This window comes from Ammodytes marinus, assembly GCF_949987685.1.
Source record: "Ammodytes marinus genome assembly, chromosome: 8".
Lineage (NCBI taxonomy): Eukaryota > Metazoa > Chordata > Actinopteri > Uranoscopiformes > Ammodytidae > Ammodytes > Ammodytes marinus.
The window spans coordinates 11098901-11202993 of record NC_137212.1 but is presented as its reverse complement, the minus strand read 5'-3'; the positions used below and the strand labels follow the sequence as shown (position 1 = coordinate 11202993).

At 40.4% G+C, this 104093-nt stretch overlaps 6 protein-coding genes across 6 annotated transcripts; 1 reads left to right on the top strand and 5 right to left on the bottom strand.

Annotated features, from left to right (window-relative positions):
- The first annotated feature begins 3235 nt into the window (after positions 1-3235).
- gamt (guanidinoacetate N-methyltransferase) lies at positions 3236-6806 on the top strand. The gene is made up of 6 exons (XM_080033235.1): positions 3236-3532; positions 5022-5167; positions 5285-5348; positions 5803-5870; positions 6146-6256; positions 6565-6806. Exons 1-6 carry the CDS (start codon positions 3355-3357, stop codon positions 6703-6705), a joined length of 708 nt encoding a protein of 235 aa, XP_079889361.1. The 5' UTR covers positions 3236-3354; the 3' UTR covers positions 6706-6806.
- Positions 6807-8931: 2125 nt separating this feature from the next.
- ndufs7 (NADH:ubiquinone oxidoreductase core subunit S7) lies at positions 8932-15884 on the bottom strand. Its single transcript, XM_080032352.1, has 8 exons — positions 15838-15884; positions 14838-14874; positions 14009-14080; positions 13785-13905; positions 12976-13155; positions 12563-12609; positions 12144-12232; positions 8932-9371 (listed from the first exon to the last, which is right to left on the bottom strand). Exons 1-8 carry the CDS (start codon positions 15851-15853, stop codon positions 9274-9276), a joined length of 660 nt encoding a protein of 219 aa, XP_079888478.1. The 5' UTR covers positions 15854-15884; the 3' UTR covers positions 8932-9273.
- A 4406-nt stretch (positions 15885-20290) lies between these two features.
- On the bottom strand, positions 20291-26430 carry LOC307254228 (uncharacterized protein). The gene is made up of 5 exons (XM_080032520.1): positions 26324-26430; positions 23975-24259; positions 22699-23265; positions 21852-22065; positions 20291-20924 (listed from the first exon to the last, which is right to left on the bottom strand). The coding sequence occupies exons 2-5, from the start codon at positions 24246-24248 to the stop codon at positions 20669-20671; spliced, it is 1311 nt and encodes a 436-aa protein (XP_079888646.1). The 5' UTR covers positions 24249-24259; positions 26324-26430; the 3' UTR covers positions 20291-20668.
- A 2533-nt stretch (positions 26431-28963) lies between these two features.
- ctdspl3 (CTD (carboxy-terminal domain, RNA polymerase II, polypeptide A) small phosphatase like 3) lies at positions 28964-43951 on the bottom strand. Its single transcript, XM_080032519.1, has 11 exons — positions 43719-43951; positions 40774-40897; positions 40529-40669; positions 40194-40308; positions 39998-40109; positions 39040-39126; positions 32034-32096; positions 31685-31764; positions 30851-30977; positions 30579-30674; positions 28964-29388 (listed from the first exon to the last, which is right to left on the bottom strand). Exons 1-11 carry the CDS (start codon positions 43830-43832, stop codon positions 29323-29325), a joined length of 1125 nt encoding a protein of 374 aa, XP_079888645.1. The 5' UTR covers positions 43833-43951; the 3' UTR covers positions 28964-29322.
- A 9995-nt stretch (positions 43952-53946) lies between these two features.
- Positions 53947-79944, bottom strand: arid3a (AT-rich interactive domain 3A; the record flags this gene model as incomplete). The annotated part of the gene is made up of 8 exons (XM_080032276.1): positions 79331-79944; positions 78774-79056; positions 59427-59499; positions 57976-58159; positions 57074-57321; positions 56441-56722; positions 55158-55247; positions 53947-54092 (listed from the first exon to the last, which is right to left on the bottom strand). The coding sequence occupies exons 1-8, from the start codon at positions 79909-79911 to the stop codon at positions 53947-53949; spliced, it is 1887 nt and encodes a 628-aa protein (XP_079888402.1). The 5' UTR covers positions 79912-79944.
- A 16896-nt stretch (positions 79945-96840) lies between these two features.
- r3hdm4 (R3H domain containing 4) lies at positions 96841-103782 on the bottom strand. Its single transcript, XM_080033341.1, has 8 exons — positions 103590-103782; positions 101980-102137; positions 101646-101767; positions 101306-101423; positions 101141-101226; positions 100613-100698; positions 99726-99781; positions 96841-99364 (listed from the first exon to the last, which is right to left on the bottom strand). The coding sequence occupies exons 1-8, from the start codon at positions 103628-103630 to the stop codon at positions 99270-99272; spliced, it is 762 nt and encodes a 253-aa protein (XP_079889467.1). The 5' UTR covers positions 103631-103782; the 3' UTR covers positions 96841-99269.
- Positions 103783-104093: the final 311 nt, after the last annotated feature.

Below are 104093 nucleotides of genomic sequence, written 5' to 3'. Positions count from 1 at the left end.
TCAAAGTGCTGCAGGAAAGTGAGATTCTGTGGAAATTAGTATTATTCAAAAGCAACGCAAATGGAGAGCCTCAATGTAAGAGTGGTATGGATAAAAACCTGCGATCTGATGAGGACCCTCACTGAGGAGCTAGTCCCACTCAGCTTCACCTAATGTGACTGAAGTGGATGATATATGGGCAGAGGGGCTGTGATGATGATCAATTCTTCAAAGTTGTTCTGCCTCATTTCTAGTCATGTAAACCATAGGTAGAGTCTAAGTGACATTGAAACATACAAAAACTTTGATTTATTAGTGGTTGGGGGCAGAGTGGGCCTTATGTTCAGCTCCTAATGGTTTTGTAAAGTGCTTGACATTGTAAGTGATCTATCATGATCATTATGTCTTGGCGTTAACTTGCTCAAAATAATTTAAATCCTGACATTACACTTAGAGATCTATGTCTGCAGTGATCATTTGTAAATTCAGAGAGACCTTATTTCACGATATTAATTATTTACTGTAATATCCCTTCAGAAACTTATATTTGTACATATGCAAATACAAATAGGAAATATATCATTTCATCTCGGCTTTTAATATCTATTTGTCTCCTACATATCAGTTAATCAAGCTGCATAAATAATGTTGTATAGTAGTAGACGTATGTGTGAATAAGATCCAGTGCATTGGTTGACTTCAGCTGTGCATCCCAACACTCAGAGAACAAAAAAAGCAAGGAGCTCCCACTCTGCTTGTTATGGGTGTGGACAACAAGTCAAGTGCGTCGTTTTCAGCCCATGACATGCCACCAGTGGGACACCTCCAATTAGGTCTATTTGATTGGGCCCTCCTACACTTACTAATTACAGCCAGATTCAATTTACTTGACTGGGGAAGTCTGCCTATTACCTATCTTGCCATGAGACGGATGAGAGTCTTTCTACTCCTATATGATGAACATATTTTTAAAAACCCAAACCTGGAATGACCCGAAACACAAAGCAAGAGTGCATGGTGAAGAAATGGTTAGCGAACAAACATATTAACGTTTTACAGTGGCCCGGCCAGAGTTCTGACTTGAATCCAATTCAGAATCTGTGGAGGGAGCTAAAGATCAGGGTGATGGCAGTGAGACCCTCCAAACTGAAAGAGTTGGAGCTCATTGCTAAAGATGAACGGGCAAAAATACCAGTAGAGACATGCAAAAAGATGGCCAGCAATTATAGGAAATGTTTGATTGCTGTAATAGCCAATAAGGGCTTTTCTATTGATTATTGAGAAGGGTACGAATAATTTTGGACATGCCACCTTTTTGTTCAAATGTAAATAAAAGCTGAAAAATATTTTTTCCCGGAATGATGCCTCTTGTAGCCTACATCGTCTTATTATCTTCTGGGAGAAGCCTGTGTCATTTCTAATCGAGAAACAAACTTGCTGGTTGAATAAAAGTAACTTTTGCCTAAGTCAAAATTTCCCAGGGGTATGAATGATTTTGGGCTTGACTGTAACTATGCACATTTTCGATAACTCTGTTGTTGACCCTAATTGTCAGGGGCGTAGCACCAAATTCTGGGCCCCTATACAGAAAGTCCTGATGGGCCCCCTGAAAGGCGGTCTTACAATACACATGGCTCTCTGAGCCAGACAACTCATCATTAATCATTACTTTTGCCAGTGTTTCCCCCAGAAAATGTCTTAATGAAGGTGGTCACTGGCCAGTGTCACAGGGGTATTTTGCTCAAAGATGCCAATGCGCACTATAGAAATAAACAACTGTTTATTTGAATACGAAAATACAACAGACACTACCCTTACAGTTGTGCATGGCCATCACTCTCATGCATTCACCAGACTTTTCTCTGCGCTGTCTGAGCTGATAGATAGGTTGTGTTGCCACAGTGATGTGGAGTCTTAAACTGTTCTAGCTTTGCCAGCACTTATTTCTGTACAGCTAAATATCCCCATAGAAACATTGCTGCGTTTATTTTCGCCACCAGTTCAATTCAAATTCGGCTTGCTCCTGCTTACTCTCCCGCACACATGCCTTAAGGCCAGGACACACCGGCCCGATAATCGCCGTCGTAGAGTCGGGAGGGGGCGGGGACACAAATCTGTTTGGTGTGTGCCGTGAAATCGGCCGTCGTAGATGTCGTCGGGCAGTCTTTCAGTTGGAGCAATTTGATTTGTGGAGGGCTAGCGAATCAGTGAAGCCCGGAAGTGAGGCGGGTAGCACAAACAGCTAACAACAGTTGGCCATCGTTTTAATGTGTTTGTTTGTTTCGTTCAGCAAGTAGCCTACTCACATGCATCAACCCTTGTTGACTGCTCGACACCATGCTCGACACTCTCTGCTAAAAATTGTGCTCTTTATGGTCCATAAATATAAATACGTATTTCTATCTATGTTTATGGTCTAGAGAGCCGTCCCATCATTTCCCGGCATCCGTATTTTTTCGGGCCACAATACAGATTAGCGCCGCCTGCTGTTATGGAGACATTACGTCCCACGCAAGCGCAGAGTGTACGGGAAGTCAGCAGTCGGTTTGATGTATTCTTTCCACTTTTTCGGCCGTGACGGGAAGACTGGAGCTCCCTGAATCGGCAGTCTCCATTTTCAGGTAGTCGGACTGGTGTGTCCTGGCCTTAAGTCATGCGCAGGCCCCTGATCTCCTTGCAAGGGTCAGGGGCCTATCATGCCAGTCAATTATTTCTTTTTTTGGAATGGCATTGTTCAGGGCCTTCGAAGATCGGGGCCCCACATTTAGCTTGTTCAACGAAAAAAATAAAAATGTTGATGTGCCCCCCCCCCCCCCCCCCCCACGACTGTCTTCCCCCGCAGTCCGTCGGCCCTGCTAATTGTAGGCCTACAGCTCTTCTTTCAGCTGTTATAACAGATCATTGCAAGATTATTCTTATAGCCTATGCTTTCTATTGTAAATGTTATATTTGCTGCTTTTGCAGCCTATTTGAGTTGCTTTTCTTATTGTTTATTGTAGCCTATGTTCATTGTGTGTAGCCTACGGTGCACCACCATCAGACCACAGCGAATTCCTTGCACGCTGTGTAAACCTGGCAATAAACCTCATTCTTATTTATTTAAATTTCTCCGAGTAACGCATCTCTTCCGCATAGGATCTTTGTGGCTATTGCGCCCCCGTCCCACTCCCTTCTCTGGGAATGTGCGCCGCGCGTGTGCTCACTGCATTGACCTGTAGTGAACTCCCGCGATGTCAGCACTTTCTGAGCCCGATATAAACCGCCGCCTCCTTCCTTTCACCCTCTTCTTTGTGGGGAACACTCTTCCAAACCGTTTCACCAGAACCAAACAACCATCAGCACCCCTGCCTCTACCTCCTCTGTAACAAAACAAAAATGACCACCGCAGCTCAGCCTATATTCTCAAAGGGAGAGGACTGCAAGGCCTCCTGGCACGACGCAAGCGCCGGCTACAATGAGACCGACACACATCTGGAAATCATGGGCAAGCCCGTGATGGAGCGCTGGGAGACCCCGTATATGCACTCCCTGTCGACCGTTGCCTCCTCAAAAGGTAAAAGTTGCCGTTTGAGATCAGGAGTAAAAGGAACGTTAATAGAAGCCATTAATGGACAGGGAGTGTGTCCGATAATGAAATTGGGGCACAAGTTATTTACAAGTAACCTAGGCCTACATGCCACTGATTTGGCATATCACAAATGATTGATTTGTTCCTTAAACAGTTATAGTTATAATTCATGATTAGGCTAAGGCCCAGGCTCCATCACTTTAAAAAATGTGCTTCATAACATTTTAAAAACTCAAGAAAAAAGGCGTTGGCATAGGCCTATAACCTATTCTCTCAATACACTATTAATTAAATCAGCAAAGGCTACTGTACCCAACTGTTGCATGGGTAAACAATTTGCCTTAAAAAGGACATATGTAGTGAAAAAAAATTATGTTGGCTGCTAAGATTCAAATAGTCCTAGGCCTATCCTATTTTGATTATCCTCGTAAATTAAAGTAAGGCGAGGCTATAGCCTAGGCCATATATATAAAATATAGCCTACATTTATCAGTTTGTAGGCTACTTTGCTGTTTAAAAATATATATATTTAGGCCTATATTAGAGATTTTAAAATGTTAAATATTGTTTCTTGAAGCCACCATTTTTGTGTGGAGATAGAGGGGGTTAAGCTTTTTAACTTCAATATTTGGAGGTAAATGGTGAGGACACATGTGACAAGCACATTGCTCTATGAGTAGGCTACTACAGCAGCTGTTACTCTACTCGTAACAAGTAGAAGTATGTACAGGCACACAGCTCATATGTTCAGCTTTATGTGAAAATAGACTGATCCACACACACTCTCGTAGACATGCGGGAAGGGACGAGCATGTGCAATGAAAGGATTTACGCAACATGATACAAATGTAGCCTACATTTCTCATGTTCAACAAACATAGTTTAATTGGAAATTCTGCACAATTTTTTTTTGCTCATTGTAATGTTGATGTTTTCCAGAATTATCTTTTTACAAGCATATGGACTTTTTGTGTGTTATCTGAACCCATTTCAGCTCCATTCCATTTTGCTTGAGTGTTTACAAAAATGATCAACATCAAAATATAAACATTAAACTGAGTGGCTGAAAGGCCCAGTAAATAATTTTAAAGGGGTCCACCCACAACAAACTGCCTTTACCCCTCTTCTATTTATATACTTTTCTGAAATGAAACCATTTGACCTTTCTGACAAACCACATGTTACAACCAACTGGCTTTCCCTCTACACCCAATAGAGAGAGAAAACTTAAACCTTAACAAAATCTTTAGAGTATAGTTAATGGTTTTGCTATAACCCAAAACAGCAATGGCTAAAAAAAATAGAATAACTTTTTGACTGCCCCTCTGTTTTATTTAGTAGCTGTATCAATTTGTCACAAATAATTGAAAAATACCACAAACTCCCAGCCTACTCACATACACACAATTACAGCACACAGCTATCCTGGCACATTTAGAGTAAACAAAGATTTTTCTGGTGTTTTGTCTGGTAGGTGGTCGTGTTCTGGAGATCGGTTTCGGCATGGCCATAGCTGCCACTAAAATTGAGTCTTTCCCCATCGAGGAGCACTGGATCATCGAGTGCAACGACGGCGTCTTCGCCAGACTGGAGAACTGGGCCAAGGCTCAGCCACATAAGGTCAGGAGTAGACCAAAACCCATTATTATTATTAATTAGATATTAGATTACCACAGATATTTTTGTTGGAAATGTATATTTGCTTCCAGGTTTAATGTATCGTTTTTGTTGCCACAGGTCGTCCCTCTGAAGGGCCTTTGGGAGAATGTTGTTTCCACCCTGCCCGACAACCACTTCGATGGTAAGAAATCAAACAGGATGTGTTGGAAATTTGGTCCAATGTGGAGGGAGATGTTCAGCTCATAGTTTTGCTTGGTGCACAATCCTGAGCCTGACACTTTGATATGTTTTAAAGAAAATCGGAGCAGACCTTTCTTACAATTCCAAAATACTTTTTAAACACTCAAAACGTGTCATCCCTTTATGTTACATAAAAATCGTACAAGTTAAAGTATCAGTGTCCACATACAGTATGGGTTAAAAAAATCATTACAGAACCCAAGTTATTGATTAGCAAAACTCTGTGAGGATGCATAATCGTTCAAGGGGCCACAAATCTCTACCACTGGTCTGACTGAGATCATATGCCTTACGAACAGATAAACTACTTGATAGATAAGAATATTCAAGACGATTGAATGATTATATTGTTGTTTGCACACTGCTAACACCTTGTCCCTCCTCTCCTCTCACAGGCATCCTGTATGACACATACCCTCTTACAGAGGAAACATGGCACACTCACCAGTTTGACTTCATTAAGGTTAGTAGTTAAAATCCACAAAACAACCCCAGGAAGTTACAGAGTTCTGAAAAGATTACAATTCTTGAACAGGATAATTGCTGTAATACTTGTTTACATGGGAAGAGGATTATAGATGGTGGAAAATAAGCATCATATAACATGTATCATATTACAGTGTTAATGACTTTAGCGCAATTCATACACCATATTTCATTTGATACACATCCATCTTCTTGAGGTCTTGTCGCTTAGGGTTAAAGGACTGATTGATTTAATTGGTTGTTCGTCTGCAGGGTCACGCTCACAGGCTGCTTAAGTCCGGCGGCGTCCTCACCTACTGCAACCTGACCTCCTGGGGCGAGTTCCTCAAGACCAAATACGACAACATTGAGAAGATGTTTGAGGTTCGTCACCTTCATCTAAAACTGAATGTGTAATAAGTGTAGTAATTAATTTACTGCTATTGATTGACCAGTGAATCAACAAGTGTGTTCATCCAGACCTGTAAAGTGTATTTCAACAGGACTGTTTAAACTTTAGTGTTTGATTGATATTTATGAGTGAGTGCACATCTGTCCATCAGAGTTCAGTTGAGTGCAACCTGAAGTGTGCACTGTGATCATTTCAGGGTTAATGATAAAACATAAAAAAAAAAAAGCACAAGTGCGAGCCACCTTACGCTGACCAGCTCCTCTCTGTTAATGATTTTCAGGAGACCCAGGTGCCTCATCTGCTCAGTGCCGGCTTCAAGAAGGAGAAGATTAGCACCACCACCATGCCCATTGCACCACCCAGCGATTGCAAATACTATTCGTTCAATAAGATGATCACTCCCACCATCATCAAGGAGTAGAGTCCACTGCTGCAACTTTTTATTTTTTACTACAATGTGCCTTTTCACCTGACCGTCCTGAACTTCTCAGTCTGTTTTACCACATTTCAATAAATCCAAGTCCATCCAAACTCAGTTTACACTGTGCTCGTATTTATTATACATCTAATCTGACATCTTCTTTTGCCATATGGTTTCAATTTTCATAAGCTCAGGCTATTAAAAAAAATAAGTTATTTAGATTTAAATGTGTTGTCTTTAGTATAGTAGTGCGACGCAAGATATTTCTGTTGATATTGTACGTTTATTGTTTGCAGCAGAAAATATAAGACATCAGCAGACCGAAACATGATTCTCTACCAAAGCTGCATTTACAACCCCACTGAGCCTCATCTGTTTTAGGTCATAAATCACCCAGTTTTTTTTTCACCACGCATATCCCAATTTTAGACCAGGCAGTCGCAAAATGAATGTTTTCTTTTAGTTTCTTCTCTCACTGTCAATCACCGCAGACTCACGTTATTCCTGTGGGAATTGTTTAGCATAAAATGCCAAATCAATGCAAAAGTACTCAGTGGCATGTTCGTCAGGAGTGTGCTTCTCCAAACGTAGTGCGCAGTTTGTGCACACAACAATAAACATGGACATTTAAGGAAAAAAGAAACATTTGTTATGTCCTCAAAGTTGATGAAAAAAATTATCAGGTTATACAACAGAAATCTTTAATTTTACTTTTAATGATGCACCAGTAAAGTGAGGTTAGGACTGAAACTATGTATTATAAACCGGCTTTGTACACCTTTGAATAAGTGTTTAATGTTAAGCTTTTTTGGAAAAAAATAAAAACCATATGTAAACTTTTAAACAGATTGCCGAGTAGAATGCACAGTATGCTTTAATTTATGGTGATAAAAATAAGATAACGGTGCATGTTATCTGAACATGTGGGAATAAGTGACCACCTGGTTAGGTCACATAAATCATTAGATGGATGAATGACGCAACAGCAGGCTGCAGGCAGGTGGGGAAACACAGCAGCTGGTAGATCTCAGACCTGAATCTGGAGCACATGACAGTTGTACCTTATGTTAAGTCAACACTTTTATACAGAGAAATGTGCATAGATCTTATAGCTGACAGGGCAAAAAAGTACCAGTTTATAGACAAAAGGATTCATTGATAAATAGAGAATATAATCATTTGAATAACTGATACTGAAAGTAGTAGTTAGTTGCAGGACTGGCTATAAAAAACATCTCTAAAAGTAGGCTGATATCCTGCAGTACTTCTATGTTCTCAGAACTCAGATGTAACCTAGCATGGTCATACCAGACCATCGTACTTCATGGAAATGAAAATTGAGCGGAAGTACATAGGCGGGCGGTGCAAGGCTAGTTGTAACCTGTATGGGTGGGCAAATAATTGATAATTGATTATAATATTGATAATACACTGGCACCAATATCTTGATACATTCAGTTGCGATAATGAAGCTGAAATAATTGTCTTCACCGCAGCTTGACGTGCTGTGCGTGTATATTCAGGCCTGATTAAAACATCAGAACGGCTGAAGATTTTAACTTCATCAAGTTATTTAGGAAAATATAAAATGTTAAGAAAACTAAACTAAACAGTAAAATGCCACCATATACCAAAGATGCGTTTGAGGTCATTTTGAAAGGGCCACTATCATACAGCTCACAATTCCTTTTCAATTTCAGGAATCCATATTAAAAAAAAGTTCATGTTTATACAATCAATATCATATTTTATGTTTATTTTCTTTCTTTTTTTAACATTGAAATATCAAGATTGGCTTCAAACATCAGTTTGTCAGTTAGATTATTACTAAATACTGTGATTCCTGTGGCTTCTAATATATTTTAATGTGTAAAATCCTAGTAGCTGAAGATTTTGTTTTCAAAACTTGACATGACATCAACCTTGAATCAGAACATGGAAATTATAAACATGTTTCACCTTTATCTTTTTGGCTCTGTCCAGCACAAAGGCACATTGTTATTCAGAGGGCCTACTTTCAATGTCCAATTTACCTTGGAGCTCTGGCCGACCATGACGTATTACAAAATAACAGTTAACACAATAAAGAAGCATTTTGTTTCTAACCACACACAGAGCAGTGAAGGTCAGAGTTGTTGATCTCAGGAGACATGGCTATAGGATAGTGTCTTAAACTTGGCTTTAGTGGTCGCAGTGGGGAAAAAAACCCTATAAATCACGATAATGTCATTCGAGCCCAGTTTATTCCAAATTATATTTAACATAACATAAGATTGAGAGTCGTCCATGTGACTACTTGAATAAAGAAGAAGAATAATCTTAACTGTGGTTAAAATTGTTCCTATTACAGAAACCGTCTTCAGATATTAATACTGAACTAAAGAGGAAGAAAAACCAAACTGACTGCCCGCTGCTGTTTTCAGTTGAAAATAAGCAGCAGTGCACTTTGTGTAGATTACAACAATGATTTTATTGAAGGATGTTCCTGCAGCTCTAAATGGAGGAGGAGCGGCGCCCCAAATGAGACTGGAAATACAACATTTACATACACTCGCATATTTAACACATTCACTTCCTATACCAGATGCTCAGCTTCTTCTCACGTTTGATTTTCTTCTGCAGCTGTAAAATGCCGTAGAGCAGAGCCTCTGCAGTGGGGGGACAACCTGAGGATAGGGGGGAGAAAAGCTGTTACTTTACAGTATGTGGACCAGACCTTTGGCAGCCATGACCAATTCAGTTTAGCACGGTCTAAAGTATGTGGTCACCCAACCATTACAACACTATGTTTGACTGCATCTCTCTCTACACCTACAGGCTTCAATCTGCTGCTATAACACTCTCCAGTGTTCTTAGAGGGCATTCAACAAGAGCCTGGCTGCATTTTTCTTTCTTGTCCCATTTAGCAACAAGAACATCAATGGGGTCAACAGTTGATGAGGCCAGATTACATCACAATGGTATCGGATGTGGGTTGAGGTCACATTTTCCATAGAAAAATCTGAAAACTAAGTCTTTATAATAGGGCTGTAAAAATGAATGCGTTAACGCAGGGTGATTAATTTCTGGAATTAATGCATTCATTTTTTTACCGCAATTAACGCATGAGCAGAATGACCCGCCCCGTACATCCACCCGCTCTGCATTGAAGAGGCTCTAACGTTGTGGCTGACCCAGGATCAGCAGCTGCGAGTGGCCAAACATAGCAGCACACTAGCCTATGTTGTGACCTGCTAACGGCCACGTCTGTGTTGCGGGCGGCAGTTGCTTTAGGAAACAACAGCAGTTTTCAGAGGTGTGTGTGATTATTAAGTGACATCAACATAACGTCGGCTTTCTGGCACAAATGAACTGCCTCCCAGAACGTGGGCTGATTCTCTCTCACACACACTCTCACACACACAGCAATCAAGTTGTACTCAGGAATGCACAACCTGACCAGAAATGATTTAATTTAATGGCATTCACATATGTGATGAATAAACACATTTATCCATTGATTCTGCTGTAGAACACCAAATAAATGCCATTCTATTTATTTGCTCAAGAGGCATAGCAAAGAGACAGCCAAATTAAAGGTTCAGTAAGCAGAATGGTCAGTATAGCTAACTTCCTGTCAGTGACTGCAGTTAGCAGTCCCCTCCCTCGTCCCCACGTCACCACATTAAAGCAGCTACGAGTAGCATTTAAATATCTTTTAAAGAGCCTCATGTTTTCTGTCATAATCATAAATTACCTTTAACAGCAAATGAGAACATCAGTGCAAAGAAAGACGTTTTTATTACAGCGTTTGGTCTGGTCGCACACCCAGTCCGATTTTCGGTTCACACGTGCATGCTCTATGGTCACATATCCGTATTGGTCGCAGATTTCAGTGTGGCGCAGCAACGCGATTTGAGAAGCCTATCCCTCCAGGTGAGGGAAGGGGAGCGGGAGCCTTGTTTGAGACAGTTATTTGTCGTCATAATGACTGATAACGGGGCTGAACCATCAAAGAAAAAAAAGAAAATGCAATGAAGAAAAGCTAAAAGGGAGAGTGATAGGCGGGCGGGAGGGCGTTGCCAAGCAATGTCTACACAATTTCACAGGAGCGAACTAGACTGCAGTGTTTACTCCTAAATGAATGAGCGGTAGCCTACTAAAACAAAGTTTACTTTGCCTCACTAGCATCATCAGATGACCATTATTCATCTGAAATAGTCATTATTTACAACAACATAAACACATTACCTCATCGTGATCCATACTAACTGCCGTCTCTCGTTCATTCGCTTTGTGTGAGGACACGGAATCTTTCAGCTCCGTGTGAGGTGACACTGCATCAACTCATTGCAATCAGGTGTGTGTAGCACTGACTAGCATTAGTTGATGCTGTGTCACTAACTACTCTCACTGAGCCGAAAAGAGTCCGGTGCCCTCACACTTTCAACACACGGACATGCACTATATTGCTTCCTGATCATTTGAATCTCGCACGCCCAGCACGAGCTAGAAAACAGCTTCACGACAGCTGGCGCCGTAAAATACTACCGCTTTTGTCCAAAGGGGCCGCCAACGTGCCATGTTACTCGTAGTGGCTTTAATGCACTGCACCGGCAGTGAGACAGGTGCCGGTTTGTAGCGTTCTCTCTTCTGTTTGGTTATCAGTAGTGGGATCCCCGAAAAGTTAATATGCCGATTACAGGCAGAGCGGGTGAAACACGCAATCTATATAAGTGTTCACTGTATGAATAAAGAGCGATTTAACACTTATATTAACATAAATAAATCGCTTACTTCACTTCAATTTGATTTTAAATTATTTTCACGATCATTTGGATTTTCCATGAATAATAAAACTAATTTTAAATGTAAATATCAACCTTCTGTCATTCATCTACAATAGCCTATAGGCCTACAGAAAAATTAAATTTTTTCAGGCATATTTCAAATGATAGAATTAATCGTGATTAATCCACAGCTACCCTGTGATAATCTGATTAAAATGTTTAATCGTGGGGGGCGCCCTTAGCTCAGTTGGTAGGGCGTCCCCCCCATGGGCCTCGGCCAGCAGCGGACCCGGGTTCGATTCCAGCCTGCGGTTGTTCTCTGCATGTCACTCCCCTCTCTGCCCCATTTCAACTCTGTCTCTACACTATCAATGAAAGCATAAAAATGCCCAAAAAATATATCTTTAAAAAAAATGTTTAATCGTTTTACAGCCCTACTTAATAGACCATGTTTTGTTCACGGGTTGTGAAAAAAGTGGGACACACCCTATTGTCTAAAATATAACTGTGCTGAAGCATACAGATTCTTCTTTTTAGACAAGACCTTCCACACACATTCAGCTATAAAATGTGTATTTCAAATAGACTCATTTTAACAGACCATATTGTTTTACAAAAAAGTACTTTGTAGAGTTTCACGATTTCCATATTGTGCACAGTGAAGTTTACCTGGAACATAAATGTCCACTGGTACGATTCGGTCGCAGCCTCTGACGACAGCGTAGGAGTAGTGGTAGTAGCCTCCTCCATTAGCACAGCTGAAAGAGACAAATCATTAGGACTTTTTTTTGTAAATGAGACCCTTACTTTAAAAGGCATGGATCTTAAAACCATACTGAAGGAATAAGGACAGCTATTAAAAGGCAAAAATTAACCCAATTAAAATACACAATGACTGCAATAAAGAGACACAATTACTCAACTCTATGGGTTAAATTTTTTCAAATATGACAGTGTAATGTGTAATATTTCATGTAAATGCTAGTGGTTGTAGAGCTGATAGAAGAGCACTGGACAGAAGCAGGAATAAGGATGGCACAGGATGGACCACACTGCTAGTATATCATCCTCTTCAGGATTCAACTTACCTTCCCATGGAAACAACATATCTGGGCTCAGGCATCTGGTCGTACACCTGTTGAACAGACAACACACTTCAGTCACTCTTTATATAACGTTTCACAAAGAAACTAATCTGTCCTTTCAGCTGAAGGAAGGCTTCGTGCCTGTGCACCGATCCACCCACAGCCTGGTCATAATCCAGCCAGCATTTAAACAGCTATACTGTTCTCAGCACTTCCATCCTGCCAAAATAACTACAGACAGAGAGCAATTGTAGCTAACAACAGCTAAGAGTAGTGTATAAAAACAGTTTTTCCATTATTTGATCTGAAAACTGAATTAAACTTCAGACAGCGGACAGGGTGTTTTTTAGCGTCATTTGTTAATTAAAACTTGTGTAATATGGAAGATGCAGATGGGAGCTGCTGTTGAATCCCACCTTACGAAGTGCAGGAGCCATTTTATTGGTCAGAGTTCCTGCCACGATCATGACATCAGCCTGTCGGGGACTTGCTCGGAACACCACGCCGAAGCGGTCCATGTCGTAGCGAGGCGCCGCCATGTGCATCATCTCCACGGCGCAGCAGGCCAGGCCGAAGGTCATGGGCCAGAGGGAGCTCTGTCAAAAACAAAACACGGATAGAGCAGACCCATTAACACTGTCACCTTATTCAATATAATCGGAGCACATGCAGAATAGAGGTGTATCAATATACGAGCTCTAATTATAAATGATTGCCGATGGGGAGATCATTTTTTCACTTTTTTTAAAGATATTTTTAGGGCATGAACAAAACAAAAACAAAACACATCAAAATGTTTCTTTTTAAATAACTGATGAACCTTGTGAGATTAAGTTGTTTCATGGAGCCTGAAGCTATGGTTGGTGAATTTGTTATGCAAATACCACATAAATGCCTCTCAGTCTGTGTTTGCGAGAGTCCACTTTGGATCCTGCATTTGGCATGTCATCAAGATTCTTAACATTTTCCTAGTTGCTACGACACATAGCTGGGCTGTGTTTGCTAAAGGAACTCCGGCAACAATTGTCCTGCTTGTTAACACCTCTCCAATCCAATCTTGAAGATTTACTGACTGTGGCGGTCAGACCTGTGGAATTCAACTCCAGATGACTTCCACTTAAAGCTGCCTTTGTAATGATCTCTTAATTGCTGGTGTGATGAATAAAAAAGCACCAGCAAGCACTTTATATAAGAAATACATCTCAACATCCTCTCCTCTACTCACCCTGCGTGCCCAGTTCACCAAGTCGTCCAGTTTAGTGATAACATAATCCCCCTTGCTGGTTGCTACAGCCGCTGGTTTGGCTGCTGCCAGTGCTGTGCTCTTCCCTCTGACGGGAACCAAACTGCAACAGAAGGATGGAACCGATATTTACCATGTGCAGAGTGTTTACCGAGTGTCTGTGCTTCATTCTGATATTTACACAAGAGTACTGTTGGTAAACTCACCTTGTGGTGGTATTCTCGCTTTTTGCACTGCTGTGCAAACTCTTCTGTTGAAAAGCAAACACTGAAATGGGCCTGTAGGATGGATAAGAGGTCAACAGCATTAACAAATAATTTTGGCAAGAAATAATGACTGAATGGCAATTAAATTAATAACCCTTAAGGGAACAGAAAAAGTAGTTGAATAAATATTTTAATCACAACACATGTACAGTACATGTTAGTACAGTGAGTTCCACCAGGGGGCAATATTGGAATAATATACTATGGTCAGCATTCATTTTAATTATTTCATAATATTACATTGTGTGTGATAGACAGATGGGCAGATTTTATTGTGGGTGTGCAATGATTTTTTCTGAGCTTACTAAATTTAGCGCCGCTTTAAAAGGATTTACTTGACTGTTCCTCTGAACAGCATACAGATTGAGCGCTCCTGCTGCGCTGAACACACAGCAAATGTTTTCAGTCTTTGCTTTTGAGTGAGGTCTATTTCAGTTTGCTATTCTCTCAACAAGTTGTAATTTAAAAAATAATAATTGTACATACTTGTGTTTTAAGACCTACTGCAATGTGGTAAATAATTACATATATTATTTTGGGGTCTGCAGCATTTACTCCCTCCCTACTGAGGTTGAAGTCATTAGTGGGTCCTTTACAATAGCCCAGAAATACAGGTGGTGAAGTGGGTAGGGAAAAAACACATTTACACACCTTTAAATGTTAAAATAGTCAAACAGCTGTAGGAGCTGCTCTGCTCTGTTGTTAATCCATCAGAGCTGGATTAAATAAAGTTTCGAAAGAAGGAACAGGATTAAGGTTATTTTCTTACCTTGTTGAAAAGCAGCCAAACATGGCCAAACGAGGCGCTGCAAAAATAAAACGTATTTAAAAAACTGAAGGAAAAGTATAATAATAATGATATACAGAAGCATTTCAAATAATTTGACAGTTGTATTGTCCAATAAATCGCTGACCAAAGGAGGGACCTAATTTAAATGGTGCATCCAGTTGACATAACATGTTACTTTTCTATCAAGCAGCAGAGACTACTTGGTGATGATGAAGGCAACTGTTTAACCCCAGTGACATAACTTAGTTTGATGATTGTTGGGGTAATATGATAAATTCTTTCTTAAACCAGGAGAAGCGTGAAAAAATTGAGGATTATTTATTTACAACTGTATTAATTGCTGATTCATGACTTCAATGCATGCCGAATTGGATATTATCTCCTGACCTGGCCATTTAAAATAGTATTTAGCTGAAACTGTAGGGGGGGAAATATGTAGAAACCGAACCATTTTAAAATTTTCAAGGGAAGTTTGGTTTAACTATTGTGTCCACATCGGCTGACACACACACACACACACACACACACACACACAGACACACGCACACACACACACACACACACACACACACACACACACACACACACACACACACACACACACACACACACACACACACACACACACACACACACACACACACACACACACACACACTGAAGGCAACGACGTATCTAGTTGTATAGTTTACCCAAAATGTAGACAACACATTTACTGCAATTACAGCCTTCCTGATTAGTTTAAAGATGTGTCGTTTCGTGTTTAACCTGGTTAGCCTCAATGCTAACACACACACACACACAGAGCAAGGTCAGTGTGCGCGTTCACTAAAAGACACAATTATGAGCAGCGTCACAGTCAAACTACACGGCACTGCTATTATATGTGCATCAATTTAATATACCCTAAATGACAAATATCTGAAAACACTGGCATGTTGATTAAAAAGCTTTTTATTTTATTCAAAACATCACTTACCAGCTAACGCTGCCATCTTTGATAATGTAGTTACGTCAGACTGCTTCCTGTGACGATATGAGTGTGAGCTGCAGAGGGCGCTGCTGTGACGCTGATAACGCGTTGATCTCATAACAGGTCAATGGCTTCTCAAAGAAAGTCAAACATAATTCATAACAACGAGGTTTATGTCGCCACCGTTTATCTTCTGTGATGATGTCTGCACTGCCAGAAATAAGACTGTCGTGGGGAAAAACACCGAATATTTAATGTTTGTGTTGTCTCAAATGATTTCAAATCAGAATCAGATAGGCTTATTGCGAGGTCTACATTCAAACATAGCCTATAAGGAATTTGCCATGGTGGTCAGATATTGCCTAGATATAGATAGGGCCTACTGTATATACACAGAGAAAAGAAAACCAAATAATAAAAATAGAAAATGTAGCCTAAATAAAGCGAAAAGTGTCCAGTCATTTAGGCTATTTAAAAAGAAGAGCTGTACAATTGCGAGCAGAATTATACAAAATGTGCAAATTACCAAAGTTTGCAGACCGATAAAGGTGTGTTAATGTAACACATTGATTGAGGTGATCGTACATTAATAGAACATGAGGTGTTAAAAGTGAATGTCCGTGGGGCAATGGGGGCTTTATTTGTTCATGAGGAATTCATGCTTGCAGGCCTTAAGAAGTGGCAGTTTGCAGCCAATCATCTTCATAGCAGATAAGGATTTACTATTGTCAGTACTCCACAGTGTAGGATGTTAATCTCCACAAAATGTACTAAAGACATGTCCTCTCTCTCCTTCTTTCAAAAACGTTCCATCAATGCCAGCAATTTGTGACTGAAGGCTAAACAAATTTAAAAGCCTGTTTTATTAAATGTTATTATTTTAAGAACCCTTATTAATTTATAGCCTACAAAGCAACAGCTAATCTCCCTGGTGTCCATACGATACACATAGCCTATTTGAACATAAAACTGGGAATTTGAAAACACCAAAATGAAAACACCAAAATAACATCATGTATCTTTATAAATATTTATTTATTTCTATATATCTTTTTGCGTCGACCAAATTAACAAATGGATCAAACATGGTCACAGCTTTGAAGAGCATATTTGGAGCAGAGTAACTCATGGGATAGTCCTTAAAATGACTGATATTGTAGGCCTATTCTCACTTGAGATGATTCTGGTCAAGCTGCTTTGATGACGTATGTTGTCATAACAAACACATTTATTGAACCATACATATCATGGTGTCATGGCAACATGTTTTTTAAGCACAATTTCCCTTCAGTGATGAATAAAGTAGAAGTACCTATCCATCCATCCATCCATCCATCCATCCATGCATCTATCTATCTATCTATCTATCTATCTATCTATCTATCTATCTATCTATCTATCTATCTATCTATCTATCTATCTATCTATCTATCTATCTATCTATCTATCTATCTATCTATCTATCTGTCTATCTGTCTGTCTGTCTGTCTGTCTGTCTGTCTGTCTGTCTGTCTGTCTGTCTGTCTGTCTGTCTGTCTGTCTGTCTGTCTGTCTGTCTGTCTGTCTGTCTGTCTGTCTGTCTGTCCGTCCGTCCGTCCGTCCGTCCGTCCGTCTGTCTGTCTGTCTATCAAAAAGCTAGGAAAAACTCACACATGGACCTTACAGTTTTTCTCAGTCGCTTTGGTGCTTTTCTCACATCACTGTTAACATTTGCACAACAATTAGTGCGAACTGCAAAACCTAGTGGATAACCTGCAAAAGTATGTCACTTGCTCAAAATGGATAGTCTATTCCTCAAAAGCAAGTATTCATGTCAATGAAACTGCCAGTGTCATCATAATGAGAAGTCTTGACACCATCGTTTATGAACAAGATAGTCAAATGGCTTTGTCATGTTTTCATTATGACAGTTTATTCTCTCAGTGTTTTCCAATGCAAAAAAAGGTCAGAACTCGGTGACACTACCTGAAAATGCTCAAGACAGCACTATACACTACTTGTACAGCCATTTGAAAACTACAGTTAAGTTACACATTGCTGTAGTTAGGGGAGTAAGTGAGTACAAGACACTGAGTACGTATGTTTCACATTTTTACTGTATATGCTCTTTGCAATTCTACAGTATTGTGCAAAAGAAAAATACACTTCAGTCACTTATTTAGAACAAACATAAAAAAACACCCTTTTGGTAGAGCTGTGCACAAATGTGAACAATATAACAGGACATATTGTAACTGAACATATGTAGGTAAATCATTCTAGCACATCCAGACGTTCCTGTCTGTCTGGCCACATATTTTCATCTACATCGCAACGGATATTATCCCTTGCAATGCAGCGAGGAAAGTCATTGGTTACAACTAATACTTCACACACCTCCTCGTGAGTGAAAGCTGAAGTCCACCTGAGAGCAATTGTTCAATTTAAGAGACATTTCCAGGAAGAAATTATGAAGAAAGGTATAAAATTTGCTTGACAGAATTTGATAACTAGTTCAACAATTTTGTATGTAATGACTCAAGCAATGAAATGAAGACTATTAGTTTTATTGGGAACGACTATTCAGCATCCATAAGTATAGTTCATTTTGACTGACATGACATAAGCAAATGACAATGTTATAAAACAGCAGAGAATTGTATGAAAGCAACTGATACATGTCCAAAAGCATTTGCAATTTGTTCAGAGGAAGGAGAAATTGCTACTATGATGTGCTCAAATGACTAAATGTTGCGGAGGTTGAACTAATAGTTATGAGAATTTTCATTCTGATCTGAGAAAAGCACCAAAGCAACTGAGAAAAACTGTAACTTGATTATTTTGTCTATATTTCAAAGTTGAAAATGTAATTCCACACTGAGTTGTATCTGATTATAAACCAGATTTACCACCCTAACTCGAATCTATTCAAAGTAAGGTCAATTAAACCTACAAAGTCCCAAACAAAGACAGGAGCAGCTCAGTGGCTGACGCTGTGGTTTCACTTCCAGAGGACGCAGATGATGAATATCTTTCCATTGATTTTAAAGAAGAAAAAAACAGCATCTGCAGATGCATATTGTAGAGCAGAGCAGCTGATGGTGCATCAAGTCGTCTGGCGATTACTTTTTGATGCATCATTTACTTTCAAACTCAGATTACCTGTGGGTCACGGACCGGGTCGAACCAATCTCCAGCTGAGACTGAGAGTTCAGGCTTAACCCCTGAAAAACCAGCTCACCACACAGTCCATTCGATTGCATCAGACAGTCCTTCACAGCAGCTGGAGTTGGCCCTGTGTCATGGAAATGTTGTTTGATTCCACTTCTTGATTTAAGGGAGGAGTGTGCAAAAGCTCCAGAATAGCTACTGTTTGGATTTTGTGGTGTGTTTTTTTTTTCAACAATAATTTTCCGCAACACAATACTCCAAATATTAGCAGCTTCTCTTTCCCTTGTCTCTCTGTGCCCCACTAGATGAGGTTGTACATTATGTCATGTTTTTCTGGACAGAGGCAGCTTTTTTCGCCAAGTTTGGACAGGAAGCAGTCATCCTCCTCTCTGTGCAGCAATTCGACCTCTTTTTTAAGATTAAAAACAATACATTTTGAGTATTGCAGTGTTACTTTAATGGACTGCCATTGTTTTACTATGTGTTCTGTTGTGTTTTGTACAGTTTTTAACTCTGCATGCACCTTAGACCAAATTATTTTCCTGTTTTGGGTTATAAGGTTAAATCTGATTTAGTTTGAATTTGAATTGAGCGATGCTGGTCATAGCTTATATTAAATATTAATGGCACTGTTGCATATACAGTATATTTGAAATAAGATCTAAATAAAAACTCTGCTATTCTCAGATTGTGCAACCTTTGTAGAAAGTTTAAATAACATTAATTTGTAGTTTAATTTTGAGTAAATGAGAAAATCTCATGGACTGGAGGCAGAAAGCTTGAAAAGACCACCCTAAAATATTTAAAATGTGATGACGTTTTCAGTTTCTTTTAACGCCCACTTTTTGCATATATTAAACCGTTTCTTTCATTACATTGGTGAAATCTCAGCAGTTGAGGCTGATGAATGTTCATTTTGCCATAAATACCTTGCATCATATGGTGGTCAAAAGAAGTGAGTGCAGGGATCTTTAGTTCCTGTTTTTTTTGTTTTGGCCTGTTTAAGTATGAGGGAGCAGCACCTGCAGTGTGGATGCCGGCAGGGTGGACATGGAGAGCAACCACAGAAAATGGAGAGCACAATATCATTAAATGACAGTCCCCAGGCTGAAAACATACACAGTAGTTTCTTCAGGAATAGATGCTAAGTCAGAGTCATTGAAGGACCTGGAAACTGTCTGTAAAAGATACAAAGACATTTTTTTTGGTGTTTTGATTTTTTACAAATGGCTTTTATTCTGTCTTCAACATGTACAAACTTTTTTGGCAGTTAAAATAATCATAAAGTCTGACAATTGAAGTTGCTTTGATTGTGGTTTTTTGAGGTCAAACCAAATGCAGCCACATATATAGCAGAGCTTTTAAAGAACTTGGAGTTCAAAACAGGCAATGGAATAGCTTAAAAAGACAAATGTTTTAAGACTACAGCATTGTTCAAAGGTTTTGCTCCACCACTAGCAGGGAAAGAGCTCTTACATTTCAGATAATAAGCAGGAATCCACATAAAAAAAAGGTTTAAAAAAAAGTCCTGTATAGGAGGAGCAAAAATACAAGTTAAGCCATCACAGACTTTTTAGAGGTTATAGCGGCAGCGTCTGTTGCTGTGCTGAGCTGCAGACCACAGGAATGGCCTATTTTTGGAAAAGATCTCCTCCTCTGAACAGAAGAAAGCGTGCGCCTCGCCTTCTCACTGAGCGTCCAGGATGTCTGTGGGTAGGATGTCTGCTCTGCCACTCGGGCTCTGTGATGTCTCCCCTGACCAGGAAGAGGGGGTGACCTGATTATAGAGGACGTCCTGAGAGCCCAGAAGCGGCTCCCTGAGATTTAGGGTGTACATGAGGAACAGATTGAGAGCCACCATGGCCACGAGCGGGAAGACAGTCAGGCCGGAGCCGAAGCCTCGCCAGGAGCTGCAAGCGTTCAGGCTGACCCAGTAAACCAGCCTGCAGAGGGTTAAAAAAATATAAATTCAAAACTGGAAATCAGATCAAGTTCAAACACTCACAACCTGTTTCATAAATTACCAGTTAGAGGTGCTACTAGGAACTTTTAAATAATTCTAAAACAGTCTAATTTTTCCTCTAATGCAAACGAGACCATCAGTGCAAAGAATTATTTTTAATGCCTTTGTCATAGGTACGCTCAACCAGGAACAACAGCTGGCGTAGTAAAAACACTACTGCTTTTGTCCAAAGGGGGCACTATAATTAACAAAAACTGAAAGTTCCTCGGCGCACCTTTAAACTACGCTTACTTTACCATAGGTAAAATTAGTATTTAAAGTCCTTACTTAAAGTAGCTACAAGGAAGTTTGAGTTTCTGTTGATTCTAGCGGCATCTTTGGATAAAAGCTGTAGTTAATTGTATGACACCAGTGCCCAAGCACGTACCGGCGGCAGCACGTTTAGGAAGCAGGTGAATTTGTCCATGAAGGGAGACCGCAGATGCTTTGCAATGAGGTATGTATTTTATAGGTGACATTGTAAGATTATTTATTGTAATATGACGATAGTGAAGCAGATAAAACTTTGATTCAGTACCGTTTCAGTCTGCCTGCCGTAAATCATTCCAGGGAAAAAACTTAATTGTGTTAATGTATTCATAATAATTATATAAAAATAGAGTATGTAAATAGAGTTGTTTTCGCCAATGGTGTCGTTTGCTGTTACAGGTCATTTATGATTATCAGAAGAAAAATTAGATCCAAAAGTCCCTCGTATAGGAGGTTTAAATAAAAGTAACAATACAATTATATTAATTTACTACTTTACAAGTAGAACTACTGCGTTCAAAGTACAGCAGGCCTAGGTGTGGTATATTGTACACTGTATTACATAGAAGACCTGTTTGGTACATTTCCTGAGCCTCACCTTCCCAAGATGAACATGGCGGCAAGTATGGGCACCAACTTCAGCTCGTCTTGAGGCAGTAACGTGGCCATGACGACCAGATTGAGGACGTAGAGCAGTAACTGCTCCAAGGACGCTGTGACAAACAGCTGCTGAACTGCCCGCCGTCTGGGAAGAGGCTCCTGCAGATCCAAGGAGGCGGTGCAGAACTGGCACGCTGCTCCCACCAGCATCGCTGCAAGGGATACAAAATTGAAATAAGTCAGTTAGCATCTTGAACCATGGCCATCTTTCCACAAACGGCTCTCAACTTTCAGTGACTCCTAGCTGTACTTGATCTCATCTGACAGCATACTTATTTGTGTTCAATCTTTTTTGTCATGTAGGTTTTTATTGTTTGATTTAATCTTCATTTAAATACAGCAAGTGTAAATACTCCTCACTGTCATCTGCTTGACGAATAAGTCAGAGGAAAATGGTCTTGTCAGACTTGGGTTTGGATGTTTTTGCCACCTGCCCTCTCTCTTTCTCTCCCTCTTTCTCTCTCTCCAGTCGCCCAGGTTGGCAGAGTCATTAAAATATTCTGAAACAATTAGGCCACGGCCTGGGAGACGAGAGACGCAGCCAACCACTTTTTGTAGTTTCCATATAAAGCTATGTGCAGGAGAAGGAAATTATGCTTCTCTGGTCTCCAGAGGCCCGGGGAGACGTGTGCTGCACTGAGGTTGAAAGCGCATGAAATTAAAGGGGACAGGAGACATCGAAACATTCCAGGATGAGGCCAGACAAACCAAATCCTCTCTTAATCATTATCTTTTATTTGTGGCTGTTGTTCAGTGTGCAGGTGTGTGTTCTGTGTGCAGCGTACCGAGAAGGATGGGGACGGCCACCACCACGCAGCAGCAGAGGGTGAAGACGATGCGGGTGGCCGTGTCGGGGCAGTGGGGGGGTTTGATTGGGACGTAGAAATAGAGTGCATAGAGGATCCCTGCTGCGCACAGAAGAGAGGCCAGGACTGAGAGGAACGCGGGAACTCTGCCACTCTGACAGCATTTACACTGGCAGCAGCGGCAGCAGCATCGTCCCCGATCCAAGGCCTCCTCCGCTGCCTCGCAAGTCTCTCCCTGCCCCTCTGGGCTCCACACGGCCAGCTCCACGCTCTCCGGCGGTGGGCCTATCAGGGGTCGACCCTCGTCCACAGTGCAGTCCAGATTGGTGGATTGTGGGCTCCATCTCGGTGTGTCTGTGCCGTTGGGAATGTCTCCCTGAGAGACCGGGGTTGGACAGCTGATGCAGTTTTCCGTGGCAGCGTCCAAATTGTGCGGCGCAACGACAGGACTGGAAACAGTTTGATCCAGCTCCCCCTCCTCCGTCTTATCGGCTCCTGGCTCCTGCTGGAGGTCAACGTTGGGCTGCTGGTGGCAGGGAGCGGAGCCTGTTCAAACCCAGAGCACGTATAAATACACAGTCCAAAACCAGATACCCAAATCAATCAACTACTAACTTTCACTCATCGGTCATTCTCTCAGTGTCAGGCACAGCGCAAAGCAGTAAACTTGGGTCTGATGTGACAGTTCAGAGGGGTGGGTTCAAGGAGGGATTAACCTATTAGGAGCCACAGAAACACATTATAAACTGGATCTGAAATTTACAGTCTCAAAACTAGACCCCCTTCAACCCAGGACCACAAGGTAAAGTCATGAAGCAGCACAGACCTTAGTTGAAATTGCACTTTCTTTGCTTTAAAGTACACTATTGTAAACCATTGACGAAAGTATAACATTTTCAAAGGATGAAAAATCAACTGAGAGTTCTCCAGAGGCTTTTGGTCCTCTGATAATCTGGGGGCCCCCGGCCGGTTTGTAATCCAGCTTGTTGTATCTTTTTAAACTGATAAAGTTTCATCTTTGCTTCTTTGATAAACAGAGGAAATGTGTCACTTTCGAGCAAGCCCCTGGTGACATTTCTGGGAATGTGCAGAAGCAAGTCACACCATCATCATAAAATCTGCACATCTGCTGAACTTTAAAACAATGTGTGTGTGGATTTGAACTCGTCTTTAGCTGTTACTAATTTGCCCTGGCCTCCCTTCAAATTTTGCAGCTCCGTCAGACAGACAGTAGAAAGCCGCAGTAATAACTCACCCCTGGGCTGACTGGCTGCTGGTGGCGGTTCAAGGGAGTGCTGAGAGCCGGAGACTGAGTGGGAGGACGAGCGCAGTTCCTCCACTGACGACTCTGGGCTGTCCGAGACCGGCGCCAAGGTGATCTGAGTGTCCAGGTCCAGGAAGGGGGAAAAGGAGAGCCGGGTGGGGTCTATGTCCTGGAGCTGGTTGATGATGTCACTGATGGACTCCTTCATGCTGTCGAGCTCCTTCACATTCTGCGGATTGATGTCCTGAAGCCCCGAGGTGCTCATAGTCACACAGCCTTAGAGGAGCAGACCAAAATAGAGGACAAGGATCAAGAAAATAAAATAAACAACAAAACCAGGGACTCATGGGGCAGGGGAAACCACCGCCAGTCAAAGCTAAAAATCAAACCTTCATCAGGACTTTGTATGGATTGATGTCAGACTGGTTCTGTGGTTTATGTGAGGAAAGAGGAAATCACTGTTGATGTGAGTTTAACCATCACAGACAGGAAGTCAGAGTTTATCTTCCTCTGCAAGGTAACGCTGCATTTGCAGGTTTGAATTGTTATCAGTTCACCCCTTTCCTCACAAAATGTAAAAATGGTGATCTGATTTTTATAATACTTATATAACGATTAACCAAGTATACAGCAGAATGTCCAAAGGGTATGCATTTAACTGTAAATTAAGCCCAAACAACACATTTGTGTTCCTGTAGGCCTATTGAAAAGATACTGCACATATTGCAACAACATTGATCATGCAGCCAGGAAACTGAGGTCAGGTCCAAAATGTGCTCCTGGTGGGTCTTTAAATTTAAGGAATACAAAACTATAGTTTGATGTTTGGGGAAATACACTGACATGCTTTTTATTCATTATATATTATTATACATTATTCATGTAGCCGTCAAATAAATGATGTGAAGGCTACCATATCTTAGCATCACTATAAACAGGGGGCAACAACATTAAAAGGTTATTTTTTTAAATACTGTTTTTTTGCACGGATTAAAGAAATAAGATGGTTTTATTGGTGAACTTTAGAGTTGTTCCGATACCTGTAGCCTACATCAGGCTAGTCGTTTCCCTCTGTTCCCAGTCTTTATGCTAAAATAAGATAACTGTCTCCTGTTGCCAACTTCATATTTACATAAGAGTTGTAGGCCTATCAATTTTCTCATCTTACTTTTAGCAAGAAAGAAAGGTATTTAACTTATTTTGCATATCATATACTTTATTATTAATATTATTAACCCTTCTGTAAAGCCTATTATAACAAGAAAACAAGTAACTAAACATATACTCAAGATCTGCACATGAGTAGGCCTAGTTAATTACTTATTTTAGTATTGCACTAAAGGCTTCAGTAGGTATTGCAGTAGGCTATGTTTACGTAACAGCCAGGCTAAGATAGTTACTTTACAGATCAAGATATTAAACAAAGCAATTGGCAAGGGGCTTACGGCGTAGCCTAATAAATAATCTACTTTTACTTTTTATAGCTGCTTGAAGTATATATTGTTGCAAGTTATGTAGCATACAGCTGAGAAAACGTGTATGCAGGATTGGGCTAGTAATAGACTGTTGCTACTTTTACTTGAATAAATAGTTTTGATTGCCTAGGCCTACTTCTATAACTTTGATCTTTTTCTATAAAAGCTCGTAAAAATCTAGTTATTGTGTGACACAAACGTCTGGAAAAAAAGGACTTTAAGATATCAAAAACCACGCGCCTTTGTTGGCCTGGCATTATTTGAACTGTCTTTTCATCTGCACATTAAATGTGGAGTATTTACTTTGATGTTTTTTTGGCGCACATCCAATGGTGGCGCAGAGTCCGCACGCACAAATTTTTTTTTCTTCTAAACAATTGAGGAATTTACCTTTTATAGAGAGCAATTAGGACGCGGTCAAAAACTTGGTCGGAGGGGGAGTATATGGTTATCAGAGTTGGCGTGGATGTGGAAACGCGCGTAGGGGGAATGTGCTTTGAATAAACTAGCCTACCTTTCTCCCGCTGCTGAGCAACTTAAGTCAAAAAAAAAATACAATTCTCCCTCCGCATATAAATACCGCTCTTGTCTGGTTTACTTAAGACGGCCGCATGAAGAAAACAAGCCTAATTTGGTGATAAATAAAAGCTAACGAGGCCAACACGCGCTCGGCCCCACATTGAATCTGTGCGTAAAGGACGCATTTGTCATTCTGAAAGAGGAGCTCTGAAACCTTATATTATGTGGCCATTCAGCAGCAATTAAGTTCGATCTCAGAAACATATGTGAATGAATCCAACTCCGTGAATATTCCTCTGAAAACACTTTATTTCTTTAGAAACATGCCTCGTATAAATGGACTTACTTTGGTCGGAGTATTTGTTGGAGTTTACTCTTTTCGCTGTTAAAAAAAAAAAAAAAAAAAAACTCCTCCGTGCTTCTCTGCCTTTCTTCCCTCCCCCCTCCGTTTGCTTTTTGTCTTCCAGGGATCCTGAACTTCTGAATCAAATTTCAGGACGGACAAAATACTAGGCTTTTCCTCCGCCCACACCAGTTTCCCCCCCTTCCTGGGTACCATGTCAAACACCATATGGAGCAAATAAAGCCCGAGTAGGAGGAGGAGGCACTTTCTCTCAGTTTACCCTGAAACTCAACATCAACATCCACATTCATCACAAACAAGCGTTTATCTAAACAGGACACTAAAACATTTACACTTAAACTAAACCTCTTCTAATAGTCATACGCAGTAGGATGGTGTGTGTACTACTGTGTAATGACTCATTGGAAAGTGTTTAAATATTCAAATGTGTTACTAATAATATTAGAATTAAGTAGAGATAGTGAATATGTTCAGTTTGAGCGTTTCTGTATTTTGAACAACTGTGAAAACTGTGTAGATCCTTTGTTTATCATAGAACTGAGTTTTGATTCAGATTAATGTAATTATTATATATAGTCCTGTTTACAGTTTATTTGGATAATAACCAAAGTGTAGCTGCAGCATTCACCAGTAAGTATATATTGATTGTTTTGTGCTTAACTTCTTTTCTATAATGAACACACTATGACTTTTTGTCCATTTAAAGTAGACGTTTAGGTGACTAATCAATTCATTATTCAACAGACTTTTATAATTTACTTCTTTGCTGCTCATCTTTTTTAGATAACTACATTCATAGAAGAACATTTATTTATATTTTGAAGTCCAAAATAAATGTTTTGCTATTGCTTTAAATAAAACAAAATCATGTAAAGCAGTTAAAAGAGTTGACTGGAGTACTGTACACCATTAAAGTAAGTTTAATATCCATAAAACAATGGTAGTGTTAAATACCTTTATTTGGGCTATTCGTTATCATTCCTCTTTATACCTAGGGGGCAAAGGGATTTTATGGACATTGAGCGTTGTAAAAGGTTGTTCACCAAAAATGACATCTAGGACCTTCCACGGTCACAACCAGGGTGGACAACCTTGTCAACAAGCTGCTGGAAAGCTACAGCGGACCGACATAGAGCAAATCAGAACCACTGTTTAAGTGAATGGGGCTGGGCGAATGGGGAATTTTTTGAACTTATAGATATCATTATGAAACTTTGCCAGTTGATTACTGACATTAAAACAAAAACTTTTTGTATTACAGTATTTTCGAAAATGTTTAAATAAAAATGAAAAATCATCAATATCTTACTAATGATGCGTAAATTTGCATCTGCAAAACCCCAAAATCTAGATGTTGGAAGAAAACAAAGTCAATTTGTTTTTAAATTTTGAAAACAAAACAAGTGTCCAACTGCCTGAAGCCTTTCCTAATCACAGTTCAAATTTGATCAATAACCCATAGAAAATAATTTTTTTACACAGTTACATTTCATGTGCTATGGACCAAAAGTGTCCTTTTGGAGTCTCCAGCTGGTATTTTAGGAAACGGCTAGACATTCCCTTGGAAAAAACTGTGTAAAAAATTCATTTTCTATGGGTTATTGATCAAATTTGAACTGTGATTAGGAAAAGCTTCAGGCAGTTGGACACTTGTTTTGTTTTCAAAATTTAAAAACAAATTGACTCTGCTTTTGTCCAACATCTAGATTTTGGGGCTTTGCAGATATGCAAATGTACGCATCATTAGTAAGATATTGATGATTTTTCATATTTATTCAAACTTTTTGGAAAATACTGTAATACAAAAAGTTGTTGTTTTAATGTCAGTAATCAACTTGCAAAGTTTCATAATGATATATATAAGTTTAAAAAATTCCCTATTAGCCCACCCCCATTCACTTAAACAGTGGTTCTGATTTGCTCTGTCGGCCCCCTGTAGCTTTCCAGCAGCTAGTTGACCAGGTTGTCCACCCAGGTTGTGATCGTGGAAGGTCCTGGATATCATTTCTGGTGAACAACCTTTTACAACGCTCCATGTCTGTTTTTCCAAAAAAAGGGGTTTTGCCCCCTAGGTATTAACTGAATAATATTTATCTTTAAATAAAAATATTATGAGGGATTCCTATCTTTCTCAGCAACATATTCAACTGTTTGTCCCTTTCGACTCTTCGGTATGAAATCTGTCTAGGATTTGTTATGATCCCATCATTTGGCAAGAGTCGGAAAAATCCATAACAAAGTAATTTAATGTGATTAATTAATACTGAAATGATCTCACATCTTTTCCATTTTGCTCTTTTGTAACACTCTGGCTGCTCTCTCCTGCTCAACAGGAAGTGATAAGTTTAATATTTTCCAGCATTTTTTTTTCTTTCTTTTTGGAAATAAAAAAGCAGCACGTTGCATCAAATAAAACAGAGCTGAAAACCTCAGGGAAGATTTTCACCAGATAAAACCATAACAGAAACCACCAGCAGAGAGAGGATCCTTTGGAATACCTATCGCTTCATCACTGAACATCTGATGTATATTTAGTATTAAAAATCAAGTATATCTATGGGCACTGGGTGCTGAAAGTAAAGCCCAAAAGTTCTCATTTATTATTTGGTTAATTTTATTGCATAAAAAAGCATATCCAAAATATACAGAGAAAACAGCTGTTGATTAGCAATATAATCAATAAATAAGAAATCATGCCTATACACAACAATTTAAAGTTTTGTCCTGTAAATATACACATGGGGAAAGGAGGATGGGGGCAGTTTATTGCCCTATGGAATGAGTCTCGGAGAAACATGGTTTGGGTGACGAAGGACCAGCACCATGTTTGATGTATACCCAGCAGGTCGAGCTAATTCGACCCGGATTCTGCTTTTCTAGCCAAAGCATATAGGACGAAAACACTGGCTGTGAGAGTCACATTAAGTAGTCATAGAGAGACAGCAGGGGTGATAGGGGTCTGAGGGGGTTAGAGAGTCATGTTAGTCCTCTGAAAGCAGCCGGTGGAAGTGATCCTTCCTCTTCTTCAGCACCTCCCGAAAATCCTCCTGAAAAAACACAACAGGAGATTATTGGGCCTGAACGATGGAACCGGGGGAGGAAAGACAGCAGGCAGATGCTGCTAAAGATAAGCAGCTGTTTTATTCTCCACCGAACGTCTGGTAAAACACTGAGAATCACGACAGATAAACGTTAACAAAAGAAACAACCGGGTTCACATTTCAAAACAAGGCAGACATTACAGTGAAACACCTTTCTTAAAAGCTAGAGTGCGTACCTTTTTCATACAAATTAATGCCGTTTACATTCCAAGCCATTGCTAAATGAGTTTACACAAAGATGATAAAGCCAATCAGCTCCACAAATCTCTCTGTATTTCTCAGTATGGCAGCATTTACAAAATGGTGGCAGGAGCTAAGAAAAAAATCCCAAGAAGCTCCCAAGAAATGTTTAGGTTGTTGATTCTACTGCTAAGAAAAAACCTGGACGTATAGCAGAAGGTATAAAATCCATACGTGAGGTGTGATCACCGAAGGCTTACCTCATATAGATGCACCATCATTGTTGTAATAACTTAGAATTCCTCATGGGGGGGTGGGGAGGAGGGATGACAGAAGTTACACAATATAGTTTTAACTATAGCTTTAATGCTCAAGTACGTTGTTGTCTTTTGCCGTCTTGTATAGTAGACAAAGAGCCTACAGTTTATAGATACATTTTTGGGGAAAAATAATGTGAATGGGTCATATATGACATGATGTCCCCTGTCAGCCTAGCTATAAAATCAGCTGTTCCAGTGTTTATCCCTCGACCTCAAACGTAGGTTTACCTGCATTTTATATCTCTATCACCAGAATATATAATATAATAATGTGCCATGAAATGGAAAAAAAAACATTATCTCTGATGTTGTCTACAGTGAAAAATGTCATTTCAAGTCTGTCTGCATTTGTGGTTGCTTCCATACGCACAGATTAATCAGATTAGCTCATAAATATAAGTAATTTTTTATTTATTTTTAATGTCAAACATTTGTTGATACCAGCTTCAGATTGTTATAGTTTGACTTATTTATAGGATCTGAAATGTTCTAACTGTGGCGGCTCCTAGTGTTCATGTCCAAGAAGACACAGTGGAAAAAATCTTTACCCGACTTCCTTCTTGAATCTACAGGATGATTGGGGGACACAGCCACTAATCTAAACATGCATCGAAGCTGATCATATGATTGTCGTACCGCTGCAGACAGTTTCTCCATGGAGGGGATGAGCTTCTGGAGTTCTCGGTCGCCTGTCTCCCCAGACCAACTCTTGATGGGAATCGTGTTCATCAGCTGCAAAAATCACACAAAATTTCATGAACACAATCCGCCTGACTACTGGCCTGGCAAAAAAAAAATGAGAAAAGTAAAAAATTGCCAAAAACAGCAATGAATTGTTTGTTACATTAAAAGCTATCAAAACAACACTATTAGATATAAATCTAGGTTCATAGCTTTGTGGTGTTTACATGGTACGGGTACGTGTGGGGTGCATTGTCCAGAACGACCGTCTTGGCGAGGTCCCGCCCGAGGATGCTGAGATCTTTTATGTAGTGGCCTCGAATGCAGGCGCAGTCGTCCTGATACAGACGATGACTGCAAAAAAAACGCCAACATGTCAAACGTATTCACTGCAATTTCTGTGAGCAGAGCCTGTTGAGATGTTGGTGTATCTCTCTCTAACAGACTACACAGTATTTACCAACATCTAAATTAGATACATCTATATGAACTAGTGCAATTCAGTACCACAGATGAGTGTTCCTATTGCCGAATAAAGTGGCCACTGAGTTAAGATACACAGTCCACAATGCAACAGAAAATCAATACAGATATCTAAAAAGTACAATAAACTGTAACTATATAATGAATTATTTTAATTATTTTCTTCATTCAAATACTGACCCACAAAAAAAGTCTTCTTCCACACACACACTAACACAATGTCATACCGGCTACATTTTTAGCAGAGATGTTTCCCCCTCTTTGTAAAAAGCTGCTGAATAGGTTTTGTTTACATGAGTATTTTCAATAACACACATCCAGAAGTCACACTGTAGCATTGTCTTTCATTTAGAGTTGTGTTTATGTCGACCTGATGAATGCAAGTTCAATGTTCACTCTCCATTAGCTGCTTTTGGTCCCTACTATCTGGCTACATCTGGCTTTTTAGCTGCTTTGAGGAACGTCCAGAGGTCAGCGGCTTCGTGGCACACGGGTCAGCGCAGGCTAACACACTAGCTGGCCTAGTCTGATAAATCTGACAGAGTGCATGTCTCAGATCAGATCTTAAGTAAACGTACCGAAACAGTTTTCTCTGCGGGTCCAGGATGTTCAGTATCTTCTCGGCGTATTCCTTCTTTGCACACGTGTAAACAAACAGCTGTAACAGAACACAAACAGCAGCTGGGAACGATTCAACGTGCCTCAGGACGCTACATTTATTTTCATATACAAAGAAAATGAAGATTAGAAAAAGAAGGAGTAGGAAATGAATGGGTTCAGCTGACTTTAACTAAAATGAAGTGGCGGTATGATAGAAATATAAGTGTAAAGAAGGAACGTGCATAAAACATTACTTGATAAAGTAAGTTAATCATTTAAAACAAAGATGTCAAAAAACACAACATTTGAAGTCAGATTAACACAAACCTCATATATTTTCGCCACTGACTGCAGAAAGTCTTTGACATGTGGTCGAAGGATCATGTACACCTGTTAATAAAAGGAAAGAAGAGAGAGAGAGAATAAAAAGAGCATAAATATTCTCCATCCTTTTCAATTATCTAGAGCTGTCATATAGCTAGTTTACTTAATACATGCCCCGTCTCTTATGCCAGGTCAGATATCTGAAAATGTCTCCCTTCTGTAGCCCCTTTTACACAGTGAAAGCCGGGAATATGCCGGAATTTCGGCCCTCCGCCCTGCTGTATAAATGCGACCGTTGCGGAACGGGGGAAGAAAGGTGCAAGAGATTGTTTCGGGAATTTTACTACCTCGGGGGGGTAGTATGATTGCCAACACAATCAGTTCCGCCTCTCTGTATAAATGCGGCCAGCTTGTTGATGCAGAACAGGGGGGCGTTTGACGCATGGACATATAAAGAAATGGACACCGGATACACGGCGCCCATTCATTCCTATGAAAGCTGCTCATTGGCGCAGAGAAGCAACAAGGAAGCATAATCCGGAAATTCCATGCGGCCCGGAAGCATGATGTAGCATGGACGTAGCTGCACTATGGACCTATCAAGAAATAGGTGGCGTTTTGAAATGAGAAAACTTCCATTTTAATAGTATATGGTCTAAAGATAAGTATGAGCCTATGATTGATATCCAGAAATGTTTTGCAGAGACGCAATCTTGTTCGCCGCTTGTACTGTGTGGACAGGGAAATCTGCCTACGGACCGCATGAAAATAAGCTCCTCCCCCAACCCAACCAATGGGTTGGCCACATGTCCATGCTGGCTGCTCGGAGAAGGCACAGTCCTAGGGGCCTGGTTTGACGTTCCTTAGCCAACGTTCTAAACATGCGACCATGTTAGCAGTTGAAGGACGTGTGTTTAACATTAACCACGGCGACCTGATGTCCAGTAAAAATCACCAAATAAATATAAAAGGAACGGCGTATAATCTAGTTGATCATAAGGTCCTCTGCTCAATCCAAACCCCACGCTTCATTTTGCAGAGTTTATGAGTCTATTTCTGCCCGGGGGAAGTTGTACAATGAAGTAGGAAAGCTAGGCTAAGCTAGGCTAAGCTAGGCTGCGACCGGATCGCCAACGCTATTATTATCCTAAATCTGAGCGTATATCCACACTATATTTCTGTCTACAGTAACGTGACTTCACACACTGTGTGTATGTCTGAATGGCAGAGCACTGCCCCCAAAGAGACTCGCTCACAGCCAACCTGTCACACACACACAAAAGCCCCTTTTACACAGCCAGTGAAAGCCGGGAATATGCCGGAATTTCGGCCCTCCGCCCTGCTGTATAAATGCGACCTTTGCGGAACGAGGGAAGAAAGGTGCGAGAGATTGTTCCGGGAATTTTACTACCTCGGGGGGTAGTAAGATTGCCGACACAATCAGTTCCGCCTCTCTGTATAAATGCGGCCAGCAGCTAGCGCCCCTGTAATCGTATCACTATTGAACAATTTTGGGTCTTTTTCTGGCTACAAACTTAATTATCAGAAAAGCGAATGCTTCCCCATTAATGAGTTGGCAATGCAAATTAAACAAGAGTCATTCCCCTTCCACTTAACACATTCTGGATTAAAATATCTTGGAATAAACATCACACGTTCCTTCACCTCTCTTCTTGGAGCTAATTTTACACCCCTAAATAATCAAATGAAATCTGACTTTCAAAGGTGGAGCAGTCTACCTCTGACTATTGCAGGGAGGGTACAATCGGTGAAGATGAACATACTCCCAAAGTATTTGTATTTGTTCCAATGCCTACCGTTGTTCCTGACGAAATCATTTTTTCAGTCAGTTAACACATCCATTACCTCCTTCATCTGGAATAATAAAGTCCCAAGAGTTAATAAAGGCTTACTTCAGCGGGGACGCAATGTGGGGGGACTAGCTCTCCCCAGTTTTATTCACTACTATTGGGCAGCCAATTTGCAGAACATTTTATTCTGGCTCCATGTGCCAGATGCAGATTGGTGTACACTTGAAGCACATTCTTGCCACTCGTCATCCCTCCCTGCATTGGTGTACTCCTCCCTGCCCACAAAGTGGTCCAGGTTTACCTCCAATCCTGTAGTACTGTCCACCCTTAGAATCTGGGCACAGTTCCGAAATCATTATAAATTCACTTCTCCCTCCCCTTTAAGTCCTATTTGTAAGAATCATTTATTTCCAGCCTCCTCTCTCGACTTAACATTTACTCAGTGGGGCAGGAAGCAGCTTTCCTGTTTTAAAAGCTTGTACTGTAAAGAAGGGTTCGATAGTTTTGAAAATATATGCCAGAAATATGATTTATCACGCAGTAATTTTTTTAGGTATCTCCAAATACGCCACTGTGTCAAAACGCTGTTTCCCTCTTTCCCTGTCCTCCCTACTGAGGCAGCATGGGAAGAAATGACCCTCCTCTGTCCAAAAAAAGGACTGATATCATTGTTATATTCGCAACTAATGTCTCTAGAAAACCATGACCTTTCAAAAATTAAGATCAGATGGGAGGGCGAGTTGATGATTGAGTTGTTGGACAAACACTGGGAGGATGCTTTACAAAGGATTAACCCATTGATGACTATGGCAATCTAGGATGCATGTCCTTAATGCCTGAGGGTTTTCTGAAAAAATAGTACGAATTGTCAAGTCTACCAAAACCTTAATATCTAAGCCTGTGTAGCACATAGAAACATGAAATAAAATACATTATAAAAGTTAAGGTTCACAGGTTTTATTTAAACATGCTCCCTTAGCGCTTACAAACCAACAAATATTTCTAAAAATCGTCAAAATTAGATGAATTAGAAAATTATTAAATATTGTTAATGCAATGTGTGTTTTTTTATTATTTTGTTTTATTTTTTTTTATTGACATGATTTTCGGCAAACCACACAACTTTTGGGTGGTCACGTGGTCTTAAAAAAATCAACAAAACCCACCTCATGTGTATTTGAACCAATGACAGTGCATTCTATGCTGGGAATGCCATGAAAATTAGATAAAGTAATAATGCTGCGCGACGCAGCATCAGGCAGGAGAGCCAATGTGGCATCGCGCAGCAGCCGTCATCAATGGGTTAACTCATCCTCATCATGTGCACGCTTGGGGCTCATTCAGTTTAAAGTAGTGCATAGGGCTCATTTCAGTAGGGCTAGGTTAGATATACAGTATCTCACAAAAGTGAGTACACCCCTAACATTTCTTCAAATATTTCATTATATCTTTCCATGCGACAACACTGAATAAATGACACTTTGATACAATGTCAAGTAGTCAGTGTACAGCTTGTATAACAGTGTAAATTTACTGTCCCCTCAAAATAACTCGACACACAGCCATTAATGTCTAAACTGTTGGCAACAAAAGTGAGTACACCCCTAAGAAAAAATGTCCAAATTGGGCCCAAAGTGTCAATATTTTGTTTTGCCATCATTATTTTCTATCACTGCCTTAACCCTCTTGGGCATGTAGTTCACTAGAGCTTCACAGGTTGCAACTGGAACCCTCTTCTACCCATTCATGACGACATCAAGGAGCTGGTGGATATTAGAGTCCTTGCGCTCCTCCATCTCCCGTTTGAGGATGCCCCAAAGATGCTCAATAGGGTTTAAGACTGGAGACATGCTTGGCCAGTCCATAACCTTTACCCTCAGCTTCTTTAGCAAGCCAGTGGTCGTTCGGAGGTGTGTTTGGGGTCGTTATCATGTTGCAGTACTGCCCTGCGGCCCAGTTTATGAAGGGAGGGGATCATGCTCTGCTTCAGTATGTCACAGTACATGTTAGAATTCAATGAACTGTAGATCCCCAGTGCTGGCAGCACTCATGCAGCCCCAGACCATGACACTCCAAACACCATGCTTGACTCTAGGCAAGACACACTTGTCTTTGTACTCCTCACCTGGTTGCCGCTCCACACTCTTAACACCATCTGAACCAAATAAATGTATTTTGGTCTCATCAGACCACAGGACATGGTTGCAGTAATCCATGTCTGTTAAGTAAGTAAGCCGTAGTCTGTTTGTCTTCAGCAAAACTTTTTGTGGGGTTTCTTGTGCATCATCTTTAGAATAGGCTTCCTTCTGGGATGACAGCCATGCAGACCAGTATGATGCAGAGTGCGGCGTATGGTCTGAGCACTGACAGGTTGACCCCCCACCCCTTCAAGCCCTTCAGCAATGCTGGCAGCACTCATACGTCTATTTTCCAAAGCCAACCTCTGTGTACGACGCTGACCACGTGCACTCAACCTTCGTAAACTGGGCCGCAGGGTGGTATTGCAACATGATAACGACCCCAAACACACCTCCAAGATGACCAGTGGCTTGCTAAAAAAGCTGAGGGTAAAGGTTATGGCCTGGCCAAGCATGTCTCCAGACCTAAACCCTATTGAGCATCTTTGGGGCATCCTCAAACAGAAGGTGGAGGAGCGCAAGGTCTTTAATATCCACCAGCTCTGTGATGCTGTCATAAATGGGTGGAAGAGGGTTCCAGTTGCAACCTGTGAAGCTCTAGTGAACTACATGCCCAAGAGGGTTAAGGCAGTGCTGGAAAATAATGGTGGCCACACAAAATATTTACACTTTGGGCCCGATTTGTAAATTTTTTCTAAGGGGTGTACTCACTTTTGTTGCCAGCAGTTTAGACATTAATGGCTGTGTGTCGAGTTATTTTGAGGGGACAGTAAATTTACACTGTTATACAAGCTGTACACTGACTACTTTACATTGTATCAAAGTGTCATTTCTTCAGTGTTGTCCCATGGAAAGATATAATGAAAAATGTGAAGAAATGTAAGGGGTGTACTCACTTTTGTGAGATACTGTATATCCAGGAACAGACGGCAGCTGTATTAGATGCTCCCTCTCCCCAGCTGATTTAACACACACGTTTTGGTTGTGTCCCCGTTTAAATCAATATTGGTCATCTGTTTTTCAAACTTTATCTGAAGCCATGAAAATTAAAATTAAGCCCTGCCCGTTGATTGCAATATTCGGTATTCCAAGCGAGAGTTTAACCTTAACCCGGAATCAATCGGACATTATTGCTTTTACATCACTTCTTGCCCGTCGAAGAATCTTATTGGTCTGGACTTCCCCTGCAGTGGCCGCATGGTTACAGGATGTTCTATTTTTTCTTAAACTAGAAAAAGTTCACGGTGAAAGGCTCAGTCCAAAAATTTTACGTAAAATGGCAACCTTTTGTAACATATTTTGAGAATCTTAAAGTAATGCCTGAATAATGAGACACTTTTATATTTTCCCATCTATTATCCGTTTCCTTTGTTTATTTTTTTGTAAGTATTTTTATTCAAATCAATGATCATCTACCCTGATGGGGTGGGAACTGATTAGCCTGACTGACAATTGTGAAAACGTGAGTTTAAAACCTTGTAAACCATTTGTGTAGATATGTTGACATGCGGACGTGTGCTTGTTTTCAGTGTGTAGACCCTTAAATGTTTTTGAAGAAATGTGTACCAAACAGAGTGGAAAAAAAAAAGCTTCCCAGAATGTTGTCAATATGGGGGTGGGTGGGGGGTGGGAAGGGTGGGATATTTTTGTTGGGAGGGGGGATAATGCTTAGCAATGTTCTTTTTGCTACTTTTTTTGTTTTTGTTTTGTTTGTAATATTTTTTATTTTGTTAAGAGAAAATGAAAATGGAGAACTGTCTTACTTCCTGTACAAGGTAACATGCTTGCTCCTCCAATAAAAACATTTATAAAAAAATAAATAAATGCGGCCAGCTTGTTGTTGCGGAACAGGGGGGCGTTTGACGTTCCATAGCCTACGTTCTAAACATGCGACCATGTTAGCAGTTGAAGAACGGGTGTTTAACATTAATCACGGCGGCCTGATGTCCCGTAAAAATCACCAAATAAAAGGAACGGCGTATAATCTAGCTAGTCATAAGGTCCGCTGCTCAATCCAAACCTCCGCGCTTCATTTTACAGAGTTTATGAGTCTATTTCAGCCCAGGGGAAGTTGTACAATGGGAAAGCTATTGCTATGCTAAGCTAGGCTGCGACCGGATCGCCGCCGCTATTATTATCCTAAGTCTGAGCGTATATCCACACTCAGATCTCTGCCCTCACAAAGAGACTCGCTCACAGCCAACCTGTCACACAAACACACACACACACACAGAGGTGACTGGCGCGGCGCTAAATGTTTACGTCACACCTGACGCTGTTTACAAGCACCTCTTTCATTCCGGAACGCTGTGTAAAAGGGGCTACTGATGCGCCAGCAGGCCGGCGTTGCTTGGTTCTGTGTAAATAACACAGAAGCAAGCAAAGCCGGCATATTGGAGTGATGTTGTTCCGTCAATATGCCGCAATCTCTGTGTAAAAGGGGCTACAGTTAGTTGACGCAGTGAGCCGAGTGATTTTGTTAGTTTGGTTAACTGTCCCAGAGATGTTGGACTCAGCACGTAGCGAGATCAACCGGCACATCACGGGGACAGTAAAATACAGCCCTCTTACTGCAAGCTCCAGCACTCTTCACCGGCCAGTGTTGTTGTTGTAAAGCGGCTGACCGGGGAGGTGCTAAATGTTTACGTCACACCTGACGCTGCTTACCAGCACCCCTTTCATTCCGGAACGTTGTGTAAAAGGGGCTACTGATGCGCCAGCAGGCCGGCGTTGCTTGGTTCTGTGTAAATAACACCTAACCAAGCAGAGCTGGCAAATTGCCGCTCTTTCGTTCCGTCAATATGCCGCAATCTCTGTGTAAAAGGGGCTAACGTCTCTGTCTTGCTAGCCAAAACATCCCATCAGTGTTCTTAGTTAGTTCTGGTTTTTCTGCACATTAACAATAGATTTCTTCACATCTCCTACTTTCAGTCACCCCCAACTAAAAGGGAACACACACACTGTCTTCTGTGGTCCTTTTTGCTGTCTGTGAGCTTCTGCTGTGTTTCAGATTAAAGGAAAAGGTGTGCGAGGCATGAACAATGTTCAGTGAGGGGCTACCTTGTACTGATGGTCCTGGAAACCTGTGTGGAAGGTGTACTCCGCTTCTTCAATCACATTCAGAGAGCTGAACATCAGTGTCTCCTCCTGGTAGGACATTAATCAGTGTTAGGTTATTGTCTAAAAATAAATGTTATACTGATCTAATGAATGCCAAAATACATGTTATCTCACCAAAAAACAATATATATGAAAAAAACTAAACATTTATTTTGTCTTTTTTCTTTTGCAATCGAAACATCCTAAAATTAAAACTAATTATGAACTGACACTGACTATCTTGGACGGACTATTTTCTCAGTTTTAGATCTCTGAGTTCAACAGCAGCAAAAAGGATCCCAAACTGAACCAAAAAGATTTAAGCCAGCTGGGGAGAAACAATACAAACGGTGTGTTTTTCGCATAGCTCAGGGAAACAATGTGGAGCAATTGTGAGCCAACAAGAGTCAAGACTCTGGAGGACATGAGGATGCAGTACAATCCATCATGTGACCTGGACGCCACCAGCTCGACTCAGTTGATTACACTTCAACACATCTGTAATTTACCGGGCTGTAACAAAATAATCTCACAGATTCAGAGGGGAAATAATCTAATTTACAGTAAACTGCAGTTTAGAGAAACAACTATTAATACAACTGTAACTTTTATTCATTACATATTGAAATATGTACTTAAAAAGGAACCTTAAAGGAGGTGAACAAAATTAATTGTACATTCAGACAAATAAATAGAGCTTTTATCTTTGAGGCCAAAATGTATGTTCCAAAAGTTTTATAAATACAAAAACACTCAACGACATCAACACAGAAAGGATTTTCCAAAATAACATTTCTTCCCCACAATCACTAGCTAACAACATTATATATTTTTTTTAAAATCCTGATTATCAATAGCATTACATCATGTTGGTAATCACAACTTTAGATAACAGGAAGCATCAGAGGATGAAACTCACCAGGTCGACCACCAGCGTGGCCTCCGGAGTGCTCCTGGTCTTTGGGGGAATGTCTATGAGTTGGGGTCGGGAGTGCTGAGACTGCAACGGCATGTCCTTGATGAAGTCAAAGCTGGAAAAGAAAAATAACAAAGGCGTTTAGAAAATAGAGAATCACGCTTTCACAGACACGCCTGAAAGACAGCTTAATACATACGGATTAAAGACGTCATCATCCTCGTCTCCGGCCAGAAGGTCAATGGAGCCATAACCAAAAACACCTTGCTCTGGGCTCATCAGCACGCTGTGTCCGGTATCTGCGGACTTTATATCTGGACAGACAAAAACAACATGTACAAGCAATAAGCAACACAAGTGGCCTAATATCTGAGGTACTGGGGAAACTGTGTCAATGTTATTTCTATCTGATGCAACCAGAAGGGGAAGATACCACAGACCACCAGAAAGATGCCGGCACATTTATATTGTGGTTGGTGAGTGAGTGCCTCATACACAGTATACACAGCACAGAATGACTGTAGCTGTACTCACTCTCTTTGCTGGGTGTGAGGAAACGCACAATGGGAGAGTAGATGTTTCTGGCTGTTGTGTTACGAGGAGTTACCGGGTCCATCTCTGACAGTATGTGCTCACGGCGCATGGCAGGCCTGACCGGAGTCTTGAAGCCCACATCTAAACAACAAGACAGTCAGTCAGAAACAAGTTTAGGGAACAGCGAGATGAATTATAAATTAATATATTTTTAAAAATCCTTGAGGATAATCTGCCCAACGCACCTGTTTCTCTGTCTTCAACAGCGATTGCTCTCTTCCGTAGCCGGCCACGGGGCAGCGGTCGCCTGGTCATTGTGGGAATTTCGTCATCTGACTGGTTAGAGTCTTTCTCCAAGGTCCCTTCAGCCTACACAGTAAAAAGTAAAATCATTATACAAGCTAAAAACTGATATGTTTAGTACGGCAGGGTTCGACATAACGTATAGCCCGATGGCCCGGGGCCAGTAAAATCATATGCAGGGCAAGTTGATTGGCCAGTCACTGTCCCGCCCGGGCCAGTGACTGGCCAATCACAGTTCAGTATCTTTTTGTAGACTACATCATGGTTCATTGAAATGCGCGTTCTGAGTCGTAATGAAAGCAGTGTTTATTTAAGACTCAATATAATAAACCTAATATAAAATATATTTTTTAATGAAATAAAATGGACAACCGATGCGTGGGCGTTTTGACAGGCACCGTTGGCAGAGCTGCCTACCGTCCGCCTGCGAGTCGACAAATCAATCGACTTACTCTGCCCCCTTTCTTTCTTCCCACAGCAGAGGTTGAGGCGCAGAAAATGATAACTGCGCTTTTCCTTTATCTGCTGCCGTAATGTTACAATATTTGCATCCAAGCCCCAATGGTAATACAAATGAGAGGCGTTATTTAAACGCTGTGAATGCGTCTCCGGTGATTGTGTCGGTTGTAGACAGAAACGAACGGAGGGACTCCGCTCACTGTACAGTTCCTATAGTCGCGCAGTTTGGCACTGTGTTTTCAGGCTCGAGACATTCAATCAGATCGCGGAAGTCTTTCCCATTGAAATCGCTAACGGGGAGAATATCCCCGGTTATTATTTTAGCCACAAACCACAGTTCATCTGCGCGGCGGCTCACTCGCTGGCGAGATCACACGGTGAAACGCTGCTGTGATCGGACGAAGGCATTGTGTGTTTCTAAGGTGATTTAACGTCATAGTCTTAGACGAGCGTTTAACTTATGCTGCATATTTTGCACTGCATTGTTTTTTATCAATAGTTTGAAAAAATGGTCCCACACCGGACTCTTATGTGAAGCTGACACTTCATGGAGAAGTGACACTGCTGCAGCGCGCTCACGACCAGACGTGAACTCACATACACGGTGAAATCTCCCATTAAAAAAACGGCATAACCCACTGATTTTCGGATTTCTATTCTATTTTTAAAGTCAACTTGAGCGAAAGTGGAAAACCGGTCATTCGGTCGACACATTCACATCCCTAATGCATATAGAGAAAGTAATAAAAACAGCCTACCACACCACAAAGAATGATCAGACCTTCATCTCTTATTTATTTTTTATGTTTGAACATGACTTCTGCAGGTGAACTATTCATTAAACTGCCCAAATTCAAGAATAAAAACAACCTTCAAACTACTGGACTTTAAAATACTGGCCGACTCTTTCAACATACTTTCAGTTGTAGGCTTCTAATTCAATATGTTTGCCTGGTTTTATATTATGTGTATGAGCAATATCAACATTTCATATAATTAACTAAAAGAAAAATAACCAAATCTAAAGGGAATATCTATACTGTTACAGTATAGATATTCCCTTTAGATCTGGTTATCTTTCTTTATTTTTCTAATACAGGTATTATAATTATTGACACTAAATTATGAAGAAAAAAAAAGTGTGTGCAGGGCCAGTGAAAATATACAAGGGGCCAGTAAAACTCGGATCCACTGGCCCGGCGGGCCAGTAGGAAAAAAAAGTTATGTTGAACCCTGGTACGTCTCACTTTGACCTTTAAATGTCTATTTAAAGTTAGACAGACAAATAATTGCAAAACTGTACTTTTTTAAATCTATTATAACTGAAGTGGAAAACATAAACCTAAAATACAGACCTTTTTTTTAAAAAGAGCAAGAATGCTCCTTGAAATTACTTTCTCAATACTTAGCGGCATAGATTTTGACTAACATTGTTATATGCTCATAAAGCCTGAAGCTTAGACACAGACATACACATTATGCTATGCTACAAAAGCAAAACAGACACCAAAAGACAAAACAGAACGTTTCAGAATTGAACTGCAGTAAAGAAAAGCTGCACAAAATAAGTTGCATTGTCAACGGAGTTGTGTTAAGGAAGGATCAATAAAGGAAAGCAATTTTTATTTATTTATATTGGCACCAGTGCATTTCCAAATTATTCATGACTATTTGTTGGCACTGTCTACGTCCACTTCAGCTTGATATCGATTTACACACACTATGACACTACTACGGTCTTTCCCGTACAATGTTATGTGTATCTGATGTATTTTTACTTCCCGTTTTCTTTAATTCTGCAGCAGTCCACCAAAAGAAAACGGCAAATGCATGTGAGCCATAAGCATTATTCAGGAGAACGAAATGTACATCACTGCACTCATGAGTGTACACAACTTGCATGCATGTGACTGGCTCTGCGAGTGACCTACTTAATAGAATCTCTCTCTCTCATGTATCCCAGCTATGTAATCCTCTGTCAGAAACTGCGTCACAGAGCACCATGTCTGAGGTTTACAACCTCATTCATGGATGAAACTTTGGAGCAGGGAATATACTGTGGCCTGGTGATGTCTATACAGTTGATAATAACTCACTGGTTGTACAATACGTTTTGCCCCGGTGGAAGTAATCTAAGGTGTATTTAGTTAGTTACACAACTCAGGAAAAATAAGAGTCGATACGATAGGTATTGATAGTAAGTGAGTAGAGAAGAGAAGTAAAGAGACCTTGGCTTTCGTCCAGGTGCTAACAGTTAGCATCATCGTCGATTATTTTGCTTTGGGAGGGCTAGGTGGCTAGCTTCAGCAAACCGACACGATTACTTATATTGTTTGTGGTTTTAGCACCATAAATCCTGGTATCACTAACATTAACGAATCGTTTACTGAGTTACTGACCGGATAAATCAACCATAACAAACAGTTACCTCTGCGTTAGCTTGTAGCGGGCTCGCGGTCACCGTAGGCCGTGCGTCGTTGCTTCTCGGCGTCTTGGGAGTCGGACAATAAGTATTAACGGTTCTTTGAGACCTGAGTCTCATTTTCCCTCTTCATATGGGACCTGTCAACATAAACACACACTCTCCAGCACTGTAACGAAGGTAATCGCTTCGACTCCGACGCTTTGCTGCTTTGGTTTGTTTGTTTCTCCTCAGCAGATTACAGGTTCACTGGCCGATTGTAGCTCCGCCCCGCTCGTCCCCGTGTGTTTGAATCTGCCGGGGTGCGATAGGTTCACCACAGCGGACCTCCAATACACTGCTACTGGGCGGGGCTTCGGAAAATTCCAGCTTCAATCCGAAGCGATGGTCACGTTGGAGAGAAGAGTGTGTGTGTGTGTGTGTGTGTGTGTGTGTGTGTGTGTGTGTGCGTGTGTGTGTGTGTGTGTGTGTGTGTGTGTGTGTGTGTGTGTGTGTGTGTGTGCGTGTGCGTGTGCGTGTGTGCGTGTGCGTGTGTGCGGGTGTGTGTGTGTGTGTGGGTGTGTGTGTGATGATTATCCACTGAGACCGCCGGGGGGGCGCTTGAAGACATACCATATTATATATCCGTGCTACCTTCAAGGAAACCAGACCCTAATGGAAACAGATATCAACGTGTGGTTTAAAATACTCAAAGTAAATTAAAACACAAAAATAAAAGAAAAAAGCAATAAAACATGAGACATTCTCTTAATAACGCCCATGGTTGTTTCCACATTACTGCACGTGAACGAACCGAGGTCGGGGTAACGACTACACAACTCAGGAAGCGGCCTATACAAAGGACACGTGAATGCAGCATCACTTGCAGCATCACTTGCAGCAGCCTATAACTCATGTAGCCTATAAACTATAACTTGATTTTTTGATATGATGATCTTTATTGTCCCCTCTGTGCAGTAATGCAAAGTAATTACAGTAACCTACACAGATGAAGTACAGATACTGCATTTTGTTTGATCCGTTTTGTAGTAGGCCTACTAAGTAAGTTTTTGCACAACTCCATTTAGGCTTACGTTACTTATTCCACCTCTACTTAGCACAGTGGCCTACTGCTTTATGGTGAGTCCTGAGTTAAAAACAAAAAAAACTATGAAATTATTTAAAAAATGGATTAGTTAGGTAGATAACTCCTCATTATGTGCAGAGGCGGTGTAAAGTTTCAGTTCTGTCAACTACAAGAACATAATGAACACATTTTAATTTAAGACTCCACGTAAAGCCAATAACAGGAAGCAACATTTAGTATTTTAGATTTAAAGGTGCAGTGTGTAGAATTTATTAGCATTTTTCAAAACAGACTTGGTAGAAAATAAATGGAATATCATTTTCATAAGTTTATTTTAAATAATGTATAATCGCTTTTATTTACCATTTATTTCCATAAAATGAGCCTTTTATATCTAATAGCGGGGCTTGCCACCATGGAGGCCGCCATTTTGTACTGCCTAGATTCTACAGTAGCACAGAATGGACAAACTTACGTAATAGCCATATGCATTTTTAAAGTGGGTGTCCTGGGGAAATGCACCTGTTGGAAGACGAAGAAGAAGTAGTCTACTAAAGTAAATAACAAAATACATCTTCACTTCATCACTTGATATTGTGGAATAACTTGAGGCAGTGGTGCATAAAGCCATCTTTAGTAACTAGATTATTGTCCCTGAAGGCCAATGTAGCTTCTGTTATTAGGGACTTTACCAACAGCTGAGAGGATGGCTACGGCGGTTGAGTAGAATTTTGAACATTTGAGAATTTATGTCCTCCTGTCGCCGTAGTCCGTCTGTTTACAATGGCAAAACTGTTTTTTGGCGTTCTGAGCACTACGCCAAGTGCAGCAAGTATCTGTTCTAAGAGTTGCTAGGTGATATTGGAACCCATTGTAATCTCTCCGCACCGTAGCCCTCCCTAAAACGACGTGCTTAAAGTCCCTTAAACTCCCGAAAGGGAGGGGTTACCCAAGGAGCGTTGCATTCTAGAACTTTCACCACTAGATGCCACAAAAAACTCAGATAACACTGCACCTTTCAATCATTTAACACCTTTAACACAATACGTAAAAAACACACACACACACACACACAAACACATATACCATGAATATTAACCAATGCGAACAATATGTTGTTTTTCATATTGTCCCATGCCTATAACATAGCTTATCATTTTTGATTTTACTGTTAAAACGTTTTTTTAAACTTATTTTATCTTCAGATACATAAAAAAAAGTGTCCAAAGCTCTGGTTACATTTAAGAAAAGTGATATTTTATTCATTTCAGATTCAAAATAAAAGTATTCACACAAACACGTATCGAGTAAATAGGCAAGAGCAGCTCTTCACCCTTTAAAAAAAAAAAAAAAAACAAGTTGCATTGCCCGCAGCCACTTCACTGTTACCGTGGTTACTGGGAAACATTCCATTCATCAAAAAATGTAATCACTTATAGAAAAAAAGAGGAATAAGCACACATTAATAGAACAGACTGAAAAAACATGTTGAAGTACTAACAGTGGTACTATAAGCAGTACTTGTTAAAGTACTAGTAGTAGTTAGCTGTTAAGATGGAGGTTCTCTCAAATAAACTGAACAGCAGAAGTGTTTGCAAACTTGTTACACAGAGAGAGACGGAGAAGGAATAAAGCACAGGATCTGAAATTAACCTACAGGGTGACAATTATATCTTCTGAGGATATATCAATGTTTCCCTGCAGATATATTGATATAAATACACCACACTACTTTTTTTCAATACGATACCATGGGTGTCAATACAATACCATGGGATTACAGATAATCTTTAAGTGTTTTTTGTATGTTTAAAGTTCATTTCGGACGCTGGCGCCAGCCATCAAACCCGCTCTGTGTCCCCACTAAACTGTAACTTTAGCCCTCAGTGGGTTAAATGCATCAAACTGGAGGTAGAGGTAGATTTTCCTGAGAAGTTGTAAAAGACAAGAGCCTTGTTTCAGTTCTGAAGTTAATTTGAAGACACATGAAGCCCCTCCCTAACAAACGCACACACAGACACACACAAGCAGGCACAACCACTCACAGACAGACACACACACACCACATGCCCTAAAATAATCACATCGTTGGTATCATAATAATTATCGCTATATTAATAAATTTGCTCTAAATGTAATCTCTGTGTGCTGCCGGGGTTGCTACAGCAAATCCAGAATAAAAAGCAAAGAAAGAGCAAAAAACAAACAAAAAACAAAACAAATATAGACATGATATATAACACACAGCCCTAACAAGCCGTATTTCATGAATCTTAGTAATAGCCCATAGGTTAATTCATACAACAATTGTCACAGCAGAAGGCATCTTGTTATTTCTCATAATTTCCTTGTCCACCTGATGGAGGTAAAGCCCCAGACCCACATGCACCTTAACCCGTAAATGTTCCAGCAAGATTTCATGTCGGCTACATGTGGGAACAGGAGTCGGAGTCAAGACACTCTGGACCTAGTAGGATTTCAATAGGTTCCAATGCTACTGCTCTGGTGGGAGAAAAAGCAGCAATAGTTCAAGGAAATTCTTAAGTTATGAATTTTTGACAAAGAGCGAGCGAGCCGATCACAGAGAAGTCAGAGGGGTTTGTGCTGATGATCTGCCCCTGAAATGCACTACATCTACTTTTTATATTATCTGGAAATAAAACTTTGTTGAAAATGAGTCCAGGTTTGTCATCATTCCTGATCTGTACAATAGAACCTAAATACACCAGACGAGCAGAACACCAAACAAGGCTTTTACATCTGCTCAAAACTCTTTCCAAAACCCCAGAGAGATAACACAAATACGTTATTCTTCCAATGTTTCTTCAAATAATAAACATCAGCCATCTCTGATATGGAAGAACCTGCCTCAGGAAAAGACAAGACCTTTGATTGGTGATTGTTTACTGTGTTCCTAATAAGTCAATTTGTTCTTTGTATTAATGCCTCCCTCGATACTGTCTGATATTTCAGAGGCTTTGTCACAGAAACAAGGCTCAAACTCTGGAAACACTGGTGAGAAATGAAAATATGAACACTGAAAATATATATACTTTTTGCAGTACATAGTCATGCCCTTTTGTGAAGTCTAAACTGATTGTGTGTCAAAACAAAACCATCCACTGAGGGGTGCTCTTAGTGAAGATGTTGAAGCTGGAGCCTGAATCCTGTACTGTCCTTAAGTCTCCGAGTCAAATCTTTTTGATTTCTGATTGTCTGTGGTCATTACAATCTCGTTATTGATCAACGTGAACATTAGCAACAACATTTACATAAGTTTTTTTTGCTGTATCAGTCTTCAACTTGCTTATTTGTTGTGGCAGAGAACTGAAAAAGCTGCCAAATACCTAGGGGGCAAAACCCCTTTTTTTGGAAAAACAGACATGGAGCGTTGTAAAAGGTTGTTCACCAGAAATGGTATCCAGGACCTTCCAGGATCCCAACCTGGGTGGACAACCTGGTCAACTATAGCTGCTGGAAAGCTACAGGGGGCCGACATAGAGCAAATCAGAACCACTGTTTAAGTGAATGGGGGTGGGCTAATAGGGAATTTTTTAAACTTGTAGATATCATTATGAAACTTTGCAAGTTGATTACTGACATTAAAACAACAACTTTTTGTATTACAGTATTTTCCAAAAAGTTTGAATAAATATGAAAAATCATCAATATCTTACTAATGATGCGTAAATTTGCATATCTGCAAAGCCCCAAAATCTAGATGTTGGACAAAAGCAGAGTCAATTTGTTTTTAAATTTTTAAAACAAAACAAGTGTCCAACTGCCTGAAGCTTTTCCTAATCACAGTTCAAATTTGATCAATAACCCATAGAAAATAAATTTTTTACACAGTTTTTTCCAAGGGAATGTCTAGCCGTTTCCTAAAATACCAGCTGGAGACTCCAAAAGGACACTTTTGGTCCATAGCACATGAAATGTATCTAAATAATCTAAATGTATGAAGATTTTGGGGCTTTGCAGATATGCAAATTTACGCATCATTAGTAAGATATTGATGATTTTTCATATTTATTTAAACATTTTCGAAAATACTGTAATACAAAAAGTTTTTGTTTTAATGTCAGTAATCAACTGGCAAAGTTTCATAATGATATCTATAAGTTCAAAAAATTCCCCATTAGCCCATCCCCATTCACTTAAACAGTGGTTCTGATTTGCTATGTCGGCCCGCTGTAGCTTTCCAGCAGCTTGTTGACAAGGTTGTCCACCCAGGTTGTGATGGTGGAAGGTCCTAGATGTCATTTTTGGTGAACAACCTTTTACAACGCTCCATGTCCATAAAATCACTTTGCCCCCTGGGTAAAAGGTATTTAGTTCTTGAGGTAGAGACGGGGTATGACTGTGGTTAAAGGGATGGTAAGAGTTTTTGGAGGTATCCGGGTTGTTGTAACGTCTCCTGATTGTCGCTACCACGCAATTAACAAGATGCAAAGAGTAAGGAAGCGAGAGAAAGAGAGAGCTGCAGTACCTCCACTGCTTAAATGCAAATATCTCAGAGCCTGTCGATAGATATACAATAAACATGGATCCACTGAAGGGGGCAGGTGCTTGAATGCTACCTCAGGGGCCTAAAGGGTCACAGGGTCAAATCTAAAAAAAAAAAAGCAATGTTGATCCTTTAGATCGGCATTGATTGAATTTTGTTATCTCCAGCAGCCCTCACCCACCAAAACCAATGCTTTTAGCCGAACACAGCATGTCTCTATTTGATTGTCAGCCATGACTGTCACATCTGTTCCTCATGCAGAGAGAAGCATGCTGGGATTTCTGTGTCACCGGAGGAAACAACCCTAAAATGTAAATTAGTTTAAAACGAGATTATTTCCTTTGTTTTGTTTTCACCCTGGGTCTTTCTGTTGTAGTTGTAGCCTATAGACATATTAGATAGCATGGCATTTGTACAACATCATTACTATAGACGATACATTGCCTTCACAAGGAAAAATGTAGTAGAAGACGTGACAGATATTTATTTAATTTTTTTTTCTGTATAAACCAGAATTGGACTTGTCATAGAAATGATTATGTTATCAAATTTGTATCGTTAGAATTAAAAACCAAATCTTGATGGATGAACTTGTAATATCATTAATAAGACAATAATTAAATCTTAAATAATAATAGAGCAGTAGAAACAGCTGTCTCTGTCGCCTTTGACTAGTGGAAATCGCTGTGGTTAAGCAGTACACTTGAACATTTTGTATTTTCCCCTTGGATTATTTGAGTGCTTTGGTGTAGCATTTGTCTGTGACGATGATTAATAATCAATATAAAAAGCATAAAAGTTAAACAGCTGATATATTTGTTAGAGAGTTCAGGTATGAGCTTAAATAAATGTCCTAAATACATTTCTTGGTGGTTTAAAGCCAAAACTACAACAATAAGACCCAGACTGCGATACAAAGTAGGCATATTATATAGTGCTAGATGGGTTGTTTCAGCATTAGTTTACATCCGTGCAGGACTCCGGAGCCAGAAGGGACTGCCTGTGTTTCACGCTATCTACATTTGTCACTGTAGGGATACACTGTGTTCCTCTGTAACACATCTACATGGAGAACCTGATCAATATGCAGACTGCATCAACACTGCATAAATGTTGTAAACATTTGAAAAAGCAAAACGGTCGCTGGTCTGATGTCTGCAAAATAACTCGCTCTTCCCTGAATAATAAAATGCATCTATGTCTGCAAAATGACATCTCCAGTGATACATTACTTAATATTAGTATCAGGTTAGGCACACTGAAATAAAAAGGGACATGTTTTTTGCTTATATCTCCTAAAAAACCTACACTTCACTGATGCAAAGCAAATTAAACAAGGCTTCATGTTTTCCAGCTTTAGAGACTCGACAACAGCAGCAGTTTCAGAAATGCAGATGCCCTTACAGTAAGTCAAAACTGTGCTACCTTTACGTGAGGAAACGGCTGTTTGTGAATGTTTGAGGTTTTGAAATTATTATTTCAAACTGCAAAAACTAGATTTGAGTATTTCAACTATACATTATCTCACAAGGGTCCACTCAGTATGTGTTTTGACTCTATCCAAAGCTTCTGTTTATTGGTAGCATAGTTATCTCCTGTCAAGTGACACTTTCTCCAAAATAACTAACATTTAAGCTAAGGGTCAAGTGCCTGAGAGGTATGTTTCTGTTAAATAATTGAATAATTGCTGAAGGTCAGTGTGACACAAGGATTCCACATTATTATAGAGTTTGTGTGTGTGTGTGTGTGTGTGTGTGTGTGTGTGTGTGTGTGTGTGTGTGTGTGTGTGTGTGTGTGTGTAAGTTGCATGTCTGCTAGGTGTAGCTGAGGTACCATTGAGGTAACTGGGAACATCTGGTTCCTGAGTTATTTATACGCGCCTTCCCAGATGCTGGCGTGCAAATCCTTTCACCAAACTCTGTTAACTGTTTAACTTTATGCGCACCTCATATTGCTTTCACCCACTTCCATACATCTGATACTGACTTCCGCTCATTATTGCAATCACTTTTCTTACTTAGTGTGTTATGGATAAGTTAAGAATTAATTTCCCCTTTCCGCCTTTGTTGTTGCTCACAACTATAGTGGTTTAAGCTAACAGGTTTGTACAAGTGTGAAAAGTAAAACCTCAAACACACACAAATAAAACAGACTCTGTAGCAGAAGCATGCACTGCCTGTATTTGGTGAGAAAAAAGGACATCGACTGCTGCTGTTACTTATCTTGCCTGTACGAGGCGCAATGCGCATTCATTGAAGTGGTCTGATAATGACCCAGCAGCGCCGCCCTGGTGGAGACTTGAGTTTTAAACTACTTTACATTTAAACAAATACATTATAATATATATATTTTAACTTATATTAATAGTTCATCATTGTGTCACTCTCCCTATTTAACCAACCTCTAAGAACAGCATTTAAAGGTTGTATGTGTTTTTGAATGAGAGCTATGGTCTGTCTTCCGCAGAAAAACAAAACAAAAAAGAAAGCTGGTGGTGATTTCCCACCGAGTAGCTATTCCAGAATCAAAGCCATGGCAGCCATCTGGTGATATTTGACTGCAACAGTAAAAAGTGATTAGACAGAGGTACTGCTTGCTCTCTGGTCATCTCATGCTGTGTTAAGGCCTCTGATCAGAACCCACATACAAAGCCTGATTTACTTCCTAACGTCAGTAGGAATGAGGCTGCTTTGCTTGGGGGTCGGTTAGAGTAACAATCTTTAACAGCCAAAAGTCCAGAGAGGTAGCACAGGTTAAAGTTCAAAAAGCTGAATGATTGATCCGCTTCTAAATCCGCAGACACAACTATGAATGGATGCTATGGTATCTCATACTGCGGCTGACTTAACTTCTTTTTTTTATTTTTTATAAAAATCTATCTGCAGCAAGCTTTTATACAAACACCAAGACACAAGCGAGCACTCAGCTGTGGCTATGATTACCTCTCAGCTCACATTGTCAAAATCCCCAAATAAGCAACATCTAAAAACAGTCAGAGGATCACAAGACATTCTCTGTTATATCCTTGACAGGTGGCGAGCCGTCCTCAAGGACCCCTGTATAGACAGGATAGAAGCACTAAGTCATGCAAAGCAGAGCTGAAGCAAAAAAAATAAAAGCATCTGTAATCTATAATAAAGACAAAACGTCAGATATTAGCTGATATAACTGTCAGGATGAGTTTCTTCTGAAACTCCTGACACCTGATTGTCCATGTGAGTGTCGCCACAATGATGAGCATTGAGTGGATACACAATTCCTGGGAATTAAAAGGGCTTTATGTACAAAAACGGGCATGCATCTGACCTTAAGACAATCACTCCACTAATAAGGCCAAGTTGGAGAAAAGGATAAAAATAGTTCTTTCCGTAGAGAAAGATGTTGAGAAGCAGTGCTCTTTCGAGATAGTTTTACAAAGTTATGATGAGCAGAGGGACACCTGAGAACAATCGTAACAGTGAATTATTCAAAACGGGAAGAGACGTTGTGGACGCTGCTGATGAGGTGCAGTGAGGTGCGCGGGATAAAAAACCCTCAAGAAAAAGGCTTTAGTTCATGTTCCCGCCTGCACAACTGACCTGACTAGCACAAATAGCCATTTTGAACTCTTCAGCTTGATAAACTTCCTGGAAGCCTGGCAAGGACATGCATCGAACTGGCCTTACGTCCACAAAAAGGTCAAGGGTTTAGGTAGAAAGATATGAAACCACAACAACTGCTTTAAATCAGCAGCCACGTGGTATTCCAGCTAATTAACTACTACCAAGACTAGTAGAGATCGATAATGGAACCCAAAAAAAAAAACTAGTGAACCAATATCCAGATTCTTCAGATCCAGTTTGTTTCACTGGAGAATCTGTAGCATTGATCCAATGTGTATCTGGGTACACAGCAACTCGCTCCACCACACACAGATCCAAAATGGCTGCCATGTGAATAAGGTTATAAGGTTTTACACAAAATGAGGTCACGACGGTACATTGTTATATGCCCTGAAGAATCAACATATACCTTTAAAGCTATTTCTGATTAAAAATAGAGGATATTCATATTTTCTTTTTTTTCTTTATAGAATTTTAAATATATAGTTTTTTTTCCTGCAGTGAGAGGATTGTTAAAGATTTAAATGATAAAACACAACAAAGAGAATAACAATAAAGATAATAATGACAATGAAAAGGTAAAATAAAAGATAAAAAAATATCTCCCCTAGAGGATAAAACATTGCTGTCTATCAGTAGCTGTGTTTGTGAGTGTAAACAGTGCATTACCCTCCCTGGTTATTACCTTCTCTTTTGTTCTCCGATAAACTTTACATTTATGCAGAAATAAATAATTCACAGGTTGTGCATATATATATATCTTTTTAGCATATACTGGCTCTCAGTTGTGATGATGATTTTTCTTTTTCTTCTCTGAAATCATTTTGGCTATGAAGAACAAAAGAGGTGAGTTTGTGAGAGAAAACCTGAGATAGTGTACTTCAAGTGATCAGAGATTCAGTTTGTGTCTGTCTGTACAGTCTATGGTTCCTCTCTTTTTTTTGGCATAGATTATGTAGAATATGAGGTTGATTTTTGGCTTTACTAAGCGTGGTAATTGTAAAAAAAAAAAGAAGAAAAAAAAATTCAAATAAAAGTGTAGAAAGGCTGGGTTTTTTGTTAAGACAATGAGTTGCTGGAGGTTGAGGTAGGTGTGTTTTGCTGCTGCTGTGGAGCGGCACGACTGCTGACCGTCTTGTTGAAGATGGAAGATCCAGATGCACCAGACAAGGCCGACCCTGCTGCAGCCTGAGCAAAAAGAACGCCTAGAAAAGAAACAAGAAACAGATATAATTGTATTATAGTATAGTTACAAAGTGAGCCTTTTTAGTTTCCTCTCCATTTTAAACGAAAACTTAAAGGATTACTTATTTCATATTATCCAGAGTAATGTCAAAATTAAAGCAATTGCTCATCATTTTGGAAAATAGGCTTATTTGCTTTCTTTTTTGAGAGTTAGATTACAGGGTTGGAGCTAAGGGGCCACTCACAATAGGGCCGTGGCCCCGTGCCTGAGCTCATTGGCATACTAAAGTCTAGACCGTTTGGCTAGTGTGACCACGCCATCCGTATTCCAGCACGGAACAGCCCCTTGGCTACGGCACACTTGGGAGAGGTGTGCCGTGGCCAAAGTACAGATGCTAATGAGATGACACGCGCACAAGCAAGCGCACAATCAAGCGCACAGGCGGCGTTCCTGACGTGAATTTATTAAGGATGCATTGTCCGTTAACGTCCGCTGCCTTTCTAGTCGGCACCAGAATTGCCCACCACTTGGACTGTAGCTACATAAAATGTGTGAGAATTAATGTGTGTGTAGGCCTAGGTGTGGGCTAATAAAAGAGGGAGAGAGCTAAATAGGTGAGCGCAGAAAGCAAAGCAAAAAGGTTAAAAAATATTCACAAACGTCGTATAGCCTACAAGTAGATACGCTCCAAATCCTAAACGCGTACGGTGACGTAGGCAAGGTGCAATCGTGCCCAGGCCACGAGCAGTGTGACCACGGGCCAGCGGGAGGAGTGGGGAGGGGGGAATCGTGCTAAATCTTCCTGCAGCACGGAACAGGCAAACGGCCTTAGTGTGAGTGGGCCCTAGTCTATCTTAGTGCAGAGACTTAAAAAGTGTATCATCACAACGTATATTGTTAATTAAAAAACTGTGGTTTTATTGGGAGTTACATTGTTTTTCCACTGACAACAGTTTATTCAACTGGCCAGTATTTCTTTGTAGTCTTATGTCTGTGAACAATATGCATATATAAATTAATGTATAAAAATAAATAAAGTCAGTGATCAGCTGGACTTCCTGTGTCACATGACAGCAACACTCACCAGTGTACACCACTCCATTGAGCTCCACTGACATGCTGATGCTGCTTGTGCCGTTGGTAGTGAGGTTCAGGGCTGAGTCCTGTCTGCTTTCTGTGAGGAACCACAAAGCAGAAATGTGTTAACAAAACAAAACCACTTTAACTGTAATTTTTTTTCAGTGCCAGATGTCTTTTGTTAGACTAGTTCAGAGTTTAAATACCCCATTAATCTATACACAGAAAGAGAAAACCAAACTATAGCCACTCAAGAAAACAGTACTCTCACAGCACAGAGTAGCTTGTGAGAATACCACATTTCTCCGAAGTCCCCTGTATTGTCAGTACTGAGAAATAACATGTTCTATCAGAAAAACCAAGACAAACTATATGCTATACCATCAAAGTGTCTGCAAGCAGAAGGGAATCCCCGCACAGGCAAACACACATGTACTCAGAGCATGCAAGCAGCTTCTTTAAGCTAAACAGGTCAACATATAGGCCTGCTGTGGGTTACTTCCTCACTGCTGGGTGTTGTGGTTTTGTGGTAAGATGACAAGATACTCTTGAGATACTAACTGCCAGGAAGGCTGAAACTGTGAAATCCAGCTTGAGTAAATTCTGAGGTAAAACAATGAAATACAAAATCCACAATCTGGCCCACAAAAGATGTGATGTAGTCATATTATTAGGTGTTAAAATCAGGTATGAGTTGTGAAAAAACCTTTTCCTGTCTGATATGGTGTTCTAAAAGCAGATACTGTAAGTCTCTCTGGAAGAAAACAATTTGTGTAATTCTAAATACATGAATATGGATTTCCAAATACCTCAAGGCAGCACCCTGCAGCTTCTTCTATTAACTATGTACAGGTTACCTTAAGGCAATGACATTCATCACCAGGGGTTATAATTGTATTTTTACATAGATGCTATAAATATATTGATGTCTGTTGAAGCAAACAACCCTGTTCCTCCTATCTGCTGCCAGCTGTCACAGACAGAAGTAACTCCTTAAATCTGAGCAAGATAATAATAGAATATTAATTGTCAGACCAGGTTGAGATCTACTTTTATCAAGACAGGGCAGTTTGGATCACAAATCATAGATTTCGGATCAATGTGGTGGCAAAATCAACCGTTGTCCATCTTTGAAACCTTGATAAATTAAAAACCCTTTGAGACGTACTGTCTTACTCTTTTATCTTATGTTGATTCGATCTAAAAATAACTACCTCAACACACAGAGGAGCACATATGTCTTCTTCTTGTTTTGGGTTCAGAAAACCCTCTGTGTACTGAGTTAAGTACCTTGGTTGTTGATGCGGACGTTCATGGGTAACTGAGCGGACATGGCCAGCAGGTTGTGTTGCAGCGCTCTCTGCAGCAGTCGGTGGTGTTCCTCGGCCGACAGCGCCATCTTCTTCTCCGGCGGCTCCCCGGCCTCCAGTTTGTCCCTCAGCTGCTCCAGAGCCGCCACCTGAGCCGCCATCGCTGCATGAGCTGCTGCCGCCTGCACAGCAGCCACTGAGTGACCGGCCATGGACCCCGCCGACATACGAGCCATACCCAACCCGGGAAGGCCTCCCTCCTCTTCTGACCAGACACCACACAAGAGGGAGAAATGGGGTCAACTTCAGGCAGGCAAACTGAAGTACAACTGGATGTGATGAAGGCTGAAGCACCATGTAGATTTACATTCCTCCCTTTCCACACAGACCGTAAAATAACTGGTTTATGAGACACACTTTTTTATTACTCACTACTGCTTAAGATCCCCCAAAGTAGAGAGAACAGCAAAAATTAAACATGAGCTGAGGAAGTAAAATCATTTGAAACTCAAGGTTTGAGATTACAATTAAAGAAGACTATGTTCATGTATGTTAAAACTGGTTAAAGGTGAATCCCTTGTGACGTGAGTGCAGCACAACATACAAATCTCACCTCTCTTGATCTTCTGGATGGGGGTGAGCGGGGACCCGTTGGTGCCAAATGTGAGGCCCATACTGCTAGTGGGGATTTTGGGCGAGGAGAGCATGGTGGGCGTGCCGTTGGGCGAGTAGGTGAAGAGGGAGCTGCCGAAGCTCTGACGTCGGCCCTCCCGCCGATTGCTGTCGATAGCTGCCTGGAGCTCGTTGGGGTTGCTCAGACTCCTCTTATCACATTCATACGGGTACAGGTACTTCATGTATCTGGAGGTAAAACCATGCATACAGGTTTGATTAAAAGCTTGTTAACCAAAGTTTCTCCTCCTTGGAGTTTAACAGACATGAAGGGTTAGGGTCTTACTATCAAGATGCATTGTGGTAAGTGTATAATCTATTGTTTTCAGAGTTTCACCAATAACAGAGACTAAAAGTCAGGACATATCGGTCTCTGATGCCATATTTGGACCATTTGTTGATAATATGTCCCTCAAAACCTCAAACTTTATGAAAGAACAATACTTAAATGCTCGAGGACCATTTAAACACTCAGTAAGTGTTCCCAGTTGATCAGCTTTTTATCATACAAGATATAGTGCGATAGACTACAACTTGAAGTTGTAGATGAACACACTACAGGAAGTGACTTCAAACAAAGAGGTTGATTCTAAAGCAAGATGGTTGTCGGTGACATCTGATAACCAACGGCTCTATGTGCTTGACACACTGCAGAACAAAAAGATAATGGGTGTGATGGTTTTGTATGCCTCAAGTATACCAGCAACTGAACAATAAATTAGTTTATGGTATACATCCAAACAAACAAAATTAAACTGGGTTAACTTTCAGCAACAATCCAGACAAAATAAAAACCACATTGTGTGTGTGTGTGTGTGTGCGCGTGCGTGCATGGGAACTGACTGTGTGCGGAGGGTGAAGGCTGCACTGGTGATTGAGGTAGGCAGGTTGAGTCCCTTAGTGATCTCTCTCCACAGTTTCTTGTTGATGACCTCCACCAGGCCTCCCTTCTCTGTCACCAGCCTGTAGAGCATGTACAGATCCAGGACCTGCTTGGCCATAATGGGAATACGATTCACCGGGGTTCCTTGAAAGACACACACACACACACACACACACACACACACACACACACACACACACACACACACACACACACACACACACACACACACACACACACACACACACACACACACACACACACACACACACACACACACACACACACACACACACACACACACACACACACACACAGTTTTTTTCTTCTTCAAACTACAGTAGTGATGACAAACCACGTATGAGACGTAATCAATAATTACAATTTAGTATTAATCTGTGACAGATGTCCATTTCCCAGAAGAGAACATCGAAGCCTTCATAAATCTTTGTATTAAATCATTATCATTTAAACACTGAAAGATGCCTTTGTTTGACATAAAACAAGATCCATCCTCAATTTTAACATTTATGAGTGATGCCTCAATTATAGGTACGACCTGCAGATGGAGCTCTCAGATTCTCAGTGCCTGACTTGGCAGACCCCCTACACTGTAAACATTTAGTGTTGGTTTTCCAGTTGGGAGCATGTCTGTTCTCTCCCGTGCCAAACACTGTCAAGCTGATCTGAAGCCAACCGGTGAATTTCACAAGACAGTTTGGTATTTAAAAGGGAGTAAACATCTCAAATGATGCAATTTTGTACAGCTTTTCCAGGAAGGACAATGAGCTGTTGGCATGATGAGAATGGGAGCTTATTTGGCTCAGTGTGAAGACCCTGTATGTGTGTATGTGTGTGTGTGTGTGTGTGTGTGTGTGTGTGTGTGTGTGTGTGTGTGTGTGTGTGTGTGTGTGTGTGTGTGTGTGTGTGTGTGTGTGTGTGTGTGTGTGTGTGTGTGTGTGTGTGTGTGTGCAATGGGGTTAGAAATGTGGGTAGGGCCTTGTGGACAAGCGTCAGCGATGGTAAGGTAAACCAATCCATTCCGAGGCATTGATACGATGTGTCCCATTCTAGTTATAGCCTGGGAACGACGCAGGGGCTGTGCAACCATAAAGCAATCATCTCCGATGTGAATAAAGACCCCACCCATGTGAGTGAAAGAGGAGTAGATGGTGCTGTGTCATATGTCAGAGAGATACGGGTGGGGGGAGGGGGTGATCAACCTTTTCTATATGCAACTTTAAAGCGTCTCTTTATGAATCTGACTGACAGAAAAGCAAAAAGACATACTCAGATAAGAGAATAAAATTCATAGATGTAGCTATGCTATCCTGAGTGAAAATAGGCTTTCACACACACACACACACACACACACACACACACAAACACACACACACAAACAGTTGCATACCTCTTTTTTGCATGAAGCTGAAGAGGTCATCCAGAAACTCTTTTCTCTTCGGGTCTCGATCCAGTTCATACAGCTGTGGAGAGGAAGAGGACAGAGACGGATGAGGAAACAATTTGACATTTTACACATCTGAAAACAACAAATGTTTATGTTAATGTTAGTACGTCAATGTAATGGATAGCAAGCAATCTCAATCATTGAGAAATCTGGAAAAAAATTCCCTCAATGCTCTGGCTGACCTGAGCCATAATATGTGTGACGGCAAGATGTACAAACATACACACACACACACACACACGCACGCACACACGCACGCAGACACAATTAAATATGTTCACTTAAAGATCCTCCCTAAAGATCTATCATGAGAAACCAATCAGTTGCCTTCTGATCATAAGAGGGGATGACAGAGAGAGAGAGAGAGAGAGAGAGAGAGAGAGAGAGAGAGAGAATCAAAGAAAAGCCATGGACCAGTCTGACTTGATGAGAACCTGATGTGGGTCCAGCTGCTGGCGGGGCCCCGGGCTTTGGAAAGTTTGGTGAAAGTTAGCAGTAAAAAGTGGGGCGCCCACTCCGGGGAGTACAGTGAGGCCATTGAGCCTGTGGTTGTTTTTCAAGCCTAGTTTGTGATAGTGAAATATCTTTTTGGAGCTCTCTCTCTCTCTGTATGTGAAACACGCTTGATGCCAACATGTAGGCTACTCTCTCAGTGGTTTGTAAGCAGCGGTGCAGCTTCAGTACCTGACTCAATGACCCTTCTCTTGACAACTACACATCATTCTTCGTAAGGTCATGGGGTTTAGCAATCTGTTATTGAAAATAGCAGGCTTGAAAACACAGCGCACAGCTGAGCAGCACAAAACAAAAGGAGCATAATGTCACTAGTACACAGACCCAACAGTCCACCACAGCAGGGCAGGCCAAGCCACAATTAACCGTCATGTTGTGGCGCGGAGGCATTTCATACCACGTCACAGAAAACATTAACTTCACCGCACGTGTCAATTACACGCAAGCGCTGTAGCCATTATTTTGGTCTTATGTATTGTGACAATACATCGAAAATCTTTGGGTTGTGGATGGACAAAACAAACAACTTTGAGACGTCACCTTGACTTTTGAACTCTTCATTGTTATAGACCAAATGACAGTCCTGTGTTCAAATGAACAACACTGAAAACTGTTAATATGAAAATGAATAATTCAGAAAGTATAAAAAAGGCACTTTGACAGTATTTTTTAGTTAGTAAGACAACTAATGGCTATTTTTTTTATCAATTATCGATTCATCTGCTGATAAGTACTTTTATTAATCGATAAGTCTACAAAATGTGTAGAAAACACACATTACATTTATTGTCTTGTCCGATTGTCAGTCTTAAACAACAAAAAATATTCAGTTTAAAATCATATTAAATGGAACAAATCCTCAATCTGGAACTAACAGAATGAAAGGAAAAAGACGCAAATCGAGTGATCGGATATTTTGCACATCAATAATATGTCAATCAGCTGCCTGATTGATGGGCTATTTGTTGCTTAATATCTAATATAATCCTATAACATGTATTAGCTGCAACAACGCTCTAACCAGTACACCATGAGCGCCCCCGGCTGCAAATCTGATAAAGTTTTGTGGTGCACTTACTCGACATTGGGATGAAAATTTGCATATTGAGATGAATTCTGACATTGCTCACTAAACTAGACAAGTAAAGGGTGAATTCAAACACCAAACTGGAAGTCAGGTACTAAAAGTTTTCTGCACTGGGCCAGAGAAAAAATTAAACGTCCAGCTAAAGTCTGGTGTGATGGTGACAGTAGTAGTGGCCTCTAACCACTAACAGACTGTCCCTCGTCGTGGCATTCGGCCCTCATTAGTGATACCAAGCTGCCATCAGATCTTATTATCTAGAAGGGAACAGAGGGGTGGGGACTGTTGAGCTGAGGTGGACGGGACGGTGGGGGGATGCCAGCTAATGTACAGGCCTGCTGGAGGCAAAGGGGGAGTTTTAATTACAGGATGCATGCATTTCGTAAAGTGCCGCACCATAAATCTTGGAAATTACACCCTCTACTCCCCTCCCCCTACGTTGCTTCATTTGCTCTTTCTCCTGATCACAAAAACAAATATTTCCCTCGTGGCGTGGTGGGAGCTCTGTCATGTGAAAACAAAAGCGGTAACATGGGACCCACATTTTTTAAGGAATTGCGGTTAAAAAAAAGGTTTAAAATTTTAGAGTAACAAAATGCACTTCCTCCACTTTTTTCGGGGGTTGACAGCAGCAACGCCGCACACTGATAAATGAACTATTAAAGTTGACGTTTTCATGTGATGATTGTTCAGTCACAGCAATTGTAAGATTGGTGTAACTGCAGCATTACAGTGTTGAAAGCCAAGTATGAAACGTGTTAACATGCTCATAACCCTCTTACTAATGCTTATCCAGTTTCAAGTCTCATTCACTATTGGCACACGGACCCAGAGACACGGTAGCCTTCTTTGTATCAACAAACATGTGACTGTAATCTTAATGCTCTCAGCTGTTACAGTCTGTTTTCGCCGGCAGCCATCTTTCACAGCATTCAATTTTACTTTTAAAAGGTTCACTTTCAAAAACCTGGGATTGAAAACAGTATTCAGGACATAGAGATCACTACCCAGTGATTTCACACCAGCAGCTGGAAGTGTTTTTAACTTATAAAACCAGGAAAACAACATCATTTTAGCCAACACAGAGAGATATTAATAGTAAATAGTATATTTACACGGTCACACAGTATGTTTACAGCAACTGCAACATTCCTTAATAAAACCTATTGGTAGCACAAATAAGTATTTGCCTTTTAAATATAATTTTCTAATCGGCCTTTAACAGGAATTAACGTACACTCACACACCATGTTAGCACCATCATGACAGAAAGGTTGGGCGTGGAGTTAAATACTGGGAGAAAACTGATATAAATTAAACAGTTTTTCAAACGACCTACAGAACCAGTTTCATCCAAATATTGTCTTATTTTACAACAACATCCGTGTAAACATACGTCACTGATAAACGAACAGAAGGAAGATACCAGCAGTAGTGCTTTTAAAATAAAAAAATGCACACAACACGGTTCGCCCAGTGGCTGCAAATGCACTCATCACTCTTCATACAACATATAGGTTGCGTTCCGAATCGCATACTTTCTACTATATAGTATGTAGAAAAAAGATTTAGGATGTCCCGATTCTTGTGGCCAGATTTAGGATGGTTAGAAGTACCCGGATGTCCTACTTCATGCGGCCAAGATTGTTAGTGTTGAAAAGTGCATCCTATTTGGGCAATTCTGACCCACAATCCAGTGCGCACGTGAAGTGACGTAACATCGGCGAAGCCTCCATATTAAAACAAACGGTGATGCGACGGATATAAAAGCAAGAGGCAAGATCAAGGCGCAATGTTATGATGAAATAAGAGAGAAAAGTATGTCCCAATAGTATGCCTACTGCATCCTAACTAGATTCTTTTTATCGTCGGATGTAGTATGTAGAATAGAAAAAAGAAAGAGTATGCGATTCGGAACGCAACCATTGTCTTTCAAACATGTCACCCTGTGGCTGGTAATGGCTGCATTACAGAGAACAAGCCGTTATGGGCTCCTGACTAACTGCTGCAATCAGGATCCTGTCAAACCAGCAAGACCACTACCACCCCTCCAGCCCCACTATATCTCTTCACTCCGACTCTCAGTATATCTTTCCATCTCTATTTTTCCTCATTGTCCTTCCGCAGCTGCTGATCTCTCTCTTCTCTGGACCATAGACTGTATATAAGCTCTGTACTAAGTTTCCCATTCTGTCTTTTACACTCTTTTCTACATTTGTCCTTCAACGTCTATCAGTTTCCTTCTCTAAGTATATAACCCTATATACATTATAACTCCCCTGACGCCACAACCCCCCCCCCTCCCCCCTTCCCACACACACACACACACACACACACACACACACACACACACACACACATACACACCACACACACACACACTTTATCAGGCTGAGGTGGGTGTGGTTATTGTAGGCATATATAGGTTCACGACTATAGTATGTGTGCGCTGGGTCAGGGGCCCCTCCTGGATTAAAGCGCTGCTATTTAGATAAACGACAAGAAACTAGATAAACTGGGCCAACTGGTAATGCTGGGAGCCAGTTCATGTCCCTTCACCAAATGCCCTGCAACAAAAAAGGTCATTAAAACGGCAGAGTTGACAAGAAGACTGATAGTTTAATGAGCTGCAGGGTTTCTAAAAAACACCTTTTCAACACTCTGAAAACAACAATGTAGAAAAAGAGTCACAATAACAGATTATACAAACATTTTATGGCGGCAAACTCATAATTAGCATCAAAGACTGACTGCCTGTTGACAAATGTTGACAGTGGAAAGTGAACCAAATGCTGCCTGGTTAGCAGCTCAAGTGCCAAGACTTCAGACTTCCCAAACACATTTGAACAAGTATTTTAGTGTTCGACTGTCTGAGGGTTTTCGTACCCTGGCTGTGTATGTAGGTCAGCGTCAGCCTGTCTGCAGATAAATTATAAACAGGCCTTACACACAGAAACAAAGTGGTTTTATACCTCAAATAATCAGTAACCAAAGAACAACTTGTTGCTTCAGCCTCGCAGCCATCAAAGCAGTGGTGGTGGTGGTGGTAGGTAATACAGTAAGTGTGTGTGTGTGTGTGTGTGTGTGTGTGTGTGTGTGTGTGTGTGTGTGAGAGAGAGAAGGGGGGGGCGCGTTAATGCAAATGGCAGTTAGCAAGCCAGCGGCGCACCAGTGTCACATAGCACATAATAGAGGCTTTGCAACTGAAAACCAAAACTGAGAGGGGCCGGGTATTGTCCACATGCTCCCTTACACCTGCCAATCACCTCGATCATGTTGATCTGAGGCTGACACACACACACACACACACACACACACACACACACACACACACACACACACACACACACACACACACACACACACACACACACACACACACACACACACACACACACACACACACACACACACACACACACACACACACACACACACACACACACACACACACACACACACACACACACACACACACACACACACACACACGGTTTTTAAGTAACATTTTAAACTCAGTTTTTACCTTGGGTGCAAAAATCACATACTATTAGAGGCTGGTTAAGGGGGCTAATGATTAAACATTCCTCTATACAGACTCATGGATATAGAAATGTATCTTAAAAATTCCAAATATAAAGAAAATGGGAATTATCTTCTTATAACCATAACTGCAAAACAATCATTTATATATTGGCCAAGGCCATTGTGCAAGTTGCATCAGTAGGTCTTACAGTATTTAAGTATGTTGTTGTTACAGTTAGCTACAATAAAGAGTGGAAAGCATTAATTGATTTGAACGTCTTTGTGCTTTTTCTGTGGCTAAGCATAGAAGGAACCAGGTTTACACTGAGAAAAAATCCACTTGAATCAAATGACCAGTTTCACAACTTCATAGTCCATGAGTTGTTTCCTCTAATGAAGGAGATTAACATGAACTTGTTTTTTACATGTAGTATCGACCAGACCCGACTAGAATGGAAGAAAGCTGCTGTGTCATTTTTGAGACACAAATTATGAGCATGGAAAATGTACTCTAAACCAAATTGGAATAACAGACAAAAAAAAAGATGAGGAAGAGAAAAGTACCTTAAATGTAAACGTGTGCACATGCACGCATGCATGGCACACACACACACACACACACACACACACACACACACAAACACGTACACATGACATGGGGGAAGGGAATGTATGGCTAGTGTGGGGGTTGGGGGGGTGATACGGCTCATGAACACATGATCAGGCGTATTCAAACGCTGCATTGTTCCTGGCCAAAACCCTTTTATGAGTATCATTAATGTATAAGCAAACATGGCCACCAACACGGCATTGCTTCAGTTGCTTTAATCCCACAATGCAACGGTTCTGTTCCCGAGATGACAGATTGGGTACACTGCGGATATGAAAAATGGAAAAATGTCATCGGTGACACAAAATGATAAGATGATTGGTTAAATCTACTGCACTATATCAGGTGTTTATCATGGGAGGAATATGAACGAGCTCACGAGGAGCACATGCCGCTGGTCGTCATCTACTCTGGATCTGGTAAAGGTGTGTGATTTCACTCCAGTGCCACATGTCAGTGTGTGTGGTCCAGGCAGGATGAGAAAATATCTCTACTGAATGTCCAGGAGAATGATATTCTAGTCGAACAGAGATCTACACCCAGAGGAGGCTTCATTGAATCTAGGTTTGTAAAAGTGGTTGATCAACTTTGAGGCTGACGTAGAAACGTATGGCCTCAGAAAAAGCACAGTTTCATCTGTGTACTTCAGACAAACCTTTTCATTGGTTGCACTGGTGCATTGGCATGCTCTACCTCCGTGTGGCAAGTTAATATGTTAGCAGGTCTCCCATTGTGCAAGATGCGGCAGTAGACTATCTCACACTCTTTTGTGGAAATATCAGTGTCTCTATCAATCATAAATTAAATTTACTTTTTTTTTAAAGAGTCACTTCGATCAACTGTGCACAGGCGGTAAACTGTGCATGGGTGGTGTTGTTTGCGTAGGTCGGGATTACATTTAAACTGTTCTTTTACATGAGAATTGATTTGAATTCAGTGAACAGGAGCTTGCTTTGCAAGGTTGTAAGCACTGTTTAATCTAATCACTATTTGTGACTCCTCACACTTTGCCGCTGATGTGCTTTTTAGAAACATTGTGCATTTTTAGGGTTCCAGGAAAAGATTATCAATTCTTCTCTTCATCATGATGATTAAGCCCATTATTTAACATTCATCCTCTCAGTTTCTGTAGTTTGCTCACAAAGGAATGTGGATGCATTATACACAGTGTAGTTTAACACCTGCACCCACGCACATGCTAACATTAAGTGTGCCATGTCTGTCTTTTTTGAGTCTCTACATAAAACCAGGCTATATGCTGACAAAATAATAATGAATAATTAATCATTTTGATATTGGTCAAAGGCAATTGTCCCAGTTATATCGATTTTGGATCTTTTATTTGAATCAAAATAACCTGGTGAGAAACCTGACAGAGCTGCAGAACTGGAAATCAGACTACTTTTGCAGACTGGAACCTTTCAGATAATAAATCAAATCATAGACAAAGATTGAGCCAGACCCTAGCTTAGTAAAGACTAAGTGAAAAAAACAGATATTAAAAGAACACACAGTTCATTTCTCGATCTGTCTGTTCTGCTTGACCTTTAAATCAAAAAGAATCAAATTCTTGTAGTGACAAGCCCATGTTCTTGTTTTCCTTTCCCTTTGTTGCTCGGGATTATGTTCCGCTGCTGTTTGCACGACACTTTCCAGAGATCACCTGCTAATCAAACAATGTGAGCAGCACTGTGACGTCTCCCTCTTTTAATACAGTGTGGAACGACTATCATTTGTACCTTTTCTTTTGTCTGTTCAGACTCGTTGGATGTCACCGCTCATCACTAGATTATGAGAGTTAGGGACGAGCAATGCAAACTATTTCAACAAGTTATATATCAAACGTACAAAAAGCAGGTCAAAAGAAAGATGCCTTTACCCATGGTAATAGACAATGGACATTAATGGAATGTTGCCACAAGATAGTGTGCTGTACAAACATACCGTTCTTCGATTCTTTGAAAGCAACACATTTTACACACCCATTTTTCTTAAGACTGACCAGATAAAATCTAGGAAACGTAGAAAAATGTCAGACTGAAACAGATACCTGGTTGAAATAAAAAAAGGCAAAGCAACAGGACTCATAATCCACACAGTAACTTCTCTTAAGCATGGCCCACTGGTGGGACCTAACAGCCTAAAAAGGAGAGAGATTAAGTGCCAAATACATTTTCTTTGTGTCTGTCGGAAAGTTTGACTAGAGGGGTAATCAGCCACCGCTCTTTACTTTGTCACTGTACTATATAACTGAATTGCTTCCTTGTGCTTGTCGTGTTCATTTGGAAAATAACTTAATCCAGTCAATCAACAGAGCTGACAGTAGTGTGACAGAAACGGCGCTGAGATGTCTCTGCAAACTGACATCTATAATGAATCTATCTTTGTCTCCTCTGCTCTCCGCCCCTGTCCTTCCCCATCCCCCACCCCCACACACACACACAATTAAAAGCAACAATAGAGCTGTCCAATTGTAGATGCATTGAGCGGTGTTTTATTGACAGGTAGGATCAAACACATCATAATCCTAACTGACCGGATGACCCCGTAACTTCAACTCCCATCGACTGAGGAGCGAACAAGCCGCGCAGCCACTGACTGTATCTGAGGTCACTTTATCTTCTACAGTCACATTTACACTTAAATTGTAAAGTAAGCGATAACGGCACTGCGGATGATACACAGGCAGTTTGTAGCGGTTGCTGAATAAAGCCACATATTTGAATTTGTAAAGTGTGGTACAACACTTAGCAGCTCATGAACAACCTGCAACCAATTTTTTATTAAAAGGTTCAATATGGGCTTGATTTAAACACAGCGCGTTGTACAGTATGATCTCCAACATTTACTATATCCTGGTTTTTCATGATTTGGTTTCCACCTCAGTTAGAATGAAAACAACCAACTTCTGAAATATATTTTTTAGGGCTGTCAAATTAACCCGTTAATTTTGATTAATTAATCACAGAAAAATCTATTTCTGCATTGCCCTTTGACCCGGTGCAAAAGAGGTGAGACGATAGCGGAGCTGCACCTGTATCTTGCGGACACGACCCGCACAGGATTAAAGAGTAAAGAAAGAAGCAGGGGAAAGGGGCCGAGGGCTCTATGGATGTGTTATGGGCTGCTCCGGGCAAATAAGCCTGAAGGTAGGAATACGTCTTATGTTATTCTCCGCAGTGTCTGTGCATTATTGATTTAGTGAGTGCCTAATCAACAATGTAGGTTCAAAACAGTATCTCTCAATCTTCCTCCGTGTCTCAATTTTGTTTGCTAGCTGCGAACGGACACCCGCCCCCTGGCCCCCTCTCACTCTTCCTAGCATATGCCTGTCTTGTTTCCTCCTTTGTGTACGTGTGTGTGCGTCATTTAGCCTGTTTGTTTTTTTGTGTAGTTCTTAAATGTATTTCATGTAGAAACCTGGCTGAGGGGAGGAGACAGAAGTTACGAGAGACGGAGAGAGAGAGAGAGAGAAACGAACGGTAGCCTATAGGCCTACAGTTGTTTATAAACAGGCATAAAAGTGTCATATAAGTATGCGATTAATTTAGATTAATTAATCACAGAGCCTGTAATTAATTAGATTATTAATATTTTTCTGTCAACAGTGTATACATTTCTCTTTCATTTACAGACACCAATAATATACAGCTGGAAATTAAATAAACTTTGAGGATATGAGTTCTTCATAGTGTGAGAAATTGTAGATGAGACCACGAGTCTGCAGGGCTTTGCCAAAGACTTTAATGCTCGGCTTCTGCCAGATATTATTGAATATACAGTATCCTCCTGCTGACGTGAGAAAAAAAAAGTAAAACCCAGCTGATGAAGATCGGACATGAGGCCAGAATGAGCACCATCCCGTGTTCACATGCACTCCATTCCTGCCTGCCACCATCAGCTGCCATGGCTCGTAGATCTGGATAAGAATCTGAAATAGCAGCCAGCTTTCCCAGGACCCTCGAGAGTCTAATGTGTGTAGCTGTGACCAATCTGTCCAAACCGCACTGCTAATGAGTAGTACCACGATGATGGATGCCCAAACTGGGTAGGGCAGCACTGAACAGACTGAAGAAGGGGACATGGGTGGAACAGGAAAATAAAGATCCTTGATATTTCTTATCAGACCCTTTTTCGATGCTATTTCCCTCGCAAAAATCTTCACAAAGAGATGTATATCTGTAAACTTTAGCATTTCCCACAAAACAAGTCTGACCTGGATAACAATCTAATGAGCGTTTGTGTGAAAGCTGAAGGTATTTATTCAGCGCCAGTGCAGATGCCGTGATAGTGTTTGCGTCTGAGGGTAGAGAGATCAGGAGAGAGATTGAAGGGTAGCTGAAGGTTCACAGAGAGGTCTGTGATAGTCCTTGTGTACAAACAGGATGAAGACATGCATGAGATATTTAATCCGGCTCGGTGAGACTAAAAAGGCTGTGCATCGCTGCTCCTCACATGGCCGACAATCAGAGTGATAAATGGGCGGGGCACTGGGTTTAATAATTGACAACTGTAGCCTTAAAAACAAATCTGGCACACCCAGCGCCGCGGAGGGCCAGATATCTGTCCATAAGACTGATGTGTTGTGTGGCTGAGCTCACCCCAATCAATAGATGGATGGGCCACAGTTTAGTCTCAAAATGCCCCTGTGTTTCTCCTCTCCAAGGAACCGCAACCTTTTGATCCGTGACATTTAAATGCAAACCCCAAAAAAGCAACTTACAAGGTTTTTGTCAAAATCAGTGAATATCTTCTCACGATTCCTTAACTGTCCCTTCTGCATGTGTGCTGAAAAAAAAACGTGCTTGCAAACATAAATGTAAAGAGCATAGAAGCCACAACATATTGGAAAGTCTGCAGAGATAAAAGGGCTCTATTGTCAGTTCATAATGGTGTGAAATGTAGATTAAGAATTGTTATTTGAATTGATAGTGTGAATAGAGCCCTGACGCCTGCTGCCATGCCTACACCATTAAGGGAAGGTCATCTATTATCACAGAGACAAGTCAGGGCAGCAAGTGTGTTGTCATACGTGTTAAATGGGCCTGTAACATTATGGATCAAAGCACTCATAGGCTCTTTTAGGATAGAATGTCAGGGAAGCGTGTCCCACCCTGCATAATGTTTGAGCTATTGACCGCACAGAGGGGATTCAGACCTTGAAAATGTGAAGCATAGTATTTCTTCTTCGTTTGTCCTGTTTCTTAATTGATTCTAGACAGAAAGCTTTCAAAACCGGCTACCTTTTCAAAAGCGACAGCACACAACAGCATTGCTTTTGTTCAAGTGAATTCCTTTCATTCTTTTGCTAAAGTCATATGAAAGGATGTCACTTAGGGCTTTGTTTGTTTCACTCCGTGAAGATCTATTTCTCTGCTTATATTGAGACAACTGGCTTCAGTAAAGTGTTCCTTACAGAGGAAAGGGAAAGGAAGGAACAAGAAAAAGACACACACACACACACACAACAGTGGTGAAGACAATGACGGATGTGTGCGAGGCTCCCCAGCACAGAAATACTCATTTCCTCATTCTATATGAAGGTTTCCACACATTTCAGTCAGGAGGAAGCTGTAGGGAGTAACTGCACCAGTAATCAAGGAACGTGCCAAACTTAAATCAATACTTAAGGTAAGATAGCAGAGAAAAAAGACAGGACGAAAAGAGCTAGCCTCAGCCTTTACGCAACCTTTGTTTACATTCCTGCTCCAGCCCCCTCCCCCTCCCCCTCCCTCTCCGTATTGAACCTCGGCCAATTTCCAGAATCCCTGTGGCAGTACAGTTTCTGACATCAGCTCCATGCTGCATGCTGGGTGTTGGACTTGAATGCTCTGCAGCGTTTCACAGTCAAAACGAGCATGTACTACACACTCTAGTTGGCAGTGGTTCAAAACCCATCGCCAACTGACTTGACTTTTTTTCCCCAGTGTCCTCGACGGTCACACCTTCTCTTTCCCCACCCGCGCCGTTCCTCCTCCACTCAACGGGAAGCCTGTCAGTGGTCTCACCATGCTGCCCCAGCCTTTTGTTTTCGGGGCCCATTAACCTCTTGTTTTCCTTTTGTTAAAACACAGATCACTGCACACACAGTATTTCTCCAGGCATGACATCATAAATGAAATGAAAACTGCCCCTGTGCTGATTAATTCAACCCCAGTTTGGGAAACTGATTCCAGATAAAGCGTTTTACATACGTTCAAGTAGTTTGTTGCTCTATAGTTAATGCACTCTGAATGAATGAGTAACATCCAAGTAAATGGAGTAGCGAATAAACGTAAGAGAGTGTCTGTGTAAAATGTTGTTTGAGTAATATGTTGTGCAAGGACACAGCTTGGTAATTCTTAAACATGGTGTGCCGTTAGTTATTCATTGACAGCAAATAAGGCCAATGGATTTGGGGACATCTAAAAAGGACAACAAGTCCAGTCAACAATCTATAGTGTGTAGAGAGTGGGCTATGAAACTAGCCTGGTCCTACCAGACCATCGTACTTCATTTCATTTGTACAGAAGGTCTGGAATTGCTCAATTGACAAACGTTAACTCACTTGAAGGCGGGTGTCTGTTGAAGTTTAAAACTATTGGATCTGCCCAGTGCCACTCTGGATCTGCCAACCAATCGCATGACGTTTGGTTGTGACGTATGCCATGCGCCGGCTTCTGAGCCACTCCTTCTGTTCGCTGATTGGACTGGCAGAAATCTGGCAGAGAAAACCCACTAACATACCGCACACCCAGAGTGACTACTGAAGGGAAATGAAAATTGAGCGGAAGTATGTAGGCCGAAATTTAGAATTTTTAACTAAACAAATGCACAGCTGTTAAAATGTACAACTTAATATAAAATAGAAAAACAACATGGTGTGGCCTGTTCATACAACCATAAGGCAGATCAAAAGGCCTGCTCGAAACTACAGAGGAATAAAAACCCAACGACCACTTATCAGACAGCTGTATCAGCAAAAACCTGACTGGCAATCCCAATAAGTGTCGCTCCCAATTGGCTCTCATTCGAGCTACACTTCCTGTAGTCACTAACAGCCCCCTCCCCCCTAAACTCTCAATGAGTATGTTTGCATGCGTGTGTGTGTGTGTGTGTGCGTGTGTGTGCGTGTGTGCGTGTGTGTGTGTGTGCGTGTGTGTGTGTGTGTGTGTGTGTGTGTGTGTGTGTGTGTGTGTGTGTGTGTGTGTGTGTGTGTGTGTGTGTGTGTGTGTGTGTGTGTGTGTGTGTGTGTGTGTGTGTGTGTGTGTGTGTGTGTGTGTGTGTGTGTGTGTGTGTGTGTGTGTGTGTGTGTGTGTGTGTGTGTGTGTGTGTGTGTGTGTGTGTGTGTGTGTGTGTGTGTGTGTGTGTGTGTGTGTGCGCGCGTGAACAATTTAATGTTTAATGCCAACTCCCCTCCATTGGCCCTGATCATGGTGAGTGCCATGAATTTTTAAAGACATCCCTACTTTACTGTCCATCTGGGCTCCATCTGCCCAGCTGCTGGTGTTTAAAGCAGACTGAGACACAAGAGAGGAGACTTCAAAGGCTCTGCGTGGCCTCTGGACGGTTTCTGGCCTGAGGAGGATATTGTTTATAAAAGGGGGTGGGGAGTCGGGCAGCTATATAAATGTATACCATATAGCACTGAAGAGACACATCAACAAAACCAGATCGTAATTGTACATCCATAAAATGATTTGTGGATAAAGAGATGCAGTGTTTCAGGAGAACACAATGGCTAACTGGCACATGTGAATGGCCAAAGGTGAAATATTTTTGTGAAAAAAATATATAAATCTCATGATCTAAACAGCTGTTAGCTTGCTTATATATTAGTTTGGCTGGCTTGCAAATGTAGCAAACACAGCTTGAATATATAACGCTACTTATGAAGCTATCATAGCTGAAGTAACATCTTGGTAAGGTAACAGGTTGTTGAAAGAGTAATATCATTCAAAATTAGATTTTTTTTAGACATATTTTTTTATTTACAGGTGGAAGTGTATACAGAACTGCAAGTAGACTTTGAAAGGTTTTAAGATATCAATGTTATTTCTGCTGGCCAAATACTATTCGTTTTTTTTAAGGCTTTTTCTCGTTTTGTGTCGAATGTTTTCACTGAAGAAAGTGTCCCTATTAAAAAGGTTGAAGCTGAAGTATCTCCTAAGTATCACTGGGGACGAGAAAATATATTTGGCTTTTAAAGTGTGGGTGAATTGACCCATTAATTATAGTGTTTTAGAATTGTGCACTTTGTGTACTTAAATATTAGAGGTATGATCCTGAAACTGCAATTGTAACTGTGACACTCCGTTATCGGTTGGTAACTCCATATCAATCATATCAATACTACCTTCTGTTCAGTGACCCAACGTTTATTTTTAAGCTGATAAAAAAAACTACATCTAGAAAGAGATCCCTTTGCCTTTTCATTTGAAAAGGAAAGTAATTGGTTTGAATCAAAACCAAAACCAGTGGTTTACATTTGTTCAGATCAATTCAACATTTGCATATTAGCCGAGGGACTCAATACAAACCTTTTGTATAATACAGCACTTTGGCTGTGGGTCAGCACTTCTACCATTGACCATAAAAGGAGCTTAAGAGGATTTTTAGGAAATAAAAATGCAATGCCAAAAGTAGATATTTAAAGTGACAGATGTATAGGAGGGCTCAAAGTGTGGAGGAGCGATGCCTTGGTATCACCTAAATAACTCGGTTGAAATGGCACTCCACCAGCAAAGCAAATCAGTTTCAATTCAAAAATAATCCAACGATGCTGGCATAACTTGATATCGGCATAAATCCTTGTCCTTTTTTTAATTCGGCAGCGCTCTGTCACAGACTGATATGACACCGCTGGCAAAGTGCCTTGAATATTTTGATTAATTTGCTTAAAACCACAGTGTAATCAGACATCCGACCAGGCAGCACCTCCTGGCTTGATTTAGTCTGACCTTTCGGCTGAGAGTGTGTAGAGAGGAAGGTGGCCGGCTGATTCAGCAGGAATGCAGGTTGGGACTCGGCTGATATATATCTTAGCCACATACACCCCGGGGTAAACCTCGCCTAAAAGTGGGGTTTGTGTGCATGTTTATTCACCTCAATGGCAGATAGGTGGGAAAAAAACTGATGTACACAACTTACTTAAAGTTTTTTTTTATTAAATTCAATTAACTGGAGTGGAGGTTATATGCCTGTTGCCAGGATACAATCTATTTCTTTTACAACTTATGTTCCTTTTTTTATTAACATTTCCCCATCAACAGCATCTGTTGGATCCCCTGCAATGTGCCTACTCTAAGGTTTTTTTATGATGACAATTAGCTTGGACTTATTCAGGAACCGTTGTTGTGTGAACCCATAGAACCATTATACAAATGACTTAAATGTAAGAAATAAAAGGACACTTCTCAGTGTCAAAGAGCTCCAACTGCTATAGACTGATAGCGGCAGGCAGGGTTTCTGCTGAGGATCTGGCGTACGTAGTGGCCACATTATCACCCTGCCTCAGGCACATTCCAACTGCCTCCACCCACCTGCCCAAAATAAACTGTACAGCCTTAACCCCTTCCTCTCCACACAGTGCCCCTTCAAAACACAATTTAACCCCTGAACACATGGAAGGGGAAGAAATGGGGTGACAAAGTGATTAGAAAATTAAAATGACAAAGAAAAATTAGGACATGTTTTTACTATGTGCATTTAATTTAATTAAAATATAGGGGAGAGTGGCCTAAGTTTTTACTCAAAGTGATTTTAAAGTGAGGCCTTGACAGTTATGTCTCCAACTCAAATATGTACATATATTTCAGGATGTTGTGCATCCCTGGCAATAAAAACTTTTGATCTGGAATAAACTGTTTAAGAAATATAGCTTTCGGAAAAAAAGTTGTCTTGTGGCACAACTTGTCCCCGGTGTGGTGTAAGTTGTGCCACAAGAGAGAATACCATGGGGTAAATTGTGCCATTGATATATATCTCATAAACTGTAATGCAAGACAAATCCATAAGACAATTACTTATTTAAGGTTTATTTAAAGTAAATATTTTACAAAGATTGAAGGTCAATTTTCTTAAACAAGGCCTAGCAGATCTAGGTGGTTTTGCCTGCAAAGCTCCAAATGACAAAGTCACCATTATCATCTTTCTGGCCATCTGAACTCTCATCAGTGGTGTCGTTAAGTGGAATGGAGATTTCAGTCTCTTCTGAGCTACTGTAGACAATCACTTTCTTTTTGGTGACCAGCGTATGCAGCCATGCCATTGGCACAACTCTCAGAAATGTGCTTCGCACTAGTTGCTCCGTGCTTGTGACTGCCATCTGACAAATGTGATTCCCCCTCCATTTCTGCCTTTAAATCAAGGCTCAAAACCCATCTTTACACCCTGGTTTTTCCTGCCCATTAACTATCTTACCTCTGCACTACTATCTTTGTTTATATTTGTGGATGTATGGGCTTTATGTCTTTTATTTTTGTTATTGTTATTTTACCTTCATTGTTAATCTACTGAATGCACTATGTACAGCACTTTGGACAGTGTCATAAATGTGCTTTTATAAATATATTTTACTTACTTACTTACTTATAACTCACATAGGCCGTTTGGCACAAATCACCCCAACCCCAGAATTTTGGATAATAGGCATGATGCAGCAGTTTAGGGCTGACATCGTGCTAACTATATAGACACAAAGTGTAGCATACTAAAGCACTAAAACATGTGTCAAATGTTTTCAAACGTGTCTATAATTGTTCAGACACAATAATCAAAAAACCATGATCATGGAAATTTTACTTTTAGAGGCAAAAAACAGTTTTTTGAGCTTAAATGTGCTTATATCTTATTCCATGTTTCTCCCCTCTTTACAGGATGAGTCAAATGGATGGCTCTTCTTAAATATGTGGTCACATTTCCAATTTCTTCTATGGTTTTCTAGAAACAAGGGATGGCAAACTTCCCCAACCGCACAACTTAGGCCACTCTCCCCTACAGTATTTTTTAGCTTATGACTGAAAAGCACAGCACCTCGATGGCATTATGAAGCCTGGGGCGAAAACACTTAGGCCTTATCCAGTTATTAAAGACTGCTTTTACAATGTTTGATCTGCTTTTATGTCCACCATTTTTTTCTTTCCTTAAGCAGGTGTAAACAGCTGGACACTCAGAATAGTTGCAGGGGCGTCTTGAGTAGTGTTTTTCTTTTTTTCTACAATTTGGGATTGATGCTACACTAAACAGTGATGACAGGAGCCATATCCTTGGCTAACTTAAAGACTCTACTTATGAGAACTTGTGAGGTATCACACTAAATTGTATAAAGTTGCAGTACTTATTTTGGTGGTGTTCTGCTAGCTACACAAACTCATAGTGGTTCATGTCCTTGTGTGTAGCCCCACACAAACAATTACTTTCGCTTAGGGCTCTTATGACAGTGCTGCAGATATTAACATTTTCGCAGATCAGCACTATTACAGATTTTACAATGTCATTTGAACATTTTAAAGATCATAAACAACCTGATCAAGCAAATATTTTGTGGAAGTTTGCATTGAAAATGTATTCAAAGCTGTGGTGTGCAGATTTAACTACTGTCTGACGAGCAGAAACCACAAATGACAGTTCCAGACAAAAAATGGCACCCACCAAATATAAAGTAAGGCTGAGTTTGATTTGCATGAGGTTAGAATTATCAGGGGACAGACTGTCTTCGACAAAGCAGGTCTGTAATTTTTTGTTTTCACTAAATTCCCACAGTGCATTTACACAGGATTATAATCACAGGCCAAAGCTGCTATTATTAAATGTTGGAGTCACAATTTTATAAAACTGGCAGCAGTGAGGAAGTTGAGAGTCATGACTCCCTGCAAACAGACGTGACTGCTGGTGCTCTAGTGCCTATATCTTGTTAAAATGCAGAAGGCTTTGAATGGCAGTCTGCAGTTTGGTCTCGTTTCCATAGTAGGAAGAGTCTGACGTTATATAGGCGTGACATGTGTTTTAATCAACACTGGATTGGGTTACACTATCTTAACAGCCAAGATACAGGTTGTCTTGATTATATAACCGTCGGCCAGTGACTGACATGTCATGATAAAAAAGCACTGTATGTCCGACCAGATGTATGCAAACCAGCAACTGTTGAGAGTATCAGTTCAAGTCATTCACACAAAGCGCTATGGAAGGGAGGGGTGGACTATTTAGAGGAGCAGAGTATAGGTTTTAGGGGGAGTTATACGCCATACGCTCTGTAATTTACAAGAAATGGGTTTTAAATTACAGAATCTGTGGTTAGGTTTCAAAATGACGCACATGTTGGCTCTGGGTGGAATACAGTTAACATGCCTCCATACTGAAGGCATTTATATAAGTTTCTGAAAAGCAAACAAGGAACAAAGAGTTTATCAATCTCTACTCTGATAAAAGTCAAACACAAGCTATCATACATGTCGTCAAATATTCCTTATGGTTTGAACTATTGCCACTGGCCATGAGTGTGTTTGCATTTCTTTAGTGTCTCCTTTTATGTCACAGAACCTGCCTTTGCATTAAATGATGGCTCGGTAGAGGCCAAACCTGAAACCCAATAAACCAGCCTTAGTTGGAACACAAAAGCAGAGGCAAATGTAAAAGGATAATAAAGAGATTATTAGCACAAACTCACAAAGTCTTGTATCTATTTTCCTTAGAAGAAACATTTACTGTAATTTACCAATTTCTCAAAACGGAAAATGTTCATCTTATTTCAGCCTATCTATCTTGTTGAATTGTCCATCTAAACTAGTAAAATGGAATCACTTTGTTCAACAAACATTAAGCAAAGCAAGTTAAGTATTAAACCATGTGTACTTCAGTTTTTTTTAACATTAGTAACAGGGAGTGGAATTTAGACTGCTCCCCAGCCGCTCCACAGCAGCCCTCCATCTAAACTTAGCTGTTGACAGACTCAAATCTCTTCACGTAAACAGCCCATCTTATACCACTGGGGCCTCCCTCATAATATCCAGCCCACTCTCATGTTTACAGTAAACGTCAGCATGGTAAGGCTGTTAAAATGCACATTAACTCCTCCCCCAACACCCCCACTCCGGCGTCTCTTCCTCAGCTCGAAGGCCTACTCATGACATAAAACTACCTTTTTTTTTTCTTTCACACTTAGGCAACTACGTTTTTTGGTTTGAATGCGGCCTAAGCTGCTCAACCAGACAAACTGAGTTTTTTAGGCCTTTAACAGATGTATGCCGTCAGAATTTCAGGTGACAATGACAAATGGAAAGCCTCAGCCTAAGGCTTTATCGGCATTTGGCCGGTGCTTACTGTTAATTTGCCACCCTGGTCGGATTCATTTGTGTGCAGCAGAGAAAGTGGCATGATGTCAGGGGTGTCAAGGTGCCAAATGTGCCCTGTTGGCTCATTTAGCTACAGCAGCTGATTTAAAAAAGGGATGAGCTGTTTCCCACATCAGCTGCAGACTTTGACACAACTTATTAAACATTTATTTGCATGTAGTTGCGGCCCATGCATTTTGGGGGACTTTACATGACCTAAACGAGGAAATACAATGCCATCCTACCTGTCTGAACTGCTCCTCGTAGGTCCATTCTCCGTGGTCCTGCCCGCCCAGATGGCCCTGGGTGGTGTGGGGCGGCAGGATGGCTACGCGTGGCTCCTGCTCTCCGCTGGGTCGGGCCTTCAGCAGCTGGGAGTGGGGGTGGAGCTGACGGTGGGGCAGCAGGAGGATGCCCTTCCCAGGAGCCACCGCGCCGTGGCCTGTCGGCAGGCCCTCCTCCGCCAGGTCGTCGTCAAAGTCTTCTTCCATCTCACCTTCAAAGTCTTCCTCGTCCCATTTCTGTTTGCTGTGCAAATGATGAAAAAACACACAACGTTGCTTCGGAAGACCTCTTCTTAAGCAACTTCTTCCACCCCTTTTTGAACAGGAACTATATTATATTTTTTTAAAGTTATTTATCTGCTGCATGTATGTTGCTGAAGATCCCGTGTATTTTTTATTTATTGCTTATACATAATAGTTTGTGTTTGTAATATTTTAACATGTTCAATAAACTATTTAAAAAAAAGACCTCCACCAGCATAAAATATTTCCACTTGACTAAACAAATGAATTCTTACATCTGTTCTTCTTCATCTGACCCCATCATGTCCTTGTAATGCTCCTCCCCTTCGTCGTCATCGTCACGGTCACCGTCGTCCGCGCCGCCGCTGCTGTGCTCCGACATGGGACTGTCCGACACACGCTGCAGCCCGGCCGCCACGGCGCGCATGGCTGCCAGCGCTGCCATCTGGGCCTGCTCTGTCTCTGGGGCCGGGCTCCCCATGGGCTCGTCACCTCCTCCCCCTCCACCTGCGCGGAGCTGGGTGTGTTGGGCTGCGGCTTGTTGCTGGAGCTGCTGCTCCATCAGCAGCTTGGCCCTCTGCTGCCTGTGCAGGTTCTCCATGACGGCCTGCAGCTTCATCTCCAGGCGTTCCGCTGCCTTCCTTTCCCCTCCCTCCCCCACGGCAGGAGCTCCGATCGGGGGTGACGATGCCGATGGTCGATCCTTCGGACCAGGGAGAGCAATCACTAACCGTGACCGCAGTGAAGCAGCAAGCAGCTGGCGGGAGGTTTGGAGCTTATGATTGTGTGGAAATGTGGGTTCTTGAGGACATGTGGAGGGAGGCGGAGGAAGGGGGCGATCAGAGCTCTGAGACATGCAGTCAGTTGTCAGCTGCAGTCGTGGCGACAGAGGCCTCGTTCCTTTCCTAATGGTTTTTTTTCCTACAGTTGGCAGCAGGGCGAGAAGAGTCGTGCAGTGTTCTGTGAGGCACAAGCAGCGGAAGCCAAAGGTAGGAGTACAAGACTGCACTGCCAGACTACAAAGACCTGAGGGAGACAAAAAAGAAAAGAGTGTCAAACTGCTACTTCCCCACTGTCTGTTAACATCAGTAGCTTCAGTTGAAGGGCAAAATATTTTTTTTGTTGTGGCAGCAAAAAACTGTTTCACAACTTTTCCCAAAGCATCAGATCAGTCAAGCATTTCTCTATTTTATAAACCTAACTTTCCTTTCATTGGCTTTTCACTAAAGTGGACAACTTTAATGTCCCATCTTCTGATTGCATACTATTGTGCTTAAACAAAAAACACATTTCTGTGTGTTGTAATCAGATTTTGCCATTCCATTAGCGGTTTCCCTTTTTTGCAAACAAAAAGGTTTAATGTTAATGGATGACACTGCCAGAAAAAGATCAACAAGTTATTTGAGGAACTTGATCGATGACTTTAAGAATCATAAGAATCAATTTCCTGACTGAAGTTTTGTAAAACTTGTGAGTTCTAGGAGGGCAGTACCGAATACAGTAATGACTTCAGAACCACCCTGTAAACTCAAATCACACATTACGGAAATGCCCTTTTCTGAAATTCATACGAAGCATAAATTGAATGTCCCTGAGTTCATGTCCGTTGTGTAACATGTGCAGGTGACTCACACAAACATACCAGACACGCTGTTCACAGGACAGAACGTTTAGCCTCAACAAGAGGAAGTGAAATCACAGGAAGAACCGTCAATTTCTTCACCTGGTTGGTTCAAAGCCAAAATGAGTGTCAGCCCAACAGCAAAAATCAGCAATGCCAGTCAACGCTATCTCAGGTTTATTTAAATATACAAATACACACAAAATGAATATCCAGAGGTGTAACTGTGCTCAGCAGGTATGACTGTTTTCCCCCTAATTAAAATATTTAAGTGCAACATAGAGACACAGCAGGGGAGTTTTTTTCTGCGGGCGGTAATGTGTCCCCTGCATACCTGTTCCCAAAAGTGCTAAGGTATGCAAAGCAGTCTCTGTTACGAGCTGTGAGGTTCAACATTCTGGCATCAGTGATATCTGTTCCCCATTAACGGCCTATTCCCTGCCCACTCTCTGTTTACTCAGAACTTACTTCAAAATGTTAAGAAGTTTGGGCTTGTGGAGGCCGAGGCTCAGATCAGTCAGGCAGAGATAAGAGCTGCACACCATGTCAACAGCACGTGGGGAAATGAATTTGCAGAGCAGGTGCTGGACATTCTGAAGTACCAGTCATGACAGGAGGCAGCGGTGACTGTAGCCATCACTCATTCGGCTACGCTGACTCATACATTGCAAACCTCTGCTGCCCTGTTGTTGCACTTTCAGAAACAAAGAGATTTACCTCGCAATTACACACCGAGTACACTCTGGACAGAAAGATGAATGACACGCTTGTATGAGTCAGTTTAGTTTTTTGTCTAATCTGATCGTTTGTTTTTAACTCTTACATTGATAGTTGATATATTTCAGCTATTATTAAATAAAACCCAATAAAAAAAAGCTTATGATATAATCAAAAACATGAATCTTGCCTTCAATGGAACAAGGTTTTTAAGATTATTTTCAGACCTTCCTAAAGCAAAATTAAGACGACTCCAAATGGGAAAAGTCTTGGACTACTATACATCAACCATGTTAACCTGTTTAAAATATAGCAACAGAAATCGTTGCCCACGATTAACCTCATCCTCACACTGCAATAATCCTCAGAAGGGATACATTTCGCCTGGGAAGGCTCGTGGAAAGAGGGTTGTTTTTTCTCTTGAACACGGCTGTCTGGAACCACACAGAAAACCATGCTCACATTTCATGGGTGTAGTAGTGGTATTATAGTGTCGGCACGTTCTGACCACCAGGTAAGCATACACATTAAGGTCAAGACAGAGTTTCTCCATAGGCTGGTGAGTACAATTAAGTAATGCTCCATTCACATGAAAAAGGACTGTTTATTACATATGACTACATTCTATGAGGATGATATTTACATTATAAATTAATATTATTGGCAGGAAACATTAAAGAAAAACTAAAACACGACATTGTGCAACAATTACAGCAATTTGCAGTTTGCAGCTATATGGTCAGGAAGAATCCAATATAGCAGGTCTGAAGAAAAACCACAAGACAAATGCCAACACCAAAGCAGCAGTCAGCATACAGCTGTCACCCTGCAGCTCCTCACTGTAGCTCAACTGGGCAGACGCCCGACCCTCAAAATCCACTTCAAAAGCATGAAGTTCTGCCTCTGCAGCAAAAAGTTTTGATGGCGTTTAATAAAATGAAACTCAACCCAACCAAGAATGGTGAACCACAGCATGCACGGTGACGCACAGGAATGAATGCAAGCCCCCCTTCCTTTACAAATGCCTTATGTTCAGGGCAATGTTGAGTAAGGAAATAAGAGCTGTGAAACTTATGTTTCTTCAGAGGGTGAAGGAAGTGACAACTGACGGAGCAGATGCAGCGAGGCAGCCGACAGATATTCAATCATTACATTCTTTAAATGCGATAGAGGCACAACTGAATGCCTGCCCATGGAGAATAGCACCAGTATAAGCAGGATTAAAACGTCTTACCTAACTGGATCTAGTTTGACTGAGTCAACTTGTGTCTGTTCGACTTACTGGAACATATGGATGGATGAACAACTTTATTGTACATAAAAAATGCACATGAAAATAAAAATTAAATTAGTACTGGTAGGGGAAGGTGGGGTGATTTGTGCATTTTGGAAGTTGCAAAACCCCTTGTTTCTAGAAAACCGTGGAAGAAATTGGAAATGTGACCACATATTTAAGAAGAGCCATCCATTTGACTCATCCTGTAAAGAAGGGAGACACAAGGAATAAGATATAAGCACATTTAAGCTCAAAAAACTGTGTTTTGCCTTTCAAAGTAAAATTTCCATGATCAAGGTTTTTTGATTATTGTGTCTGAACAATTATAGACACGTTTGAAAACATTTGACACATGTTTTAGTGCTTTGGTATGCTACACTTTGAGTCTATATAGTTAGCACAATGTCAACCCTAAATTGCTGCATCATGCCTATTATCCAAAATTCTGGGGATGGGGTGATTTGTGCGCAAGGGCCTGGGTGAGTTATAAGTAAGTAAGTAAGTAAAATGTATTTATAAAAGCACATTTATGACAGTTTGCACTGTCCAAAGTGCTGTACATAGTGCATTCAGTAGGTAAACAATGAAGGTAAAATAACAATAACCAAAATAAAAGACGTAAAGCCCATACATCCACATAAACACAGATAGTAGTGCAGAGGTAAGTAAGTAGTGCAGAGGTTAATGGGGAGGAAACACCAGGGTGTACATATGGGTTTTGAGCCTTGATTTAAAGGCAGAAATGTAGGGGGAATCACATTTGTCAGGTGGCAGTTGGTTCCACAAGCACGGAGCAACTAGTGCAAAGTACATTTCTGAGAGTTGTGCCAGTGGCATGGCTGTATACGCTGGTCACCAAAAGAAAGTGATAGTCTACAGTAGCTCAGGAGAGAGTGACATCTCAATTCCACTTAACGACACCACTGATGAGAGTTCAGATGGCCAGAAAGATGATGATGGTGACTTTGTCATTGTGACACAGTGACGCACAAATCACCCCACTACGTGGGGTGATTTGTGCGACAAGACAACTTTTTTTCCGAAAGCTATATTTCTTAAACAGTTTATTCCAGATCCAAAGTTTTTATTGCCAGGGATGCACAACATCCTGAAATATATGTACATATTTGAGTTGGAGACATAACTGTCAAGGCCTCACTTTAAAATCACTTTGAGTAAAAAGTTGCACAAATCACCCCACCTTCCCCTATATAAATTAATAAATAAATATACAAATAAAGTCAATACTATAAAAATGTTGATAGTCCCAATGGCTCCTCATTAATTTTGTGTTAGGTGACAGAGGCAAATTTCCTTCATAACAACCCATACATACACGCACTGCTTGTTTGTATGTGCAGACTATATTATTTACAATACCCATTACTCAACATGTCAAGCAGCCACACTTTGAGCCTGTTGTGCAAATAAGCAAGCAAACATTTCTGGTCAACCCATACTTGAGCCAAAAACAACACTGCCTTTGACATTGTCCGTCTCTCGGTGTGTGTGTGTGTGTGTGTGTGTGTGTGTGTGTGTGTGTGTGTGTGTGTGTGTCACATATATAATTTCAAAGACAGAAGTGAACAACAAAGCTGTTCTGTTGACTCTTCCTGTGCACAGGGAAGCAGAAGTGGTCGTTTGTTTCATATTCATCACAGGCTTCAGATTTCCTTTCTGCTGGATGGTGCAAACTATGTTGCGTCACTACACACGTTCTCCTTGCTTCCTCGTATGGGGAGGGAGGTTTTAATGCTTATAAAACCTTTGACATGTGACAGCCATAATTGTCGTGTTCTGACAGGAACGCACAACAACACAGTACTCGATGTGCAATAAAGAGGACTTAGAGCCAAAGACGGAGGAAAAGGGGAGGGTTTTCTACGTAAGGTGTAAATAGCAGGAGTTCATCACGATACGATATTAGATCGATTCATTAGACAGCGATACAATATTATTTGCCGATATCACAAAGTCTGCGTGATACGACTTCGATGGGATTGGATTCAGGGGTATGTGATCGATATAAGAGCTAATATTATATGCCCATTTAACACAACCCGTTACATTTATAACGTATTATAGCGTATATTAAAGGCGGCTATATGCATCAATGTTTGGGCGTTTGATCTCTACCCAATGAATCGATGAATTGATCTATGGATGTACACCCCTTTTTTTCTAAATGTGTGCTCCCCAAAGTAAGAAAAATTAACTGTGTGCCTGCAGGTTTGATTTCAGCTCTACAGCAGCAGATCTCAATAATTGGCGCACCTCTAACCGACTCCTCGTGCTATGCTTATGCTCAATAAACACAAGAAACCGGTGAACACAGGCATTCCATGCTCTTCCCTTTTCTTCACGAACCAACACTCAAGATCCTGGTGCAATCAGCTGCTGTTGTGTGGCGCACATTGCTCCAAAATGTTGTCTTGAATTGCCTTGAATTTTGTCTTGATTTTTTTTATTTCAAAACTTTAAATTAGTTCTCATTATCATCAGGGGACAAGATTCCTGTTGCTTGATACTCCAAAAGTGGTAAATTGATTTACACACATATTTAGGGTAACAAGGCTTTAAAAAGCTGGTAGAGCTACATTGGGCGAAACGCTGTGCAACATGGCTAGGGGGTTGCCTTCTGTATCTTCTTCTCACACATTACGATCAACCAGACCTTGGCCTGAGTGATAAGACATTTCATATCTAAACCATAGCTCTGTGCAATACCAAGCAGTGGGACATGGGATTAAAACCCTTAAAAACCTCTTTTATGGTGAAGCTTTGTTCGATTATTAATGGTAATGTGATGATGGTGAAGCAATGTAAACTTTGATTTAGTGGCATGGGGGGTAACACAGAACGTTCCATTCTGCATGCTGTAAATCATTTTCTATGTTCCCGGGAAATTGTACCAGTGAAAACGCATAAATAATGATATAAAAATAACATTGCTTTCGCTGATGGTCTCATTTGCTGTTACAGGTCATTAATGATCATCAAAAAAAAATTAAACATTTTCAGAAACATTTAAAAGTTCCTCGTAGGAGGTTTAAGTTAAGGCCATTTTGAAGGAAATAACTTCAAATAATACTACTTTCTTCCACCATGTTCATATTTTGAACATTCAATGGTGAGAATTTGGGGGCAGCAGCAGTGCAGAATAATTATTCAGGAGTCAGGACGGAGAATCAGATTCAAGCATCCACTATGTTTGTACGCCTGTCTTTGAGCAATACATTCAGGACTCCAGATCAGTTGAACTCTGACCTCACAGAGAGGGAAGAGGGGGGAGAGGCAATTTACCCCTCCGGATATTTAGAAATGATCACACACTGCAATAAAAAAGCTTTATGCAACCCAAAAAGACAATCCCTTAAAAATGCACAGCTGAGTACGAGACCCTTAGGGCTAATTTAACACCTTAATTGGCTAAAAGCAAGCCGGCCTGCTGGGATACTTTGGGGGCGGGGACAAGACTCTTTGCGGAGTGTGGCTCAATGAAGGATGAAGTAGAAACGATGAGAGCTAATGGGTAAATCCTCTTTTCCTTTTGTTAAACCCACATTTGAGAGTTGGAAGGTTGCACAGTCTGAGCAAACAGGACAGGAGTGATAAGGACGAGGACTAAGGGTCTAATTCCAACGAGATAAAGAGACCCACACCGCCTCACACACAAGAACAAACTGTATAGACACCCACATACATTAGAGACAGGCTACTGGTGCAGTAGACATTAAGACTGTCAAACAAACCTTACAATGAGCATCGAATCCTTTTTCTAATACCACAATCCTTAACGGTGTAGTCAGTGATTCTGGAGAATGCTTGTTAGTAAAATCAGTGATCCTCACGATTGACTACCCGTCCGTACTGTGTGTGCAGAAAAATGAATCTGGTGTTAATACACAGCTCTCTCTTAAAGTAGAAAAACTCAAGATTTTTTTTTTATTTACTGGTCCCAGGCACTTTCTTGCTTGTGTTTCTGCTCTTCACTCCCCTAAAGAACCCAATCAGTGTGGGTGGTACTTTAATGTCTGCCTTGGATTGTGATATGAGTTTTTGTGGGTGTTACTTGCTGTTCTGTACTTTTCTTTATCAAATAAGCTATCTCATGCTCAGTCATGCCACACCTGTATCGAATGAAAGACTCCAAACTGACTTGTATTCAGCTTTAATGTACAGTAAATGGTGTCAGGGTTTATCATATGATCACGGAGCAGCTGTCATGCACCATGTGCCCTGTACACTAAAGCTATGTTAGTTGTAAAACAGGCTTGTAAATACAAACCTGGAACAATTCTTATAATATTTCTTATTATATATATTGTTTTGCCTAATATTTTATGTTGATAGAACACTTTTATGTTTTCATTCATTTTTCAATAGTTTTGTTTAAGCAATAACTTTTGTAAACACTGGTCAGCATTTAATATGACAAACGTTATAGAGTAACTATGTAGGGAGTAGCCCAACAGTAGCCATTCACAACCCTTTCTACATAAAAAAAGAGGGACGGAAAAATGAAAACAAGAAGTCGGTCACTGGTGCTGGTCTTGATTATGTCCCTCTCTCACATTCCTTTGCAAGGCAATAACACAGGCTCCATTGAGACCCACTGCACTAACAACAAGATCATTGAGGAAGTGTCAGACAGGCTCGTCACGCACTTTCCACTGACCCCTTCCAGCCACAGCGATTCAAATCTGATTAGCCCCAGCTATGCCATAAATCAAATTGGCATACAGCAAAAATTATCCAGTGATCCAATTCTCAGCAGTGAAATATTTGGCTATCTGTCAAGCAACAGGAGTCAGCTGTGCAATACAGCAAGATTGGAAGGCATTTATAGCAAACTGAGGCTACAGCATGTATGATCGGAAGTCTGCTTTGCAATTGCAGTGTGTTTCAGCTTGACTTAATTTTAGGGCAGGAAGGGCCAGCCTGCTGGTCCACGTGGTACATGGATTGCTGGGAAATTCACATTTTATGTATTTATTTAGCTTCTTAAGAGTGCTATACAAAGAGCTCAGTAGGCCTCTTAGCTAGATTACTAGCAAGCAACAACTGATTTCATTACAGAGAAAATGTTTTGAACTCAGGTAATTGTTGGAATTAAAAATAAAAAGTCCCTCTTCTGATTCAGATGAAATTGAATTGATTGATATTTAACTTGCTATGTTAAAACCTTAGCCCCCGCTTCACATGGAGACATAAAGCAAACACAAATCTCATGGGATGATAGCTCTGGTGGAGAGACGCGGGCCATTCTTAAGATAGCAAATACTATCACTACTAAAGGGAAAACCCTGACTGTCTCGCTATGCTAACCCAGGCTTGACAACAATAGAGATGAGCGAGGAGGGGCTATTGTACTGGATACTATAGCATTTGTTCTGTGCAGTGTACTGTCTCAGTTCACTGGATATTTCAATTACTTCCTTTATTATGCGGTTACATAGCTTCATACAGTATAAGTGCTATCACCTTTACCAGAAAACAATTTGAACATTGAGCAAAACGTTACATTAAACTGCCCCACATAGCTAAAATACCACTGTAGTGCCTCTACAATTTACCCGTATATCATACAATCTGTGTAATTCCGTTGGTAATTATGAGCTTTAGAAGCAACCCACCAAGTCAAATTCCTCATGTGTTCAAACTGACTTTTGCTAAAAGCTGAGATTCAGGAGGCCGGCTGCTGCATGCCACTGCTCGCAGAGTTCATTGCACTGCAGTTGCTCTAGGCTGACGGTATGATGATAGCTCCTCTTGTGAGAGAGAGGTGGGGTATATAGGGTTTGCATTATCACTGAATGGCATGTTCCAAACTGGATTAACATGTTGGTTTATAATGGTGACTGTGCAGTCATGTCATGGCATTGTGAGCTTCAACAATCAAGAGCTTTGTTTGCAGAGAGGTGATGGATGGGTGGGAAATCTTAGATAAAGAGCGTTTCGTGGAGGCACCCAGAACAAAAACATTTGAATGTGGATTATAGTTTCATGTGATAAATAAAAACCATCAGCAATGCCTGTGTGGATCTGATATCCTCCTAAGGTTTGATAGACGTGTCAGGGTGTCACAGCCGTGTGCTGCTGGTATCCAGGCAGACAAGTACCAGGATAGATCAGGCTGACATTGAATCAAGTGTCGCCCTCTGACTGAATACACAAAGCCTACAACTGTTTCTAGCAGCTTGCTTCAGGAACTGCAGGGTATCCCGAAAGCTCCCGACCCTTCGTTGGTCTACTCTCTGCCTGCGTCACCGCCAGCGCTGCCGGGATTCCCCCCTGGCTCTGGCCCAGGCAGTGAAGTAACTTGTGAGTGTTTTTTTTCTGCATTTTTTGGCAGGATAACAGAGTTAAAGCCCCACGTGCTGTACAGGCCCTTCAGAAATGTAGCTTTTGGCACAGGAACAGCTGAAAGCCAGCCAAGCCACACTGACTCCTACTACATTTAAAATGTCAGGAAAACTTGCGGTGTCCGGACAGCACTCACACTCACTGCAATACAATTCATGCTGTTATTTACAGGTGGGTTTTATTACTGAAACATTCAAGTGACACAATGTGTAGCGTAGGTCTTAAGCCAAAGCCCACACTCTTAAGGCTTGAAGGGTGATTTGCACTGACAACATAAAAAGTAGCTTTTACAACCATGTAAAGGATTATAGTTTGATAATAAGAAAACAAACAGGCGTCAGACTTATTTGTCTTGTCTGCGCATATTTGTCTGTTGTTAATTCACAGCCAATAACCAGTTTTGTGGCCAACTGCCAGCTATAATGCTAGGAGGCAAACCAAGCATGTTATTTGCATATTTAGAGCTTTCCAAATGTTCTTCAAATACCCTCGGGCAGAGATCAAACGACAGACAGGAAGCTTGATGGATTCGTGCTTGTAAACGTGTGAATGACACAACGGACGGCCCTTGCATCTTGATATGTACATTAAACAAAGTTAAACATGCAAGAGGTGTTACATGTGCAAACATCCAAAACTCTGGATGTAGATGGGATGAACATGACAAACATGCTAACACTTTGTGTGTGAACCTGAGTTGGTTTTAATGCAGATCAAATCAAGTACACTTGCGGGTACCTAAAGTACACAACGTCAGAACAACATGTTAGACGGCAGACATACAGCCACAAACCCATGACAAGAAAGACATAGATGATGGCCAAAACACCAGTATGAAGCTTATGTTGGGCTTTCGTTTAAAATGCACATCTGATATGATTGGAGCTGCATATGAGAATGAATTTAGGGCTGCAATTAACAATCCTTTTATTTCAATTAAAATAAAATTATTTCACTTCTCCTAGCTGTCAGAAATTATTGAAAACGTCCCTACATCTTCTTCTAAAATGTAAAGGTAATTACTTTAAATGTGTTGTTGCAAATGAGGATTTGTCAAAAAGCCCAAAATATTAAAGTAAAAAATATATTAAAACTGTGAAAAGCAGCAAATGGTCAAATTAGGAACGTTGAGACCAGCCAGCAGGGCATCTCTTCCTGTTAAATTATTGATGATGATCAATTATTAAAATAGTTTTTGATTCACATTCTGCTGACCAACCGTTAAAGCACTGTCACAGCACATTGTATAAATTTAATTGGATTAGATTACATCAGTTTATTGTTCAGGTTTCCTCCTATAGTAGTACCACAGAGGGTTTTTCTTGAGGCAATACTCCGTTTGTATCGTTAAATATTATTTACGCGGTCTATACGGTCTTAAACCATTAATGTTGACAATCTAACGGTTTTAGTAACTTTACAAACCCTCATCCACATTTAAGCCTAACTAAATATAGTGAGATCAAAACATCATTATTATTGATAATCACCAAGTCAAAATATGCCACTTTTTCAACTCCCCCTCTTTGACGAAAACTTAGAGGTTCCTACAAAAATACTGTATAGGCGTCAGTTCCTTAAATCAGGAGGGACAACAAGCTTCTTTGTGTAAACCCGATTTCATAATAAGCAATGTTACTTATTGGGGCCAGTCTATATGAAAAAAGTAAGGGAAGCATTTTAAGACCTGAACCTGATCACAGACCATATGTTTCTTATCCACAATGGGGCCAATCACAATGTCAATGCTGCAGCAGTATTTCTCTCCTTTGGTAACACCGAGCTGGTGCAGTTGATCAGATGATACCATGTGCCAGATTGGACCAAACAGATTAGTGTGGTAATTTCTGGGCAAGCCTCTCTAAGGTGATTGGAAGATGGTGGGGTGCAGGGTGCAAACATGGGCCTGGAAATCTCTCTTAATAATCTCTCTGTGCTTCATAATCACATTGGAAAGCCACACGTGGCAAGTGCCACAATTTTGCATCACACACTTTAAACCTTTAAAGACCACATTGACGTGGAAGGCGTTTGGCATTTTACCTGCCCACAATTATTTTTCCGAGTCGCATGTTAAAAGGGATCTCACCAGCAAACAATGACTAGTTCCCTGCCTAAGAAAATACATAGACTATCCTGAGGTCATTAAAACAAACTGCTCCACCAAACCAGCTTCCTTTGCCTGTAATCCCCAGCCGTCATATAGGCTACTTGGTGAGAAACAATAACTCCAACCCACAAACCAATCAGTTTTGGTTGTGGCTGTGAGGTTTGACAGCGGATGCAAGCAGTCAGACCTTTCCAAAATACATTACAAAACTTCTTGAGCTCTTTTTGAATCCACTTGGGATGGGAAAATGTGCAGCCCTTTTACATGTCCTGTGATGTCATAGGTCTACTGAGGAAAACAGTCACTGCCTGTTATGTAGGCTGTGTTTTCCCACCATCATGCTGTAACAGTGAAGGCAGCTCATTGAGTCCATGTCACTCCATGCAGACAGGCTCCTGTAACCATCTACTTCACCTTTGCTTTGCACTTCTACAGGACTAACAATTTGAGGGATTTTATGGAAGTAAATGAGTGTCATCGGATTTTGAAAATAAAAAGCCATTGAATTTTAAGCACTGAATATTTATGCATTGAAATAACGTATCTGAATTTTTTGCAGCATTGAAATAATGTATCTGAATTTTTTGCCGCATTGAAATAGCCTAATGTATCTGAATTTTTTGCATTTGAATTTAAATCATTAAATGTTAAACAACAAATTTTTACCTTTATTTTACAATGTTCTCAAAATCAAATATTCAATGTTAAAAAATTCAAAGTGCCAAATTCAACTGCAAAATCCCATCTATGAAATTCAGAGTAAAATGTTGGGGACACAAGGAAGAGCAATCGATCATAGATGCTAGATCGCGTTCAAACAAAGAGCCAGTGGAAATATTAGCTTGTTGCCTTGGATACCCCTGACTGATGCAGGAAAATCAGGTTTTAGCCATGTCAAACGGCAACGCAAGTAACGATGCGTGCTTGGGTGAGTACAAACATGTTTATATATAGGGAAGAATATAATGGCTAGCATATAGAAACATGTTTGTACTCACCGAAGCACCATCGTTACTTGCGTTGCCGTTTGACCAGTGTTGGGAATAACGCCGTTTAAAATAAACACAAACGCACTCTCCCACACATTATTTTAAACGGCGTTAGGTAACACCGTTCTTTTTTCAGTAACGGGTAATCTAATTACTTTTTCCGTCGTTACAACGCCGTTATCGTTACAGAACGTTAAATGCGGTGCGTTACTATGAATTGATTGAATAAACTGTGTAATCCGAACGCACCCCTGGCTCCATACTACACAAACTGCTAGAGAGGAGACCGGTGTGTTTTAAGTTGTGTTTTATTCAGTGTGGATGGCATTATAACTGTCAGTTAGCGCCGTCACGTCAGTCAGCCAGAGCGCCTGTTCAGTGAAGTTTCTTTTTCGTTCTCTCTCTGTTGTGTGAGCGTGCACGTTGCCGCAGTAACCACCTATCAATCCACGGTTGAAACGTGCTCTCCCTGAGGTTGGTTCAATTGGTTGCATCGCCCTTGTGAGTAAGTGCATGGAGTTTCCCGATCTCTATAAATTATAATTTATGCACGTTATTAAACGGCCGCGATTCGCCGGTTGCAACAGCTGTTTAGCGTGTCATCACGAGCCGAATATTGCTATTGTTCTTTTCCTGGGATCTGTATGCTGCTGTGCATGTTAAAGAAGGAAATAAACATACGATAAATCCTTACTCCTCCTCTCATCGTCTCTGACGTTTTTGGCCTTAAGTGGTGTTTTAGCCTAGCCTGGAAATCCAGACCCTGATATCTTGAACACATTTTATTTGCCAGCGCCTAGTGGCAGGTCTGGGAATGCCAGGCTAGTTTTAGCCGACTGAAGTGAATCCAGTGATATAGCAGATTCAGCAGTTTCCTCTACTACTTGAAGCATTTGCGTAGCCTGGCCTTTGCAAAAAATAATAATAATTAGGCTACCACAATATTACAACATCTAGGCAATAGATTATTTGTAATAGATTATTTCATCTATAAAGATTAGCTCAAAATCAGCCTAGGCCTACTATGTCTCTGCGTTGCATCCCCCCCCCCCAAATATGCCATGTTGTTGACGGACCAAACTTTCATAAAGGCCCCAGTTGTCGATAAAGTCACATGCACAGGCTTTTATAATTATATCCAACTTTAAAGGGCAACAGGGTGGTCCTGTGAAGTTGTTGGATGTTTATAAATGGCATTGTAAAAATATCTGCCATCTAAAAAATATAGGCATGTAGGCCTATTTTAAAAAATCCAATTTTGTAGGCTTGTTCTACTCTGCTCGTTCCTCCACCACCGTGAGAGCTGGCACTTCAAATTCACTTTAATGAGCAGTTTAGCCAACAAATCGTTTTTAGCGAAAACATGCATTTAGTTTTTCCTATAAAACTGTAAATGATTAACTTGTAATATAAAATGAATTAGCCGAGGTATTATTGATAGTGAACTGCCAGTATTATGTTAAAACCAGGTTAACGGTCGAATTCGAACGTTACTCCTGCGAATTCAAATATTAGCAGAAACTACAGGACTACTTTTTAGCTAGTTTTTGTTTTGCCAACTGACAGCCACTACGAGCACTTTCGTCGTATTGGTTTATTTTTTTAAATTCTGTGTAACTGGCCTTGTGGAAACCTTGTACAAAATAAACAAGAAAATAAGAACACCGGCGTTTTCATTGGTTCCTAATACAAGTAATAGTGCCATTACACAGCGTAGGTAAAATTACGTCCGTTGGATGACATATGGCAGGTGAGTCCATCCGCTACCTTAGCAATAGTTAGACTATTGATTATGAAGCAATTTGATAAAGTCACATCGATTCCAAAAAGAAAAAAAAAATCTGTGACGAGTAAAACAGAAGCAACAAAAAGAGAAGAAAGCCACACAAATCAAAAAAATATACAAGACAATAAAGACATAATTAAGCGAACGAAATATACGAGAAAAATAAACTTACCCCATCGGCTTCCGTTCCGTTTTTACACTCTTTGGAACCGGAAGAAACATTCCTGTTTTCCTCGTCTGTGAATGCAGTCTTTCCTCTCTCCTCTTCGATCAAACACAGTAGCAGCCAAAATGAGAGGAAGAGGAGAGGTGGTTCGTGTGTTTATCAGCTGCGAATAAAGTGGTTTCATGTGACTGCATAATATCCACGCACTCGACTTTTGCGTATAATTGTGTTTTCAGAGTTTGAGTGTCGGTGTGAGCGAGAGATAGAGAGCCCGCAACGCTCAGCCAGCCAGAGAGAGAACGAGAGGCGTGGAGAGACTCTCCAGCCTGCACAGTCACATCATTGGTTGACAAACAGTAATCAGATGCAAATTCCTAACCTCTGAATCAGAGGCCATGTCTCCCCCCCCCCCTTCCACACACACTTCCCCTCCCTCCCGCCAGTGCAGGGGCTGTCCGTAAATGCAAAGGGTGGGAATTTTATTATAAAGTGGGAGTGGGCAAGGTCCAAGGTAGAGTTGCAGAGAGTGAGAGTCTGCAAAATATGATGCATGAACTCAAACAGACTTTTTACATTTAATCTCTCTTTAATAGCCTACCTCATAGATTAACCCATCATACATTGACTATTGATTTAGACAGCCACTTATTTGCACACAAGCAAACTATAATTAGTTTCTTATACATCAAGTTAATTGAAAACAACTATCAAAGCAACTGAATCATTGAAGTAGCCTACATTTTTGAGAGAAAAACGTCAGCTTGTCAAATTGACGAAAAAAAACAAGCGATTTGATCAACATACAGGCATTTTTCACTGTTTTCTAGACTTGACAAATTATGAATCCATGCATGCATTGAATAATCAAGACAATTATTTTACTATACAGAAACAAAGCCATAGGCATACAGTATATTAATTTTGTGTCTCTAAAAACCCTTCAAATTAAATTAAATTATTAGAAGCTCCACAAAAATGAAGGTGTTTAAGTGATTAATTTAGCTTAGGTTGAATGGCTCTTTCACATACAGCAAGCCATAAGTTAAAACTGCCCATTTTGAAAAGAAAGCCACAGCTAACAAACTCACTGCATGGATTTTTGTCTCTTTATGCCTCATCCCAAAGTTGACAGCTTAAAAAGTCACAGTCTGCGTAATCAACTTCCAAAAGTGAATTAAAACGTGTAATATTTATATAGATTTCTAAAACTGCAAAATGATCCTTCCTTTGCCTCATCAGATGAAATGGGATCCAGGAGAATAATGTGTCCATTACACTGACATAGGGAGAAATCAAATAGCATACATTTTAAATCAATGATTTCACACTTGATATCAAAATAATCGAACCTGCGCTATTTTTAGTAAGTTATAGGAGATTATTACTTTTATAGACACTATGATGTATAGCCTACATCAAAAAACCAAGACAACCTCGTACTGATACAAACAAGTTTACATGGTAAAACTTCCATATCCTTAATGTACACTACATAAACAGAGAACTACCGTGTTCCTGTTTCATGCAAATACCTTACTCGTGTTTGACTTGCAGACTTATGTATTTGACAGCAAATAATAAAAAAAAAAATTGGGACTGTATTCAAAACGACCAGCCTCTCTTCTAAAGGGGTTTATCTTTAATACAGAGTTTGGATGATATCATAAACGCATTCATTTGTTCTCTACAAATATAAAACAATAAATGAATGATACGCAAATACAGCAATTTCAATGTTTGACTCTAAATGTTCGACATTGAGCAGCATTTATATATACAGTGTACAATGATTTACTTTTTGAGACACAAATTCAGGGTAAAGTAAAGTTCAGTATTGCAGCAGTGGTCAGTTGACACTGTGTTTATGTTATGACGTGTTTTTTTAGACTCTCCGATTTGACATTTTTGCAACTCTGTTGGCAGGCTTTTTCCCCACTCAAAACTAGTGTATCAAAGGGCAAATTTCCACACCTATATCAACCTGTCATTTATCTTCCTCACTGTCTTCCTTCTACCCCACATATAGCTCACATAATATCCTACAGTTCCAATTTTTCAAAACAGTACCATATGTGCACTAACGTGAATTAGATGACCATAGACCATATAACTGTTATCTACACTGGCCTTTATTTCTTTGTATTCTTACGCCACCTAGTGGAAAGCATTACTCCCTTGAGCCTTAAATATGGAGGTATTTCACTATTTGGAAAGGAAGGTTGACTTGCAGATTGGCTGCTGCTGGGATATTACTGCTAGATGCAAATGTAAATGTACAGTAGATGGCAATCACAAAAGGGGAATGGAAGAATATTAATTTGTGGGGATATGGATATTTCAGTGCAATTTGAAGAGTGCGTATGGTTTGCTTGTTCCATATTTCATTCTGAGTGTGTTATGCAGTGTGGGACTCGCACTGGTCTGTCTCACCCTGCCTTGGTCTTGATACACTCTGCTCATGGTTATGACTTGGTCTTGGTTCAAGTTGTCTTGACTACAACACTAACAGTTAACAAAATGTCAACACATCATCATAGTATCCAGTAATATACTGTACAATGTATAGTAATATAAGACTCCTCAGTATGAAAAGTACTATTTGTTGCCAATACTTATGTACTTTAACTTGAAGTATTTATGGAGTGGGGTTTTGCAAAGTAAAAGTATACTTCCATTGATGATATACTGCCCCAATCTGATATTTATACTGTACATATTTATGAAGATCAGATAATCACAAAAAAGAGAAGAAAATATCTTAAATCCTTTAATAGTTGCAGTCATAATAATAAATAGGTACTGTAGTACACACATATCAGTATATACACAAAGAGGTTTCAGCTTAGTGTATAACGCTTTCAGACTATTAGAGGCTTTCTCACCCAAATATTGGCACAAGTCAAATAACGGAGTTTCATTATTTACAGCACATCTATGTCTTCATGTGTTTAAAAAGTTGGCAGCACCCCACAAGCCACTGCGGATGAAAATGGTCGTAACAAGTTAATCCTGAAGATACAGTACACATAAAATGACACCATGTGAGATCATTACATAACATTCAGAGTGAGACGCCAGAGAAACTTATTTCCACAAAAAAAACTTTGGTTGTTTTGGTACACTGCCAATGACAGTACAGAAATAAATTCTGGGGGTAGGATATGCGTTTTCTCCCTTTAAAATAACCTGTTTCCATAATCGAGTCAAGTACAAATGTAGAAATATACCGTATGTATAGACACAACATAGACACTTGTTTTCATAAGGCAGAAGTGCTTTTTCAGGGTTAAATATGGTTATTTCTTGTAACCAGTAAAATGTCTACTGTATATACAGTGTAAATTAAACCATGTTACTTGTATATGTAACAAAGAACGTTAGAACTGTGTATTAATTGTAAGCTGAGCAAGCACTCTGTGTGAAACCCACAAATAAAGCCAAAAGTACATGGAAGTTGGTTTTAACTACAGTATAGTTTCCTTATCTTTTCTGTTATCATTGAGCATGACTGAAGTAACATTTACACCTTGTCTACACCAATGAAGGCAGCACCTCAGCAGCTTAAGTAAACATCTGCACTGGATCAGCCACAGCGCGGCCGTACAATCATGTAACTAGCTTGTAAAAGGAACAAAATACATTTGAACTTTAGGCCCAAACACACTGCTTCAAGTCACTGTTGTTAATCCATTGATTTAAAATAATTTTGTTGGCAAAAATGGAAGCGTATCCTTCCTAAGACAACATAGGAAATGCAGCTGAAACATGTCCGGTGTAGACAAAGTGATAAGCCAAGGAAAAGATTAAAACAAATTCTTCAGTTGATCCTGGAGAAACTGAGCCTTAAGTGGGAGTTCTTTTTTTCCTATAACATAATTCAGAGATTCATGTCGAGAGAATATATGAACCTGATTTTTCACCAAAAGAACATGTATCTACAATAATGAGTTCTGTGTCTGTGCATATGATGTAGAGAGATTATTAATATTCATGCTTCACACCTCTTGATTTATACTAATCCTACAGGCTAATCCTTCAGGCAGTGACGCATAAGGGCGGCTCCTCCGTCTCTTAGCACCTTAACATATTGTGCTTATCGCATAAACAGAGACTTTATACAACATGAACTGGTTCCAAGTACATTTTCCATCATCTTATTTTAATGTAGTCATTATTCACTGTGATAAATGTTTTGAAATTAATATTAAACAAGACTTCACAATTTAGGTCTAACTAATAATCAGTGGAGGTGGGGGAGTTGTTACATATGTGACATATTTAGAAAAGAGACCATAATTCATGGATTAGTGATGCCAACACCTCGTTAAATGTTTGACATGACAAGTGCGAGGGCATGTGGGTATGAGAAAATGACAACTGATTTGCATTAAAAAGTGATGTTGTATATTAGGTCTAAACTTATTAAGTTGGATCAACAGTTAATTAATTTGTTGCTTTAAGGATTTACAGGTTCTTAAATCACGTTTGCCATAATGCTATCACAATGCTAATGACAATTAGCATATTCTTTATTTTACTGCATCAAATGTAATGCGCTTGTATCGCTAATTATTCCTAGTAAATTCCACATCACATATCAGATCCTGAGATGACTACAGTTTACCAAAAATAAGAATAAATAGACCCCTATATACAAAGTATACTTAAAGCTTGGAGAATTAATTTATGTGTGGAAACAGTAGTTCCTATTAGTATGTTCTATTAAATAAAGCAGGAAACCAAACTGTTTGATGGATGAAAAAAAAAGTTTGAACGTCTCTTCTATTCTTAGATCCTTGCCATCGGGGCAGAACATATCAAGTCTTGCCTGAGGATGGTGCAAGAGAAGTCATGTTACCCAAATCAAAGGGTTATTTTCTACACAATGGGAATTCATTCTTAGGTGTGTGTCAACCTAATATCGGAATGCTAACCTAAGCCTAAATTTAACATGTGAAACTGAAGAAAATCAGATAAACTTTGATAAATTTAATCAGATAATCTCTGATTTGTTTATGGATAAATTTAACGGAAAATGTACTACAGAAACCCACTAGAGAAAAAAGAAACAAGCATTGTTTAGCTTTGTTTTATGAGCTGGGCTTATTACAGACATCACATACAGACTTCGCACCTGAGCTACACCTCTGGGAGCTTCTGCCTGCAGAAACATGGGCCTGATCTCAGCTCAGGTAGGCGGACAGCAGAGCTCTAGGAGGCAGGAAGTCTCCTTGTTTGTTCAACACTTCGGTCTGACGTGACCCGTTGCAGTCTGTACCTAAGGGTCCAACAAACAGACAGATTTTGAGCACTCTCTTTATACTTGAAAGCTGGCTTTTAGAGTCCCACCAGGCTGAGTTAATATGATTATGTAAACAGAGAACAATGTAATTACCACTGTTTATGTGCTGTTGTTATATCTATGAACCTAGGACTGTCAATGCAGGTATTAATATTTGGTTTGATATAGATAAACTGATGCTTCCTTCCAATATTTCTCCTCAAAATGTTACCTGTTAAAAACAAAATTGAAGGCCTGTAACGAAAACTTGCATGGACACTAACAGATATTCAAACATCAACCTCACTGACTAGAGTGATGTAATGCTCTGGTTTGTCTAATACAGGTTTCCACTCACTTGCAGAGACCAGGTCCATGTACTGGCAGATGGCGTGAAGCAGCAGTCTCTCAAAGCTGAACACAAACAACAGAAAAAATTAACCACTTAAACAATCAACTTGATCCAAAATGAGAATTATTTCTACAGTCAACCAGTTTCTCCGCAATGAAGTTGGAATTACATGTGTGTTAATACCATTTTTCCACATCCTGGCGTGGTTTATTGTGTGGACTTTCCTGCTGCCTCATCGACTCCGCGTCGTTGTGTGGATTTTAGAGCTTTCATGTAATTTAATATAAACTGTTTTTTTTAGTTTTATTTAATAAACTGGATCCATCAGCTGGGGCTTTCAACCTGTTTATTTCAGGTGGTATAACTGACATGAAAGGCCACTGAAACAAAGCAAGGGTCCGAAAACATAACAGGAAACTTAGTTTGGGGTAACACATGAGTTTTTAGGGCTCATCAGATGCCAATACACAGCACAGTGGTTTATAATACTACTATGCAACAAGATGTTATATCTATATTATAAAGTGAACTTATTTAACATTTTAGATGTTCTGCTTTTTTTGCACCTTTTACTAAAGCTTTCAAAACTTTGAGTAGTACAACTGAAAGCCTATAAATAAAAAAGGGTTCCTTCAGAGTTTGCTAAGTTAAATTAGAGCTTAAGACCTGTTAAACACTGCACAGAAAGCCATCTGATGCCTGTTACCCGATCATACTTTTTTAAGTACAAAAGTATGATGGAAAATCAGAGAAGATGGCAGGAGAGAGAAAATAAGCAGGACTTCTGTCAATTAATTGTTATACGTTTAAATACTTTTCAAGGCCCTTTTTAATTAGAGGAAAGTAAATTCACTTCATTTAACATTTCAAGAAGACGGAAAAAGGATTTCTACCTGCTGGCGAGTTGGGTTGTGTAAACTGAGTGAGGTTGAGCGTTGAAGAAGCTCAGAAGGTTTTCCTCAAGTATTTCCAGAGTTCCCTGTGAGGACAAAACAAATACAGTGCTAGGTTCATTCATGTGTCCTCAAGCACGATTTGTGGTTAAGCCGTATGGTATATCCATGACTTTGCAAATAAAGTTAAAAAACAGCACCCTGACACTTTGAGCCCGGAGTTAGAAAAAACCTCCTGAGACAGCATGTTCAGAGCAGTGCAGAGCCAAATGAAACAGCCAGCAGGACTCACTTCCAAATGCCCGTACCTCATTATTTAATTATTTGGCATCGTATAACCTGACTATCTGACATTCTAACAACATTGAAAGGTCAGAAAACACGAAAAAAAGCACAATAGGTTCCCTTTATACTTTAACCTACTGTACATACCTTGACAGCTGTTTATAAATCTTCACATATCCAACTCATTAATAACAACACCTTTAGATTCCAAGCACAAAAGTGAAAGAGACCTGACAAACTCACCATCGGGATTTGTTTCCGTCTCAGAGTCGCTCGCAGCCTGCGATCGATTCTCTGGAAGCAATCCTGAGCAGTGAAGGCGAGATTTTCTGTGAAGAGATGAATGACGATCAGCCAAACAGTCACTCAGAACCAGATTACAAAATAGGTACAAAGTGAAACGCTCACCGTTCCTCTGGTCTTTCAGAAGTTGGGACACGGTTTTCTTCTTGGCCCCCTCCTGCTCCAGCAGAGACAGCAGCCTCTCCTGCTCTTCACCGGAGCAGTTCATGAAGTCGTTCCAGGGCTACGAGAGCAATAGCAATCAAAACACCCAAGCTTTAATTTATAAATGCTTTATTGGTGCTTTTAGATTGGTCACTGTTGGTTCACATACGCAAAACATGTTCAAGCTTTTGTAGGACGTTACAAAGGAAAAACCTCTACTTGAAAGTAGATAAACGTAATGCCACTCCTGCGGAATAACGAGTAAGGCAGCAAAGTTTAAGCCCAGCTGTAGACAACTCACCTCGATGTAGTTCCCGTTGGTGCAGGCTTCAGTGAAGATGGATGGGATGGCCGGGTTACTGCAGACCTCCAGATCATCTATGGAGCACTCCTCTTTCTCAAGAAGATTAGCAAGAAAGCGCGCTGAATAGAAGAAATAAACAGATTGACAGTGGTGATAAGCAATACTTCAATGATCGATTCACAGATTTAAAAAAAGTTAATACTTTTTTGTATAAAATAAACCCTGATTCAATTTAAATCCTCTTTTCTATTGTTGAAGGCACCGTAGACACAGACATTAAGGCAATGGATGATGATATCTTATTACGTGATCATGTGAAATGTGAGCTTACTGTTCTCAAGTCGGCGGAGGCTCTTCTTGCCTTTGGCTCGGGGAGTGAGGTCAGAGTTGCGGATGGCTTGGTTGATATAAAACTGTTTCTTTTTGGTGGGAGACACTCGCTTGGCAGGAGAGTTGGGAAGGGAGCTGCATTTACGCTCCTCTATCAGGCTGGGAAAACAAAGGACAAGATGTCAGTTTGGTTAAGGTTATATTTATTTATTATATGCTAAACAAATACAGGTGCAGTCATTGCCAAGAAATGTTTATGTCTCAGGCTCCAACAATGCAACACAAAAAGAACGAATTAAGAAAAACACATGAGAATAAAGAAGACATAAATAGTGCAAAGAGAGGTTATAGTGCAAATGTATATTTTATAGTCATACAATCCCACAATAAATCCTAACGGGGGAACTACTGCTGTTATTTTATGTTGAAGGGATGTAGTTAACTTGTTTTAACTTCTTGGTTTGCTGTAACACACTTCATCAAGCTGCTGCAAATATGTGATTCTTGTGATCCTTTTACAGACATGTAAATGTATGGGTTGACAGGGTGATAGTGACAGGCACAGCACAAGAGAGCAGCACATTTAGCAGAACACAAGATATGAGCTTTACGCTAGTAAATTGGCCCCCATTCAACAGGAACTTTGTTATTTGTGTTATTTATTCATTGCATATGTGTTGCTAAGATCTGTTTATTTTTTATTGTTTCATATTTGGTTTTGTTTATATTATTTTAACATGTACAAAAAAATACAGAGACTTAATAAATATAAATAAAACAAAAATGTAGGACAAAATAAGAGTTGATCACGCACGGAAATAAAATACAATTAATATGTTGATCACATAGGTTGATCATCATGATAATGTTTCATTATTTCTCTATATGGTCCCACCATGTCTATGCTGCTTTTTTTTTTTTTTAAATCTCTGCTGTATTTCTACATAGGTCAGAGCCTGGAGCACCATGGCCTGCACCCTACAGAAGCTTCAAATATAGGTCAGTGGGTGCTGTGTGGGTTGTACGCCTCTGAGTGGCCAACATGTTTCGACTAATGCCATTTTTAGCCCGATATGAGCCCTGCAGGTTGTTAGCTGCAACATGATATCAGGTCAACTCTGCCTGAGAGATCATAGTATGTCACTTTATTCTAACACATACTTACAGCTGGCCTTAACACAGATTGTACACGTTTAAAAACAAACAATATGTTCCCCGTCTCCTGTTGTAACTTGATCTTTACATGTTAACAAAATAAATCCCCACACAACCGCACACGATCTGAATGAAATGTGTTGTAGGACGTGCCAAGAACAAGGCTTATCAACAATCACCCAGATATGATCTATGGATTTAAAGGCTCAGACAACAACTAACATACCCAGGTCAGACAGCCGATTAGCTGCTAAAGGCTAACAAGGACAGAAGATTAAAACATCTTAAAACCTTAGGTAAACGTCAAACAAACAACCAAATAGTAGTATATCGAGTGTTGTTTACTAACAAGGGAGCTGGCAAGATTTTAGATCATTTAAAACCCTGTGCAACTCAATAACGAGCTGTTTAAATGTTGGCTAGCTGTCATTCGTGCTAACGCTGATTTCTACTCACATAATATCCTGTTCCTCATTGCTATTTGTCAAAACGACCATCTTATTCCTTCAGAAATTAATGGTAAGAAAAAAATGACAGGCTCTGGACGTGTAGCAAAATAAAAACAGCTTGGACGAAAAACAAAAGCTAGAACAGTGAAAAGAGAGCAGATAGTGGTGTAAGAAGCTAACGAGAAGCTAACAAGCTCTACTCTGTGTGAATCAACACAAACAAAGAGGGGAGTGAGTAAGATGTCTCACTCTGTCTCTAGGTCTTTACATCTGTTCAGGCTTTTAAAAATGTAGCCACTAACACATAGGCTACACTGACTGACACACTTATTTGTACTATTATTCATTAATTTAGTCTGTATTTTGGATTTTGGATTTGGATTTTCAATCAAGTTTTTCATATTGAGTCTTTATGAATACCTTCATATCCTTTAATTAATTTAAACATAGCCTACTATCTTAAATCTACCAAACTCTACCTGCAACTGTTTTCATTAGGCTATATTGTACT

What these genes read in the sequence shown, in the direction of transcription:
- gamt (XM_080033235.1), top strand. Translation starts at nt 3,355, where the DNA reads ATGACCACCGCAGCTCAGCCTATATTCTCAAAGGGAGAGGACTGCAAG. An exon ending in CCAAGGCTCAGCCACATAAG is followed by an intron (nt 5,168 to 5,284) that starts GTCAGGAGTAGA and finishes TTGTTGCCACAG; the next exon opens with GTCGTCCCTCTGAAGGGCCT. An exon ending in GCCCGACAACCACTTCGATG is followed by an intron (nt 5,349 to 5,802) that starts GTAAGAAATCAA and finishes CTCCTCTCACAG; the next exon opens with GCATCCTGTATGACACATAC.
- ndufs7 (XM_080032352.1), bottom strand. An exon ending in TGGCTCCTGCACTTCGTAAG is followed by an intron (nt 12,610 to 12,975) that starts GTGGGATTCAAC and finishes TCTGTTCAACAG; the next exon opens with GTGTACGACCAGATGCCTGA. An exon ending in TATGTTGTTTCCATGGGAAG is followed by an intron (nt 12,233 to 12,562) that starts GTAAGTTGAATC and finishes TGTCTCTTTCAG; the next exon opens with CTGTGCTAATGGAGGAGGCT.
- LOC307254228 (XM_080032520.1), bottom strand. Translation starts at nt 24,248, where the DNA reads ATGAGCACCTCGGGGCTTCAGGACATCAATCCGCAGAATGTGAAGGAG. An exon ending in AGCAGCCAGTCAGCCCAGGG is followed by an intron (nt 23,266 to 23,974) that starts GTGAGTTATTAC and finishes GGGTTTGAACAG; the next exon opens with GCTCCGCTCCCTGCCACCAG. An exon ending in GCCATGTTCATCTTGGGAAG is followed by an intron (nt 20,925 to 21,851) that starts GTGAGGCTCAGG and finishes AACCCTCTGCAG; the next exon opens with GCTGGTTTACTGGGTCAGCC.
- ctdspl3 (XM_080032519.1), bottom strand. Translation starts at nt 43,832, where the DNA reads ATGAGACTCAGGTCTCAAAGAACCGTTAATACTTATTGTCCGACTCCC. An exon ending in GATGATGACGTCTTTAATCC is followed by an intron (nt 40,110 to 40,193) that starts GTATGTATTAAG and finishes TTTCTTTTCCAG; the next exon opens with CTTTGACTTCATCAAGGACA. An exon ending in CCCACACGTACCCGTACCAT is followed by an intron (nt 30,675 to 30,850) that starts GTAAACACCACA and finishes TGATTTTTGCAG; the next exon opens with CTGATGAACACGATTCCCAT.
- r3hdm4 (XM_080033341.1), bottom strand. Translation starts at nt 103,630, where the DNA reads ATGGTCGTTTTGACAAATAGCAATGAGGAACAGGATATTAT. An exon ending in TCTGAAAGACCAGAGGAACG is followed by an intron (nt 101,227 to 101,305) that starts GTGAGCGTTTCA and finishes ATCTCTTCACAG; the next exon opens with AAAATCTCGCCTTCACTGCT. An exon ending in CATGGACCTGGTCTCTGCAA is followed by an intron (nt 99,365 to 99,725) that starts GTGAGTGGAAAC and finishes TTGGACCCTTAG; the next exon opens with GTACAGACTGCAACGGGTCA.